Source organism: Primulina tabacum, unplaced genomic scaffold, assembly GCF_025594145.1.
Source record: "Primulina tabacum isolate GXHZ01 unplaced genomic scaffold, ASM2559414v2 Contig420, whole genome shotgun sequence".
NCBI lineage: Eukaryota > Viridiplantae > Streptophyta > Magnoliopsida > Lamiales > Gesneriaceae > Primulina > Primulina tabacum.
Window position 1 is genome coordinate 1 of NW_027459743.1, and position 131,966 is coordinate 131,966.

A 131,966-nucleotide genomic window follows, 5' to 3' on the forward strand; every position below is an offset into this window, starting at 1 on the left:
AGTTAAATATTTGTTTAGGATACATTGTTTGAAATTTTTTTAGTTATATTGTAACTATTGATCCAACAACAATATTGTCGATCGCAATTTCTAGCAAGTGATCGGACAATCTTTTGGTTTTATATGTTATAAATTTAAGTTTTAGACATCTATTTTCGACTTTTAGTAATTTTAATCATTTTTTATCAATAATGTGACATTATATTATATACTACATTGATTCTACATAAAAAATGATAAAATTTAGAAAACAAAGATAACATTAAGACTGAAATTCGACAATAACCAAAATCGAAACGAGACAAATACAAAAAACCGACTTTTTAAAATGTTTGGTAAATGAATATGTATTGTGATAATTTTAGAATAATTATTTTTTTTTCCTATAGACGGTCCAATATTGCTTACCAAACGAGGTGGCAATTCTTGAAAACTAGAATCGGGGAATTAAATTTAATATGTTCAGCAAGATGAATTAGGTTGATACTCTATTTATTGCGTTATAGCACATTTACTGTGGTTAAAATGAGTTTTTATTCATGGAAAAATTGTAGAATTCAACATTTATTAGTTAAATATAAATATGAAATGGCATTTACTTATGAATTTAAAATGGAGTATAATAATTTTCTGTTATAATTAAATTGTATATAATAATTATATATGAAAATTTTCAATATCGAAAATTATAAACATACCTTAATGGAATGTTCCACAACCAAAAAGAAAGTGAAATAGAAAAAAAAACAATTAAAAATTTCAAACTACTGAACACATTCTTTTTCAATCAATATTTTATTCTTTTTTTAAAAAAATTATTGAATCATATTTTAATATACCAAATTATATTTAAATACCACTCATAACATAAAAAAAATTAATTAAATATATATCACACACAAAAACAAATATTATATAATTACCTTTATGAACTCTAATAAAATTAAAATTATAGAAATAAGTAATAATTATATATATATATATGTACGCGTATGTTTCTCTTTCCCCTGCTGAAACCACAATCTCTCTACCATTCTCAAATATGCATTTACATTAAAGTTACCACTGCCCCGTTCCCTCTTCCTTCGTGAAAAACCATGGAGAAAATGGTTTTTTCTTGGATGTGTCCGCTTTCGGTCCAAGTGGTTGCTCTGGCTTTCCTCCTTTGCTCACCATTAATGTGCCTCGGAATCCGTTCATTTCCCACCGGACCTGTGACGGAGCCGGACTTCAACAGCCTCTTCGGGTATTCCGAGGCGCCGGACTACCGTAACGGAGTGCACTGTCCCAAGGCGGCTCCTTTCTCCGATCATCAACCCGGGAAATCGTTCTCCGCCTGTGATCCTTCTCTGGTGCACGTCGCGATGACACTTGACGCGGAATACCTTCGGGGTTCCGTTGCGGCGGTGCACTCGGTCCTCCGCCACGCGTCTTGCCCTGAACACTGTTCTTCCATTTCATCGCCGCCGAGTTTGACTCCGTCAACCCGCGGGTTTTAACGCGTCTTGTTCGATCTATATTCCCTTCTCTGAACTTCAAAATCCACATTTTCCGAGAGGATTCAGTGGTCAACCTGATTTCTTCGTCCATCCGTTCTGCGCTAGAAAATCCGTTGAACTACGCTCGAAATTATTTAGGCGACATGCTGGACCCGTGTGTGAATCGGGTCATTTACCTCGACTCGGATCTTGTCTTGGTCGACGATGTTATGAAGCTGTGGGAAGTGAAACTATCGGAGGAGAGAGTAATCGGAGCTCCGGAATATTGCCACGCAAATTTCACCAAGTATTTCACGGACAATTTCTGGTCCGACCCAGTTCTGAGCCGGGCATTCCCGTCGAGGAAACCGTGCTACTTCAACACCGGGGTGATGGTAATGGATTTGCAGACGTGGAGGGAGGGGAATTACAGGAAGAAAATCGAGAACTGGATGGAATTGCAGAGGAGGAACCGGATATATGAGCTGGGTTCGTTGCCTCCATTTTTGCTCGTCTTCGGTGGAAATGTGGAGCCAATTGACCACAGATGGAACCAACACGGGCTGGGTGGGGACAACGTATCAGGATCCTGTAGGTCGCTGCACCCCGGTCCAGTGAGCCTGCTGCACTGGAGCGGGAAGGGCAAGCCTTGGGTTAGGCTAGATCAGAACGAGCCCTGTCCGTTGGATCATCTTTGGAAACCGTACGATTTGTACAAGGGGAAATCGAGGGTACAACATCATCAGCATCATGTACAATCAACGGCCCTGCCCAGTAACTTGGTTGGTTATTCTAGTTATTTGTTTTAATCGATTCTTTGATTGGGTCATGAGCTACGTACATATTGAGTAGAGAGAAATACGCAATTGGGATTGATTTTATATATATATATATATATATATATATATATATATATATATATAAAATGGTTCCTTCAATTTTGGGTTTACATTGGTATTGTATTTAGCGAGGCATTTGTAATTCTTAAGAACATTTATTTGTTGTAATGTAATAAATATTATTGTACCAATCGGGGTTATATGTGTTTATAGTCTTTGTAAGGCCAAGGCAAGTTGCTGACGTGGTCATATTTTATTTTAATATGAAAATATACAAGTTGACAATGATTTATGGAACTATGTGAACTAAGATTATGTGCTTTTAATAGCTGTAAACTTCATAAATAATGTATAGTGATGTTCCAATGTACAGATGGAAATTTCATCAACGTGTAGTGTTTTTGTTTCGTTGTAATTGGCCATTGACTTCAAAAGTTTACTCAAAAGATGATTTGATGTGGAAGATTCACGTTTTCAATATGTTTTTGAGTTGGTGAAAGGTGAGAGTTTGGTCAATAATCAGGAGTTTGATTTTTCTCCCAACATCTTCGGGCGAGCCTTAATCGATTTACTTGACTAACGTTGTTTGCAGATTATTGTGTTAGTCAAATAGTTTATCAAATGCGCATGTCTACAAGGACCGCGATTTCTCATAAAAAAAAAATGATAATAATTACTCTTCACGATTCACATTTGTTGACAAACATATAATGTCACATGCTATTTTGATTTTTAAGCTGTACTAATCTTATGCAAGATCCAACCACCTCGATTTATTTCAAGTTATAGTTTCACATATTCAGACATGAACTTCATAATTCCAAATACATTGCATAAAGGTCGAATTTTTCCTATTTTGATTGCATGTTCATCGTTATAATAAAATGGTCGATAGATTTTGACAAGGGTCGTGAAGTGGAAAAAATCGCCAAATTAATGTGGCTAAGGTCATCTCCAACCCAAAACTCTATTTTAAAGCAACTCTGTTTTAAAATAGTGCAGTTTCTGTACCAAATACAATATTCATCTTCAACTCATCTACTTCAAATCTTACTCTAAAAAAGAATATTCTCGGAATATTCTTTTTTATTTGATTTATTTAATTTTTTCTTATTAGTTATTATATTTGTAATATTTATGATAATGATTTACATGATATGGTATTATTGATTTGTTTCTAATAGAATTCTTGTTTACCATATCTTATAGATTTCTTTATGGAAGATAAACTAGGAGAGATGAAAGCTATACATAAGAGGTGATCAACGTGAGGTGATAGAGGGCGAATAGAGAAGAGTGAGAGAGAGAGACGAAGAAAAATTCAGAGAGTTTTAGTGGAAGAGATTTTCGTGGAAGTTTTTCGTGGAGTGATTTTCGTGGAGTTTTCGTGGGAGTTTTCGTGGAGATTTTCGTGCTGCTTCTCCTCTCTCGGTTAATATTCACTCACGTGTGCACGTTCAGAATTCAGAGAAAACCTTTCAAGAGACGTGCTGTGAAGAGTGATAGAGTGTTGCTGTGAATGTTGAGAACATCTGCGGACAACATCTGGGAAGAAGTTGGCCGAAGATTGCTTCTCGTGGATACTTTTGGCACGTTTTTGCTTTCTTGTTTTAGTTTTTTCTGGTTTTTGTTTTAGAAAGCATTTGTTTTCTCAACTTGTTGAGAAAATTGATTTTATTCTTAATCACTAGTGATAAGTTTTTGTAAACGATTGATTTTTCTAGTGATTAATTTTTGCCATAAGGCACTGCACAAGTATTTATACTTGTGCATATTTAATCTTGTCCATCTATTTATTTCAAATCAATTTGTGTTATAAAAGTTAATTTTTCGCTGCATGTAGATGTTGTCCGAGATGTTGTAACATCTGGCACAACATTTAATTCTGATAAAACACAAATTTATTATTTGTTAATTCTATTCTGATATTTTTATTATTTTCGATATCTGTCGGACAAAATAATCCTAACAAGTGGTATCAGAGCCTACTCTTGATATACTAAGTGCTGATTCTGGTTTTTATTTTGTTTTGACAGAAATATTTAATGGACACATCACTTGCAAACGGAGCACTTCGACCACCAGCTCCTAAACCTCCTGTCCAACAACAGTTTCGACCAAGGAATAAGAAAAACGCTGGTTGCAAGTGAATCCTTTAGGTGTTGCCCTAGGTGTTGCCACCCTGGCCGAAACATCTGCAAAAATCAGTATGTTTTAAATCCACAACTTCTGAAAATTCGAGTGGAGATGATGAATCAGAAGCTGATGATGAAGAGATGACTCTTGAGAGTGTTCAAAAGCTTTATGAAGAATTGTTCGAGGATTGGACCAAAGAAACAAGCTTAACTCCACTCTTGTAAAGAAAAACACTGATCTAAGAGCTGTGGTTGCCAAATTTGAAGTAATTCTGAGCAAAAAGGACTTAGAACTGGGAAAGACCAAAGAAGAACTTCAAAAGGCAACTGAAACTTTGTCAAAATTCAATTCAAGCACATCCAAGCTTGAATCCATACTTTTGATGGGAAGAGATGACAAGAAAGTCTTAGGCTTCAAGACAGTGTGTTTGAAATAGGTGAATCTTCCAAGTCTACTGTTTTTGTGAAAGGAAAAGCTGATACATCTCCACAACCACAATCCAAGTCACCAATCAAAAGCTCTCCATCAAAAAGACAACTTGCTGCACCCATTCTAAGAAGAAACGCAGGTATGTATGTCATTACTGTTTAAGCCTGGTCATATCACGTCCTACTGTTTTAAATTCAGGGATGATCGCATGAATCAAAAGTCGAGCCAGATGTTGCCCCGAATGTTGTCCAACATTTCCCGTAACACCTCCAACCGCCGACCTACAGTAAGACAAATTTGGGTCCCAAAGGTAAAAAAACTCACTGCAAAGTTGTCTATACTTCGTTGAAAACTAATACTGCAGGTCATTGGTACTTTGATAGTGGAAAGCTCACGCCACATGATGTGGATCACGAGAATATCTCACCAATTATGTTGAGCAAAATGTGGTAGAGTGACATATGGAGGGGGAGCTAAAGGAAAAATTGTTGGAAATGGTACATTGAGTGTTGAAGGACTGCCAAAGCTCCACAATGTGCTTCATGTTGAAGGATTAATTCAAATTTGATAAGCATAAGCCAATTGTGTGATGATAATTTGCTTGTCACGTTTGATAAACATACTTGTGAAGTTTTTGATGAAACTAACATGTGTATTATGACAGGTACAAGGTCTTCGATAACTCTACCAAATAGGTGAGGAACTTTCATTGCAAACATGCACAAATCAAATGAACTCAACCTTTGGCATCAAAAACTCGGTCATGTAAATTTCAAAACCTTGAAGAATTTGAGTAAGTACGATGCTGTACGAGGTTGTCTAACCTATCATCTAGTACACCATATGTTTGTGGAGACTGTCAAAAGGGTAACAAACTCGTGGTCACATCATATGTTGCCCCACTTTGGGACAACAGGTTGCCTCGAATTGCTACCCAGGATCTTATGGGCCTGGGAAGTGAAAAGTTTTGGAGGTAAGAAGTATTCATTTGTTTGTGTTGATGATTTCTCACAGTTTTCATGGATAAGTTTCATTAGGGAGAAATCAGACAACTTTTCAATGTGTTTAAAAAATTGGTCACAAGGATTACAAACTTTCATAATTTGAAGGTGACAAGGATAAGGATTGACCATGGTAAGGAATTTGAAACTCCTTATTCTCATCTTTTTGTGACAAGAAAGGTATTTCACATGAATTTTCTGCTCCAAAGAAACCACAACAAAATGGGATAGCCGAACGTAAGAATAGAACACTTCAAGAAATGACAAGGGTGATGTTGACTTCAAAGTGCATTTCAAAGCGTTTTTGGGCAGAAGCCCTTAACACCGCATGTCATATTTCAAATAGGGTGTATTTGAGAAGTGTTTCGACTATGACATCGTATGAGATAATTATGGGAAAGAAGCCTAACCTTAAATATTTTCATGTTTTTGGTTGTGTGTGCTATGTTTTGAATGATAGGGATCAACTTGCAAAATTTGATTCAAAGAGTGATAAGTATTTGTTTTGTGTGTGCTAATAGTCGAGCCTATCGCATGTTTAATTTAAGAACTAGGACTATTATGGAATCCATTAATGTTGTTTTTGATGACCTTGCAGATCTCAAAAAGAAAACAGCTGAAGATGATGTGGATGAGTTTCTGGAAATTCCAATATCACTGGAAAATGCAGATGTTGCCCCAGATGTTGCAACATCTGACACAACACCTGACACTGAAGTCACTGAAGCTGCGGACGAAACGAATAACGATGATGACGCAGTAGATGATGGACAAAATATTCTAAGTAAAATTCAGAAAAACCATCCATCATCTCAAATAATTGGAAGTATGCATGAAGGTGTCCAAACTCGAAAGAAAGAAAAAAGTGGATTACCGAAAGATGGTTGGACTTATTTGCATGAGCTCCTTATACTCACAGATTAAGTGAATATCTACTGGAAATTGGCTTCAACGAGGTGAGGTAGACAAAACTCTTTTATTAAGAAATCTAAAGGTGAGAGTCTTATTGTCAAGGTTATGTTTATGATTTCTCACAGTTTCATGGGTTAGTTTCATTAGAGAGAAATCGGATACTGTGATAATTCTAGTACAATTGATATTTCAAAAAATCCAGTAAAACACTCTCGAACAAAACACATTGACATTAGACATCACTTATTCGAGATTTAGTAGAAAAAGGATTGATTCGAATTGAATTTGTTGGTACAAATAACCAAATGGCTGACATATTCACAAAAGCATTAGTTTTTGAGAGATTCTCCAACCTTAGGAAATCTCTCAGCATGTGTTCTGCCTAATCATACATAGATGTTGTCTCAGATGTTACAACATCTCGGACAACACCTAACATGCATGTGCATTCTAGGACTTAGACATACTGCATCTGCATGCATACTGTTATATGATGTGTTATCACTATGTTGCATAATCTTCTGGTGCACTTACAATTTCTTGTTCTATCTAAACTTAACACACTTGGATATGCTTAACAATCTGATTAAATCACAAAATAGTTGAAGGATGATCATGTACTCCATGACATTGTCTCATACGAAAAGTGACTTGAAAAGATTGAGTACAAAGAAAATCAATTATGCATATGCTCTGTATCAGAAGAAAGATGGGAAAAAGCTACCTAAAAGAGTCCAATGAAGACTGTGCTTTTAGTGTGGGAGCTACCTCTTCTGAATTTAATACAGAAGGCAAAAATAGAAGAAAATGGAAAAAGCTACCTAGAGGAGTCCTAAAGAAGACCGTTCTTCTAGTGTGGGAGCTACCACTTCTATTATCAGAAAGTTGATAAGTCTCCAAGTGTGCAGAAAAATCAAAATTGTTTTTCTGGAATTGTGCGTGTTGTCGGAAGATGTTGCCAACATTTGTGAAACACTTCATTTGTGAACATATCTCATATTTGCTTTCATGTTTCTATTTCTGTTACATTCTGTTATTAGGCATAAATAAGTCATGCATAAACATAACATTGTGAATATTGTTGTGTCAAGAGGACATGAGTATTTCGACAAAGAAAATTCGATGAAAATCCAGATTTTACTGAAAATTGAATATGTGTGATTTTTTATGGTTCGATGGTGTTAGATCGATGTGGGTTTTAATTCTGGAAATTATTTTGAAAAGATATTGGACGCAATTATCTCGGTATTCTTGGAAGGTGATAACGGCTAAAAATATTTCCCATTAAATTTTTTTTCCGTTAAGGATCTTAGGATTGTTTGAGTAAATCTTGATTTTGTTACCTTTGCATGCATACTTATTCTTTTGATTTACACTGTTTTCTCTTCACATTATTCACATAATTCCTTCTTCAAGATTTCGTGATATAGTCTATTACTATAATCTTGTTTCTGACTATCGTCTGGCTATGGAGGTAGATGTCCATTCTGGACAAAAAGGGAGAGAAGACGTGACTCAAACTCAAGGGAGTGTGAATTGAAAGGATCAAATGATACCATCTATCTGATACATTTGCTTGATTTCGTTTTTTAATATTCTGCTTTGTCAAGGTTCTGCTTCCCTGATGTGTTTCTGTTTTGATTGCAGGTGTTGTCTCCGGTGTTGCCAACACAACGAACAACACCCGTACTAATTTGATTTTATTCAGGGGGAGAAAAATTCTCATATTAAGGGGGAGTTAACTGGAGTTCAACTGTGAAATTGAGTTTGATTTGATTTTGTCCAGAAAGGCAAAAAGGGGGAGATTGAAGGGAAATATTTATTCCTAATTTTAATTGATATATCTTATTGATTTATTTCCCTAATATTATCTTTTCTTTGTTGATATGATATTTAATATTTAATTAGGTTTTGCCTTTCTAGATAATTATGTTAAGATTTACTGTGATATGATTTCTTCCTTGAATTTATTTTCCTATTGATAAGATTATGTGGAATATTGGGTTTTACCTTTCTAGATATTATCTTTGTGATAAATATCTTCTAGATATAATATTTATGATAATGATTTACATGATATGGTATTATTGATTTGTTTCTAATAGAATTCTTGTTTACCATATCTTATAGATTTCTTTATGGAAGATAAACTCTAGGAGAGATGAAAGCTATACATAAGAGGTGATCAACGTGAGGTGATAGAGGGCGAATAGAGAGAAGAGTGGAAAGAGAGAGAGACGAAGAAAAATTCAGAGAGTTTTAGTGGAAGAGATTTTTCGTGGAAGAGATTTTTGTGGAGATAGTTTTTCGTGGAGGTGATTTTCGTGGGAGTTTTTCGTGGGAGATTTTCGTGCTGCTTCTCCTCTCTCGGTTAATATTCACTCACGTGTGCACGTTCAGGAATTCAGAGAAAACCTATTCAAGAGACGTGCTGTGAAGAGCGTGATAGAGTGTTGCTGTGAATGTTGAGAACATCTGCGGACAACATCTGGGAAGAAGTTGGCCGAAGATTGCTTCTCGTGGATTTACCTTTTTGGATCACGTTTTTTGCTTTCTTGTCTTAGTTTTATTCTGATTATTTGTTTTAGAAAGCATTTGTTTTCTCAACTTGTTGAGAAAATTGATTTTATTCTTAATCACTAGTGATAAGTTTTTGTAAACGGTTTGGTTTTCTACTGATTAATTTTTGCCATAAGGCACTGCATACTTGCATATTTAATCTTGTCCATCTATTTATTTCAAATCAATTTATGTTATAAAAGTTAATTTTCCGCTGCATGTAGATGTTGTCCGAGATGTTGTAACATCTGGCACAACATTTAATTCTGATAAAACACAAATTTATTATTTTTTAATTATATTCTGATATTTTTATTATTTTCGATATCTGTCGGACAAAATAATCCAAACGATAATACTAATAAGTCCTGATAGAGGAGAAACGAACGCTGCTCCGTTGAATCTTGCATTAATTGTGTGATAAAAAGAACAATGGCAAAGAATCAAAAACTTGAAAAATGAAATAACGAAAACACTCAACAGTGTCAAGAGCTTTTTGTTTTTTTACCTATGTACAAAACTCGAAATCTTGCCACTTTCATTACTTTACCTCAGAATCATCGTCCGAATCACTTGAACTGCTCTTCGAGTTCTGTGACATAAAATTAGCAGGCAGTTTTGGGAACCTGAAAACTCGAGGAGATTCAGGTGACGATGGTCTAACAACAGAAACAGAAGATGACAACGATGATGTTGCTGGTGATGATGATGATGACGTTGATGATACAGACTGCTTCTTCTGCGCGTTTCTTGCAATGTCAATACAAACTTGATCGACCATTCCAAGAAAATCTTTAACGATGGTGAAAAGTTGAAATGTGTTTGTCCCTCGATCCTTGGACGAGAAGCCCGGTTGATAATAATCTGTTGTCTTCTTCACAAGCTCTATGACGCTTGTCAGTTCATCTTTAACTATCTGTATCTCTAATTCTGCTGTATCAAGAAAACCTGTCATTTCTCGGGCAAATCCACCATGATTACCGCATTTCACTACTATTTTACGAGTCTCCACCACTTGTTTTGCTAATTCTGAGCTTGTTCTTAGCAGCAGATCGTAGTCTAAAGTGGCTGCCTTCTTAACGTTGGAGAATTCCCCACTTAGGCCACCAACAAGGGGCAAACCGAGCATCATGTATTCCCTTTCTCTATCATCTTTTGATAGGAACCTATCAGTGTTTTGATTCTCAGCGGCGTTTGTGGTCTGGTTATTTGTCCTGCTTAAACTACGGTTTTTGTTAAGCACAAAGCGTTTACCCTCTGCACGAACTACTTCCTGTACGACAAATTGGAGAAGGGTTGTTTTTCCATCAGAGCTTTTCACGTCAGATAATTTTGTTAAAGCGGTAAGGTTAAAAGCCTGTGCATTTCCTCTAGATGTTCCGGCATTTAACCGATTCCCGGCTTTGAGAACAGCTTCCAAAAGTTTCAAGAAAAGCCCTCGAGTTTTCATCTCCTTGCAAGCTGATTCTAGGGATTGCAACGACTCTTTCATATGTGCATACTCGGAATCGTAGTTGCACTTGAAAAGCAATGCCTTGAAACGAGTGAATGCGGATGGAACAGCTTTGAGTAGATGGTAGAGGAAGGATTCGGCATCAGCAAGTCTTGTGGGATCGCCATGAAATGCGAGGATTTGGGATATTTCTTCATCAGTTGGAGCTATTTTTACAAGTTTTTCTATTGTGTCGTCGATTAGACCTCGTCCCTCGAGTAAACCGTTGATTAGATCTTGGCGTGTGATTCCAAGAGATTTGAGTACTATGGCTATGTTCTGAGATTTTCTCGCTTCTAGGATGAAGATCTGTTGGGGAGGACCTGATTTATCCCCGTTTCCTGTAATCGAGCTACCGTCTCCTCTTGGAGATTTTCGGTTCGTTGCAACGAATCCAAAGAGGGCTTCCATAAGATCACCATCAAACCTGAGTTACATAATTTAAGAATAAATTAGATATCACTTAAGATACAACATATAACAGATAATTATTTTATAAGAATGGTATTGGAGGTTCCTTACTTGAAAGAACCCTTGTCCATTTTATCCCACACCATGGAATGCTTGACATCTGGATTAACTTTATCCCAATGCAATGGTTTCAGTTTCACCTGTCCACTCCCATTGCTCGACGAGCCTTCTGCCGCTAAGGACAAGTGCTTACCAGGCATTTCTTTCAATGCTGGTGGTGGTGGTGGCGGAGCAGGTCCATTATTTGACGAGGTTTGTGATGGTGGAGGAGGTGGTGCAGGCATTTTTCCTTTCTGAACAGCCCCGGATGCTAATATTGATTGTGGTTGCCGTGATGGTGCTCCTGGCGGTGGAGGCAGTGGTGGTACTCTCGGTGGTGGAGGCAGTGGTGGTGTTAGCATTGATGGCTGAGGGGGAGGTGCAGCCATTTTTCCTTTCGGGACGGCCTCAGAAGCTAACACAGGCTGCCGTGATGGTGGTGCCAGTGGTAGTGCCAAACTGTTCGATACTCGAACCGATGAATCATGATTATCGGAATCCTTGAAAGTCACATTAGATGAAACAGTAGGAACCTTCATCATTCTCTGGTCTGACGGTTTTTCTCCCCAAAGAGGATTTTCAGAAGTTGAAGACCTCCCTTTAAGCAAAGGAGCTTCATGTAAAGGCTCCTCTTTCCTCACTCTTTCATTAGCAAATCTTTTCTCTTCTCCATTATGCTCATCTTTCAAATTCCGATATTGCTGATTCTTGAAACTAGTCCTCTTATCTCCTTCTTCCAAGTTTCTCCAATACAAAACATCCAATCCATTCTCATCAACAATCAACCCTTTAAGATTACCATTAAATCGACTAAAATCATCCGCTCGAGGAACAGAAAGCACCATGGCATTAGTTGTCGGATTAGTAGTAGTGGTAGTAGGATTGATATCTCTTTCCCTTTTACGTTTCGAATGCCTCAAAAGCAAAAAGAAGAGAAGCCCTGATAAAACCAGAGTGCTCGCAGCTGTCACACCAATGGCCTTTCCCACAGCCGATTTCGTCGACGATTTCCCCGTCGGAGATATTACTTGTGGTGGCGGAATCAGTGTCGTTGGAGGGACATTAGGCGGCTCGTTGGTGGGGGCCGGAGGCGGTCGGAAAGTAGGTCCAAGTGGAGGAGGAATGGGATTGGAGAATGGATAGTGAGTTTGTATGTTCTGTGAATTTGATAGAGAAAAGGATGGAGGGATTGAAGCAAAGATCAAAAGAATGAATGGACAAAGAATTATACATTTCGCAGCCATGGTAGGATGTGGCAAGAACTGAAGAGTGTTTGGAAATTAATGAATTTTTTTGTGATGAATTGTGATCATTGCTTAATGATTTTGGCTCCTTTTTTTTTCTTTTTTTTGTCTTCGGAAAGATTAATTTAAATTTTGTTTGGTTTGGTTGCTGAATGTTTCAAAGGGGAGAAGTTAGGGTTGTTGATTTGGTATATGTCCGAGGCTTCGTGAAATGACCATCCTGCCCTTGTGTGGAGATTCAGATTGGGAATGGGAAGAAAGGGTGGACTTTGGGAACAATTCATTGTTAAGGAAAAGTTCGAATGGTGGTTACACAAGTTTGTTATCAGATAGGGATAGACAAGTTTTTCACAAATAAATCAATTTATTTGTGATAAATAAATTGATTTAAAATAATATGTGCGCGATTCTGATTCTATATTTTTCGATAAATATTTTAAAGTGAAAGAAGCGGAATAAAGTTATTTTTTTTAAAAAAAAATAGAACATATAAACAAAAAAGGAAGAAAGAAATTGATTCCTCATGGCTGATTATTATTATTATTATTATTATTATTATTATTATATATTATATATATTATATTGCGGGATCGAAATATTGGAAGAAATCTTCAACGCGTAAAAAGTCAGAAGGAAGACTCCATCAACACATGTATTTCAGCGATTTTAGGTCAAAAGCCACTGAAAGTGTCATTTTGTAGCCTAATTTTTGTTATTATTATTATTAAATTATGACAAAGTCCCATTTGAATAATTTTGGTGTAATTGCTTAGAAATCCTATTTTAAAGTGTAGTAGGAAAGTGGTGTAGGCAGGGACGTTCTTATTTGAAGGTAAAAACTCGGACCTATTTTTCTCCGAACCTATAATTTTTTTTTATTATGTAGTAGTGTAAATTGACACGAAATATAAATTTATTATTTATTGATTTTTTTTCCCTTTCGATCGTAAAAATTTATTTTTCATGTGCCAAATATAATTTTCTTTATAATTCATGGGTCTCTCGATAAATTATTTATAAAATTTATTATTTCTAAGTCACTTGGTTTTGTAGTGAATTAATTGAATAAAATAGTTGAATATTTTCTAACTCCACACATTGCTTATAAATTCTTGTTAGTTATCTTTGATCTTATGTTTCCATTAGTATGTGCAAAATGAAGTTTTTTGAAGTTAAAGTTCATCAAAACTTTTCTCTCCAGTCAACCATGCCACGAGAAAATATAGAATGAATTGGTTATGTTATCAATTGAGAAAGAAATTATTGAACAATTTGATTTGTATTTTTAGCTCACTCAAAGATGAGTTGTTTTTTAACGATCATTTTGTACATGTTTGATCTTATTAACTCAATTATAATATATATTTTTTGATTTTTGTGCACGTGTAGTTTTTATATTATGTTTAAGATAGTGATTTAATTCAAAAAATTTACGAGTTTAGAAGAATATTAATGCACGTTATGATTTAATGTCTCTTTTTAAAGTTAAACTCAAACCTAAAACTTTTAATATCGACCCTGGGTGTTGGTGCAAAGAATTTATTCAGCTATCAATCTCTTCGAAACCAAAAATGCATGTGTTATGTGCTTACACAGGCTATTTTGTAACGAAAAATAAAAAAAAAATGGTGAAATGAGAAAAAAATGCAAAAATTCTAATGTAGGAATAGAATACAGAGAGCAATTTTGAAAAGTGATGTTTTCTTAAGTAAATAGTTAAAAGAACAATAGATTTTCATCAATTTTACAATTATAATATTTTCGTAAATAAATAGTCATAATATAACTAAAAAAATTTGACCATACCAACCTATCAAACCCCCTTAAAAATATATATATTCTTAAATATGTTTAGTTGTCCTATTAAAAACATGTCATGTTGAGTAACGTTATATTGTCTGGTGTAATTTACGGTACAAGTTTTAGTAAAATATATTTTGATTATATATTTATATATACATACAGCAAGATATTCTAAAAATAAAAATCTTATTAAACAATCGTGTTTTTTGATATAGTGTAAGCCGTTGAATCGGCCTTGTTCAGATAGTGAAAAAATTGAAGTATGAAGATAGATCCATTTTTAAAATTTAATTTTAGACTCATTATTATCTTTAAAATTCATGTCATTTGACGTAATCATTGGTTTGTCCGTTTTTATGAGATACTCTCGTAAATTTTTATCCATGAGATGGTTGATCCGAGTCGTGTCGAGAATTTTTTCTTGTAAAATTGATCCGTGTAATAGTTTTTAAAAGTATTTTGTGTTTATTTTATTTATTTATTTATTTTTTTTTTTGAAATCTATTCTAAGGGATGGGATGATTCGAACCTGAGTCGTTACAAGGAGAAACAAAGTGAGACCATTAGAATTAAAGCTCGATCTCGTATTTTGTGTTTATTTATCTAACTATTGTTTGGTAAACTTTGACCAGTTGTATTTAATTAATCGTTATACATGTTCTGATCCGACGAGTGGAGGCTAATTTCTTCAATTGCTTTTAATGAGGTAGGTGAAAAAAGAACCGCAACGTGTTTTTTAAAAAAAATTTAATAAATTCGAATTGAAGTCTGTGTCTTGCTGGTTCTAGTCAACCTTGAAATTACATCCCTTTTTTCCTTTATTTTTCGGGGTTTTTTCTCTCTTTTTTTGAGCGTATTAAATTTTGAATTTGTGGTGTTAAGACTTCATTTTCATACTTGAATTGGTTATTGGTAGCAATTTAATTTTCATTTTTTAAGGTTGGTGGGTTGATCATTTCAGATTTGGTGGTTACACCAATTATTGTCTATACAAAATAAAATAACTCTACACGAATATTTCAATTATTACTAATCATATATATAACAAGAATACGTTTCTCGTCAGATAGTCTCACGGTTAACCATATTCATATTTATAATAAAAAGTAATATTGTTTATGGATAACTCAAATAAAATATATGTTTTACAAAATTGACCAGTAAGATCATCTCATATAATTTTTTACGATATAAAAAAACATGTATGTAATAATTATTACTGGTGTATTATCGCCAACATTAGGGGTGGGAAAAATTATTGGTGCATATGATAAGATATTAAATAATATTTTTTTTTTGGTTTCACCTAATATCAAACTCAAATTACATAAATGATTAGAATCATACATTATTCTGTTATCTATATATATTGATCATCCATATATTTTACATCTTTTATCATCTCACGTCGTTGACCAAACAATATCATATGAATTTATCTTAAAAGGTAATTTAGATTTTAATTAGTTTCACAATTGAACTCTTGATTCGAGCTCGTTGTGCTTCTTCGATCGAGCTCTTCGTTAATTTATTTCTCTAATTGAGCTCTTGAATAGAGTTCATCGCCTTGCTAGAGCTATGTTTATTTTGCATATTTCTTTGATCGAGCTCTCACCTAGACTAACTTATTAATTTGATCAAGATGTTGATATAGCAGCGGTGTGTATGATAAGAAAGATTAATATGTTGATTCGCATAAAATTGTCATGAGAATCTTTAAACTCAAAAATTCATATGAGATTGTCTCACATGTCGATTTTTTGTTATACGAATCTCCTACCCGACCTGACTCATTATGTTAAAAAAATTACTTTTGACTCAAAGTATGGATCAAATCGATTGGGTCTCACATATATAGATTCGTGAGACTGTCTCATAGAAGATATATTTATCTTTATATTAAAGCTTGTAGATTAATTTGACTTGTTTGGATTAACAAAATCTACGTGAATTTCAAGTCCACTCTATATCAAGGTTAAATATATTTTTTTATAATAATTACGACGGATTTCGAATACATTTGTCATAACATTTGTCATAAGTGTCATTTGAAATTAAATACTTGTTCAAATCAAATCTTTCTACACATATGCAACATTGTATAACATATTGTTTTTTTCTAACACAAATTTTGTTGAAAAATATTTTCAAAAGTTCAAAGTATATAATATCGTAATCAAAAGATACTATCTATCAATCCATTGAAATCAGATCAAAATCAAATTTTGACTAATTTTCTGAGATGATTTACTACTTAAAGAAATTTTATCGAAAATGAAATCGTCCAAAATCTCGTCAATTTGGACGTTTGTCTAATGACAAAAACTCGTGTGAGACGGTTTCACGGCTCGTATTTTGAAAAACGGATCTCTTATTTGGGTCAACCATGAAAAATTATTATTTTTTATGCTAAGAGTATTATTTTTTATTATGAATATCAGTAGGGTTGACCCGTCTCACAGATAAAGATTCGTGAGACCGTATCACAAGAGACCTACTCTTGTATAATTTGGTCTTAGAGTGATCTTAGATTCCAAATGAAAATATCTTACACCTCATGAAATGTTTGTAAAAAGCTCATTTTGTATTTGATAAAGCTCATCAGTGCTAATTGGATTTCTTTTATAAAGCTCGTTGGACTTTTTGAGAGAAGCTCACCCTAATTTAGTGCAAAATGGATTTATTTCCTATGGCTCATTAGATTCCTTAAATGGTGTTCTTTGTTTAAGTGGTATGGTAAACCCTCGTTTTATGTCATGTTCCCCAATTTAGTTCCGCATTTTCCAATTATCCCGAATTGGTCTTCAATTTTTGCTTGTTTTCAGGATTTGGTCCTTCAGTTAATTTTGACGGTTTAACCGAACAGAATTTCCCATTTAAAGGAAAGATGGTAGGTTCAAATTCCTCACTAGTAATAGCAATCGGGCAGGTTTGGTCAAACTCGGACCCTTCCCGCCTCACATTGGCTCCGCCCTGTGAACCAGGCGGGTCCGAGACGAGCTGGACTTGTGAACCCGTTGATTTTTTTTTTTAAATACAAAATAAAAATGTTTAAAAATTAATTAATCATTAAAATTATTTTTCAACTTTATATTAATATTATTTAGAACAAAAAAAATTATCATAAATTAAAATATATCAATTTTTATTCAATTATTAATTAATAAGAAAAGAAAAAGTCTAATTATATATTTACATATTAAATATATCATAATAAAAAAATTATTTCAATTTAAAATATTATAAATAAAATTATGGATAACATATTCAATTTTCAATATTAAAAAAATTATATTATTATTAAGATATATATATACTTGGGGGACGGGTCCAGCTAAATTCGGAACACGCTTGAGACCCATTTTACCGGGTCTAAACCCGTTCAGCCAACGGATTTAATTCGGAGTTGAATTTATACATGGTTAATTGTCATCTCTATTCCTCACCTCTCATTAAAAAAAAGGAAAAAGGAAAAAAAAAATTGTTTATTATATACATAGTGACTTTTTTCTATTTTCTCCGTGGTTTTACCCAAACAGTTTTAAATATTTGCCGCATAAAATTGTGATGTTCATTTTCATATCGATCTTCATATTATTTTATATCTCGTGATCGTATGTGGTACTAATAAGAACAATAACTATAGTTAACGCTTTTTCAATATTTTCAACGAAATAAATTTCATTAAATTTTTTGTCGGATTTAAAAATTATTAACTACGTACGGCGTGAATTCTGTTTTATAAAACGATCAGCAAAGACAAAATGACATTGTAGATGGAGGTCCTGATCATATAGAAACAATGACGTGCACATTCAGTTATGAACCGAATATACTTGTTGAGATCTTCTCGCAAAAGACATAATCTTTCAAATACGTTACTAGAAATTTTATTTTTAAAAATTTGTCTATTTGCGTAACTCTTTAATATTTCACGCACGGTTTCTTCTTCTTCTTTACTAATTAATATTCACGATATATAAAAAAATTTAAAAAATTAACAGTAATATATATTCGTTGATCATTTATAAAATTATAAATAAAATAATTTTGGATTTTGATAAGCTGTAAATATATGTTCTGAGTCATGAAGAATCGAAAATTGAATGAAGAGGCATATCATCGTTTGGTGCTGTTTAAAGGACCCAAAGGTTAATCTCTTCATAACATGGAACTAAAATTTAACTGATTTACCCTTGTAAAAACAAATGTTTAATTTTGGTCTTGCATACTTTAAACATCCACATCAATGACTCGTACTAAATATATCGTCTCCTTACCAGAATCACAATAACATCATGTCGTACCAGATACATCATCTATTGGTCGACAGATAACCACAAGTCGATCAGATGCATTATCCGCCTATCAGCATATAACCGCAACTCAATCGGATACATCATCCATCGATCGACAAATAACCAAATTTTGACAAATTTCATGCCTTAAACCTAAAACAGACCAATTTATCGGACTAAAATTCAATTTTCCCTAATCTTTATAAGTTATTCATATAATGGCAAGATTTAATACATTATCACTCTCAACATTAATCTCCTCTTAATACCAAACCAAATAATTCCAATACAGCCCAAAGTCCTCAATTTACTAATGAATCAACACTTTGAATACAATATTTATTCCGAAAGAGCCCCCACACATCACAAGTTAGATACATATTTTCTTTTTTCTCTCTTACGAACTCGTCTTCATCACTTATTTTATTCGAATTTCTAAAGTAGTTTTTCTATTACATCTTAGTAAGTTCCAAAAATGAAATAAATTAGGTCAAAATAAAAGATTAGTTTGGACACAACTTCAATGCTACACTATCTCAATTAAGTTAGAAAAGAGTCAAATTCAGCCGAATGTCAAAAAAATTCTAAGTTGACTGAAGTCGATTCGAAATTCGAATATTTTTTAAAAGGCCGACACATATATTTACAAAAAATACTATATAAAAATGAATTTTATTCATTGCCGTTACGCCTACCGAACAAGAAAATAAATAAAAATAAGTCTCTTGTGAGACGGTTTCACTAATATTTATCTATGAGACGAGTCAACCATACCGATATTCACAATAAAAAGTAATACTCTTAGCATAAAAAATAATATTTTTTCATGGATGACCCAAATAAGATATCTGTCTCACAAAATATAACTCGTGAGACCGTCTCACGTGATTTTTGACATAATACGTGGGGTTCAGATCCGAACCCGATATTCCTTTAGCAGACAAGAAATAACATCAAATGACAACACCCGTATCCGAATCAAATCAATTATAATCCCATATATTGAATTCCAACAACAATGTATCTGTCACGTAATCTTCCAATTAGGACCATATCTCTCCAAAAAAACATCTTTCGAAAAAGTCAATTTACTAGCAATTCTCAATTATTTCAAGACAAATCAAATCCCGGTGACGATTTCTTGATATTAGTTTACTCGTCAAACCTCAATTTAGTCCGCCTCGTGAGAGATTCTAGCGATGTAGGAGAGCAAGGCCTAGATTGTCTTGATGGGAATGAAGAAAACGATATCGGGGAAGATGGCGAGGAGGTGGACGGTGGAGATGGACTCGATGAGTTATCGACTTGGGATGGTGACGATGGTGGAGATGGAGATGGAGATCGTAAGGATGACGAGTCGGAACTTTCACACGATTTCCTCTTATTAAAGCAACTCTGGTATCTTGGGATCCGTCCCTCCCCTAACATGTAGCTCTTCAAACGTTCCACATCGGATAATTTCACGGGTTTTACGATGAAATCTTCGGCTCCTTCTTCCAAACATCTGATATCGAATAAGGACGTTGTTATAATTAAACACTATATATTTCCAAGTTTTAGTTGATACAAGATTTTCAACCATGAATTTTTCTACACATTTTTGCCATATTATTTTTAAATATAAAATCTGCATCAACTACTTATCATTTCACATTGGATAAATCTTCCAGCTAAGTAAAATACACTGGACAAGTTTTATGTGACCAACTCATCCGAAAAGGTGTTAATAGAAAGAATCGAACTCATGACCATAAATCATCACTTGTACGTTCCACCAACTAGGACATGGAGCCATTTTGATATCTTACTTATATGATAAATTGTTCCCACAAGTTTACGGATTTGCATACTTTATCTATCAATTGGACCAATGCTATTATTTTGTACTACACACAAGAGATTGTCTCCCACATGATAAAATTTTATATATTGTAATATATTAGAATAACTTGTTTTATACGAAGAATAGGTATCTTGTGAGACGATCTCACGAATCTTTATCAGTGAGACGGTCTCATGAATCTTTATCTCTGAGACGGATCAACCATATCAATATTCACAATAAAAAGTAATATTTTTAGCATAACAAATAATATTTTTCATGGATTACCCAAATAAGAGATCTGTCTCACAAAATAGGACCCAGGAAACCATCTCGCATAAATTTTTATCATATATTAAATGGTTCATTGAATTTAGAGATTCGGGAAGTTGGGTGAAATCTACATATTATTTTAGCACACAAAGTCCACTCCTTTAACATTTTTTTATAAAAAAAAACTAATTTTATTCTTCAACATCAAATAATTAAAATTAACCTAATCAATCAAAATTAAAATCCGAGAAAATATATAAAAAAATGAATGAGCTTTTTACCTATCGATCCGAGCCAATACGTTCTCAGAAGACATAATCACCACTGGTATTTCTCTAAAAGTAGATGAACTCTGTACAAATATTAGAAATATTTTTAGCTAATTTAATCTTTAAATTGTTTCTCGTTACTTCAAATGGAAAATAATCGATTATCTCGATTTTTATAAAATTGTAAACTTGAGCCGTCCAGAAATTAAACCTTGATTTTCTTCAGTAATTCGTATCCAGTCATTCCCGGCATACAATAGTCTGTAATTATCAAATCTACCTTTAATCCCTGAAACAAAAAGATCACCAATTCATAAACATGACAACATTCTCAATCCAAAATTAAACACAAATATTTTTTGAAAAAATCTGAACTTACATCGAATTCTGCAGGGTTTTCCTCTTTATCTAAGCCTAAATATTGCAAAGCCCTCCTCCCACTGTCTACTGCTGTCACTGCAGGAAAAATATTTTCCAAATTTTAGAGAATTTAATTCATAAAGAATACAACCCAAATAGTTTCCATTACAAATTCAAGAGAACAGTACGTAATTACCTTTGCAAGAAGTTATTTTGAGGAGCTTCTCAATTACTTTCCTATCAATTAAACTATCATCCACAGCAAGAACATGAACTTCATGAGAATCAAAACATGGTGGCAAAGGCAAATCCTTCGAACCCTCAGTTCCCTCTGCTCTCTTTAACCTCGAAAATACCTCATTGTTTGCCATCGTTTTCGAGAAAACTCAACTGCCCAGGTGGAGAAATGGCCCAAGATTGATTACAAATAACTTCAGCTGATTAAAGAGCTCATACAGCAAGTTTTTCAAGAAAACTCAACAGCCCAGATGACAATAACTTCAACTATAAAGCTCGTATATACAATATCTTGAAGAAATCTAGCTCGGCACAGCTCAGATGGGTAAAAATGGCCAATATTTTAACTTTGGTGGAGGATTTTCAGCTCCCAAGTTCAGACAACTTTTACACCTGTTGCTATGGGTAATTATAGTGGAAGGAAATGAAATGAAAAGAAATGCTGTGTATGTAGTGGAAATGTGCACACATATCGGCCAAGGCGTCTGCATCAAAATTATATATATGATAAAAATGAGTCCTCGAAATCAAATCTGGAGAAATCTACTTTTTTAATGAATAAAAAAGCATTGGCTGAGATTCTGAAATCCACTTTGTTGGTGATACGATCTCCCAAATCCACGAGAGGTTATTCAAACTTTCCACGCTTTTTTATCTTTTCGTGGGATTTTTGGTAAAAGTCGCGTTTACTATTTTATAATGGCGCGGACCGCTGATTATATATATATATATAGTACCTTAATTTACAAAAAAAATTATAAGGATTTATATAATTTCTGAGCAATTAAAAAGTTAGCTTTCACATTTAATGAATAATAATAATAATAATATTGAATTTTACAAAGAAATCGATGTTTCTACAAACACTGAATTGACTAAAGATCGACAATAGTTTACGTACTCGTTTATGTTAATAAATAGCCTAAAACTAAATATAATTGGATTCGCTCTAATATCTTATGACAAAAACTTGTGTTAAACGATCTCATGTGTCGTATTTTGTGAGACGGATCTCTTATTTGGGTCATTCATAAAAAAAATATTACTTTTTATGCTAAGAGTATTATTTTTTATTGTGAATAACGGTAGTTTGATCCGTCTCACATATAAAAATTCGTGAGATCGTCTTACATGATATCTACTCATATCTTATGATCATTGTTTATTTCATTATGTTGGAACGGGTCGGAATTTTCTGATATATTTTATGTTTTAAATTGTGTTATATTTTGTTCAAACAAATTTCATTTGTTCAAACATATCATGCATGAAAAAAATAAAATAAATCGCAGATAAAATATTCGATTCATATAAATTTTAATTAAAATAATCAACAATATGTTCTTTTAATTATTTATCGTGTTTAAGATACAATTTTTTTATCGTTTTCTTAAAAAAAACTGAAGAATCAAATATTTAATTAACGATTAATTGTATTTTATTCATACATGATATTTAATAAATTTGCTTTTTAATAATTTATATAAACAAGACTTATTTAAACAAAATATATTATGATTTATAACTTAATGTAAAATTTCTTTCCTTGAATCAGACGACTTTGGAATAGATGGAAAATCTTTGGATATTCTAAATAAAGATTTCCATTTTTTTTAATCCAAAGTTATTGATTTGACTAGTTATATATTTTGCTTGGTACTGTGGATTTCAAATCGTACGGCCAAATTAAAGTGGGGAAAGGAAAATAGTGTTTAAAATTAAATTTATTTTATCACAAAAAACAAAGTATTTTTATCTGTGAAATAAGTCAACTTTATCGATATTTACAATAAAAAATAATATTTTTAGCATAAAAAGTAATATTTTTCATGGATGACCCAAATAAGATATATGTATCATAAAATATGACCCGTGAGACCGTCGTCTCACACAGATTTTTGTTTAAAAGAATATATAAATAGGGAAATGTGGGAAAATAAGATGATCTCCGATTTATTTGTATATTATCTACAAACATATGTACGTATGGTTGCATTAACATATATAAAATATTAATGTCATTGTGATATGTAACTTTATAAAAGTAATTTTATTTTATTCTATATCCCCATTATATCAATTCATACGTAATATCTATTACAACGGTCGAAAACAAAAAGAATGGCAGCCTCATTTGTATATTTCAATTTCAAGACGATTCATCGACTTGATTCATATATGCAGTTAAATTTAATATTTTTTATAATTCGAGTTGTGTTGAAGACTTATCTCACAAAATTGATCATTAGAACAATCTCATATAAGTTTTTGTATATAATAATTTGTTATCGTATTAATAATTTGGAGATTAAAAAAAAAAAGAGAAATGAGAGGGAGATATTGGGGATCCTAGACAAATCTTTTGTGGGTCCTTTAATAATGTCTCTTTTTTATGTTGGACCATGACCATAGCTGTGAAATTGATATAATACAAATTAGATTTAGATCTTTTGCTCTGATTGAACATGTCTTATGTTTCTTTTATACGAGATGATCAGCTCGTTACGTCTGATAATTTTTCAAATTATCAGACTCTGCGTGAGGTCCATCAGATGATCAAATGATCATCTCGTGTAAAAATTGCACAACACCTTGTGTTGTGTTTTCAACCATATCAGAAGATCCAAATCCATACATCATATCATTATATCATCTCCATAGTTTGAAATATATACAATGAATATTATTATTGTTCAAAGTCCAAAATATTGAGAATAATAAATTTTTTTAATAGAAAAATAATTTATCAAATATAACATAGATGTAAATTGTTTTTATTTATCATCTCGTGTAAAAATTGCACAACACCATGTGTTGTGTTTTCAACCATATCAGAAGATCCAAATCCATACATCATATCATTATATCATCTCCATAGTTTGAAATATATACAATGAATATTATTATTGTTCAAAGTCCAAAATATTGAGAATAATAAATTTTTTTAATAGAAAAATAATTTATCAAATATAACATAGATGTAAATTGTTTTTATTTATCATCTCGTGTAAAAATTGCACAACACCATGTGTTGTTGTGTTTTCAACCATATCAGAAGATCCAAATCCATACATCATATCATTATATCATCTCCATAGTTTGAAATATATACAATGAATATTATTATTGTTCAAAGTCCAAAATATTGAGAATAATAAATTTTTTTAATAGAAAAATAATTTATCAAATATAACATAGATGTAAATTGTTTTTATTTTTCATGTTATTCAAATGTTTTATTATATATTATAATTATAAAACAACTTCTAAATTATTGAAAAATGGTAAAAATTCTGTGTAAACAATAGGCCCCATCGATTGAACTTTGTGCGTGCGATTGGTTGGATTCTGACGAAATATGGGCCTTCCATTTTGGGATAACTACTTTATTGGATGAGTGATGGCCCAGTAAATAAAAGAGGCCCAGTAAAATTATGCATATTGGGTTGTCCAATAATAGATAATACCTCTCGAATTTTGGTCAAATTTTGACTTGAAAATAGTATCTACAATTGTTGTTATTTTAAAAATGGTTAAATTTTGCTCTTAAAAAAATACAATTTAGAAACCTTTAATTAAGTCGATCAACTTATGATTATTGATACTCATCGAAAATTTAGTATTCAGTTCCAGCAGGTGATATTAGCCCGAGTGCATACCTTGAATTTACTTTATGTTTGAAATCACAAAGGAGATCGTTAGAAAGGGGCTAGGAGGGTGTGCCGGCGTAATCACTCCGACGCTCAAGTCAAGTATTGAGAATAAAATGAGAGAGCAACTAGGGACGCTGCTAAGAATCCATATATTGAATGGCTGAATTAGACATTCAAATCTAATATATTATGGGAGAGTACATGGGCCTGTCATGAGCCTTCTACTTTGACTAGGGATGGGTCGAGATCCAAAATCCGGTTTAGGCCTGATCTTGATTGGCCTATTCATCAATCATCAATTCAACTTTTAATCATGTTAAGAGTCACGCGTGCTTATCAACCGAATCAATGTGGAACGGGTTCGAAGAAGTTCAATATCAATTGGACCGATTTTATATGGTTCAATATCAATAGGAATTGAATCTAGCATCAAGATTGTATCGGGTTGAATTACTTTATAATGAATCCGAAACAACTTTAATCTGATCCAGTTGAATCGGATCCAAATATATGTTTAATTTCGATTACTTTGATTCATAAATAACTTCTTTTTTGGTAAATAGTTGATGAAAAATAAATAAATATTGATTTCAATTAGGTTTTAATCTAGTACGATTTGATTCGGTTCAGAATGGATTATATTCCTAATTCCCTAAAACCAAATCGGTTTGATCTAGCCTACATGATTGGATCCATTATCTCACAAGTGGGGATTGGATTGTATTATCTCAAATTCATCATCGGTTTAATCCGGTCCGAAACCGGTCTAACCTGGTCCAATAAAATCGTGTCACTCACTTGCACTAACAAATCTAAACCTCGCATCATTACAAATCCAACCCCAAAAAAGTAACGGTTTATCATCAATTATACAAGTTAGCTCGATATTCATTGTGTTTGACATTTAGCCATTTAGGGTACGTTTAATTTGAGTTGACTTTCAAACCTCGCGTATTATTAATTCACCTTTGACATTGTAGAACTCCCATTAACCATTTCAAGATCATCCGTATATCCATTAAGATCTAGTCTACGTTTAGAAGAATAACATATCTCTTGTGATACGGTCTCACGAATCTTTATCTGTGAGACGGATCAACTCAACGATATTCACAATAAAAAGTAATACTCGTAGCATGAAAAAGTAATACTTTTACTTTTTCATGGATGACCCAAATAAGATATCCGTCTCACGAAATACGACCCGTGAGACCGTCTCACACAAGTATTTGCCTGAGAAGAAATTCATTGGATTCAATCATCAATTTCCTATGCTAAATAATCTGATCTTCTCTGTTTTCATATTTTGAATGTGAAGTCCGATATCAAGTGGGATGCTTTTATCTTCTCTCCCGTCAAGATGTCTTCTTTCCAACTTTTACAGATCAGGGGATGCCCACTTGCTCAAGATTTTGAAGAACAATTGAGTTTCCATATTCAAACACTTTGAGACACACACTAATACGAATGAGCACGAGCACGAGTACGAACACATTCATAAACTCGTAATATTTAGATTTTATATCATGGTTCCATGTAAAATTACTAAATAAACTTTTTAAAGGCTCAAATCTATGTATATCAACAGACAAGTTGACATGATTGATAAAAATTTATGAATAAGACTGACCATTATTCATTTAAATATATAATAATATAATATAAGATTTACTTGTCAGCCTTACCCCAAATAATAATAATAATTTGCTAAATATGCTGAGCCGACTTATACCACGGACTGACAATAACGCAAGATTTTCTCTGTTAATTTGAGTTTCACACAGAAAATTTTAAGAAATTAAATGATAGTTCTTGATCATGAAGAAAACGGAGACTAGAAATTGCATATCTATGAACACGAATCAATTCTATATGAAACAAACTACCAGAAGAGAAAAATCAAGGAACCGTACCAAAAACGTTAAGCAGACAATTCATAGTCCTGATCACTCAGAAAACCGTATAGAGACTTCAATTTTTTTTTACTATTTCTTCTGCAACTTGACTTTAATCCAGCTGACTCCGACGGAGGCGCCTTCCTTGACTTTTTTGGCCACCACCTTGGTCTTCTCAAGTCCGACGGAAGCCACCGCCTTGGTTTTCTGAACGCCAGTGGCGGCCACCTCCTTGGTTCGATCGAACTTCTCGCTAAATTTCTGCGACATCTTGGGATTCGATCCGCCCAAGCGCGACGGATTACCGGCGCCGTTCCTCCCTCCCCATGGATTGTCGTTGGATGCCATGGAATTTCTTCTGGATTGCTTGATTAAGAGAGAGGTTGGGAATAGGTTTTGTAGAATTGTGGCAAAGGGGATTCTCTTTCTGTGGGCTTTTATACAAGGAAGGATTGAGGCGGGTCACGAAGTTTAGAAATTCTCACGCGTTAATTTTCAATATGAATTTTTTACTCGTTTTAATTGATTTTCTATCAAAAATATTATTTTTAAATAATAAATATAAATAATATCAACTCATTTTATATATAAATATATATTTATGAGATCGTCTAATATTTATTTTTTTCATTATAAATAATCTCGTTATAGCAATGAGGGATAAAAAGATGAAATGCTACTTATTTGGGGAGAAAAGTCGACAATATTATCTATAAAAAAAATTTGGAGTTGAGATTTTAAAGTTTTTCTCGAATAATCTAGCATATTCCTCATTTTTTTTCTAGGTTTGAACTCTTGGAATTGGTGTGTTTTAACCCTGTCGACTATTTGTTTTTTTAAATGACAGTATCAAGTATATTTCAAATACATTAAAAGAGATCATTTAAAAAAAATTTGATCATGTTTATTTTACAAATTTTTTCCACTTAAAACCATTCCAAAAATGTCAAACTATCGTACAAGTCTGAATTGGTCTAGCTAAATAAAATATGATGAGAACTATTCCAAGTTATGGTTAAGTAGAATTACATTTTTCATAACATACGGTATCTATACTTTTCTTAAGTGGTCCATCTGGAATATATAGACCAACTTGAAGATATGTTCTTTTAGGGGAAGCCAAAAACTTGTGTGAGACGGTCTCACGGGTCGTAGTTTGTGAGACGAATCTCTTATCTGGGTTACCCATTAAAAAAATATTACTTTTTATGCAACTAGTATTAATTTTTGTTGTGATTATCGGTAGGATTGACTCGTCTTACATGTAAAAATTCGTAAGACCGTCTCACAACAGACTTGCAATTTGAGTAAATAATGGACAAGTTGCCGAGTTTTTAACACAAATAACTAAATAAGAGTCCGGTTGGATTAAAAATTGGAGGACTAAAGGTGTTTTTTTTAATAAAAAAAATTGTTTTTATACTTTTATAAGTATGTGGATGAGTTTTTAATGCTTTTAAAAAGCTTATGCTAAAATAACTGTTTTTTAAAGCCCAATTTTATAGTTTTTAAAAGTGTTTTATTAATAAAAAGCTAGGAACACCGAAACAAAATTGCGAAAGTGTTTTTATTTGTTTATTCAAACACAAACTTAGTTCTATTTTTAAAAAAAACTTTTTGAAGAAAAATGCTTCTTATTTCAAACGACTTTAAGTCATTTATTGACTCATAAATGAGATTTTTAAAAAATGGGTTTGGACAAAAGCTTTTATAAATTATTTAATGCATATAATGTATAGTTGAATATCAAAAGTAAGTTTTAACCTTTTAATCAAAATAAAACTTCTCAAGTTTTATACAATTTGTCAATTTGTATTTGACGATTTTCTTTTGGATGTTTTTTTAGTTATTTATTTTAGATTAGTTTTTTTTAGATATAAGATTTGAGTTTGTCTTGTATATAAATTTTGTGATTTACGTTATAATTTTATTAAAATGTGGTAGTTTTTATACAATCAATTGAAGTTTGAAGGTCTTTTCTTGTCTTCTTATTTTAATATGTTTTTTTGCTTTGATTGTTATTTGATGGATTATTTGTTAATTTTATTTAAAAATTAAGTTATATTTTGTTATATAAATTTAATTGTTATATGTTACATAAAGTGTTTTTTTTTTACGCTAACATGTATATTAGGCTATTGGTGATTGGGTGATCAAAATTTTTTATTGTACCGAATTGCACCACATGGTTTTTCTTAATATTTTATAAAAATCGCGATTAAAATTAGTAATCGTAAACCGCACCGTATACGCGGTTCGGTTATTTGTTTGCCAAGAACCGCATCAAACCGGATCACCTAAACCGCTTGTCTAATATTTGGCCTAAAATTATAATAATTTGCAAATAATGTATTAAATTAAAGAAGTTGTCATTCATTATATCTCAATTCTCTTCAAAATTATTACTTTTACAAAGAAAACTTATCATTTTCTTAATTATTCTTCATATTATTCTTTTATTAAAGTATTTATTTCTTTTACTACAATATTTTGTTTCAAGTTTGAAAGTAAAGTAAACCTCATTTTTGTTGTAAGTGTGTTGTGTCGTTAAATTATTAACTTAGTTTTGAATCTTGATTATTGTTTTATCTAGTTTTATATTTGTATGATTTGGGCTATATTTTATATTTGAAAACACTATATTGTTATTGTTTTCAAATAAATTATAATATATGTTCTAATATTTTTCATTAAAAAGATCGTAAACTGGCCGCAACCATCTGAAACCGCTCAAAATCGTAAGACTGATTTTATATGTAAAACTGCGATTATTTTTTAAAAATACTAACCGACCGTATATGACAAATTAGTTTGAATTTAAAAAAAAAAAACTGTAAAACCGCACCGTGATCACCCATAAGTCACTGAATTTTAGTTATATATATATTTATGATTTTTTTGGCTATGAATCTTTTGGATTGATTGACTCATAGTTTGTCATTAATTAATTTTGTTGATATAATTAAGGGTAAATCATTTATTTAAATTGTTATTTTCTAATATATTTTTTATCTATATTTATTTTAGCTCACCTTTATGAAAATTCCCGGTTATGCCCCCCTTGAATGTTGCACGATATAAAGATGATAAAATAATATAATTTGATAAAACAATGACACATGACACTAAATTTTTATAGAACTTGAGACAGATATTGAACCAGACATATATAATTTGATGTGTATTTATCTGCATATATAATTTGATGTAAAGTACCAAGTTTATTAATTTCGTGTATTTTCTGTTGCCAAAATACGGCGACGTGTGAGTTCAAAGTATTGGACAACTAAAATGTGAAAATCACCATTTCAAAACATTGGACTTAATCAAATTATGAAATAGAGCTGACGTTTACGCGGAATGTTACCCGAATGCAAGTCTATTTGACCTAACCAAATTATGAAATATAGATAGATTCCTTTGGTAGGATAATATGTCGATTTTATTTTTATTGTTGTAAAAATTATAATTCACTGCTGTAATGAAATACATTGATTTTTCTTATTTTATTGTCTTGACATTTGCTTTGTTTGAAGTTTAGTTTCGTCGTAAAAAGAAAAAAAATGGTTGGATTGTAATTTCTTAATTTCGATGATAACAAACATTATCTAATTGTTATTGGATCTGGCGATCATTTTATGTATTTATAGGTGCTGGTAGCCATGTGCCGGAGCTCAAGCAGTCTAACTGATTTGTTTGCAACTGGATTTTTCATGATTGAATTACAGTTCAACCGAATTAGATTACTTTTGTGCTACAACCATATATTATATAGTTCAACCGAATGATACATGTTTCAATATTTATGGATTAGAACTGCAATTCACAGAGTACGAAGATATCCTACGTACTACTCCTTGACCAATCACACACAAAAAACAAGGCGATCAATTAATAAAATGTCTACCAACGAGACAAATGGTGCTACCGAATGATACATGTTTCAATGTTTATGGATTAGAACTGCAATTCACATAGTACAAAGATATCCTACATACTACTCATTGACCAATCACGCATAAGAAACAAGGCAATCAATTAATGAAATGTCTACCAACGAGACAAATGATGCTACGACCTTCTCTCTCATGATATCAACTTTATAAAGTCATCTGTCACTATTTATTTTTGGTAAAATACCAACAAATCATTAAATACAATGTCATTATTTTTTTAAGACGTCAATGAATAATTAAATGAAGTGTATTATGATTAAAAAAAGACTGAAATGAAATTCATTTTGCAAGAGAAAAAACAAAAGTAGAACGTTGGAATCAATAACTGCTATAAATTAATAGACTCTGCAAATCGCTAAAGACATCTGATGAACTCTGAACTCTACAAGCCTTCAAACTCTTTCCAAATATTGAGCACAATTATTTGAAACAACTACCTACAGGGTGAATTCGATTGTGCATATACAGGCATTGCCTGAATCCATTGAAATTGTGCCACGTGGACTTTTTATTCCTTTTTATTTTTAAACCAAAAATAACAAAAAACAATAACTATGGTTAGGGTTTGACGGGTTTGACCCAATAATTCAAAAATTAATTCACTTCCCGCATACATCTTTCATTTTAGAATTGTAGACTACCCTTTCCCATTTCTTCTTCCGCCGTTCACACTTCTTCAACGTTGCGAGGTTGAACAAAAATTGGGACAAAAATTGGGACATCAGCTTCCTTTAAAGGTATAATTTTTTACAAGAAGTGGGCGAGTTTTTGAATTCTTCACTTGTTCTCTGTTGTATTACTGTACTGGTTATATTCTATTTCATGAATTTTATAATGTTACCTTCATCGGAAACCCCCCCTCGATCTGCATTTGTTATATAATGTCTTCCAAGCAACAGCGGAGTAGCTCTGGTTGTGATACCGAAGAAAGGAAGAGGAAGCCGAAGTTAATATCAACGTTGGTCAATTGAATAAAATTTGGGACAAAATTATTTTTATTTTTATCAACAGATTTTTGTTCATGAACTGGAATCAGTGAATAAATTATTTTTATTTTGGGAATGCATATTTAAGGCATTGAGAAGATGTAGTAGATGATTTTATAGAAGTGGTTGCAATGTGTTGTTTTATTGAAATCGTTCGTTGTATAAATAACTGGTATTATTCATTTTTTTTTGTTTTTTTTTGTTTTTTCAGATTGCATAGTTGGAATATGGAAGATAACGAGCCAATTTCACTTGAGGAGTTGGACGGAAACTACGATGAAGAAGATGACGAGCAAACTGAACACCACGTGGTTGAAAACTTTGAGGTACAAAATGAAAATTCGGTTGTTGATGTTTTGAAGAGTAAACTACTAGTGGGTACGGTTGTGAATAGTGTGGAAGATGCCTATTTATTATATTGTCAATATGCACATGCCAAAGGTTTTAGTGTGAGGAAGGGTGACCAACGATGTTTTTCTCATACTAATGAACTTCAGTCCAAAGAATTCATCTGTTCATGCGAAGGTTCAAAAGACGAAAAAAATTCTAGTAAAAGGATTCTAATTTATCAAAAGTTGATCGCTAGAACTAACTGCAAAGCGAAATTGAAGATCACAAGGGAAAAAAAAAAGTGAATGGCGGGTGAGTAGATTTGTGGAGGATCATAACCATGAAATGTTTGCATCTGATCAAAATCACTTGTTGAGATCGGCACGCAATATATCACATGCAAAAAAATCGAATTTAGAAGCCATGGTAAATGCTGGAATATCTGTCTCCAATGCTGTTTCTTTTATGGAACATGAAGCATGTGGGATAGAGAATTTAGGTTTTATCAGAAAGGATGCATATGATCATATGAGTCGACTGAAAAAACATACAAAAGTTGAGAATGGAGATGCCACTGCGCTTATTAAATATTTTATAGATAAGGCGAATAAGGAGAATTACTTTTACTGGAATGTTCAGTTGGATGATGACGATAGAGTGATGAACTTTTTCTTTAGGTATTATAGATGTGCTGTTGATTATGAATTTTTTGGTGATGTATTGTCGATTGATACGACCTACAAAACAAATAAGTATAATTTGATTTGTGCTCCATTTGTTGGTATCAATCACCATATGCAAAATGTTATGTTTGGTTTGGCATTTATGTCAGATGAGACCGAAAGCTCTTTTGAATGGTTGTTTACAACATTTCTTGATTCTATGAATGGAAAGCAACCGCAAACTATCTTTTCAGATCAATGTCAAGCCATGATGAATGCCATTGAAACGGTTTTCCCAGATTCACATCACCGGTTATGTCAATGGCATATAAATCAGAATGCTCCTTCACACTTTGGTAGTTTAAATGGTGATTCAAATTTCAAGAAGTTGTGGTATAAATGTATGAATTGTTGTGAATCTGAATATGAATTTGAGGCAACATGGAAATACATGATTGATACATATAATTTGGATGGTCATAAGTGGTTGAATGGGATGTACAGAATCATGAAAAAATGGGCGACTGCTTTTAGTAATGGGAAGTTCAGTGCGGGACTATTGGCTACTTCGAGGAGCGAAGTCACGAATAAGGTTTTAAAAAATACAGGCAATAAGATGAGTTCTTTGTATGAATTTGTGCTTAATTATACAAAGATTCAGAAAAATTGGCGATCGAAAGAGAAGACAGAGGATACTCGTTGTCGTCACGGTAAGCCTCCACAGATTTTGAAAAACCATCCTTTGTTGATTCATGCTGCTGATGTTTATACAATTTCTATTTATCAGTTATTTGAAATTGAATTGGTGAATTCTTTGAATTGTAAATCTCTTGAACCACCAGCCTGTTTTGGCAATGATTGGAATTGGATTCAGATCAAAGTAAAATCTCATGATGAAAACTCAATGGTTAGGCATGTGGTGTTCAATAAGCAAAGTCATGAGATAAAGTGCAGTTGTTGTAAGTTTGAGACAATGGGCATTCTGTGTAAACATGTTTTGATGGTGTTTAATTGCATGGATGTCAATGTTATACCCAAGTGCTATATTTTGAGGAGATGAATGAAGAACATAAAAAGTCGAGTTAGCACCGATTTGCAAGAAAGTGGCAGTGGTGGTGATGGTGGTGCTCATGTATCTCAGATGGAATTTGTCAACCAAATAATGAGATCGGTATATGATCTAAGTCAATTGAGCAAACCCTATGAGTGTGCGAGAAAAACATTATATACATTGGTTGACACCGCAAAAGATGAAATCTCCAATCTTGTGCAAAATTTGAGTATAAACGAGCAGTGTGATGATGATCCGAGTGAAGATGAAATAGGCGAAGTATGCATTCGTAACCCTCTTACTGCAAAAGCGAAAGTGATTACAAATGCAAATATTACACGACACTGGGATCGTACGAGCAAAAAGGGAAAAGGTAAAAGGAAAGGAAAAGCTGAAATCTCAAGTAAGTATTTATATACAATTTATTTTATTCATCTACATGATCATATTATACACTTTATGTACTAGTTGATTTTTATATTGGTTTGAACGCGCTACATGAAATAATAGGGAAAAAAAAGGTCAATGTTCAGAAGATGGCAACAAAACACGGGAAATAAACTTCATACAATCACTATCGCAAAATCAGTTTGCATCCCCGCAATTTCGATCTGTATCTGGGCACAATGACCAAATGCAATATTCAAGTGAAACGGTAACTTAGTTTTTTTCCATAATTGTATGCATATTTGTATTACATATTTTTTTATATTTAAAATACAGGTAGGTTATACTAATTTCTTTGAAGCTTCTCAAATTAATTTACCATCTTATTCGTTTGGGGCTCCTCCTACATCACAAGGACATCAAGTAAGGACTGTTGTAAATATCAAATAGGTATTTTTTACAAATTTATATTTGATTAAATTAAATTTACGTTGTTTAGGGATTTGGTCAAGAAAATTGAAGGAAGATTGGGGGGACTCCAAAAGCAAAGAGTTTATAACTTCTCAGTAATGCTTTGGCAGAATCTTTGTTGTTGTATCAGAAATTGTGGTCACAAATCTCCTTTTTTTTTTAGGCTGTAATGGCCAATCGTAGTTCTTATGAGTTTGTAATTCCTGATGGTTGAATGAATTCCGATACAATTAACTTCAATTCAATGCTCGATTATTCTACTGCTTAGTGCTTCAAATTAAATGAGATTGTCATTTATTGTTTCCGTTGAGCAAGGTTTGATAGAACTTTGAAAAATGGGCATCTTGAACTAGCTATGAGAGAAATATTCACTGAAGTATATGTTATCATATAATGGAGACGACGCTAATATTCTAAGGTTTTATAGGAGCCTTGTTGCTGTGATTCTGGAATCACTTGCCGATATTCTGTCACAAAGATGTGTGAAGTGTGAACCAATTAATTTATTCCTTTGTTTTAGACCGAGTTTTTATGTACCAAGAAGACCATAATTTAATTGGTTATTCCGTTAAAGAATTGTTAGATGCTAAAACAAAACTTTCAGAACTGTACACGTGATGCGTTTACGTATGAAGAAACAACATAAGAAATAACATAAGAAACATCTCATTAGTACATTGAGAAACAACTAAGAAACAACATAATAAAAATCACAACAGTACATTAACAAACTAAGCCAACATGTCAAAAGAAATAAACACTAGACATCATCACTAATTTTCAGAGATTCAAGTATTGCTTTGAGCTTTCAAAAATCTCAATCATTTTTAAGGCATTTTTCTGATGCTCACGGGCTAGGTCTGCCTGAGCATCTATCAATTTAGCAATTTTTTCCTTATGTTTGGCTTTTCTACTAGAATTTTCGGTGGACGTTGAACTTTCAGTGGACGTCGAACTTGAAGCGGCATAATGTTTTTCCATATATTCTTCAAATGCTCTCAATGTCTCTGCTTTACTGTGATATCCCTTGTAGGAAGCCCCACGAAATCCATTTACTTGCACTTGTGTCTCTTCCCAACGATCATAAACACTAGGTTTTTTTCCAGCAAAAACAACATACGTTTTTACCTAAATTTTAAAAACATTTTCAGATAAAGTCAATACTAAGCATTAATAAATTTAAAGTTTGGTAGTATAGTAATGTAAAACACGAACATAAAAAATTTACCATCTTAGCAAGTTAGCTTTGCTGTACACAAATCGTTTCGACTCAATCCTCAAAGCTGCATGTGCGATATGGTAAATATGTGTATTTCCTAAAAGAACCAACACATGAAAAAGGAATTCGAAGTATTCACATGGTTTGCCAGTATGCTATGCCACATGCTATGCCAGTGTGTGACGTAACTTTGCCAGTATGCTATGCCACATGGATTCTTGTGTGCGATCAATTTTAAAAAATTTAAAAAGGAATTCGAAGTATTCACATGGTTCTCAACATATAAATTCAATCTTCTCCAAGATAAAAATATTGCAATCTGGAAATATCAACTTTAGTTGTTTATTTGTCATAAAGGATAGATTGCTGCCCTTATGAGAAAAAATAGACAGGCAAACTGAGAAGACATGCTAAAACTTAAACAAGTATACACAATCAAGGTTCAATAGTATGCATCCAGGGCCCTTAATTATATAATTAGAGAATACACCTGAGTGACATCATAAATTCCTCTGCCTCACATACTAGTAAAAAAGCGGATATGAAGTCGAAACCGAAGGAGATAAAAGAAAATGAAAAGCAGCAGGGATAAAGCACAAATACATTCAAGACATCAATATTCATTTTCTATATAGTCAAAGACCGGCAAAAAATGAAACGACTCAAAGAAAATATGTGCTTCACGATCAGTATTCATGTTTTCCTTGTACCTGCAGCAAGGTACGATGGAAGCGTTGCTAATGGCGGAGCACGGTGGAAGCCATGGAAAACAACTAGCGGCGCAGGCAACGAAGAGGCGACACATGGTGGAAGCGTTGCTAGCGGCGCATGGTGGAAGAGGCGGCGTCCGATGGAAGAAGCGAAGAAGAACAAAGGTAGATCAGCTTGAAGGAATTCACCGTCGATTGTGTGGCGTTGAGGGAATTCACCAGTGGGTAGATTTCAATTCAATTAACCATGGTAAGGTTTGGGCTTCAAAGTGGTGATTTGTAGCGATTTTCTGAAAAGATTTTTTTAATAAAATTAAATGCCACGTGTCGCAATTTCACTGGATTCAGGCAGTGCCTGTTTAGGTATAATTGAATGAATATACCTACAGTTGCTCACATTGTCTGCGCTTAGTAATTTACTTTACTTTATATCATAAGGATCATAAGGACAGTCAACAACATCTCAAACTGGATCTCACAAGTCCAGCCACGAGTTGTTAAAGACATTGAATCTTCTGATTCATTTACTACTTTCATTCACGTGATCGTTGTAGTTGTGGTGTATACTTAGAATTTCAATTTAGACAAATGATAAGTCTTAGATTGAAGTGCACATGTACATAAGTTGTAAAATCGAAGTCTGGTAGTGAATTCTTTCTTAAATGAAAGAAATTGGCGTGTAAAAAGATTGTCTTTGAACTTTCCATAAAATCATGAGTCATTTACCTTCGATCACATTTTACTTTATCCAGTTTACTATTAAAAAAATATATTGATATTAAAATCCAAGCGATCATTTCTGCATTTTTGATATACTTTAAAGTGGTCCATCCGCATCTCTCCAATTGAGAGTAGGACTTAAGCAATTAATAATTATTGAGTCCGGTTTGAATATCTTGTCGTGTTCAGACATTCTAAAAGAATTTTAAAGTGTTTATTCGTACCACTTTAATTTTTTTTTTCTGATCCTAACATATTTATATTTTATCTATTATTTATATTTTTCATTGAAATTTGATTTTTAATAAATAAAATAAAAAAAACTCATGCAATTTGTCCACTAAACTTAGGGGTGATCATGTTGTGATTATGAGGTTTTTTTTTTTAAAAAAAAAAAATTCAAATCTAGTTGTCATATACGGTCGGTTAGTATTTTAAAAAAATAATTACAGTTTTACATATAGAATTAGTCATACGGTAGCAGTCAGTTTAAGTTTTTTTAATGAAAAATATTTGAAAATATATTCTAATTTATTTGAAAACAACAACAATATAGTGTCTTCAAATATAAAATATAGTTCAAATCATACAAAGATAAAACTAGATAAAAAACTAATCAAGATTCAAAATTAAGTTAATAATTTAACAACACAACATATTCACAACAAAAATGATATTTATATTATTTTATCTTTTTTTTTTATTTTCAAACTTTAAACAAAATATTGTGATAAAAGAAATAAATATTTTAATAAAAGCTAATATGAAGAATAATTAAGAAGAATTTAAGTTTTTTTTTGTAGGAATAATAGTTTTGAAGAGAGCTGTAATATAATAAAAGATTACTTTTTTAATTGAATATGTTGTTTACAAATTATTATAATCATAGACAAAATATTACGGCAAGCGGTTTAAGTGATGCGCATTGGTGCGGTTTTTGACAAAATAAATAACCGAACCGTATATGGGATGCAATTTATGATTACTATTTTTAATCACGATTTTTATAAAATATTAAAAAAATGATGCTATGCAATTCGGTTCGAAATATTGGGCCACTTGATAAATTTTTTTTATCAACCCTAAGTGAACTTGTCAATTTAATTGGCATTTAGACTCCGTTTTTCTGTGAATGGTCCAAGAACGAGTCAACGACGAAAAGTTGCGCCTGAAAATTATCTGTCAAGAACGCGACAATCGAGACCCTAATCGAATTGAGCATTTAATCGACAACAAAGTCTCATTAAATTCTTATAAAATAGTTTTTTGTGAGTGTGTCTTCCGATTCTGCATTTGGTTTTCATTACTGTTTGATTTTTCGGAGTAGGTTTTGGAAGCTTTGGCCATCGGCATGTCAGAGACTTCGAGGTCTTGGGTGACAATAACCCTCGGACGCACCGGTCAGGTAGTAATTTTTCAATACTTTCGAAATTTATTAATGATATCACGAATTCGCGCTGCCAATATGATGTCAGTATTCAGCCAAGTACAGATTTTCTCAGTACTTTGATTGATTATTTGTCTTTAATAACGCCGATTGGAAATTGTGTAAAAGATGTTGGGGTGTTCTTTTCCCGGATTTATGGTTTTTATGGACTTCTGCATTTACTTGGTGATATGTATCATCATATTCTTCTATTGCGTATGTTTTGTAGGTAGTGAAAAGGGATGGAAGTTCATATGATGGTGCTTATATCAATGCACTGCCACATGCTGGAAACAAGCGATCCGTTAGAGAAAGGCTTGGAAATTGCGTAGATTCATCTGCACAGTTCAGTAACAAGAGGTGTGTGACATTTGCTCCTTTATGTATCAGTAGATAAAGTGCTTAAATCAACTATTGATCTTCCCTAGTTCGACAAGTTTTAGTTTTTCTTTGCATTTGTTGCTAACAGGAAATTGTGATACTTCTTGGTTGTTTTACATTTGTTGCCAATGCTAATTTCGCTTTTAGCAAGAATACAGAACACTAAAAACTGTAGATATTTTTGTAAGATGTTTGCTGGGCAGATACGCATAATTTTTGTTATTATCCTTTTCAGAATGAGGGGAGACGGTGGAGCTATGATTGATGCTGATGGTAATTGACTTGCTCTTGAATGGTTAAGATTCCTTGTTGTCGCTAGAGTTATTGCTAGTAAATAATATGATTTGTTTAATTGTTTCTTATTTGGACCAAATAAAAGATATCCTTCTAAGTAGAGATGATCTCCGGCACAAAATCATTCGAAAAAATATGCGCAAGCAAAGTCATAACAGACTACAGGATGGGGAAGATCTTCGCAACATCCTCTCAAGGCCTGCACAATCTTCAACAAATAGTGTATCTGCATGGGAAAAGCTGTCTGAAACAAATGATACTAGACCACGTTATTTGGAACCGAAAGATAGAAGACATCACATTCCAACCTCTAGGGATGATAGACAGTTAATATCTCTCTCCAGGAGTTCTAGCCAACATTTACCATCATCGAAGGTTCAGCTACTTCTCAATCCTAGGGTACAACACGTGCCTGATGCCAGAGAAAGTGGACGAATCCGTCTTGAGCCAAAGGATAGCAAATATTGTATGCCAGAACTTAGTCGTTCTAGTATGATATCTGATGTACATGGCCCAAGAATTACAAATAATGTATCCAAGATGGAGCCAGGGATAAATTCTTCTTCTCCCTCGACCTTGGATCATTTAAGGCGAAGATCACCACCCGATGAAGCTTTGATGAGCTCTAGAGGTCTTCCTGCACCTGTAAGAGATGAAGAACCAAATAGAATATATGCTGTTAGGACATTGGGTGATACCAGATCGAGTGCACTTAAAGATGCTTTTGATTTTTCAAGACCCACAAGTTCTTCATCTTATTTGACAGAAATGGCTCCACCTGTTGGACTGATGAAGACCAGGGCACCAATTGTCTCTACACATCCTTTACCAAGCAGTCACGCACAAAATACTTCATATGTGGTACAGTGTACATAAAGTTTCTTGTCCTCTCCTGAGATAAATTTTTCGTAGTACTTCCCACGAAGCGGAGTTTTTCTTTTGATTCATTGGTATACTACATAGTTGAGTGTGTCTGTCCGAGTGAAAAGTTTGTCTTTACCTGTTTGAAAACCATAATATGGATTATTGATTAGATATTTACGGTTTATCAAGAACTATGAGAACAGTCTTGTTGTTTCTTCACCAGGGAGGAGATTATTTTTAGGCTGCTAGTATATGGCCAGCAATTCAGATCCGCTGCACAATACACTATCAATCTGTAAAAAAACATGATCTTGTCAAAATCCTATTTATTTTATCTAAGTTAAGTTTAGGCAGTTGCTGGGTAGCTGTTTCTGGGAGCATTAAAAAGTCTTCATTTTTTTTTTCAAATTTTTTTATTATCTCAAAGCTTGCATGTGAAAGCATCTTATACTCTCTGACTTTATAATTTTAAAGTGTATACTCCCTTTGACTGTATAATTGTATATACGTTTTAAAGAGTTTCATTTCTTATCAATCAAGGATCATAATCAATTCTTCTCAACATTTTATATAATTTGAGCATATATTCGTATCCGATGCTATTATTTTGTTATTGATGATTTATGAATACGGTGAAAATGAGTGTTCCCAACCGCACCCACACACACAAGGAAATCCTCCACAAACGAATGGAACAATGAATGACAACATTGAAAACTTTTGATATTCAAGAAAGGTTTTAAGATATGGTTGTACTTTTGCAACTTTACAAAGAAGGATTCCACATCGGTTCAGTCATTATATTTTATGCTTGCTGCTTGCAGGTGGATGATCACTCTACTGTTGACATCTTTCTGAGGTCACTGGGCCTTGAAAAGTTTGCCCTTCCTTTTAAGGCCGAGGAGGTATGTAATTCCTGAAATTTTAATTCTTCTTTATTTTAATTAACGGCACGCCCTTTTTCTCTCGCTTCCCAGAAGCCTTTATTTATTTCTAAGAACTAAAAACCTGAAGACAGATTATTATATTGCAAGAATGTTGAAGTATCAGTTTTTTATTTGCCTTCACTCCTTGTTGATTTTCTAGGCTGAATCTTATCCAGTCAATTTATTGTTCATTCATTTTTTGGGTGCGCCATATATCATTCTAATCATTTTAATTTTCTAGTTTCTTTCCATTCATTTTCTGTCCTGCCATACTTTTCATAAAATAGACGTACTTCTATTCTCTATTACCTCAATATAAATATCATTCTGCAGGTGGATATGTATTCTTTGAAGCGGATGACTGACAGTGACCTTAAAGAGTTGGGAATACCCATGGTAATAGCTTTGTCAATATCTGATATTTCATACCTTATTGCACGTAATCCATGGTAATTTTTAGATTTGTTGTAAATTCTTCTTCAGATTATGCTATGTAGGTTGAAAGACGAGAATCCGAGTGAATAGCAATTATCAGTTGCAGACAGTGGTTTACCTAGAAAACTTGCTATACTTGGTGCTTAAATCACATTGCAGACCTTACCGTGGGTGATTGCTCACTCACAAACGAAAACAATTTCAAATTTTATGTATGATTTTTAATGAAAAATCAAGTATTGACCCTTTCTATCCTTGAGATATTAAATCATCGACATCCCCGAGAGCCAACTGATTTGCTCATGCACTCAGTTGGTCTCCTCTGGATGCATAAAAACAGGTGTATTCTAAGTAAACCGCTCTGTCATAAATGTATAGTTTTTTTGTGGGTGTTACTTAGCCTCTTTTGTGGTTAAGATGTTAAAAACCAGTGAATATTATAACAGCTTTTAATCAGCATCTGAATCAACAGGTCTTTAAATCGTTTTTTGTGAGAAAATGTAAACCCTTCCTTCTTCAGAAAGATGCATCCCGTGAATCAAATTTTTAAGAGAAATTGTGTTTCGTTGGGTCTATCTTTCAAAATGTTCTTATTGACGGCTTTCAATTTGCAGGGACCAAGGAAGAAAATCATGCTCGCACTGCAACCTCGTCTTAGAAGGCAAGCATTATAGGAACTCTTGATGCAAATGAGATTTGTGTGAAGCAATTACACCATTCAGCGACGAAATACAAATTTTTAATGCAAACCTTGTCTTGATTTGTCATTCAATCGTGTTGTTGAATCCCTAAGATCATTTTATCGAGGTTGGTGACATAATCAAGAAAAAGGATCGAACTATAACTGTCTTGATATGGTATTTACATTGGTAAAAGTTATTGTTTTGATTCTAACTTCGTGTGACATATGAAGAGAGTGTTTACTTTTTTAATGTTGCGTGCAAAAAGTGTTCTTAATCTTAAAAAAATTATATTGCTACTTACATAAGTATTGAAAATTTAACCTTTTGAATTGATTGTCGTATTCGGTCTTATCAACGATTAATGTAGATTAATGTAGAAGACATTTAGATTGAATGATATCCTCCGTAAAGGCAATATTCGATACTCGCTTGGAATTGTGAAGTTCAAGAAATGAGGTGGTTTAGTGTATCATTTGAGGCAAATAGGAATGTAATGAGAAATTGCCCTTTCTTGTTACTTGCAATGATTAATGGTTGGATATGAGTAGGTTTGAGCTTTCTCGGATTATGTCAAGTTGAGCAGGTTCATGAGCCTATTGAGTTGGCTTGACCTCAGGTTTAACAACTGGTGTTTCACTATCTCGATTTCTGCATTCACGCTATACAAGTCAAGTATATGCGGTATAACGATCTCAATGAGTTTCTATCGGGTTTTCGGTGAGAAAGAAACAGAAACGTGATCGAGTGTAGGCTGGTATGGACTGAAAGTTGGGCTAGAATTAGGAATCGAGTGAATCCGGGTAGACACAGTCGTAATTATGGCTGCTGTAGGAGAGGGGATGTCCTTCCTAGCATACCAGACATGGAACATGCCGCTTCCCTAACAAGAGTATGAATAACCTGATTCATTGATCTAAAAACAAAATAAACTGACACGAAGAAAATTCTCTAACTAGGAATTTACAATCTTCTATAATTAAGCTTAGACTAGAAGAATCTGGTTCCGAACTATTCAACGTTTCTTCCAACATCAGTTTCGATAATGATATTGGGGCATTCCAAGTTTTTAAGCCAATTTAGGGCTTCTTGAATGCTCAACGCTTCTGCAATAGTGGAGCTAAACTGTCCAAGCAGAGTACCGTAAGATGCACAATTACAACACCCTGAGAATTTCGTGCAATGCAACCGTAGCCAAATAGCCAAGAGCTCTCAAATATAGCAGCATCAACATTACACTTGATAGCATTATCTGGGGGTTTTTTCCTTTGTGGAAGCCCAAATTGAAGTGAAATCAAGCAACCAGCAGAAGCATGAGTAGCCTTTAGCCATTAAGAATAGAGATTGAAGTCGATTGGAAATTGACAGTAGCTATCTTGCTCTTGTCATTCCATACCACATCATTTTATTTTGTCAAATACACCATAGAATAGTTGCTGCTAGCTCAAGAACTTGCTGCTCACATTGTCGAACTAAGTTATCCCACCACATTGACAGAGAATGCAAAGAAGAAAAATGACTACCTACAGGAGAAAGACATCATATGTTTCTTGCAAAAGGGCAAGATACCAGAGCAATGAAAGTCATCTTCTATCTCATTATGGAAAAGAAGCGATCAGCATTCGGTCAGTGCCACCCTTCTTTACTACTGTAAGGGCATCTCTAATCCCAACATTAAAATAGCGTCACGCTTTTTTGATGCTGGGGTTTTCTCCAACGGAGCTAAATAGCGCAGCTCCATTTCCCTCTGCGCCAGAGGATTTTTTTTTTTTGAAAAAAAAAGTAAATAAAATAAAAAAATTTGAAAAAAAAAGAAGAGCTCGACCCATTCTTCTTAAAATAAAAAATGAGTGGGTCGAGCTTCCCACTCACTTTAAAAAAAATTTTAAAAAAAGAAGAGTGGATCGAGCTCTCACTCTTCTAAAATAAAAAATTAGTGAAGAGTTTGACCCACTCACTTTAAAATTAAAAAAAAAAAGATGAGAGCTCGACCCACTCATCTCGATCTACATGGATCGCAATTATTAATAAAATATAATATTAATTATATCAAATATAAAATATAATTATAATTATATCACTAAATTTAAAAAATGCATATTTGATAACTAATAAGAAAAAAATTAAATAAATCAAATAAAAAATAATATTTCGAGAATATTCTTTTTTATAGTAAGATTTGAAGTAGATGAGTTGGAGATAAATATTGTATTTGGTGCAAAAACTACACTGTTTTAAAATAGAATTACTTTAAAATAGAGTTACTTTAAAATAGAGTTTTATGTTGGAGATGACCTAATAGCTTCAAAGTTGGCAAGCATGAAGAAGGGATCGCCATAGGAAGTTGCGGATCTTAGCTGGTACCTTGAACCTCCAAATGCACCTCCAGTTAATACCATCTGTGTGATAGGATTGAAACCTCTTGCACTCAATAATAATAATCTGTAACCACTTTTAACATAATATGTGCATGGAGAGTTAAGAAGATCCCCAAATTCATGAACTCATTATAAAAGTAGCATAGGCTTCATTATTTAGGCTTGCATGATCTTTTAAGTCATAAATTTTGGCCACCTAACTTAAGTGTTTTAGGGATGTTTATTTTGTTTTTTTAATAATGTAGGAATTCACGACCGTTATATTTTTAGACAAGTTTGTTTTATAAAATTTGTTTAATGTTATTTATCTAATTAAAGTGATTTACGTTCCAATAATTAATATAGAAATATTGTTTTAATTGCGGATATAATAATAATAATAATAATAATTAAAAAAAAGTATGGGAGGTCACTGTGGAATCGAGACCTTGGATATCGTACCTGTTGATTCACCTTTCACAAAATCCGAAGTAGTTGAGTCCAGCTCAATTTGAGTAAGCAAATCTGGCTATACTATTTACGCCGTTATGATTCAACTTGTTGAACTTGATATAAATTCGAAGGACACCTATTTAAATTTAGCAACTTGGTGAAATACTTTTGATAAAAAAATTTCAAGATGCAATGTAGTATAAAATTAAAATTTAGATTTGGATTTAGTATCAGGAAACACCAAACATCGATCTAAAACATTGGGATCTGGGATAATTTTTAAAAACCTTGTGTTTACGGGAAAAGATTTCACCTTACCTTGTGGGGCACTGTTCCCATTAGAATATCAAAAGCTCAATTTTAATCACGCATATGTGGTGTCTGTCAATTTTTTTAAAATCAATGGTCCAAATCTTGTGGAGACACTGTCCCAGTAGCATCGACACGCCCACACCCATTGAAACAAAAAATAAATGAATGTGGAGAATCCAACTGGAATATGGCTGTATTCCTCCGAGATTATCTGTAAACTTAGTACAATTTTTGCCGGTACGTCCGGGGACACGAGTCGCCTGCCTTACTACCAAGCTTTGAGTCAATATTTCCTAATTGCTATACAGATTAACCCATAAATTATATTCACCATAATTCTTTTCTTTGACAAAAAAATATAATGAATATTTAGTTGGATTACTCGAAGGGAAACAGGCCCTTGATTTTAAAAAACAAAGGACGATGGGACTGCCTTTGGCCGATTCACAGAAGTGGGGCCTAAGAAATGATGACGCAAAAATGGACAAGAGAGACGCAGAGTACCTCGTTCAATGCACCCCGCAAAACATACTCCTATAAATCATCAAGCAGTCGAAAGAAGAAAATTATCCAATTTTGCAAAATAATAACAATAAGAGTAATAATAATTAATGGCTTCTTCTCGTAAGATAATTCCAGCTGCCCTTTTACTCTTCTTTCTGGCTCAGGTAACCAATATATATATAATTCATTACAAATTTGGATTTTGAAACTATTCCTGCACTAGTGGACTCTTGGTTATTTTGTTCTTGTTGCTTTTGTTCTCGAGTTTTGTGTGTTTATCATGTTTGCCCTGGTTTTGATCGTCAAAGGTTGGAATTGAAGAAGTGAAAGGTGCTGTTAATAGAAGGCTTTTACCGTATATAGGTATGTTTCTGTTCATATTTTTGCATTTTCCCTTCGTAAATCCAGCGTATTTTTAGTGGGGTATTAAAAGTATGTGAGAAAAGAACGTAAATCAAACTTCATGTATAAATATTTTCAATAGTACTTGAATATTTCTTCCAAAGCATTCTTCACAACTTTGCAGATTGTGGAGGATTATGCGAGGCGAGGTGCAGCTTACACTCGAGGCCCAATGTGTGCACAAGGGCTTGCGGCACTTGCTGTGCCCGCTGCAAATGTGTGCCGCCGGGCACCTCCGGCAACAGGGAATTGTGTGGGACATGCTACACCGATATGACTACACATGGAAACAAAACCAAATGTCCTTAATTGTCGATTGTTATATAAATAACCTATGATTTCCCATGTTTACTTTTCGGAATTTTGTATTACAATGTAAAGTAGTTATTTTCCCTATGTTGTGATCTCTCGATTGTTGAATTATTGTGGAATCAGTCCTGAAAACTTTGTTTGGCCCTACTTCAATGTCTCCGTGTTGTTCTAATTTTATTCATATATTAGTGATTATGAATTCCTTTTACCTTTTAATATCAACATTCAATTGGTCCGACGCGTTTCAACAGACCCGATACTTTTTCGGGCTCACGTAATATTTTGAGTTGGTAGAGAATCCAAATGTTTTGAGGCCCAACTAAGTATTCTTCCTAAGCCCAATATTTGTTGTTGAGACAAGTCCAAGCCTATTTTATCGAGCTACTATCAAGAGGCCCAATTGCAATAATTTTCCGTCAAAATGTCAATTCTAAAAAAAGAAAAATTTATTATGAATATTGATATATGTGTACAGTAATAAATGATCACTTCAATTATTGTTTGCATTGATTATATCAATTCATTTAATTCAATTTTGAATTTAATTAATTTTTATATTAATTCAAATATAATTTATGTATTATATGTTTTTTTTTGTTTTTTTTACTCAAATTAAAACTAAACTCTATTGAAAACATAAATTATATTAAAAATTTGTATTGATTATATCAGTCAGTTTAATTAAAAACTGTATAAAAAAAATTAAAATACAAATGATTGCAATGTTCAATATCACTCATTAGGTAAATCATTCAAAATTAAAATTTTCTATTTCAAGTAATTTCTGCTCAAATTACTTACTAAAAAAGAAATACAATATTTAATTGATTTATTTAATTTTTTTAAAAATAAAATTGGTTGAGTGTTAAAAGTTATCACTACAACAAGATTTTTCAATGAACATTAATTTATCTTTTAATAATCATAAATTTTTTTTTTATCTCAAATACATATTATTTCGAAGTTACCTTAATTTGAAAGAATTAATGCGTTATAATTTTCTTCCAAAACCATATGTATATTGTATATCTTGAATTGTCTTCTTAAAAATTCAAATAAGAGAGCACGAAAAAAATTAAAAAGATAGATTCAAAAGAGTTTCAAATGGACATTAAATCACTCTCAATAATATACACAACAGCCTATTATGAAGATATTTTGTAAATAAAATCACAACCCATTTGGTTAAAGATATTGATGAAACAATTATTATTATCATTCAAATGTGTCAAACACGTGTCATGTCATAAAATTGTTTGTGAATGTGGATTTAGACGAAATTACTGAATTTTTAAAAAATTATTTCTCATTAATTTATTGAATGCGATTTAAAAATATTTTTTTTATCACATGTTAAAAAATAATGATATATAAATTCTCGAAAATTAAAAAAGTAAATATGTATTAAGATTGGTGGCCGAGATCAATACACTAAACATGATAAGCATAATGTCATTGCCTTATGCTAACACAATCTAAAATTTTGATTTATGATATTGATTCTTAGTCAAAAAAATTAATCGACATTCATTGTATTTAAGAAATTTTTTTTAAAAAAGCGAAAAAATAGTTTTATTTTTTATAATTATATTATCTTTTTCAATTTAAATATTTATTCATTTTTCACTAATTTTTAATAATATAATCCCGTGCATCGCACGGGTTAAATATTAGTTTATCATATAAGCTAGAGTGGATTTAAAGAAACCTATAAACTTTAATTAGAGTTTGGAATATTTATGATTTATTTGCTTATTGTTCAATAAAGAAAACACGATAAAATAAAATTCAAACACAAAATTTTAATTGAAAAGATAATAGATAATTTCAACATTATTATACTTCATTTAAACAATAAAACTCTGATATACATTGACTTTTAAAAACTCTATAAAAGTCTATAGGTATTCAAATTTTCAATAGACTTTTAATAAATTCATGGAATTCATTAAAATACAAATATTAAAGCCTAAGGTACAACTATAAATTGTTAAAAATTGTATTTAGTTCAATCAAAGATTTGGATGGATTTTTAAAACTTCTATCTAATACACAAGCTATTTATTTCTTTCTATGTCATTTCACATCACATCTCTTCTTATCTTCTCTCCTTTCATCTATTTATATCACTATCTCAAATTTTCGAAGTGTATCTCTTTAAATATTTTCATCTTTCCTTTTCAAATTTTTCATTCTTTGGCTAATTGTATATTTAATAATTTTTTATTTAAATATCATAGGAAATGTTGAATTTTAAAATTGATTTTGTGATTTTTAATTTATAATTTATACAAATTAATGTAATATTCAATAATAATAAAAGATGATCCAAAAAAAAATGTCGCTTGATTATCCTAAACCAGTAGACGATGGGGGCTAAATTGCTCAACCGCACTCATACTATGATCATAGTATAATAATTGAACAACCTCATAAAAACCATTATTTTTAAAATTTTTTAGCATGTTTAATTAATATATGTAAGCTAAGATATTTTTATACAAAATTATATCCACACAATGCTAAATAATATTTTTTTCACATGTATATTATCAATTCAAAAATAAGATTACAGATTAATCAATTGATGTATTTTAAAAAATTTACAAACATGCATACAAACCCACGTATATACACATGTAAATATTACATTATTTAACTTTTAAATAAATAAATTTATTTATTAATATAAATACTGAAAAACTATTTCAAACTGAGTATGTTACATATGTCAATTAATTATTGGTTCAAAGAAATTAATAAAAAATAATATTTTATAATTAAGTACAAAATTTATAAAATTCTATAAAAAAAATTCACAAAAGTCTATAAAAATCTTGCAAAAAAGTCTACACGAATCCACATAAATCTGTTTATAAATATGTGAGATTCTGTAAAAGTCAATAAAAATCAATCAAATACATAAAAGTCTATCATTTGAAAAACTCATTAAAAGTCATCAAAACTCTGAATTGAATACACCCCCACTTAAATATTTCAATATAAAATCAAGAATTTTATTTCCATATTTGAATTGAAGGATTTTATTTTAAGACGTGTATGCAATAATTTTGAATATGTCTTTTGTGAGACAGTCTCACAAATATTTATCTGTGAGACGGATCAATCCTACCAATATTCACAATAAAAAGTAATACTCTTAGTATAAAAGTAATATTTTTTTTGAATGACCCAAATAAGAGATCTGTCTCACAAAATATGACACGTGAGACCGTCTAACACAATATTTTTTTTAAAATAAGAAGTTATTTTCGACTTTTTATTAAAAAAGAAAGAAAGAAAGCAGTTTCGTGTGGTTGCCTTCCTCATCGAAACCGGAGAAAAAGCTGGTCAACTGCAGGTTGTTTGCTCGATTCATTTGCGGTTGGAAATGATGTATATGTCCATATCGAGGCTCGTTTATCCAAAAAAGTTACGCACATTTTTTCTGCGGATTTCAATTCTCTTTGCAGGAAAATCGACCAGTAAAGATTAAACCGGTTTGAAGGAGTGAGTATGCTTATTTATTTTTCAAAAAAATTGGAACAGAGCTAAGTGGCTGAGATAAATGGTTAATTTAGTTTGAGTGTCTTAGGGGTGAATTTAGTTTTAAACCTGAGCGGTTTTGGTGATAACTTAAAGATTAAGGTTTTAATTCAATTAAAAATTTCAGGTTACGAGATTCGAAAATGTAGTGCAAATACGAGGTTCAGAAATTGCTGGTATTTGACCTGTCAATTGTGTGGTGTTGGTTTTGTTTGTACTCGATTTATTGTGGAATGTGGTTATGCTGTGTGTTTTGACTCAGATTCCTAATTTTATGATCCCCTTGGGAATTTTGCTGAATAAACGCACTACTTTGAACTTTTTTACAATCGTGAGATATGTTTCATTTTCATGTAAATGCATAAAGTTTGTTGGCTCTATTGAGGCGATGCTAGTCAGTCGTTGTGGATATTGCTATAATGGGGATAACAAAACCTTGAGGTTGTGTTTGGATGATGGGGTTTGTGATGCGCTTTAATCTATGTTTTCATTACTTTGGAAGCTTTTTTTATTTTTTAAGTGATGAATGAAAATTGAAAACTAAGAATTTCAAAATCTTTATGATCCAAGTACTGCATGATGATTTTTTATCGCATGATTTCAGGATTTGTTATTTGTAACTGGAGTAGAAGATTCTAATGTGTTGTGTTATTTATGATTTAAACTCGTGACAGAAAGTAGTCAACTACCAGTGGCTAGAGGACAGCTTGAGAATAGGAGAAAAAGTTCCAGAATATTCATACATTCTATCTGCTGGTATGGGGGGAGATGCTAGAAGCAACAATCATGAGGAAAATCGTACAAAGTTAAGTCCTTTAAGAGAGTACAATCCCTCTCAACAGAAGAAGCTTAAAACATCTGTTGGGTCAGAAGAAAGCAATGAAGTTTCAGAAAATGCCCATCGTCATTCTTCCAAATCGGATATTGCCAGTGGTTCACCTGGTTACTCACACTCTCTAAGCTCAGAAGTGACAAGTCCAACTGATTATGATCAAAGTAGATATGTAAGATCATGACATTTTCTACATCTGAATTGAATAAAATCGTGCAATGCTTATGTATCTTAGTTTTGCTATCGATGTATCTAGGGCAACACTCACTTGCAATATTTAAATAATATTTTCTGATGGGCAAAATATAATATTTTAAATTTTTTATCGAATTTTTTAAAGAAATTACCGACAAAAAGTATATTCTTTTTTTTTAAAAAAATCAGCCAAACAAATACCAGACCTTTCCCATGTACAAGCTATGCTGTTTGTAGAACTTATATTATGTCACTGTTTGTGTACTGAGTAATCTGTTTTGAAATGGATTGCACATTAATTTTTGCAGGTCTCATCATCCAAAGCATCACCGCTTTACGATCCTCCAGATTTGAACAGGAATATAACTGATATATTTGAGAAGCTCGTCGACATTTACAGAGGTGAAAACTTGTTCAGCATATCATATGTTTTATTAGTTTTTGGATTTTTGGATATTGAGAATTTGAAGGCTGATGTTGCTTTATCTTAATGATAGCCCTGGGTGATGATAGGAGGTCTTTTAGCTATTACAAAGCTGTCCCAGTCATTGAAAAGCTACCTTTTAGAATCGAAAGTGCAGACCAGGTCAAACACCAACCTGAGATTGGAAAGTCATTGCAGGATCATGTAAGAAAGTAGTTATAGCATCAGGTTTTGGATGCCTTCAATTCACTATTATTTCTCCAGCCATCTTTTATCTGCATTTTATGGAACACTATCCGGGTTATATTGGGTCATCACCCTGCTTGGTGATGGAGGTCCCAGATTCAGGCAATAGTAAACACTGGAAGGCTATCCAAGTTGGAGCACTTCGAGAAGGATGAAAAGGTGTTGTGTTGTTTTTGAAGCCAAATTTTTTTGCTGAAACTACCAGTCTGTCAACACAATGTGACTTTTTGTTGATTCTGAATTGTAGTTTTGTTTTGCCATTTTGATGCTTGATATGGATTTATTATTCCAAATGGAAAGACACGTGGATGTGAAACCACTTGGAATGGTTACGGGCCGTTATGAATTTAGGCAGAGGCGGATCTATAATAAGGACATAAGTGAGTATTTTTCCCAGATGATCTTTGGCCCAAGACATTTTAAAAGTTCAGCCTCAAACATTAATATTCTGTCCAGGTTAGGTTACTTAGAGTTGGTGGAAAAAGAAAAACAAGTCAAACCTACAAATATGCATGTTGATTCTGAGTTTAGAATCTAACCTAGAATACTAAAAAACAAAATATATGTATGTATAATCCTGGAACTAAATAACACAAGAATCAAGAATCAAGATTCAAGTTACCAAGCTTCCTACTGAAATATGTATTTTTTTAGTTCATTGTTTATTATTTTTAGTTTAGTTATAAAAAATAAGAGATGTAATGATTACTTCATGAGATGTAAATATTTCCCTCCAGTTAAAACTTTCCTGGTTACGCCCTATCATTTAGGTGAATTGATAATTCCTAAGGGTAAAAGAATTAGAAAAGTAGAAGAAGGAAGAAAGAGATGCGCAACGTGAATTTCATTTCTTCTGTACTGTGCATTTATAATTGAGCAAAGATATATACAATTCTGTTGTAACTGATTGATTCATCTAGATTATTCTTAAACAATGGGATTGCCATATATCCTATGGGCTTAAGACAATGGGCTCTATCAATTTGTTTCTTGGGCTTCATGAGTTATTTTAACTGGCCCCCTCAAGCTTAGCAGGAGATGAGGAACCACGCTAAGTTTGAACCGAAGTCGATGAAACATCATTGTAGACAATGGTTTAGTAAGTACGTCTACAAGTTGATCAGTCGAAGGAACATGACGTACTGAAAGTTGTTTGGCCAAAACTTTCTCACGAACGAAGTGAAGATCAAGCTCCAGGTGTTTAGTTCTTGCATGTAAAACTGGATTAGCAGTGAGTGCAATGGTGCTGAGATTGTCACACCATAGAATAGGTGGATTTGAGACAGCAATGTGCAGTTCAGAGAGAAGGGATTGAATCCACAACAACTCGGATGTGGCATTTGCAACACTTCTGTATTCCGCTTCAGTGCTAGACCTGGATACAATAGGTTGCTTCTTGGAGCTCCAAGAAATAGAGGAGGACCCAAAGAACCAGCAAAAACCAGACGTGGAGCGACGATCATCAGGGTCACTACCCCAATCGGCATCACAGAAACCATGAAGGGTAAATGCAGAACTATGATGTAGACGAATACCAAAGCCAAGAGTGCCACTTAAGTAACGCAAAATACGCTTGACCGCCTTCCAATGAGAATATGTGGGAGCATGCATAAACTGACAGACTTTGTTGACACTAAATGCAATGTCAGGTCTGGTAATGGTTAGATATTGAAGAGCTCCTACTGTACTCCGGTAAAGTGTACTGTCAGGAAATGGATCCCCATCTTTACAAGATAATCGAAGGCCTGAAGTCATCGGAGTTGGCAAGGCTTTGGCATTGTTCATCTTGGTGCGAAGAAGCAGATTCTGCACATACTTGGTTTGAGTAAGAACCATTGATTTATCCACTGAACGACAAACCTCAATGCCTAAAAAATAATTCACATCTCCCAAATCTTTAAGGGAAAACTGATTGTTTAAGGCTGAAATGAGTGATCGAACCCGAGCATTATCACTTCCTGTGATTAAAATGTCATCAACATATACTAAAACATAAATGACAAAATCAGCATGAGTTTGAACAAATAAGGAGGCATCAACTTTGGATTCAACAAAGCCCATAAGCTTGAGAGTATGACAGAGCCGTGCAAACCAAGCTCTCGGGGCTTGCTTGAGACCATATATGGCTTTATTCAGTTTGCACACAAGAGAATTGTTGTTGTTCGGAGCTTCAAAACATGGGGGCTGACGCATATACACAAGCTCAGTAAGTCTGCCATTGAGAAAAGCATTATTGACGTCAATTTGTTGAATTCTCCAATCTTTAGCAACGGCCGCAGAGAGAACAAGTCGAATGGTTGTGGGCTTCACAACTGGGCTGAATGTTTCTGTATAATCAAGCCCCGGAGTCTGAGAATATCCCTTAGCGACAAGACGGGCTTTGTGCCTAGCGATGGAACCATCAGGATTAGTTTATAGTTTGAAAACCCATTTACAGCCAATGATGGGCATGTTAGAGTTTGCTTCAACAAGGGTCCAGGTGTTGTTTTGCATCAAGGCTTGATATTCAGCTTCCATAGCTTTGCACCATTCAGGATGTGTGCTTGCTTCCTGGAAAGAAGATGGTTCCCAAATATTAGAATGCAAAGATAGATTAACCTTGGGCTTAAAAATCCCGTCCTTGGAGCGAGTAACCATTGGATGAAAATTCAATATGGGAGACACAAGAGCTGTGAGAGTAGGCGAAGGAGATAGGGAGAGTGTATCATTTGATGTAGGGACTGACTGTGATTGAAGAGATGTAGAAGATGATACAGTAGGTGTATCGGTCGATTGTGGAGGATAAGGAGTAGATGAGGCGATGACAGGTGGAGTCATGGAATGTGAAGGAAAAACAGATGTAGATGCAGGAACTTTTGGTAAGTAAAGAGAAGATTGAGGTGTGACTGTGGAACTAGACACAACATGGGACTTGAAGAAAGGGAAAGCGTTGTTCATGAAATTTAACATGTCTAGAAATGAAGACACGACCAGTGGCACTAATGCATTTGTAACCTTTGAGCGGAAGTCAAGTTTGTGAGTATTATAATCATGGAGACATGGAAAACAAAGACATCCGAATGTTTTAAGATGGGAATAATCTGGTGGCTTTTTGATCATATATTGGATGGGAATATTTCCTTGAAGAGCTACAGTAGGTAATCTATTTATAAGATAGACTGCTGTAGAAAATGCATCATCCCAAAAGTATAAAGGCATTGATGCATGAGCTAAAAGAGAAAGTCCGGTGTCAACAATGTACCGATGTTTTCGTTCAACAACCCCGTTTTGCTTCGAAGCCCAATTATGACCAGAATTGCTACTGGACATAATAATCAGAGGTCATTAAGTTCATCAGGAACTAGTAGCCTTAACAACGAAGAGATCATTCAGAAAATGAATGAACTCAATCAGAACATGCTTACAATCAAGCATGCAATAAGTTAGGATGACTCACAAAGAGCATCCTCACTATTACAACTCTGGAATCAAGAATTTGAAATTCAGAGATGAGAAGAGTAAAGGTAAAGAATACCTTTACACGGTCAGTCCAACTAGAAAGATTGGCACTGACATATCCAGATGCATTAATTTACTTAACAACGCAAATGCAATATTAGGGGAATTAATGATCAAAGAAGATGCTCGTAATCAAAACAAGCATCAAGAATTAATTAAGGAAATCAAAACCTTAATAACAGAAGGTAAGAATGAAAATTCTACCAACAAAACAATCAATGATTTTATTAATAAAATAGAATCAAAGATTAATCAACTTAACGAAGAGTTAAGTAAACAACAAGGATTAAAATCTTTAATAGAACAAATCCTTGAAAATCAAAATAAGTCAAGACATGTTGACTTACAAGAAATTCAATCAAAGGTTGATAAAATCCTTGCAGCATTAACATGAGTGCTGGATCAATCACCAAGATTGAAAATAAGCTCGAAGAACTTGATAAACAAATCAAGCTTCTAGAAGCTAACATAAAACAATATATTGAAATGGCTACTGTTTCAATTATTGAAAATCAAAAGAAATGTGACTGTAATAAAGAAATATTACAGGCATTAAATAAATAGAATGGTAAAGGAAAGGCTGCTGAAGAGCCAAAACAAAGGAAGCCAATCACTCCCTTTGATGATCCTTACCAAGAAGAAAAACCGAAGTTCTCCAATTGGCAGAACACGGGTTATAATAATCCATTCATGTATGGACAACATAAGTATCAATAAACTCGAAGAGTTTATGAATACTAGAAATCTGGATCGTTTAAACGATCTAGTCAAAGGATTATCAGTAGAAGAAACTATCAATATGATAGAAAACTATACTGATATCTCAGAAACATCAGACGATGATTCAAAGCCAATCACTTTGAATTTCCGAATGATGAAAGATGAAGGTGAAACCTCGATACCATCGAGACCACCTCCGATGAAGGATTTTAGAGACACTTTACGTGAATCTAAAACTTCCAATATAGTCAATTCAAATTACCTCGAATTAGGATGCGAATCCTTAAGTGAAAAGAAATTGAAGATTGACAGATGGGCTAACGAAATGTCAGCTCAAATTCAGTTAACACCTATGCTTGACCAAGGTGATAACATACGAACCTTAACTCATGCACTGATAGTGTCAAAACTTATCGGTAGAGTTCAGGATTGGGGAGGTAAATTAATCGTTCCTAATTTACCACCACAACTGACAGGAAAAGTCTACTTCGACTTATTCCTAGAAGCGTTATATCAAGAATTTCTTGGTATGACAACCATTCAGGCCAACGAAAAAATGGCCAGTATTCAGGTAAATCGAGCAGAATTTACCTTGAATAATATGAAGCTATGTAATTTATGTGATCTCCAGGAATTCCTGTGTGATTACGAAACAAATTAGTATGCCATTCCAGACTTCAACAAACGTGAAGTCTATAGGATGTTGATCTTTGACAAAATACCACACCTTGGTATTAACTCAAAGAATCAATACAGTCAATCCACTTATCCTGCTACATTAGGAGGATGCATAAGATGGATAAAAGACAAGATTACTAAGGAATGCAATTCCTATAGAACTCGTAAGAAAATCAAGAAAGCATACAAAGCTGAGAGATCACTTTGTTGTGATAAACTTGATTTCACAGTTAAAGAATACGGATGTAAAAAGCCGTATTACAAGAAAAAGAAATATACTAGGAGGAAATATAAAAATCCTAAGTATATTAAGAAAAGGTTCCGACCTTTCAAACGCAAAGCTTATAATAAGAAAACTTATTATAAGAAGTCAAATAAAAGGAAATTCTTTAAAAAGAATCCTAAAAGAATTTGCCCAAAGGGCAAAGGTAAAAATTGCAGATGTTGGATCTGTAATGAAGAGGGACATTACGAAAGAATTTGCCCAAAGGGACATTACGAAAGAATCCTAAAAGAATTTGCCCAAAGTTCCCCAAAGGGCAAAGGTAAAAATTGCATATGTTGGATCTGTAATGAAGAGGGACATTACGCAAATGAATGCCCCATAACAGAACAAAGAAATTCTAAACATTTTAACAAAGTTAGAATGTTAGAAGAATTCAATAAAATGGGGTTTTACCCAATCGAATGTTATACTTCTTCAGACGAAGAAGAAAACATTTATGTCCTTTGTTCATCTGATTGCTCCAGTTCAGAGGAACAAAGTTCAGAAGAAGAATTATCTGAATGTTCAAATTCAGATGAAACTTCGGATTCGGATGAGTGATATTATCTTCAATATCACCAATCCAAATAGTATTTATATTAAGGTATTGCTCAGTGTACCTAAATATAAATCATATCACTTACATGCTCACATAGATACAGGAGCTAGCCTCTGTATTGCAAGTGAACATGTAATTCCAACAGAATTATGGACGACTTCTCCTAATTCTGTGAATGCAAAAATTGGAAATGGTTCAACTATTTCCATGAACAAAATTGTTAACAATTTAATTGTTACAATTGAAGACTGTAAATTTACTATTCCGGTAATTTATCAGTTAAACAGTGGTATAGACATGATTTTGGGAAATAACTTCCTAAGGTCATATTTACCATTTATTCAATATGATGAATACGTAGTTCTTACTAAAGGTAGATCTACTATTCACATAAGGAGTTCATTGATGAAATAGATGAAAGACTCCCTTGGAGATCTGATTCTATGAGATTGACCGTACCACGATCAATCCCAACTTTGGAAGATGGGATGAATATCCCGATCCAAAGGTTTCACAATCCAGAATGATTGGTTCTGGATTGTGAAACCTTTGGATCGGGATATTCATCCCATCTTCCAAAGTTGGGATTGATCGTGGTACGGTCAATCTCATAGAATCAGATCTCCAAGGGAGTCTTTCATCTATTTCATCAATGAACTCCTTATGAGGATGTTCAATTCTTGTAATATTCTCAAACATTCTTTCTACTGAAACATGAGGTTTCGTAGAATGAATTCCTGTTTGGGAATTATTACTCAAGGCCAAGCCTACAACATAATTTATGTTGATAGGATGGTTTCCTTGATACATTAGATCGTGTCTGTAAAAAACATATTCTAATGTTATTACGTCATTGATGTTCTTATCGAACATCGATATGTTGAACTGTGGATAAACACAGAACTTAATCTTTTGGTAACATAAGTTACCCATGATTTTTCCGAGTATTGAGTCTTCTCGATTTCTAATTCGTTTATCACGAATTATAATCTCAATTGGACTATCAATTCCTTCTCGGAAATGAGCTTGAATGATTACTTCAATACCTCCAATATGGACGTATTTTAGTTCATTCTTCTCTTTTTCAGAAGCTTTATTCATTATTATATTAATATCTTCCGATGTTAATAATTTTAATGAATTTTGTTTCTGAGTATTATTTATCTTACATGATCGTTCCTTTGTTCGGATTGATATGTAGATTAAATGTTTTCTGGGATTAAGTAGATTAGAAATCTTGCTTAATATTCCAGGTTGATTGATAAGTTGCTCTTTTCCTGAAAACTTAGTTTTCTGGATTTCGGCAAACTTTTGTTGATTGAATACAAGGTTTAAGTTGTATTCCTGATTTTCCTCAGATTCTTCAATCTGAAGATTATTCGCAGAAGTTGATTGGACTTCTGTCATTAACAGATCATAGAAGACCTTCGTCTTTCTAATCTGTTTAATCTTTCCTTTGCATCATAGAGCATTTCTCTTGCATCTATAATGTCTTGGAAATTTCTGAGATTTTCTAAATCCTTTTTATGGGATTTAATAATCTCTCTTTGTACATCAATACTAAGATCGATGTTCTTAGAGTACAAACTATAAACTGAAAGTTTATAATGTTCTCTTAAGTTCATATTATGTCTCATTGATTCCGAGACAATTTTGTTATTGTTATTTCTGTAGTGGACTACAGTTATTTTTGACATTTGTATTTTGTCAAATTTCTTTTCTTTCTATCTTTTGTTTTAGATAGACAAATTTTATGTTATGATTTTCATCGTAACATTTTGTTTTATATACACGATGTTTGTGTATATCTTTCTTTTTAGTTCCATCTTTGTAATAACAATGATTGGTTGTTATTACTTGTTTAACCGTGTTTATAGCTAAACATGGTTCGGAATTTACCAAGTTTATTTCTAAACATGGCTCTGATACCAAATCTGAAAGCGGGTTAGAACTCTCAGCAGAATTAATTTCCCATGCGGAATTGGAAACAGATTCAGTGATCGGTTTGTTTTGCTCATACATTTGTATGGCTATTTCATCAGATAAAACCCTGACAAACTCTTCATCTAAACAGATGAATTCTTTCTTAGGTTTAATTATAAACCTAATCGATTTTTGTTCAGGATAAAATCTTTTTATAGATCTATTCTTTTGAACAATCTTTATGTTGTTATTAAACAAACAAAGTTTATTTAAGTGCAACATTTTTGTAGGTACAAAATATCATCGGGGATATCTGACCAGTTATATTTTACAACAATTTTATATTGTTGACATGCTTCAAATATAAACAAAGAAATATTATTTTCTAAGTTTATAATAGTTTTAAACATATATCTACCGTCATTTATTAAATGAGGTCTAATATGCATTTCATATGTATATGAAAAAGATAAAATCTCATTCATATTATATGTTGTACGTGGCATCGGTAAACTCTGTCGCCGATGTAATTCTTCCACTTGAAGTGGGATTACGGCAGGTGAGCACGTCCAGCCGATATACTTCATATAATTTTTCATAAGAGGTTTTTAGTCTTTTATGTTCATACTTACCCTTCAAGGGAGCTTTTGGGATCTCGTTTTCAGATCCTCCCGGTTTCGTATGATCTTTTCAAAAATCATTTTTGTTTTATGCATGTGAATATAAACATGTATGTATAACAAATCCATGGAAGAAACATATTACCTTGTTCTTCAGCAGAGCTCAATCCTACGGTTTTCTCCTCCTGATACTCACCCAACGGACTCCAGAGTTGCTTCGGACTTCGGCCTTTTCTTCCTAAAATTCTGTCTGCCGTGAAATGAAATGAGGTGTCTAATATATAGACTTGAAAACCTCAAGAAAAAGGTAACCGGGGTTACAAGTCAAGGTGACCTGGGTAACCGGTACCAAAAATAATGGAGGTTTTGGGACCTACCATTATGAAAAGAAAAGATGCCTCAGCTTTTCTGTCTTTTGGACAGTAGTGAGTGAAGGGCATCTTGCACATGACTCTACGGAAAACAAGATACAAGTGGGTTAACCGGGACCACTACCCGAATCAAGACCTAGACTCTACATGCTGTCTTCTTGGTCTTCTTCGGCTTGTTTGGACCACAAAACCGAGTGTTTTTCTTCCTGGCTTGATGAGCTGGAAGATTCTTTTGTATCTTCTACTTGGGCCGTAGATGGGCTTGGTAATTCACAAATTGGGCAATTGTGAATTTCCATTTGTTTCTTGAAGGTCCTGCATAACTCATGTCGTGTTCGGGTTGAGTAATCTGCTCTTCCTTCATAGAATTTATTATCATATTTTTGTATCTGTTGTAGTACTTCAACAGATGTTTTCTTCTTATATCCAGTGGTTAATATATACCTTTCCGTGGCATAATTAACCTTGATATTACTTATTTAATCTATTTTACTAGTTTTTGTTAATAACTGTAAAATAGATTGGACCCGGATATTATCTAGGTCTTTGTCACTTATTGGTTCCTTCCTGGTGTTGGTCGGAATTGTTAGGTGACTTGCTCTTGAGAGGCTTATCAGCTGATAGCTCTCATAATATTTCCTACCATCCCAATCTGGTATGGTTGATGTGAACCTAAGTTCTAATTGGGTTGAACCCTATTCCCTTCCGAACACTACCTGCTTATAGTTTCGGATTGTGGATTTTAATCCCATGGGTAGGTATTCAATCTCCTTAAGTTCTGGGCCTAGAATCAATTTCTGGATCAGGCCTTTTTCGAATAGGTTCTGGACTTTGTCGGGTGGACTACCTGGTAAGAGATAGGCTCGAGAAAATCCTGTGTCATTGGTTTGCAACCAATTCTCTTGTTCTGGACTTATAGTTCTAAGCCAGTTCATGACTTCCAAATATTGGATCCATTTTTCTTCTGGTTTCAAGGATTCAATTAATTTGGATTTTTGTTGAGGTCTTAGAGGTCTGAGGGTTCTAAGGCCTGGATTTCTTTTGAATGAAAGGGCTTGGGCGAATGTGGGCTTAGCTCTTTCATCTTCTTCAAATTTGGGCTTAATAGCCTCTTCTTTATGGGCCTTTATGACCTCTTTATTTTTAGGCTGTTTTTCTTTAGCCTTTTCAATATTGGGCTTAATAGCCTCTTCATTTTGGGCCGAGACTAAAATCTCATTTTGGGCCTTTAAATTTTTAGGGTCTTTCTCCCCTTCTTTTTCTTCTGGATGGTCCAGTGGGCCATTCAGATTTCTCATTTTGTTAATCCTTTTGATTAACTGTTTTTCTCGTAATTGCAGGACTGCAATTTCATCTTGAACTTGTTCAAGTTCTTCTTGTAGTTTCTCCATCTGCTAAGAATAACAAATATCAGAGAAATAATTTTGTGTCATTTACGATATGACCAAACGTGCACATGTTTTAACATCATGCCTGATGAATATATGTAAGCCGTCTAATGTGTCCACAAAACACATTTCATGACGTTATAGTCGCACAAGCGAGTTATTTAGGCCATATAGACATTTTTCCGATATATGGCACAACCATATATTCGTTGTGGTATTCAAAGAATACATTATGCTGGTTTTAACCAGTCTTTTCATATTCCGTGACTACGGATATCATATGCTTGGGATGTAATTCCCTAGTTAATGCATCAGGAAGGAAGTTTTCATTTCCTTTGATGTATTGGATTTCGAATTGATAGCTGTTAATTTCTAACTGCCATCTAATTAATCTACCTGCATTAGGACCTGTTTTCCTGTTTAAAGGTTTGTTCCTAAAGTAGGTTAGATTATTATTATCTGTCCTTACCAGAAATGGTTTAGGAATCAGATAGATCTCATAGGATCTTATTGTCCTTATCAAGGCCAATAATTCCTTTTCATTGCTGTGGTAATTCAATTCTGCTGAATTGAATGTTCCACTGGTATAACAGCAAAGATGTTCATCTTCCCGTTTATCAGACTTTGCAATTTCTTGCAATGTCTTATGTCTTTGGTAGGCTTTCAAGCATGCACCCCAGTACATGTCTGAAGCATCAGTTTCAATTATTATTATATCATCCATTGACGGAAAATATAATAATGGGAGATCGGAAATTACTTTCCGTTTAATTGTGCTGACATAGTTAGTGTCTGCACTAGTCCAAGTCCAAGAAACATCTTCTTTCAGTTTAACCTGAAGAGGTTTTCTGATTTCTGATAGTTTCCGGTTATAATCTCCTGCATAGGTTAACAAACCTAGAAATCTTCTAAGTTGAGACCTATCAGTTATTTCATTCGGGAAATCATGTATTTTCTTCAACACATGTGGTTGAAGGCAATGCTTCCCATTTTCAATTTCTAGACCTAAATAATTAATTCGGGTCTTGATCAGCTGGGCTTTTCTTGAAGACAAGATTATCCCATCTTTATGACATAGATTCGACACGAATGTTAAATCCTTGTAGTGTTGTTCCAGTGTTTTTGAATACACTAGAATATCATCAATGTAAACACAGCAAATGTTTACATGATTCTTAAATGTTTCATCCATGTATCTTTGAAAGATACCTGGAGCTTGTTTTAGACCGAATGGTAATACGGTCCATTGAAATTGTCCTTGGGACAACTGAATGCTGTGAGGAGTTGAGATTCCTCATCAAGCTGAATTTGCCAGAAGCCTGACTTACAGTCGAGACTACTGAAGTATTTCATGCCTCCTATATAGGATAGCAAGTCATTTTTGTTAGGGATGTAATACCCATCCATAAATGTATTTTGATTGATAAGGCGGTAATCAATTACCATCCTTTTCTTAGTTGTGTCTTTCTTCGTGACATAGAATGCCGGCGAAGAATGTTGGCTTTTGCTTGGAACTATGATTTGTAGTTCTAGCAATTCTTTGATCTCTTGTTCAAAGATCTTGACGTCTTCCATATTGCATCTTCGAGGTGCAACTCGGAATGTTTTGTTTGGTTCATTTGCTCGTATTGAAGCAATGAACTTCTTTCTCTTCTTTATCTTATCCTGAGGGTTCTCAGAACAGATATTATTGAACAATGTTTGTATGTCTAATTCTTCCGAACAGACATGAAACATTTCTTCTGATAAATCGAGAATAGTTATATTCTCAATTTTCTTTGGAATGGGAGATTTAGAGAATTGTTCTAAAAATCCATTATTTCCCAAGAGACACGATGCTTTATTCCATTGGTTTGAAGGAAGGAACTCATAGCTTGAATTTCCCCACCCCAATCAGACTGAAAGGCTTTGATTTGTTTGTTGAGTTGAAGTTCAACATGAGTTTTGAAGTGTGCAAACACTTGAACAACTTCCGATTTTAATTTAAGAAAGTAGATACAGGTGAAACGGCTAAAAGCATCAACAAAGCTTATATAATACTTGAAACCATTTCGAGAAGTGGTGTGGGCAGGACCCCAAACATCTGCAAAAATGAGTTCAAGTGGTTCGGAGAATTTTGTATGAGAAGATGGAAACCGGAGTTTATGACTTTTGCCAAGTTCACAAGCTTCGCATAAATGCATACGTTCATTTCTTGGAAAACGAAAATTACAATTTGATAGAATTTGCTTAACAGTAGAAAGAGGAGGATGGGCTAATCTATAGTGCCACTGATCTAGAACACTTGAATAGGCCTTAATTGAATGCTGATGTGAGGAATGAGGACTGGAGCACTCGTCAGAAAGTGTAGAGTGAAGACATGTAGGTTGGGATGCAGCAGTAGAATGAGGTGGCCCAAGGTTGAACTTGTATAAGCCTTCATGTAAAATTCCTCGAAGAAGAACAACTCGCGTGGCTAGATCCTTCACAAGACAATAAGAAGGATAAAACTCAAACATGACATTATTATCACGAGTAAATTGGCGAACGCTTAAAAGATTTTTTGTTATTTGAGGAACATGAAGTAGGTTTTTCGAACGGAAAGGTCGAGAAAAAGAAGATGAACCAAATGTAGATTCACCAATATGTGAGATAAACAGACCTGCACCATTGCCCATATGAACCTTACCACCGCCAGTGTACTCGGAACCAAGTGTGAGATTGCCAAGATCATTCGTAACATGGTGAGAAGCTCCAGAATCTGGAAACCACCACTCATCTCCTGCAGATTCAGAGGTGGTAGTTGCAATAGCTGCTGATGGATAAGGAGGCTGAGGAGATCGATATTGACCTTGTTGTGGTGATCAAAAAGGACCCGATGAAGGGAATCGACTGAACTTGGAGGTTTGGCAGTATACTCGGCATCAAATCTGTAATAGCATATTTCAGCCACATGACCTGTGATTCCACAAATTTGACAAACAGGTCTGCCATTGTTGTTGTTCCAAAAACGCTTGCCTCCCCGAATACTCCTGCCACGACCACGACCTCGAGGAAATGAGCTTCGTGGTGAAGAAGAATCAGGAAAAGAGCTTCGTGATGAAAAAGAATAATCAGTCCTCTTTGTAGGAGCAAAAGTAGCTGCATTAACTGAGTGAGGTAACGTTTCATTGTTAATATTATGAGACTCCAGGCGTCCTTCATGAGCTAACAGAAGAGCATTCACCTCTGATAATGCTAGAGTATCAATTCTTGAAGTAATGTGAACGACAACAGAGTCGTATTCCAATCCAATGCCACCGAGGACATATAAGATTTGATCATCCTCACCGATTGAGTGACCACAAGCAGCTAAAGTATCCATAATTTTTTTCATTTTGCTTAGGTAATCTTTCATATTTTGATTTCTTTTCTTCATGGTTTGCAGTTGTAGCTTGTATTGTATCACCTTAGCTTTTGATCTTGAGGCAAATAATGTTGATACCCAAACCCAAAGTTGGGAGGACGTATCACACCCGATCATTTGGCTTTGGACAGATTCAGACATGGAAGACAATAGAAAGGAAAATAAAAGTTGATCCTGTCTACTCTAGGTAAAGAACTGGGGGTTGACGTCTTCGGCAGTGTTCTCACCATGAACCACTTTAGGAGGGACATAAGGGTGCTCTAGTATGAAATTTTCTAACCCCAACCCACGAATTCCAGCAAGAACCTGGAGATTCCACAAAATAAAATTCTCGTCGTTAAGCTTAACCGAATTTCTGGTTAGCTGGATTCACGAGTAAGAAACTTGTATTGGCTGATGGATTCACAGAGGTGTGAGTTGTAACTCCACTCCCGGAGATGGCGTCAGCCATGGATAAGGCTCTGATACCAAATTAGAAAAGTAGAAGAAGGAAGAAAGAGATGCGCAACGTGAATTTCATTTCTTCTGTACTGTGCATTTACAATTGAGCAGAGATATATACAATTCTGTTGTAACTGATTGATTCATCTAGATTATTCTTAAACAATGGGCTTGCCATATATCCTATGGGCTTAAGACAATGGGCTCTATCAATTTGTTTCTTGGGCTTCATGAGTTACTTTAACTAAAAGATGTTAAAGAAAGACCAAAAAGATTGAAACCTTTCTGATGATTTTTATGAGTTAAAGTTTTGTGATTTTCTGTCTGTATAATGTTCATGAGTCTGTGGTTCTAAGGTAAGGGACTCCTAGCACTGTCATTTGTCCAGTATCGTACTGAGGTTATCCGATTAGGATTTTCAATTAAAAAGCACCTGACTTGGTATATCTAGGTGAAGTTCATGGAACTAAAACAAGAAGAAATTCAATTATTTTTTAACTTTACTTCTGGCCTTGTTATCCTTGGATTCTTGATCTTCTTAATCAAACTAGATGGTGGTTGCAGGTAATCGTTTCTTCCACAAAAATTGTCATGGAGGATTGTAACAAAGTTTATTATAGTATATAATCATCGCAAACCTGGCAGTTTCTGGTTCAATCCATAAACAAAGAATGAAGGTTTCTTACCATATTTTGTTAATTTTCTCAGGTTATTACAATCAGCTTATTTGGAGAAGTATGGATCATCGGACCTACAACAGCAAGTAAACTTTATGAGAAAGGACACATGACCCTGGATGACTTGAGGAATGAGGAATCACTAACAAATGCCCAGATGATAGGTTTAAAATACTTTGATGACATCAAGACTAGAATTCCTCGTCAAGAGGTGAGCCTCGATGGTTGATTAATTAAATTTTTCGCAGTTACTTTAAAATTTGCAATGCATGTTTTAATACCCTGTCTTAACCTGTAAAAACAATAGGTTCGAGAAATGGAAAATCTTTTGCAAAAAGTTGGAGAAGAGATTTCACCAGGGGTTAGAACTTGTTTCCCTTTAAGTTGATGTACTTCTATACTTTTTCCCTTTAAGTTGGCGTACTTTAAGGGGGCAAATGGAGAACTTGTCATTTAGCCCCTCAACTTATCGTGAATTCAATAGGCTGCTACTTTGTACCATTAGAACTTAAAATGGAAAACTTGTCAATTTTCTGGAATTGCTACTGGTAATTTAGATGAGATGAGTGCTTGCGAATCTCTATATTCAGTGGAAAAGGTGCGACAGTTTAGAGCCTCTTTATTACTTCTTGTCCTGTATACAACAATCATAACTTAGTTTTGCCCAATAGTTGTTCTTAAGTTGCACCATCAGAGAATTATTTGAAGCAAAGCCCTTATGATACATCAACTATAGGGGTTTAATTTACTTGCGTACCGATCGTGGTTACCAAGGGAAGAAGTGTAGGAAGCACCTTTTGTTGATGGCAGAGCACTGCGGGTAGAGATTGTCTGTGGAGGATCATATAGATGTGGGAAGGCCTCTTGTGGGGATTTGGACATTATTATCACTTATCCTGATGGAAAAAGGTATGATTTTCATATGTATACTGGTTTGGATAGTTCAATTTCCTTCATTTACTTTTGGAATGGGACTAAGTTGCTCAAGCTTTCTGTCGTACCACCTATTTCTTTGTTCAATAAAATATCTACTCCAAATTTTGGAGAAAAGCATTCTCTTTTATATCTCCATGCTCCACTCCAAATTTTGGAGAAAGTGAAAAGCATTCTCTTTTATATCTCCATGCGATTTAAAATATAAATATGATTATATATGCTACCTTGCAATCTGGAGAACTTGTTTGTAGAAAGCTGACTTTTCTCCTGTCCAGTCATATGGGCTTTCTTCCAAAATTTGTGAGGCGCCTCAAGGGCATAAAATTTCTTAAGAGAAGATCTGGTATTTAGTGTTCATAGTGAGGAGGTAATAATTAATGCTTCTACTTTGCATTTTTATTGTCTATAGATTTGTCAAAGTATAGATACTAGACCGTGCCTGTTTCTCTTTTCCAAGGAAGCAGACCTTAGTACCTTTATTTTTATGTGTGCAAATGAAATTTGTAATTTTAGTGAATCTGTCACTTTCATAGTTCTAAACAAGAATACTTACCATTTCGCATCATTTCGTCTAAACCATTTCGTATAAACAATAAGGCTGGCCTGAAAGTACGTTATTGTTTTTTCTAGTTGCATCAGCTGTTGAAATGTTTTAAATTCTGAAGATTGTTGTTGTTTATGTTTTCATACCCCCTGCAGCTTTAAAATTGAGCTTGTGTGACTGGATTATTCATCTGATATGCCCTACTCATTTGACTTCCACGTTGTATGATATCTTGGCACAGGGTACTGACTCTGGAGTGGACACATATTTTGGTCTCTGCACTTATCCAGGTCGAGAGCTGCGGCATCGCATAGATTTCAAGGTTGATATATTGTAATCCATTTCACGTGTTAATGCATTTCCAAAATACCAATATTTTTGTCAAACTAGGGTCTCGACACTTGTTAATCACAAATAACTGAATACATGTGCCTTTCATATTGTCCTTGGTCATGGCGAAGTGGATAGAGCCATATAAAACAGGGTGAGCTAAAACATTCCAATATGCACACAAATGGGCGTGAAGTATGTATCATACTGCTTGAATTTTGAATTGTGCTCCATGTGAAAGAAGCTATCCTTTTATGTAGGTTTTTCCCAGAGATATTTATGCATTTGGTTTAATAGCATGGACAGGGAATGATGTACTCAACAGGAGATGTGCTCATTCGTTCAGAACAAGTTATGCTAAATAATAAAATGTGCTGTTTTTCTCATTTGGAAAGTATGGTTATATCTTCCCTTCTAAAAAAAATATTATATGCGCTCACTGAAGCCTGAAGGTGTGCTCCATTTTCTTCTTCAAAATTTTGGCCCAAGTCTCCTGTTTTGTGGTCCTTAACTCTATTTTAAATTCCTTTGTTTTTTAATCTAGGTTGAGATTATTGGCCGAAACAAAGGGATTCAGACTTGACGACACTGGTCTGTTTACAGCTACTCAAAGTTCAGGTTGCAAACGGGTATGAACTAGATCAACTGTTGGTGTAGCTGGTGATGCATAGCTCCTTTTACAATTCGTTCAGGCATTACTATACACATCTGATACTATAATCCCCTGCAGGGAAGCAAAGGTAGTGCAAGCTTGGAGTTTGCAACTGAAAAACAGGTGTTTAATTTCCTTGAATTTCCATGGCTCGAACCCAACGAAAGGAATCTATGAGAAGTAAATGATAGCCTAATGTTGAAGGTTAACACACTCCACGATCCGCTTGTGTGGATTTGGAACCAAGTGGAAGTATGTGTTAATTATGCAAGACCAAGTAGCCTCGAGTCTAAACGTTAATATAATTACATAACTACATACATGAACGTGAATTTTCATGTTATTGACCTATTGTACATTTTTTGGCTTGGGGTGTTCATCGTCGGTTCGGGTTTTTATTTCGGTTTTTTCGATTTTTGTTTTTAGAAATATATAATTCGATATCCGAATCATTTTTTTTAGGTTCGGTTTTCCACCAAAATGGTTCGACTATTTCGATCTGTTAATTTGATTTTGATACAATTATTTAAATTAAAATATAATATATTATCTTTTTACATGTTTTTTAGTAAAACATTCAAATATAAAATCAACTATAAATTATACAAAATAATTATTCACTCACTAATATCATCTAAAAAATATATAATATAAATAAAATTATTAATTTAATAAAATTTTGGTTTTTCGGTCGGTTCGATTTGACATATATAATCCGAAACTAAATCAAATAAACTTCAGTTTTAATATTTATATCTAAATTATAAAATTCGAATTTCGGTTTGATGTTTTGTTTTTTTATTTTGGATTTTAGATTTGTTCTGTTCTATACGAAGTTTGAATACCTTTGGTTTTGGCTTCCCAATGGAACTAATATATGACACAAGTTTCTAATTATAAAAAATTGTTTATGTGCCATCACCTTGGTATAAACCTCTACCAAACCGCCCCAAGTTGTACTAAAAAAAAACTGTGTATATATATTGTTAGATCAACGCAGAATTAAAAGAAGATCGAATCATACCTCCTTTCATTGCAATTCTTAGCTTATAGTTACTATTTGTTGTCGGTTTTAGGTTCTTTAAACCTTTATCTCTCATATAGAATATTTACGTGAACGCAGAAGATATGATATAAATTTCCTTAAATCGAAAATATTAATGGGCCAGAGCCCAAAGTTACATGGGCTTAATCCCAAAGAAGATTAAGCCCCTTTTTCAAAAGCTTCACAAAAATAGATCACTGAAACTGCGACGCAAAGACATGGCTTCCTCCATATCTGCTGCAACATCACTCTACAATTCGCCTGCTTCGAAATTATTATCTTCAAATATTCTTCCCTCTTTTCTAAGGATACCCAAAACTCCTCTCCTTCATCTTCATTCTTCTTTAGCTTGTGTCAAAAAAAGGGACAACTTCATTTGCCGGGCCGAGATGGAGTACAATTTCCCAGACCCCATCCCAGAATTTGCTGATTCTGTACAGATTTTCTTCTTACTCTCAACCCGTAGCTCGATAGACTTGAGCTTGAAATGACTGTTTTAGTTTGCTTATAGATGATGTGTTTTGGTATCAGGAGACTGAAAAGTTCAGGACTCATTTGGCTAAGAAGCTGTCCAAGAAAGATATGTTTGGGGATTCAGTGGACGAAGTTGTCGGAATCTGTACTCAGGTACTTCTTTTCTCTACCCATTTTTCCCGTGTTTTCATGGATTTTTGTACTTTTTCTCCTTGTTGGCTGAATGTGTAGACTGATGTTTGCAAAAAAGCTGAAATTATAGACAAAAAAATTTTAGACTCTACCAAACTGGTCTCGTGCATTTAGACACTTCCTCCTCAATGTGCATATTCGTACAAGTGTGAGGTTACTAAACCCCTCAGATTTTTTAACAGATCTTCAGTGATTTCTTGCACACGGAATACGGTGGTCCAGGAACTCTACTGGTGATTCCTTTTATCGACATGGCCGACACTCTAAATGAGAGAGGTTTACCTGGAGGACCTCAGGCCGCTCGAGCAGCCGTAAAATGGGCTCAAGATCACGTCGACAAGGATTGGAAAGAGTGGACTACATGATAGCATGTTTGTATAATGCCTTAGATGGATGGTGCGCAATTCTTTCTGTGAGAGCTTCTTGAATTCCTCTCAAGAGTGAGTTGAGTTGTTTCTGCCATTTCGATTCTATTCGTATTTATTGGTAAAAAATTCAAGATTCAATCACCAATGTGAGACCATAGCCAAAATCGCTCAACATGGTTCAGATCCAATAACCTCCTGAAATATATGATATGCCGTTAATAAACATGCCCATTTTATTAATCCAAACACGGTCTTCTTGATTGCTAAACGATAGTGAACATAAACAGTTAGAAATTTTTGTACGTTTACATTGACTCTTCAAAACAGATAGAGCAAATTGCACAGGGTCAATAACAAAAACACAAAATAACATCGCAGAACTTAATAAAATGTAAAGATGTTTTATAGAACATCAATCCCCTGACTCAACTTCCTAGTCATTTGATTTGGCATCCTAAATAATAAGGAATGGAAAAAGAACAATAACCAATAAATTTCTCTATATCATTCGTGCCAGGAGCCATTTCATTGACGAGGGCTCTTGTCGTAGTTCATTTTGTTGCAAATATTCACTTGTGTCATAGGCACGTTTTTTCACTCATTTTCTCATCAACGGAATGTACTGTTCATAAAGGTCAAGGAGGCAGTCTTCATATTTTACATCTCATTACACCATAAATTATTTTGTAGTATATCAGAAACTATGTTGCAGAAAGTTAGTTCATAGACCAAAAATTGAATCAGAAAACTCACCCCATAATCCGACCACAAAGCTTCATGTGGCCTCTTCTCTGTCACAGGTTCGCTAGATGTGTCACCTCTTGAAAAAGAAAGCTGCCATGAAAAATAGGTTCTTCTAACTCAACAAAATTCCTTTGTTACTAAGAAATTATTGCTGCTACGAAGGATCGTGTGCTAGCACCTTCGAAGATGCTTCAAACACTATATTCTCTAATGAGCTGCAATAGTCCGTGTTCTAAGAATGTTAACACCGATGAATTAAATCGAGTTTGGTTTAAAAATCAAGCGGAAGAAACTCGAAGTAATCCTTCGTGAATAAACCTATTAAATTAGAAAACATTTTGACTTATGTAAACTGAATAACTGAAAAACAAAGAATCAGTTGTCGCATATGTCAGTTCAGTTATGGTGAAAACTGAACTGACGGATGCTCTAACTGATCAAGTCAGTTTGAAAACAACAGTAATCAGTTAAGTATACAAGATATGTTTATGAATGTTCGGAGTACGTCACCCATTCTACCTCCTCGGGTAGGATCCACTAGAAGACTTTGATTTATACAACTACTTCTACAAACACACTCAGCTTAGGACTTACACTACTGCCTCGACTGAACTCCTAGCCTAGACTGAAGGCAGCAGCTTTCAGCCAACACTTGTTTAATGTCTGTGTATCAAAGACTACATACACAAGTTTATTGTCTTTGTGCAAGACTGTATTTAGGTGGTGGCGGTGAGTGTGTGTGTGTGTGGGAACTGAACAAGGAATACACCGGAAAGGTGCTCCCACACACCGAGAGAAATGTGCTTCTAATCTAAGCTGATAACACGTTGAAGTGTTCCCTCTGGGCTGATCACTTCTTGAAAGCTAATATGCAATATGCGTGCCTTTTTTCTTTGTATTTTCACACACTTATATTATTGGTCTTCACTGATCTTCTATTTATAGGCGGGAAACTGATCGTACAGTGAGACTCAACAATTGTATCCGTTGCAGCTTGAATGTGTTCCTTGAGATTCGTGTCTCGACTTTTCCGAAATCTATGATGGAACATTTTGTCTTTAAGTTTGCTGCAATGTCCATTATTGTACTATTGATAGTACATATGCTTTTGTACCCTTGTGCGTAGCTGGAGTCCATTTAGATGAGTTTGTCTTGATATGCAACTCATTGATTCCTAACTGATGCTCCTAGCTGGTCATCTGAACTGATCTTCAGTTGGGCTGGTGAAATCAGTTAACTCGTCGGTTGAACTGTTCAGCTGGGCTCTTATCAGTTGAGCACTTCATCAGCTGACCGGGCTTATGAAGTTCTACTGCTGAACCACCTATCAGCTGGACTATCAGTTGAACTGTTCTTTGATATATCAGTTGAACCGATTCAGTTTTGTCGATCGGTTGGTATTTTCAGTTTGCGTCTCGATAGCTTCAGTTTTTGGCTCAATAACTGATCAGTTCGATGCCTGATCAGTTCCAGCTTCCTGCGAACTTAGGTAAATCATTAGTAACAAAATAACAAGTTTTGTTAACATCAAAATCAAGATTGCGAACATGAAATGTTCCAACATGCTATACACATCGAGATTGCATGGCATGTAAAAGTTTGTGGGCTTGTCTCACAATGTAATTATTGAAATTTTTTACGAGAATTGAATTTCTTATTACTGAACCCACCTTCAGTTTCAGGAAAAGAACACGACTTTTTTAAAGAAGACCCATCACTATATGGATCATAAAACCAAATAGGACCCATAATAAAAATAATCACCCTTCAACCAAATGCTAGAACCATTTTCACACCTTTTGGTAGATGAGTGAGTACACGATAACTAGATAAGTTAATCTAAATCAAATTTATCACAAACATGCGCATATATCATCTAACCTGAGGAGGGCAATGCACAAGGGTGCCAAAAAGATCCTGAGTAAGATCGGAAGCTCTGATGGAATAAACAGCATTTTTAAGCCCACGAGAGAGAAGATACTTCTCTGTGTCCTTGGGCATGGAGTAGCCTTTGTACACACTAACAGGTGGATCACATATCTGCCACAAAAATAATATAGAAGAGGCTAGGCTAGTCAGTTTGTTAGTTCACATGAATTACATACTACTATATTAATTTTGTCATAGAATTGTTAAGCAAACAAGTGAAATATATGAGATTAATTGTATCATTCAGTTACATCTGGAAGATCCGATTCACAAGAGATGGTTGAACAAACAAGACATATGACAGGCTTTTGAGTTTGCATTATAGTTTAAGCCAATCTGATGGATTTTAGTAGGGAGAATGAAATCAATCATGTGGTAGCAGCCATAATCATGAAACATCATTAAGGGGGAAGGACGAGATTCAAATGAAAAAAAGGAAGTAACCATTTGAGAGCTACTTGACTTAGAAAATTAGATGGGAGTCGCTTGCAACAGCATGAATCACCACAAGAGCATATGGTCCTACTGAAAGGATAGTAAAAGAAGTTTTTACATTAAACAAATGAAAAACACAGTAGCATTCTTTGACTGAAAATGCTTTAGAGAGTGTGTGTGTGTGTGTCTATCTATCTGAAGGATTCTAATTTCTCAATCCATAATGCCATTCAGGTTATAACCACTTTAGCAATAAATCTTTTCACTCGTTTCAACCAATTTTATCCACAAACCTCCAACCTTCGTGGACTGTATGATTTTTTCTCCTTTAGTTACTCCGCCAAATTCAGACAGAAAAAATAAAAAAAGGACAGCATAAGGGGCTTTGATATACCTCATTCCAACAATAAAGTAGAAATTACTTCGAAATGATTAAAACACGCATTATAAAAACAATACAAGCATCAGACAACACCGTAAAAATCAGCAGAAAACACAGAATCAACGGAATACAAGTAAAGACTACCGGTAAATTAGAACCCAAATGAGTGATCATCTATACTTCGAGGCAGAATGAGATAATACCGGTAAAATATCGATGCAGCTTCAATGAACAGCAAAGCTCTTGCGACTCTAGTGTGGAGGAAGGGGAAGGCTGGCCCGCTTTCCCTTGCAGGGTGTGGGGGCCCGGGGAGCTTCAATTGGGCTTGGAATTCTATATTGGTTAATGGGCTTTCATATTAAATCTTTAGGCATATCTGTGTAATATTCGAATTACCCAATAGGCCTAATTTGTTGTGGAACGCAGCTTTTTTATTCAATCGATTTTTGGCGTAATATGTTGGTATAAATATTTTTTATATGTTTTTTCCCATAATATTACGATTTTTAATGTATATCACATAGTGTATGTTTAAAAAAAAAATAAAAGAATTCAATGTATTATTAATCAGGTTAAATAAATATTTTAGAAAATTGGAAAAAAATCCAAAATATTAAAAAAGAATTGTGTATTATTAATCGAGTATGTCTTTTGTGATACGTCCTCACGAATCTTTATTTGTGAAACAGATCAACCCTACCGATATTCACAATAAAAAATAATACTCTTTGCATAAAAATTAATATTTTTTTCATGTATGATCCAAATAAGAGATCTATCTCACAAAATACGACTCGTGAGACCGTCTCACACAAGTTTTTGTCTTATTTATCATGTTAAATAAATATTTTAGAAATATGGAAAAAAATCCAAATATTGACGATTATTATCTATATAGGGGTATTTTAGGAAGCATAAGAACATACAAGAGATCAAGTTAGTTACTTGGTGGTATTCTTCCATTAAATTAGTGGAATAGTGAAAGAGGGTGTGAGAAGTTTCTGAATGATTAAATTATTTTTTGCCCCATAATTATTAAATATAATTGAAATATTGTAAGGATAAATTTGGACATCCATTAAATTTTACCAAATATAGTTTCTCTAAGGGATTTACCCATTATAGTATGATAAAGATATATGCACACACCGAGTAGTGCATCGAACGTACATGTTTCATGCATGTATATTATTTTTATAATTAATTATATTTATATTCAAATATGAATAATATCATAATTGTAAAAAATAATAGAGATCCAAATGAAATTTGAAATTATTATATGTTGTAATTTGTATTAATTATATTTAAATGAGGTCATACCATAATGATAGAAAAATAACAAGTCAATTTTGAAATAATGAATAAAAAACCCAAAAAAAGAGGGAAAAACAAAATAAACCATTATACCAAATTTTTGTCTCCATTGTATGCATTCTTAACAATATAGTAGACATAGTGTGTGTATATATATATATATGTGTGTGTATCTATTCATGAATCATGATAAAGTGCCCAGCTAGTGGCACAAATAAAAGTGACGTGCGAATTAGAAATATCTGAGTTGATGAAGTATATGAACGTTTAATCAATGATTATAAGTTCAATTTGTCATGCCAACATTTTTCGGATGAGCATGTCAGACAGGTCATGTTCATTGCGATTTACCCAATTAGCGTCATATGCATGTTATTGCGTTAGCCCAGAGATTTATCAAATACGTACCAAATCAAATAGTAGCATTGTAAAATATTTTTCATAAAAAAAAAAACACTTGATTATTTATTTATATGGATTCAAGATTATACAAAGATAAAATTGATCAAAGCCCTTTTACGCAGTAGCATTTCCTTTATCTTTTGGATCGCTTTTGTCATCATCTTTCAATTAGATTTGACAAATCGGGGTCCTTAATCAAATTGACTTTCAAATGAATGTCATTTTCTATTGTTTAATCAGTAATTACATAATAATTAATATGGTGTGGTCATTATATTTTTATAAAAAAATATGTACATTCAATTATGGTCGTTTTCAATGTTAGGAACACTGTGGACTTTGTGCCATAAAACACACTCTCCTCCATTTGTGATTGTTTTAGTGTCACCACCCAATAAATTAAATACTGTGTCTATATTCTCTCAAAACTACTACATATAATAACATTCGATTTTATATTAACTATTAGAAAAAAAATTTGATGTAACTGCTAACAAGCTTAGTTTGTCTTAAATGTTGGGTGTGATGAGTGTAAAAATTTAGAGACTCAATTATCTAGAGATTAGTTTAGACAGGAAAATGTTGTCGTGCTGTCGGAAATGCTAGCATGTGAGACATTACGTCGGCACTCTAGACTAAAATTAGCTGACTTACATTATCAATACGTAATCTTGATTAATGATTCGAAAATCAAAATTCAAAATATTTCAAAAATTTAATAATGGACTTATCATCTATCCAGAATTTTAATAGGAGAAAAAAAAAAAACAAGCATATAGATACACATATAGCTTATAAGGTATAATTAATATTAATTAATTAATCAATTGACACTTTAGGAAGAGTCTGAGAGTTACGACAACTTTGTGCCCGAACAGAAAATTGAAATTCAGCTGCCTAACATATTAATAATAATAACAATAACAATAATAATAATAAAATAATAGTTAATTAATTTTTTGGGTATAATTTTCAGAAACTAATCTACATTAAACGTGGATATCTTAATATGCGGTTTAAGAAAAAGACATGAATTTATGATAAAGATGTTTCTTGTCTATCGACCTTTGGCAGAATACGTAAATATACAATTTTATAAAGTAATAAATTATTAATTATTATTGTACTAATCACGGATCAAATTAAACGACAAGCTGGAATTTTATTTGCGTCATTTTATAATTAAGGGGGTTTAAAGTTAATTCACAATAGCAATACAAAAATCACAAGAGACAGTCTCACGAGTCAATATTATGAGACAGATCTTCGACCCTATACGACACATGAAAATCATTACGTTTTATGTCCAAAGTATTATTTTTCACTACAAAAATATCATTTTTTGTTAATTATATTACGTAGAAAAATTGTGTAATATATACTAATACGAGGATTGAAAATTTCATAATCCTAGAAAAATCAATGTTAATTTTTAATAATCCACTGTTACTTAAGATCCACTCCCCCGATCACGTCGAAGGAAATAATTAAAAGGTTCGACTACGACCCAAGTAAATTAATAATTCTACACTTGCAGGTTATATTATATTATACTGAAAGTAACAAACAATCTTGGCGTGTGATTTAGGGGTTAAACAAATTACGACGGGAAAATTATTTTAATCAAATGGGCAATTATCAGTAATCAAAATAATATTCTAATTTAGTTTGCATTACATAAGAAAACAAATATTTTGCCTGCTATGGGACGAAACACACGGGGCCTATTAATTTGATCGACAGCCCTAGGAAAAGATGGCACAATACATGTAAATATACATACACGCAAAATCGTGTATGTATACATTTTTGATGTATTATAATGGAATAAGGTCAAGGTCCCATAAAAACTATTTTTGGTTTTTTATGTTAACATCCTAAAATGTCCCTAATTTTACTAATTAAAATTATTTACAAAATCGATACAAGAAGTGTCACGCCACGAGCCCGGACCCGCGGCTGCGTGACTGCACAATGGGCCTCTATAGCAACTATTTCGTATTATTACTCGATTTACGAAAATGATTAACCCAAATTGTTATAGAAGTCATTGTAAGCCATTATAAACTTATTTTAAATCTTTCATTTTTAAGATTTGGGACAAGGATATCACAATCACACCTCCTTCAGAATGCGACGTCCTCGTCGCACCCTGACCACTCGATCCACCAGGACCGAGAATCTAGAGGTGGCTCCCGCAGGTTCAAGAGGTGGCTCCCGTCATGTAGCACTTTGCCCCGCAGATTCAAGAGGTGGCTCTCATGCACGTAGCACTTTGCCCCGCATAGCACTTATTTCCCTGTATTCCATGCCGGTGACCGGCTCTGATACCATTCTGTCACGCCCCGAGCCCGGGCCCGCGGCTGCGTGACTGCACAATGGGACCATATAGCAACTATTTCGTATTCGTCATCGCTTTACGAAAATGATTAATCCAAGTTGTTATATAAGTCCATTGTAAGCCATTATAAACTCATTTTAAATCTTTCATTTTTTTTAAGATGTGAGACAAGTGTATCACAAAAAGTGTAAAAACTTAATGTTCCATTTGGACTGCTACACTTTCTGAACATATTTTTTATTTGGATTATCAATGAAAAAATATTATTTTTATGTTGAAAGTATTAATTTTTATCATAAATATGAGCTGAATTGACCCGTCTCATGAATAAAAATCCGTAAGACCGTATCACAAAATACTTATCCAATAATAAATATACGAAAATGTATGTGTATATACATCCCACATCGAACACAACCCTGTATCTCATCCACAGGATGCTCAAAACAACTATGCCCCTCTCCCTATGACGTCTTGACTAAAATTATTTCCTTAAATAATTCCAACTTGGAATCGCATCTCACTTTTTCCTTAAATTTAATCGATCTCAATTTAGTTACGGGGGCGGGAAGGTATGTTATTAACTCAATCGATCTTTTTAAAAAAATTCCTACATAATTTACCTTTTTAAAATAAAACACAGATTTAAAATTTGTAAATTATTGGGAATCTACTAATGTTTTTTTTTTAAAGAAAATTTGAAACCTTGTTTTAAATTTGAGATATGGATGTTATCAACTAATCTCATGTGAATTCAGGGGTAGATCCAATGAGAAAGGTGAGCGTACTATATGATCCCTACTTCTGAATGGAAATATTTTCAATTTTTTTTTTTTTTTGCATAACCCGAAATCTCTATATAACACTCTTTTAATTGAGAACGCAAGCTGTTTTTTACGCTTAAGTCAAGCGGAGCCATGTGCATTTACTGTCATTTATTCAATGTAATGTAATAAATTCAGCCCAAGAAATATTCGCCAAGGCTTTGACTCTGTAAAACTCGTGTTCATATGATTTTGTTTTTATTATACAGTTTTACATATTTATATATATATATATACATATATATATATATATATATGATATGAGGGTTCGGAACTAGCTCGAAGTCGGGATAAGAGCCAGCTCGAGTACCATCACCAGAACTACTAAAACATGGGCAATCATATTGACATGAGTAGCAACCGATTATTGAAAATAAGATCATTATTACTTATATCTCTATAAATACCTAGATTTTATTAATGGTAAATCATTCAATTTCACTTACTATTTCCACAAGCACTCGTTATGCATTCAAAATATTATATTTACAAACAAATGTTTTACTAACTTGAGCATTGTAGTGATCACATCGGAAAATCTCATTGAGCCCCACTAACGTCCTTTGCTCTTGAAAATGTGCAGACTCTTCAACCCAATTACTCTACACCTAATCTCCAGTGTGTCCGAAAAGAAATCCACCCAGTCCAATATAATCGTTCACAAAGCTCAACTCGATTTATCCGATCCATATCATTTTATTTTTAAAAAAAATTCAAATTTTTACGTAATTAATAAGTAAAGAAATATTACTTAAATTAGAAATAAAAAAAGATAAATCAACAAATATTACCCGAACATTTTTGTATATAAAAAAAAATATGCAATCAATTTTGTTGAAGATGGAAAGAAAAGAAAATCCCGAACGTCCACCCGAACCCGAGTAGCCGAACGTCCACCCCTGTTTAATTGACATGACAAGCATGTGTTAGCAGTCGACCCACCCATGATATCAATGAAATAGGTTACATTGGAATTATGAAGACAGCGCATAATTGATAAATACATTAATTCCATGATGTCCCACCCGAGGGAGCAGTTTCCTTGTTTGAGATATCCTAAACAATAATTGATTTTAGTGAGAATTATGAGGTGGGCCGTAATATGTTTCAAATATATATTTAAAAATAAATCAAGACTCAAACATTAAAAAAAAAAAAAAATCAAATTTCTATTGAACCATGCCAAATTGTTACTGATAATAAATCTATGGGGCTTCTCTCCATTTGAGTGTATGATCGTCTCTCTGTAATTTCAACTCAGAGTTGGTGGTGGGAAGGGCACCACTACGAATGCATTCAAGAATTTAGTATTTTAGATTTGAGCTCTGAGAGTTATTTGAGTTGAGAGTAGGTGGACGTTTGACAAATAGTCAGAAATTCGATTCTTCTTATTAATATATTCTCAGACAAGCTTATCACACAAAGTTTGGCAAATGTGGTTTATCTCGTTAAAGTGGTTTACAAAATATTGCGTTAGTTTGAGGATTTATCCGATGTATACCGAAAGATAACGATTGTAGGCCCCACGTCATAAAAAAAGTTTAAAATTTAGAAATTATGAGTAATATACATAAAAATAATTATATTTGGGAGGGTGGCAAAATACAAATCGTATTAGTAAAATGGATAAGATTTATTTTCGATCAGTATTTATCGATGAATCGGTGAGTAAACAACGTGGATAAGACAATAAAGTTATAATTGATGTTATTTACATTTTGTTTTATGTTAAATGTACTCTGTTTTATGAATAACATAATTTTTAATTTTACTCAAAATAATTCGCAATTTATTTTATATATGTATTCTTCACATGCATCCAAGTATTTTATTTCCAAAACTATTAATTAGTTTATCTTTTTATTCCACACAGAATAAAGTAAACTTGGTGTTCAAAATATTCGTTTTTATATAAATTCCAAACTTTTCTCTCTCTTTTTTTAAAAAAAATTCTAAATTTTTTATTAGTAAAGATAAAGATATACACACACATGCATGTAATCATCATATTAGCCTCAAGATTTTGTTTGTTAATATGATCAAATAGAAGCTAAGCTTGGAGAAATATTAGGGTGTAATATATAATACAAAATATATGGATCTCATAAGATTTGTGTACGACTCATATATTGTCAAATATACAATACATAACTGTAATAAAAAATATATACACTACATGAGCTTCAATATACATATATATTTGTGATTTGAATCATCCATGTTATCAAATTAAAATTTAATTAGTTCCGCATCTTCTGATTTTTTTACATTTGTAGTCTTTTTTTTTTTATTTGGAATGACGATGCGCACGTTAGCTGCACATCAATACTGCATTGATATCACATTAATATCATATCAAATTGCCAAGAAAACAAATATAATAGACTAAAACTCAAATTTGACAACACAGAAGACTAAAATAACAAATATACACACGTAAATGACCAAATTTTTCTTTCCTAATATATGCTAGGGTGCAGTAATGACCTATAATAGAAAAATGACTGACACGTGACATTTTGACTATTATTTTATTTAAAATATTAATATCTTACGCTTGGATTGGATGATCCAAATTAGCCATTCCATTAAACAAAAAAAGAAAGGGTTGTCCAATGTGTTGGAAGGAAGGTAGAAGATTATTTTTTTTAAAAATAAAGTTAATTAATATTTGTTTCCTTTTATAAGCTATTCACAACTTGATTTGAGTTGAATTAGTCAAATCATGTCCGCGCTCCACTTAAAGTTGAATAAATGAAATTTGGATTTATTCAGCTTATAGATAAAGGGCAATCTATGTTTATTTTAAAAAATTGTGAGAACTTATTTAATTTAATGCTCAATTTAATTAATTGATTATAGATAATAATTTAAAATAGTTAATTTTGTCTGCTTTAAGAATTTCAAAGAAAACCCTAAGTTTTTTGGCTTTGTAATAGCACAAACAACTTTTAAGAATGGGAATGTTTTCGAATTTGTGACAAGAAGGACCTAAAGAAAAAAAAATCAAAATTTATATTTATATCTACTCATTGTGTGTCTAATTAAGGTACTAACTCCTACGTTATTATTCTATTTCAATGGTTCGAATATATATCACACACACATTGGACAAGCTAATTTCTCTAGAACCAACAATTATCATAATGTCCGAAGTCCTCATCGAATGATTATGGCAAATATAATTCGATTATTGAATTAGTGGGCACATACAATCAAATGCACAAATATATATCAGTGAAACAAAGCAAGTAACCATATCTAGCAATCCTCAAGATACCAAAAATGAAAAAAGAGAGATGGATTGTTTGAAATGTACCAATGTAGGGCTATTTAGAGGCGAAATACATCGTCGGACGACGTCCGATACGTACAATTTCCAACACCCAAGTGATGAATCTGTTGTGTGGCAAAACTTAGTTTAAGAAAACCAACATCCCGGACATCAAACTCAATGTTCCGTCTAACCTTAAGGCGGTTTGTACGTGTTACATATGCACAACATGAAACTGCATGGATCAACTTGGTTCTTGAACCATGATTAATATCCAAGGATGTCGGAGCCTTGTTCCCGGATGCTGACATGAAGCTTGGACAGCATCTCACGAAAGTAAAAAATGTCAGATAAATTAAAATTTTGATAAAATCTCACTGGAAAAAGAAAGAACGTGTCTGAATCCATTTAAATAAGATTTTGGTACACAAAAGTTTACCATAATATAACTTCAAAATTGTAGGTCTTGGTGTCGGTTAAACTTTTTTCTGGGCTTAATTAACATGAGGTAGATTAGTTTTATTCTATAATTTGTGTACAAAAACTCATGTGTGACAGTCTCATAGCTCAATTTTGTAAGATGCGTATTCTATTTGGGTAACTCCTGAAAAAATATTATTTTTTATACGAAATATATTACTTTTTATTTTAAATATGTGCATGGTTGAACCGTCTCACAATAGACCTACTCTAATTTATGATCACACTCATTATTTATTTATTACTTGATGTCGCATTTTACGGACATAAAACTCTCAACATCCTCAAGAATTTTATCATTAACTTGTTGGCTACACACGAGAAATGGGTTTTGAAGGATATGGAAATGTCCGAGTCCGTAGGGAAAAAATGGCAAACGAATAAATGTCGACCTTTATATTGAACCACCATGGCCCGTCCCTAGAGCGTGAAATTAACAACTTTCATATATATTACAAAGACATTACCATATTGTTCACATTATTATGTAATTTCAAATCTCCACGAGACTTCCGTAAAATAAAAATTCATTTTCTTAATTTTTTTTCTTTTTTTTCTGGGTCATCAAATGTCTTTATTTGGAAATGTTTTTGAGGATTAAGGGAGTGTTTGGACGGTTTATGTTTATTTTAAGTGATTATTTCAAAGCTTATTTTGAAGTTTTTGAGAAGGTAAAGTAGGAAATATTTGGAAACAGACGTCTAAAGTTAATTCAAGCTAAATTTTGAGTGTTTTGAGAATAAATTTCAAGTTATTTTTTAGTTAAATGACAACCATATGCTTAAATTATATCAAATCGAACTCTTTTAATTATCTAAAATTTGATATTCACATCATCAACAATATGTTTATATAATTATTCTTACATTACAAATATAATATCAAAACTAATTTATTTTTTATAACATGAAAGCTTGAAAAAATATATAAGATCAATAAAAATGACAAAATTTATATAAATACATATAATATGTATATAAAAATTCTAGAAATGCAAATAAAAATGCAGAAGCAGAAAAACACGGAAGCAGAAAAAACATCTCAAACTTGCTTCTAGATTTTGTTTAAAAATCATATATTTTATTTAAAAATCATAGAAGTTGAAGCAAAAGTTGATATTCACAAACATTCCAAAACACTTCCAACTAACTAGAAGTCTTTTATGTGGTTAAATTTGAGTTTTAGTTATATGTATTTCAAATTTTACGTTTTAAGTAATTTTTAAATTGGAGAACTTACGTGACATTATACATTTCATCGATACATTGACTCCATATTAGAACTACTTCCGATGAAAAAAATTCGAATACAAAATCTCTCATGAGATCATCATACGGGTCAATTTAATAAGACGGATGTCACAGGTAGACTCGGTTCATAACAACGTAAAAAATTAAAAATTCTACAATAAAATTTTATTTCTTTTTGTTGGGTCGGATATATAAGTTTAAGAAATGTTTATACAAAACAGTTCAAAATCTGAAATCAAAATTTTAAAAAAATTTGACAATAGACATGGTATCTCTATTTATATACATCCAAACCAATCAGACATCAGTGGAGTATACAGAATCTAAACGGAACACACACAACAAAAACCCGCGGTCCCCTCCACCCGCAGTCTCTGCAACCTACGTTTCTCGGTGGTATACCCCGACAAATCGCCGACGAACTCCGAATCACAGCCCAGTAAAAAATGATCAGAACAGAATGACGAATGACCGATGGTCTCATTCGCCATGTCACTTCAGTGCTCCGACTGCTTCTCCGACCTTCTCTGCTGCGAGGACTCCAATATCATATTCTCCGGCGGCGAAGATGACTCTCCGGAATACTCATCGGATATCCAACCTCGATTCCCCGACGTCGAAGAATCAATCGCCGGACTTCTAGAAGACGAGAGAGATCTCACCGGAACGAACATCGATAATCATCAATCGATCGATGCATCTGTTAGAACTGAATCCGTTGCATGGATTCTCAAGGTATACTCCTCTTCTAGGTCGCGATTCATGATTATCGATTTTTTTAAGCACTTTCGGTTTTCAACACTATCATGCGCTCAGTTAGCCTTCGCTTTCAAGGTTTTGATTTGTCAAATGGTAACGTTATTCATTGTCATCTGCGTGATGATCGTATCGGCGCACTTTAGCATGGCTAGAAATCTCCGGTGGTTACAGGAAGGATTTAATGAACGAGTGAAGCCGAGTGCTGTGATGCTATCACTCACCGCGATGTAACAGTTATCAGCGGCGCAGAATAGAGCTGAAGGTGCAGTTTATGGTATTCGGGAGGACTTGACGGGTTATTTTGTTGTGCAGGTGCACCGTTATTACGGTTTCCAGCCATTAACGGCGTTTCTCTCCGTCAACTACTTTGACCGTTTTCTCTACTCCCATCAGCTGCCGGTACGATTCCCGTCACCGTCAATTCTTATGGGATTTTATAATCATTTTTCTCGATACTTTCTTAAGAAGTATAGCTAAATTAGTCAAAATATGATGCATTAGTTTTTAAATGATATATAATTTGATATATGATGTTTGCCAATACCAAATATTAATTCTTTTTTAAAAGATAATCCACATTTAACAAAATTGCAAATTAATGGTTGGATTAATTAAGAAGTTATGTTGACAAGATGCAAAATTAACAAATTAATTATACCATAATTTTATTCCGCAACCCACGACTAATGAACATTTAATAATGTAATATTGTTTGGTTTGATATTGAAGACAATGTGTCACAGTCGCGGAATACAAGTAATTAAAGGTGTTTCAATGGATTAATGGCGTAAGATGGAGACTTTTGTCCATTATGTCAGCCACATTTGCTATTAGTTAGACGCAAACTTTCCATTAATTAATTGAATTATTAAAAACCCTATTTCTAATACTTATCAAAATGCTTTATTTAGGACATGAATACGTGAAAATTTTCATTTTTGGATTAATACAGATTTAAAAATTTGTGAAGCAAAACTTGTCGAAAACTAATTACTATAAAACTTAATTTAATTAATTTAATCCCCTAAAAGTGTAAGTTATGGTGGTCTATTTGTCTTTATTAGTCTCTAAGCAATATATGCGTTCCGATATGCATCATTATTGGTAACACCTTTGTTTTTTTGTTTGTTTTGTTAGTGATAATTATGACTAATCTTTATTTATTCTTTTTAATTTTCGTTTCTATTTATGATAAAACTAATACATAATTTTTCAACACGGCTTGATTAAAATAATGACAGATATTGAATGGATGGCCATGGCAATTATTGTCCACTGCGTGTTTGTCATTAGCAGCTAAAATGGAGGAACCTCTGGTTCCTTCTCTTTTGGATCTTCAGGTATTTATAATAAAATATCGTTGATCCCATGTATTAAATACGGGTCACGTTAAAATTCCACACAATTTAATTAATCAATTCTCATTTCATAGGTCGAAGGTGCGAAGTTTATTTTTGAACCAAGAAATATTCAAAGGATGGAGCTCCTCGTGCTGAGGGTATTAGAATGGAGGCTTCGGTCCGTTTCTCCCTTTTGCTATCTCAGTTTTTTCGCCCTCAAAATTGACCCAACTGGAACTTATACCGGGTTCCTTGTATCGATGTCAAAAGAAATTATTATCTCTACTATACAAGGTACCAAATATATTAATTCAAGTTTGCCATCACACGCACCCACGTTTGCACGACAATTTTAAATATTATTGGGTTCTATTTATTTATTTTTTTAAAAAAAGAAATTTTCAACAAAATTTAAAATAATGTTTCGTCACCAATATATTATGACAGAGACCAGCTTTCTCGAGTTTAGACCATCGTGCATCGCTGCAGCAACAATGCTTTGTGCAGCAAATGATCTGCCGAAATTTTCCTCATTCACGGCTCAACACGCTCAGTCATGGTGTGACAGACTTCACAAAGTACGAAAATATATTATTTACGATAGAAAACGATCAACTTTATCATAAAGAATAACATTATTTTAATTTGCAGGAAAAAATCACGAGTTGCTACCAATTGATGAGACAAATAATGTCCAATAAGACGAATAAGCAACCAAAGGTGCTACCCCAACTCCGAGTCATGCCTCGGGTGAGTACCTTCTCTAGCGACTCGTCATCTTCCACATCTTCATCCTTCTCGGCTCACAAAAGGAGAAAATTAAATAATTCATCATGGGTGGATGATGACAAAGGGAGCTCTGATTAAGGAGCGCGGGAGGGGTCTAAAATTAAAAAGAAAACCAACGACTAAAGAAAATGGTGGTCCAAGGTTGTCTAAAAAAAATCCTCAATATTTTTTCTCAGAGGGTGGAGAAATGAAATTGACTAGAGGTGGTGTAGATAAATAGTAGCTCTATAGTGTGTATGAACAAGAATTTGGACATTTTTGGGAGATTTTTATTACAAAAAACCCTTTGTTGGTGGGCATTTGCCATCAATGGATGGGATCGCAGATTCCCAAGGGAAGGGGATTTGGTACATAGTTATTATTATTCTGGTGTGAGAAATTAAAGTGAGAAGAGGAATGAATTGTTTAATGTGTGTAGTGGAATCGTGGAGTGAATGGAGTGGGGGAGTGACTGGAAAATTCAAAGGTGGTGTTGATTATTGTCATTGAATTAAGAGCTTCATGGGTGGGACCAAAATGGGCAGTGAAAATCAAAGGGGCCTGTCATAAATATAAAGATTGGACTTTGAAATTTGAGCTGTGGATGAAATACAAGTCAAACTTCTTCCTTCAATCATTCAGATCAGTGATGATACGTGCAGCATTTATATCGGATTCGAGTTTAATATTAAATCTATGTGCACAAACCTACCATTATTGTACTAAAATCTGCAGCAAATACCCCAACTGAAGAGAACAGAAGATGAGATCAGATCATGGGATGGCAAAGAGAGAACATATATATCTTTTCCTTTTTTTTTTTAAATTTAATTTTCGAGTGGTGTAAGTTCACGCAAGGAGTGTGTTCTACACGTGTGGATGTGTGCTTTTTTGGCGGGAATTTCCCCTTTTTTTTCTTGTCCTGACCGTATATACTGGACCTCAAAATTTTTTTTTCCTGGGTGATCATCGCAGGCACGTGTGACGGATACACGTGCGTGGCATTCTTTTTATTAATTTTATGGCTTAAAGTTTGGCCTAACTATACAAAGGGTCTTTGGGGCCTTTTCTTAAATTTTGTTTATGGGTGTTGTATTAATTTTCGATGCAATAAAAATCAGACTTTGTTGAATGAATATAATAATTTAATATTTACCATGTACTCAGATTTCTTATCGACTTTAATAACCCCCCTCCCCGACCATCGTCCTAGTTATCAGGGACCTGGTTTGCATGTGATTGACAATGAAGATTTTGTAGCTTTGCCATTTGTTTTATTTCTATGTATGAAAAAAGTGTTTACAGACGAAAGAGGTGGAAATCTTACCAAGGAGCATCGATGGCTTCATTGCATGTGAATGGACAGGGTGGGTTGGTCCCTCTACCAATAAATCAATTAAAAGACCGACTCTATGATAAATGGATTGGCCCATTTGCGACCCGACCCTGTTCATGTCGTCTCCCTGTTATTTTCAGACATCTGTGTGTACCCATTTTAGTTTTTTACATATATATATTTATAACTTTCAAAACTAAATAAATTACCAAGGGAAAAGCTTTCAATATTCTTCCCGAATCTTCAGGAGTGGATTGGTGGGGACAAACTGGCACGATCAAGAAAATATTTTTATTTTAATTTCAATAAAACTGGAAAACCAATGATTATCGAGTATGTCTTTTTATAATATTAATGTATAATGTTTTACTTCTTATTTGCATCAATCTCCAGCTACCGCCACCCCCCCCCCCCCCCCCCCCCCCCCCCCCCCCAACACCCAACCAAAAAATGAAAAACCTAACGTTCTAAGCCTCCATAATTAGTACAGTCCGGTTTGTCCATACACTACAACCTCTGACCATGGGTCCAGTTTATGTTGGTCACTTATATTCTCGCTTGCAATTGCACTGTGTAGTTCCAAAGTCCAAAGAGCATTTGTGTTATTTGAAATATTATGGTTCTCCGGCTTTCATTCAACTCGAATCCTTTCTCCCCAATGCAACCTAGTTTATGTGAAAGAGTTTTGATTTGACAATGGATTATAAATGAAATCTATTTGAATACAATTAAAATCTATCACAATTGTTAATACGTATTTAGATTAAACGACAGTGGAATACTGGATTTAAAACTTACCTAGATTTAATTTATCAAACAAATCATATAATTTTGGAACCATAAATTTAAAATTATAAGATTATATTCCCTAAAATAAAAAAAAAATGTGTGTGCAGTAATAAACCAAAAACTATGATTAGTAAAGTTGAAATACACCTAGGAGAAAAGCCAAGAATCCCCAACATATAGTGTTCTGACATTTTAATTTAGTCAAGGAGAATGTCATTTGCAATACGATCTCAATTATCTATATATCTATATATATATATATATATGTGAGCCATATCTACTTATAAATTCATATATCTAATTAAAAGTAGTATCAACATTTTTGAAATAAAAATAATAATATTTTTGAATGAATCGGAACAAGTTGAAAATCTATCTGTCGAAATCGATTCATAAGACCCTTTCCTCTGAGGTTTTGTATTAGTTAGAACCAAATATAACATGGCTCGTGTCCTTATAACGTATTGTCTCTGTCAAGCGAAACATGTGGTGCAATTTGAAACACTACTTTCCCAATCCATGCTGCATTTTTAAACCTATCCTTACAAAAACCAAGTGTACTCAGTACGAATTATTAAGGAATTTGTCACTCATTTGTCCCCGGTAATTTGTTATATTGTTTATCAACAGCTGGGTAATTTACTGGTCCGAATTGCTAAAAAAAATTTCAAATAATTAAATTATCTAATCCTTGAAACACACTCGATCTACCACCATGGAAAATTTTGAAAATTGAAAAAAAAAATTAAAAAAAATCTAAAGGGGACCATTCAATTGATAGTAATTCAGAATTACAAGTTGGGGAGATTTTGATAATCGGGCTGATATAGACAAGTCCTTTTGAGATTGTACCACATTTTACTGTGACAGCCCTTGTGTTCTGCCAATCTATAAATCAAGACATAATCTCCACCGGTTAGAAATCCTTCTCAGTACCATTTTCGATTAAGAAGATTAAATTTACAACTGTCTGATGCATAACATTCCTATCATCAAGTCATAATTCAGTAAAAGTAATTCAGTAAAAGTATTGAATTATTACAAGTCATATATATTTCCTTAAAAAAGACATCTACCTTTTTGGATAACTTGAACAATTAGTTACATGTGGATTGAAGGATTCATATTCAAGCACCTATTTAAAGTAAATATTTGAATTTGAAATTTATGACAAATGATTTAAATTTTTTGTATATCAAATGAATTTTACCCAAACGAGCTAAGATTTCTAATACATCGATCTAAAAACAGTCTTATTTAATTTTTGTTCGAACTATTGCTCACCATATTGCTCAAAAGAGTAGTATCATATGCCGTCCACAATTCTTCTATTAACCGATATCAGCAATTTAAGTTGCGCTTATGTTGATGTTTGTTAGTTGTCCCATATCGGTTAGATAAAATAACATGAGAGTTGTATATATGGTCTTGGACAATCCTCTCCCCTTGAGCTAGCTTTTGGGGTTGAGTTAGGTCTAAGTTCCAATTTTAACATGGTATCAGAGCTCAGGTTCCACCGTTATGTGTTGGACTGCCCATAATTAGGTCACCTGTTCTGCCCATAATTGGATCATTTGTAAACTTCACGCTCCAGATGTTCATTCTTGGGCGTGAAGGGAGTGTGTTAGTTGTCTCACATTGGTTGGATAAAGTACCTGGAAGTTGCATATATGGACTTGGACAATCATCCCCCCTTGAACTAGCTTTTGGAGTTAAGCTAGGTCTAAGTTCCAATTTAACGATGTTCTTGTTCAAACAATGTAGCTTTGCGATGAACCTTTGCTAAATGAACGACAAAAAAATTTATACGACAACAATTAAAAGACAAAAATATTTAGATTATTGTATTTATTCAAATGAACGCATGTTTATGTTTGAAATGTATTATTTATAAATAAATGGGGGGAAATTATCGGAGAAGGCCGTAATTATATAAAATAGCCGCCACCGTGACTCGGATTATACCAAATAGAAGCTTTAAATGTTAATTAAAACGCAAAGGGGTAGGCACTTGAAGCTATCTTGATTGAGTTGCTCTTTGAGATGGTTTTACGAATTTTTATCTATGAGACATGTCAATCCTATCGATATTCACAATTAAAAGTAATACTCTTAGCATAAAAAATAATATTTTTTCATGGATGACCCAAATAAGAGATCCGTCTCACAAAATATGATCCGTAAGACCTTCTTACATAAGTTTTTGTCTCTTATTAATGAAAATCCATTATTAGAACATTATAATTATCTTGACAAAAACAAAACCGAAAGAGAAATAAAGTGGTCCACTTTTTTAAATAAAAAAAATTGGTGAAAATTTTGAATAAAGACTTTCCTTCATTTACTGCATTGTCTAGATTATTAAAAACGGATCTATCTACACAAATTAAAAGTGGGCACGAACAATCAATCATTCACTCTCAAATATTAATCTTTAAATTCCATATATACTTCAATAAAATAACCACCTCAATCAATTTTCTAATCATGCACACATATTCTTTGAATTAACACAAACTAATTAGTACATCTAATTTTCACAAAAATATAGATTATTTTTATAATTATTTTTTTTTACTAATATTCATCTTATTAGTGACCCATGATTTGTGTTGGGTGTAATAATTGTCCCTACTTGGTAGCGCGATCGAACCATGGTGCTTGAGCTGTTGTGCGGTTTAAAATATTTGAGTTGCACCATTACCACCAAATATATTTTTTGGTAAAACGGCAAGCGCTCGGCCCTACAATTTGATTACAGTGGTGCTGATGAAAATTGGTTCCACTATTTTTGGGAGCGAGAAATATTATAATCTTCCTACAAAATATTTCGAAATAATATACTTTTACCAACAAAAAAACAGAATTTCTTTTATATAAAAAAATAAGAGTATAAAAAATTAAGCCTAAATCCGTAACCTTTTAAATTAAAGAAATCACACTAATTTTTGTGTATATTATTACTACATCCGTCCCAACCTTTCTTTTTCTCCGATTTTCTAATTTGTTAATTAGCAATCGATCAACGTGTGTAATCGATGCCCTCTACTTGGCTTATATTTCCAATAAACAAGAAATACGAATTTCAAAGCACACAAAAGATTCTACAACAGGAAAAGCCTAAAAAGAAAGTGGCATGAACTGTAAGATGGCGACAAAGATTTTGTACATGCCACACTCGTGAATTTTTATATATACAAAATGACTTGTCGAAACAAAATCCAAAGCAATTCCCCCTAGAAGCCAAAAATACTTTAAAATTTTTTGACTGGCCGAATAAAAAGCTAAAGGTTTGGAGGGGCATACGGGAGCGTTCGTTGCTCAAGTCACTCTCCTCTTTTACCACAATCACAACTTTACTAGACCCTATCGTGTGAAGGCCACCCTAAAATTCAACTTTTGATCTTAATTATTTTTTGTGTTGAGCACAACGTACGTGGGGTTTCCTCATCATATATATATGCATCGCATGTATTATGGCGTATCGATTTAATTAATTAGTTGTTCTGTTTTCGGAATAATTCGAAGGTCTTGAAGGTTGATCTGACTTTGCGAGGATCTGCTAGCATAAGGGTTACGATTATTTCCCCATGTTTTGGTGTTTGCTGATGAACTCGGGATGTTATACAAGAGCACGCGAATTTTTTATAATAAATTTTAAGTGGCGGATTATCCACAAAACTAGTAAATATGGGTAGGTTGTATGAGAAGAATAAAATAAAAAGGAGAAAAACTAGTTTTTATTATGTTTCTAACAAAAGAATAATCTCATTGGATTCCAAAGGGGAAGTATCAAAAGTAGCTGAAAAAAGACAGTGGCAAAGGGCAAGAGGGATTGTTCTGGTTATATATATATATATATATATATATATATATATATGGAGAGGAGCGTCTCACGTTATATATTCTTTATTGCTTTTGTGCATATGATGCTTCCTGAACTGGACCTCCATTTATTTTCCAATAAGTAGAGACAAAAGGGTCATCCCTATAATCAACAACATATTTCTGATCATCTCACCTATTGAACATGATGAAACATATCAAAATTGTGTAACCACTAAGTGAGTGACAGATCAGTGGTGGATACGAAAGTGAGTACGGTTGGTGGACATCATATCGAAATTATATATTTATATATGTATTCGGGATAGTATAAAACCACGACAACACTCGTATAAAATATTTGTCGATCGTAATGATCTAATTATTTGTTTCTTGTCTTGATCAAGAAGTTATGAAGAAACTTTTGGGGTTTATTTTTAAGTCGGAAAATCGGAATCTTGTGAGGTTTTTTTTTTCCCGATCGTAAGTAGGTATAGAGTTAATTAGTAGATTGAGAAAAGTTGCTTAATAAATTTAAATGGAAAATATGGTGTTTGTCTTTTGACATCAAGATTTGATATCAGCCTAATTTTCACCAACTTTATCCGCAAATAAAATGTATAAAGTAAGAGTGATCATACCAATAACACGCGACTCCTTTTGTTCTGATCAAATTCTTGAATTTGTATAGGTAAAGTTTAACTCAACGACAATCAATCAACGTAATGAAATAGTAGTAGTGACTGTGAATTAATTAGTGATTTCACATCAAATTTGCTAATGTTTTCTAGTTAAAAAAGATGAAATTAGTGGAAGAAAATTTGCGCTATTCCAGCACATGACCACAACAAGCTTGTAGTTTTGGGTTTCTTGGGACCATAAAATTTGAATACTTATTTTATTTGTATCTAATTGGAAAGTAACTGGAATAGTGCACAAAAGAGTTTACTTTAATAATCTTTTGTATTTGCAAATATTTGAATGACAAAAACTTATCCGAGACGGTCTCATGAATCGTATTTTGTGAGACTGATATCTTTTTTGGTCATCCATGAAAAAATATTATTTTTTATGCTTAGAGTATTGCTTTTTATTGTGAATATCGGTAGGGTTGACCCTTCTCACAGATAAAGATTCGTGAGACTGTCTCACAAGAGACCTACTCTATTTGAATTGGTCATACAACTTTTCTTGTGTCAAAATCAATTATTTTTGCCTTCTTGGTCTTGTCAAAAGGCATTATATTTTAACGAATTGCAGGACCATGTAAACTCATTTAGCAGCTAAACCAGACCAACTTTTTTCTTTTAATCAATCGATAGTTTGACATTTTAATATTTAAGCACATTGTGATAATTGATGGGTCGAAAACTTTGACGACGAGAGATATCTTATGGCAAAAACTTTCACGTGATACTGAAATTAGAAGCCAAATTTTTATTTGATTTCTTGTGATAGGAATAAATAATTGATCTCAAACCCGAAACATCGCTTCAAACATGGTATTTTGGTCAGTTTCAGCACAAATCTCGAGCCTCGTCGACAAAAAAGTTGAGGCCCGAGATTCCATTGGTCTGGCCCAATCAGCTTATAGTCTGATGGGCTACATGGATTCTGATTTGGATTGGCCCGTCTATTAAGCGCGCATAGGCCGAGTGATTTAGTTTTTGGGTACGAAATTTAGCAGATGGGCCTATTTTATTTGATACTTCCTTATTAATCAAATTCTGAGTCCAAGTCAGTGCGGTCCAACATACAATTGGACCACGACGAAGGCCCTATACAAAAGATTGTATTCTACTACATAAGAGGGTGTATTTTGTTGGAGAGTACGATTTGATAAATAATAATACATGGTGGTGCAATTAGCTATTTTTAAGTCAAATTATTACCAAAATAATAATATCGAGAAAAAAAAAACACTATTTAGGTCGGGTTGGGTATACCCGATGCCCACTCCTAACCCTCAATATAAATTAAATGATAATCATTAGTTCAAATATTTGGAATTTATGTTAGACTCATATAAAAAAAAATTAACAATTTATGTCAATCTACTTGCACGGTAGGTTGAATTCAACCATGATTATGTTCGTTGGCTCATTTCTTCAAAAAAATTCATATTTTTCATTTAAACCTAACATCATAAAAAATTCCGCCAAGGATTTATCTTATTTGGTTTTGGGGCAATCTATGTTAGAATAATTTATAATTTCCCAACAATCTGGATCGCTAAATTTGTGTTTAGATTTATGTTTTTCAGATCTATTTATTTCAAATGTATTTTTATATTTTTAGAGAAGCAAGACCATTAATTTCAAATCTAACTCTTACATGTTTTATATTGTGTCATATTAATTATGATATATTTCTAGTTCACCCAATAATGGAGACACTTGAATTATATTTTACCGCTACAAAAAACTCACGTGTTAGCGATGGTTTAAGAAAAACCGTCACAAATTTTTGCGACGGTTTTGATAATACCATCGCAAATATGAGCGACAGTTTATAAAACGTCGCTGATTCGTGACTGATTAATCAAAACCGTCGCTAATTACCGACGATTTAAGCAAAACCGTTGATCCATGAGCGACGGTTTTCCTCACGCCGCCGCTAATTAGCAACGATTTTAAGAACTGTCGTAATAATTAGCAAAATTTTGCATAAAACCGTCGCTCATAGCGACAGTTTCACCTATCTAATATATTTTTGTCTCTTAAACGATTTTATTGTTTGTTTATGATGCAAGATTTAATCGTTTATACATTATTTATAAATTGAAAATCATTAATTTAGAGTTGATGAGATTATTTAAAAATTTATATTAATAATTTTTAAAATAAAATTTATTTTAAGAAATTGTAAAACAACATATTTTTTTTATAAAAGAGAAACAATTAGCGACGGTTTAAATTAGCGACGGTTTAAAAAACTCGTCGTTAATTAGCAATTAGCGACGAGTTTTCAGAAAAGGTTGCAATATGTTTGCAACGGTAACTTTAGCAACGGTATTGATTTTCATCGCTAAAATCGTCGCTAATTTGCTTAGCGACGGTTTTTGCGATCAGATTTTTTTTTTGTAGTGTGCTTAGTATAATCAACGTGTAAATACTCAATCTTGTAATGGATAATAAACAACTATCGTGTGTGCAATTCTTACAATGCGTAAGTAAACTATTGAGATAATTCTTCTCTATTAGAAGATCATTGATCGAAACAATATGTTATATTTGTTAAATTGTAATTTATGTTCTTGTCGATAACTATAAAACGCTCGTTATTCCATGTTATATTCATGAGAGTGATTATTAATTAATTATCTTCATATGAATAAAAATACGACAAAAACTTGTGTGAGACGATCTCACGGATTGTATTTTGTGAGACGGATCTCTTATTTGGATCATTCATGAAAAAATATTACTTTTTATACTAAGAGTATTATTTTTTATTGTGAATATAGGTACGGTCGACCCGTCTCACAGGTAAAAATTCGTTAGAACATCTCACAAAAAAACTACTCTAAAAATTTTATATAACAAATAGCTTCTCATGGCGTCATTCGCTGCTAGAGTTTCGTTGTCTTGGCCCTAAAACGATATCGATCAGGATTCATAAATGATATTGAAAGCGATTTGTTTTTTGCCAAATATCTTTATTTGCCAAGTTGTCTTCAATTATTCAAGAACTTGAGGTAAAATGTGATGAAATTGTTTACTGAAACTTTACCCGTGATTTCTGCATTAGTCAAGAAAATAGTCTATTTTTGCTACCATATTCTATCAACTTATACATAGACATTACTACACAAACAATATTTTGTAGTTGATGGCGTGCAGAAACTTTCTGATCACCGTATTCCATTACTGATCATCAGCTCGTAGACTCCGAAATGCTTTGCAAAGATGGCCGCCACGATTTGGACCGTCCGGTGGTGGAATTTGTCGGTCCCGTCCTCTGGCGGTGCCTGTACGATCTTTTGCCTTGAATCTGATTTTATATTTTGGCTTTCATCAGTTTCTTTCAAAGACGACAATATGGATTTGAGTTGTTGATTTCAGAACAGTATTTGATTCAAATAATAGCTTGGAAATTAAATATTTGAGTTCAAGGGACGTTATATAATATTTAGTCATACATTTAGTTCAAAGTGTGTGCTGCTGCTGCTCGCATTGTCGGTTTGTAGGCCACAAATGCTGACATTCTAGTATTTTTGTAATTTTTTGCTCAAAAAAAGATTTTGCGATTTTATAAACCAAAATTAATTAAGAACCAAGATAACAAATGATTACCTGATGATCATTCTTCTCCAGTCCCGAGTTTTCTGCCAGAATTTCAGAACCGGTGCTCTCTATCAGCTTGTTTTCGCCTGAATCCAACCGGTTTCTCTTCATCTTTGCATGTTTCTTTGCTCTAAGCACTTTCATAACCTCTACAACAAATCACCAAGTAAAATGAATCCCATCTCAAAAATTGTTGTCCGAATCTCACCTTTGTCAAAATATAGCTCAAACTAGCTATTTCTTCGAAAACTGACCTTGAGTAGTGACAAGGCGATAAGCCCGGCCAAGAACCAGAGTATCACTCGGCCGGAGAAGCTTCACTCGAGTAAACCTCACGGACCTGACGTCATCACCGGTATTCTCGTCGCCGGAGGCCGGCAACGGAATTATGAGAGATACATAATGTCCCGGATTCATTGTCATCACCTCATTTGCGGTGATTGGCCAATACATCCTCTCAAGCTTTCCATTGGGATGCTGTATCACTAATGCTGCCGCATCAACTGCTTGGCAATTTCCCATCTTTAATTTTCTTCTTCTCTTTTTTCCTCTGATAATTGAATTATTTAGTTCTTAAATGAGAGATTCAATGATGTTTGCGAAGAAGATGGAGATAGATAAGGGGAGAGTTACAAGAAAGAAAGTAGACGAGTTAGCCAATGGTCCCTTTCTATAGGAGTACCCACAACCATGCAGTAAAATATAGTGGGTAAAATTGTATAAATAAATAATAATAATTTCTCATTTTAAATATACCTGATAACGACATTATTTGGCTAATAATTTTGTAGTAGTTTATATATTGTTTAATGTATGTATACATGGAACATTCAAAAATATTAATTTTAAAATTAGTCTAGAAAATATTAATTATTATGAGTATTACAAAAGTGTACACAATTTTCTTTTCCTCCTTGATAGCATAATCTTTCTATGATAAAGTTTTTTGGTACTATAAAATAATTAATAGAGGAAGTTAAAGGCGAAATTACAATTTTGATTATATAACTTAACTATTTTTATTGTCGGTCTTGTGATTTTTCAAGTTATAGTTTTAGTCCGTTAAATTGATGATTATTCTCAACATCATGCTTTTTTCACCGGAAACCTATGGGCTATGTGGCATTAGACATGCAAGCAATGTCCGATATCATGTCATCGATTTCAGATGACAAATCATCAAATTTCAGTATCACGTCTTCACTATAGTAAAAATAAGATTAAAAACAAAAATAGATATCAACTTATAAGATTAAAATTGCAAGTTGAAAATTTGCATGAATAATATAGAAAACAGTCGAATTTTAGAAAATTAGGGATTAATTCCTTTAAACATCAAATATAATACAATTTTTTTTTTGAGTAATATATAATACAACTCTTTGATACAACAAATATAAACTATTATGACTTTTTCGATAAATGATCCAATACAATATACAATACGGTTTTGTGTATTGTAGAGTTGCTGGAGTATGTAAACCTACTCAGGGTCCACTTGATCCGGCACAGGACCAAGTTCAAAATAATTTTTTTCTGAATTTTCTATAAACACGTGGCAATCTCTTATTTGAGGTTTTTTTAGTAAATTGTGTCTTTTTTTAATATCAAAATTGTGGGGTTGTCGGTTCGAATGTTTCGAGTATCGTATAATGTTTACAAGACATCATCAAATAAATATTTGATGTTAAGATTAACAAATATGTACAAATCATTCGACTTTTTTTTAGCCGGCAATTTGTTGCTGAAATTCTGGTGGCAGTGCCACGTGGCTTGCTGTAAAAATGCTACGATCTTGGAGGGTTGTGTTGTCACGGTCGGTCATTAGTGTGAGAATTTAAATTTTTGAGCATTGAATTATTTGTTTAAATATATACATATATAATAATTTATTTTCGAGTTATGGTTGTAAAAATAATAAATTCGAAAATATTAAATAATACATGATATTTGAAATTTTAAGTCAATAAATACATGAAATTCGAAATCCAGTGGAAGATACACGATAAATTAAGGTTGTATATCGATATAATTGAAAATAAATATTACATACAAGACAGTTTTTCTCAACAATGAAGCATCTCAATATTTATGGAAAAATTATCTCAAAATTTATGGAAAGAGCATCTCCAAATTAGGGAATGATATCAATCGAATTATGGTAAGATTTTTACCACCCATCTATAAATAGAAAAGGCTTTCATTCAAAATTTGCACCTCAATTTTCGAGTTTTCTCTCTATATTTTCCAAATTTTGCTCTCCAAAATTATGCTGCGTCATCAAATAATGTCCAAGTTCAGAAAATTATGTCTCTCGCTTGGGTTTCCCGAATCCGATCTCCACCGTTCAGAATATGATTTCATATGTTTTAAATAACATATCCAAATTTTAGCCAAATCCACCTGTTAGTTTTTTGTCTATAACTTTCGCAATAAAAATGCTCAAATTTTAGGCGTGAAAAGCCTACCTACGAGTTTTTGTCCATAAGCAGGTTAAAACGACTTTCAAACCCAGTCTCCACCTTTCATAATTTATTTGACGTATTCGTGTACGTACTGTAAAAGTTTAAGCCCGATCCAATGGTTTAATAAGGCGCAAAAAATTTTATAAAGCGACTGATTTTTCAATAGATGTGCTGCTACATTTTCGAAGTGTCGGTTGCATGATTATTCTATGGTTTCCGAGTTCTTCTAGTTTTCTTCCAGTCTAAGGTAAAAGGGTTTGTTTTAAAATATTTTGCGTATGAATTATTTCGTTTTTGAAAGTTTTGGTCGAGCACTGCTATTATGTTTCTACACATTCTTGATATGATTATCGTATTTTTATGTTTTGGACACTGTGAGGATTCAACTGGATATTGGTGAAAATCCCAATATGCATGATATGTTTATGGCCCTTACATGGTGAGATTAGAGGAGTAAAAATTAGGGACTGATATCAGTAAACCATGGAAGGTAGAGGAATCTCAGTGCCTTGGCCAAAATTGTGTTTATGGTTATGATGATGATATGTTATTAGAATCATGTTATGCATGATATGGTATGTGGTTTTCGAAATTCGTGTGTATTTGTTACGTATGTGCTTGAACGGCCCCTGCTTGCTGAGTGATGATCATATCATTCACCCCTTACTCTACCCTTCCCAGATAAATCAGAAGAGAAAATCGAGGAAGATAAACAAGACAAATTTTGGGGCTGATAATAAGATGAATCAAGAATTTTATATTAGTTTTCGCTTAGTTAAGTTTTAATTCAAGTTGTAAAGCTTCCACATATTTTTATCGTTTTAAGAATATACGTTGTAAATACAATTTTATTATTGATTATGAGTAATAAACTGATTTTTGGTTTATACAGTACTACGAGGCTTGTTGTTTTCAATTGCGTGATTGTAAAACAACCCGATGTCAACTAACCCCGCTCTCGGGACGTGAAAATTAGTGAATTAGTTACATTGTGCTCTGAAGAGACGACAATGAATTAGGTGGAAAATAGAACATAAATAATTAATTTATAGAATCTATTTTACAATTCAAACTCGTATTGCTATCCGTATTTTTAATACCTGCACGAACGACCCGACTCGAAGCGCCAACAGACCCTTGCCCCATGTTTGATACAATTAAATCAGGAAAAAACTGTTAAGATTATCCATATTGATATATTAAAGTAATAAAGAGTAACTTCTAAACTCAAAATGTTACACCACCCAATGGACAATTCTTTTGAGATGGTATTATTCTTGAGTTTATAACTTAAAATAAACTAACACCTTTGATACTCACTGGAAATTTAGGGTCCGATCCACGCAAACGTCACTAATCCAGACAAGGGCTTCAAAATTACCCTGGGCCTGAAATCACAAATAAGACCGTTAGGAGGGAGCCAGGAGGGTGTCCCGGCGTAGCCCCTCCGACGCTCAAGTCAGAGACTGAGGATATATGGGGGGAGCAGCTAAGGGCGCTGCTGAAAACAATATAGTGAATGAATTATCATACGCTCAAACCTGGTATTTATAGAAGAATACCTAGGCTTGTCATGGGCCAGTCACCTGTGGGCCTCAGAGATGGGCCGGGAGTTTGGGCCGAATCTTGAAAGGTTCATCCCTGGGGTATCACCAGTCTCTCCCTCCCAAGTCGAACTGAATCATAGGTTCAAAGTTCAATTAATTGCGTTGTTCTCGGTCTACCGGGTGCGAGTTGTGCATTTTCTTCCAGCCGTTCGTCACTGCCGCACGCTCGCCCCTCGCCGAGTCGCACTGCCGCGACGCTGCCCTCGCCTCAACCGCCAGCCTCGCCAGCACGCTGCTACACCCTCGCCAAGCGCCTCTCACCCTCCTGCCATGCACGCGCAGCCGCGCACACGCTCGTCCTGGGCGAGCGTGGCAGACGGGGCAGGCGCACGGTGGGCGAGCTGCTGGGGGCGAGCGTGGCAGGCGCGCGGTGGGCGAGCTGCTGTGGGCGAGCGAGGCGTGCTCGGCAGGGGCGCCCGGCAGGAGTGCTCGGCGAGGACGAGCGTGTGCGCGGCTGCGCGTGCATGGCATGAGGGTGAGAGGCGCTTGGCGAGGGTGTAGCAGTGTGCTGGCGAGGCTGGCGGTTGAGGCGAGGGCAGCGTCGCGACAGTGCGACTCAGCAAGGGGTGAGCGTGCGGCAGTGACGAACGGCTGGAAGAAAATGCACAACTCGCACCCGCTAGACCAAGAACAACGCAATTAATCGAACTTTGAACCTATGATTCAGTTCGACTTGGGAGGGGGAGACTGGTGATACCCCAGGGATGAATCTTTCAAGATCCGGCCCATCTCTGAGGCCCACAGGTGATTGGCCCATGACAAGCCTAGGTATTCTCCTATAAATACCAGGTTTGAGCATATGATAATTCATTCACTATATTGTTTTCAGCGGCGCCCTTAGCTGCTCCCCCCATATATCCTCAGTTTCTGACTTGAGCGTCGGAGGGGCTACGCCGGGACACCCTCCTGGCCCCCTCCTAACGGTCTTATTTGTGATTTCAGGCCCAGGGTAATTTTGAAGCCCGTGTCTGGATTAGTGACGCTTGCGTGGATCGGATCCTAAATTTCCCGTGAGTATCAACCTTTGTGGATGATCTCGACTCAGGAAAAGTTTTGCAAGGAGGGAATGCCAGATATCCGAGCTCATATCATGGTTACCCTCGAGTTCATGCGAATATCATAAATGGAAATGAAGTCTCCTAAACATAAAACACATGGACAAATCATCTATGATAAGAATATAATATCGAATGTGTCCGGATATATTTCAAATTCAAAATTAATCAAAAATAAAACCAGTCAATACAAATCTCCAAGCCAATCTTGTATTTCAATAAATTTGTTTTACTAGATTTCTTTTCATACAAGTTATATCTTTCTTCCTTACTCTATAAATATCAAGTATTTCTTAGCACTAACCCATGATTTTATATATTCACTATTTTTGTCACTCAGCATTACTGTTATCGTACATTTAAGTTTCATTTCATTACTGATTTGAGCATCCGAGAGGTTACGCTAACGGTTCAAAAAATCAGCCTAAGCGATCACCAGGAGCTAGGAGCTAGGCGTCGGTGGACTGCTTAAAAAAATCTAGTCGGCCAGAGTAGGCGACAATGCCTCCTAGGTGGTCCTAGGTGATTAGGACTTTTAAGTTTTTTTTTAGTTTTTTTAATCGGTCTTTTAACTTAAATTAAAAGTCCAATTAAAAAATGAAATGTAATTTTTTAAAAATATTAACAAAAGTTTTGTTCAATAAAAAAAAAATTACAATTGGTTGGCTTTCCTAATACATCGAATTTCACGAGAATTATGTTTCATTAATTTAAACAATGATTTATTATCGTAAAATAAAAAAAAAAACTTCATTTTATTTTTGTATTAGTCATGTTCTCTCAACATATATCAAACAATGATTTCATATCTAAAATAATAAAAAAAATTATTTTAAAGACATTAACATATAATGCTAATAGATATTGTAAATATTAATTCTAAAAAAGCGCCTAGGCGCTTGTTAGCCATCCACGTATCATTTTTTTAGAACACTGGCTACATCGAAAATATCTCGTGTGCCCTCTAATTATTGTTCCTCTGAGCAGATCCACACCAAATTTTCGTCCAACCCGAACTGATCGTCAGAGGATTATTTTGGCTCACCAGACCTTATGTATAAATTTTTTGTTACATCAAATTTATTCTTATTATATATCAGAGTAGATTAGTGAAAACATTTGTTCATGCATGACCATATAATAAGAAATTGCATCGCATAAACTTCTTATATCTGTCTTTTTATATTTATTACTCTTATTACATATTCATATCATTTAATCAGCTTATCCCAGAAACTAAAAAAGTACGTGCTATTTACCTTGGAGAATAATTTCTAAAAATGGGCAGAAGTTCAATGAAATCCACATTTCTTGATTTGGCCAAAATAAGATATTAGAACTAAAAACGTGAATATTCGGTTTTAGGTAGAGAAAGAATTCGTTAGTTTTTGTCTTACATTGGACTTGTTGGTCGAAATCTTGGACTTAAAACCACTGGAAACCCTAGCTAGTTCTAACTATGAAGAAATTCTTGAATTTTGTATACGAGAACAATTGCTAAATAAATGTCAGTCGAATCAATTTTGTAAAGCCATGTGACAAGTTGGGGGATATTAGCTCCAAAACATTAAATGTTGGAAATGGACTACTTCATGAAATAATATGGGATAAATTATAAAATTATTATTATTTATTTATTATTTGTTAAAAATTAGGAATCTCGAGGGAAAATTCTAATTATAACAGAAAATAGAAGAAGCTGGACAGATAATTTAAATAAATAATAAATTATTTTTTATTTTTTTAACCTTATGTGGAGAACCAATTATTATTATATTAAATGTTGAGAGGCCCAGTTTTCTACTGTTGGGACAGCTTTAAATTGGGATATAATTACAAATTATATTTTTGCTAGATGGATCTGTACATTGTGGGGGGACAGACTTTACTACAAATTGAATATTTGTTTATTGCTGAGAAAAAAACATTCTAATCTAGTGGCCCTGTCTGTGAACCTTGCACATATCATGGAGCTTCATGGACATTGCCGATAAATCATTTAACTTTTTTTTTCATATATTATTCATAAAATAAATGAAAGGGTCTCCTTATAAATTCAAGCAATAAATATTAATTTTACATCGCCCTTGTAAGACGTTTTCATAGTTCAATTTTGTGAGATATGTCATCTACTTGGGTTACTCATGAAAAAATATTATTTTTTATATCAAAGTGTTGTTTTCATCGTATATATGGACATGGTTGATCGGTATCATAAATAAAGATCGTGAGATAGTATAAAAAACTATTATTAATTTTAAGTTACTACTGCATTCAAAGTTTAAACGTTTTATTAAAGTGGCGGCTTTCTTCACATTTATTCTTTCTCAACAATTGGAAACATATGCATTATTCGAGTAAGATTATAAATAAGACAACTAGGAAACGACCATGTTTGTGTCATAATATATATATTTTTTTAAAAATGTAAAGTCATTTGTGGATCGAGTTAGCCAATTAGGGATAATTATCCTTGGTAGAGATGACAATGAGTCGAATTTAGATAGGATTTTATATCTTCCGTCTCAATTCACATTTATTATATATATTCATATCTTCATCGTATATTCAATTTCATCATCATCCTTATACTCATCGGATGATTAGATATATATACCCTACCCAAAAATATTATTGTAATCTATTATTATATTTTCTCAAATTTGAATTATTTCGAGTAAACTATCAATATTTACTAGTTTTTTTTAGGAAATATATATATATAAATTAGTAAATTAAACATTATAAAAAATCATGAAATATTAGAAATAATTTATTCTAACATCATTATCCAATAAAAATGTCATAACTTTATATTAATAATTTTCTTCATTCCATCCGACTAACATAATTCAAGAAAAAAATAATAGAATTAACAACGTAGCCGAAAAATCTCTCTCTCTCACACACAAACAGAGATATATATTAATTTGATCGTGTATTCAGATGAGGTATGAATAGGATCTTTTAAGACCCGCCTTCATCTACATACCCGAAAATCCTCATACCCAATTTTGATGTTAGTGACGATATCAATCGCGACTCTCAAAAAATATCTTTTGTCATATTAACATATTTATTTATTTAATCGGGTAAAAAATCACATTTATATCATCTTTCATTCAGGTCGAATATTAGATTTTCGTTAGGTTTGAAGAAAACTATCATTCTAATCCTTAGTCAATTGAAAATATTTGAATTTTATGAGTAATCATTTTGATACATTCTATTAGTATATATGTAAGGCCCGGGATTATATCATTTTAATTCGAGATTATTTAATTTATGAATTTTGGAATGATGAATTAGATTCCACGGTTTTTGTAATTAATTAGGATTGTAATGGAATTAAAAAGAGTTATTGAGGGCTAAATTGCAAATAGTGAAGAATTCAGGGGCTAAATTGATAATATTGGAATTTGAGTGGAACGCATGTCTTGCCATGCACTTAAACGTGTAAACCCATCCATCAAATTCAGATTTACAGCAACGAGAATTGAGAGAACCATAGCCCTAAAACCCTCAAGCTTCTTCATGTGTTAGAAATTTGATTTTTCAAGTACCGACGATCTGATTTTTAATCCGAGCACAGTTCTGAGATCCTCTCGCCAAGAGCTACACAAGGATTTAAGTTTCAGTGATTTCTAACAAGTTTTGAAATTGATGTATTGGAGGAATTGTGATTTGATTATCATTATGTGTTCTGGTGATATCAGTATTCGTATATTCGAAATCAGATCGAAGGACAGACAGTAGATGAAATTGCTATGAATTTTCAGATTATATGATTGAGAATATACAGATTTGATATTGGACTTGTATTTGTTGATTGATTATGAGTTATGATATTGTATCTGTGATGTTGAGTTGACGGGGATATCGATATTGTGCTGTTATGCCGTCAAAACATCAGTAGATTGATATTGATCAGATTGAGTATTGAATTGAGTGAAATATTGATATTGTTCTTCTCGATATGACATTTCAGATTGTATTGACTGCCTTGAATTCAGAACTTCTATTTCTTCAGACTGAGACTACAAAAAGAAAGATATAAGTCGATGTTAACCGGGAGATTAACTTGAGTCAGATTGGACTCTAGTTTCCCTAAAACCACATACTTTATTTTATTGCAATTGTTTGACATTGATATGATTAATCTATTGATTTATAGAAAGTAGAGAATAGCCGATAGCTATTGAGCGAGAGTCATTGATAGAAGGGCCAGACAGTGATAGAGTGGTCATTGGCCCATTGCACATTGTCATAGGATAGCTTTGGCGGATATGCCAAGACACTGGATTATTGACTTATATCGATATTGCTTAGGGGCGGATCGACTTCTATCGCTGAGATTCGATATATGTGTTAATGTCCAGGAACCGGGATCCCTAGATTAGAGATGAGTCGAGTCGGAAATGACGAGTTAGAGAGTTTTATCTATGTTCACTAATGTGTCATAAATTATTATTCATGTTCTTAATACATGGCTTATGCTTTTGTATATGATTTTATGCATCGCATGTATACATTGTTTATACTGGGATTTTATTCTCACCGGAGTTATCCGGCTATTGTCGTGTTTGTATGTGTGCATGGCAACAGGTGTGACAGGATCAGGGTCGATGAGATGATGAGAGATCGTGATTAGAGTGGAGACTACGGACTTTGACGTTGCTGTAGATAGGATTCAGCACTTGACATTTAGTTGTTGAATCTTAGTTTGAGTTTGATGTTTGTTATACAAGACTTGTACTTTATACTGATATGTGTATTAGATTGAATTAAATTACGTTCCGCAAATTTTAAAAAAAAAAATTAGACCCAAATTAATTAATTGATCCATTTATCCCAATGATGATTAAGAAGATGATTAGCGTCCTGATCCCCACAATATATCACCCGTCTCTCGAAAAAAATCCCTGATCGCGTCTATAAGTCATGCTTGTGATTTTAAAAGTATACGGCTTGCATACTAAGTAATTGTTTTGCTAACCACTTTTGTTAATATTGTTTCAACTAAAAATAACCCTTTCTTAGAATTTCAATTTAATAATGGATGGGTTTCAAATCGTAACTAATTTTTAAATATTTTCATATGGACATGTCTCTTGTGAGACGGTTTCGTGAGACAAGATCCGTGAGACGAGTCAATTATGTTCATATTTACAATAAAAAGTAATACTTTTGACATAAAAATAATACTTTTCTTGAACAATTTAAATAGAACATTGTTAGAAAAATACGATGGAAAATGACTACTCTACCCTTGAAACGATAGTAATTAATAAATAACAAATCAAATAAATCATGTGAGTACTCGTGAGAAATAGAATGCAGCAGCAATTTTATCAGGCTATATAGACATTATTTTGGGTAAAATTCAAAATATAATAAAAGCCAAAGCAGCCACAGATTCCTCATACACTAATAGGTCAGGAGTCATATTTTTAATTATAAAAAATAAATAATATTACCATATATTAACAACATGACTAAGTCTCTTATGATACGGTCTCATGAATTTTTATATGTGAAACGTGTCAACCCAACCGATATTCACAATAAAAAGTAATACTCTCAGCATAAAAAGTAATATTTTTTCATGGATAACCCAAATAAGAGATTCGTCTCATAAAATATCACTCGTGAGACCGTCTCACACAAGTTTTTGCCTAATAACATTAAGTGTGTACATAATTTATTCTCGTATCTTTCAATATTTTTTCAATGTCAGTCTTTTTATTCACATGAATGTTAATGTGATACTTTAGACATATATTAATTATTAATATCATGTTAACACCGCATCAGAAAAATGATAAAAAAAATTATACATTCTCACGGAAGCGCTATCGTTCTTGATTGAACATACTATTAATTTCATGTTCAATTTCCAAAAATGACACATTTGTTGTTGGTCTCACGTGCGGAATTTGAGATAATAAACACGAAAATAAAGAATAAACTGGACACCGAGATTTACGTGAAAAACCTCTAAAAATTATTAGGGTAAAAACCACGGGCAAGATGAAAAGAATTCCACTATAATATTTTGTGGTGTACAACCCACTCACTGTGTTTCCAAAGAGAACACACACTCTCTTAATATAGGAGAACAAACACCTCACAAATATTAGAGTATCTCCAAACCATCTCTATTTTGGAGGAAATCTCCAAAATAGAGTATGGGTTGGTGCTCCAACCCAACTCCAAATGCAATCTCCAAGTGATCCTCCATTTTTGGAGGATCACTATTCATTTGAAGATCAATATGGAGATTCTACCAAATTACTGAAATTTCATCATAACAATTGCAAAATAGTCATTTTGTATTTTTATGTATTTGTTTTGCTCTATTTTATATTATTATATTTCAAATTATTTAATTAATTAATTTTAATGTTAAATAAATTGAGTTTAATACATGTTTTATTGTGTTATGTTTATCAAATTAATTAAGTTCGGTTATATAATACATTATGTAATTATATAATTATATGTGTGTGTTTTTGAAAATGAAAAAAAAAAAGAAATGGAGTATTTTGTAATATTTTTAGAGGATATGGGTTGGAGAAGGTTTTTAAAAATAGAGATCACGGATCTCTATTTTGAAGGATAGATGATGAAAAATAGAGGATATGTGTTGGAGATGACCTTATTGAACTAAGTACTCAAATGCTTATAAGATGAGAGAAAACTCGAAGAAGGGATGATTTCAGAATGAAGGGGGGAGCTCTATTTATAGAGCCACTTGTCCGTGTGAAGACGCGTTTTATACGCGTCTTCCGTCTTCTGAATTATTAATCAAACAACCCACGTTTTTTTGCCACCAAGATTATTCAATAGAATCTGCCACCTTTGGCCCCAGCACCTATTGCCGACATTTCTCCCACTTGGAGATTTGATTGAGAATCAAACATATCTCCATACATCTTTTCAATCTTGCTATTCCCTATTACTTACGTTTCTGCCAGGCCACTTGAGGATCTACACTACTCAAACTTTTCAATATTCACTGGCTTGGTCAGAACATCAGCTATATTGTCCTTCGTATGGATCTTCTGCATATCCACGCTTCCTTCTTCTACTACTTCCCGCACAAAGTAAAATTGTACTCCAATTTGTTTCGTTCTGGAATGAAAGGCTGGATTTCTTGCGATGTGCAAGGCACTCTGAATGTCACAAAATAAAGGAACATTATCTTGTTTTTGTCCAATCTCCTCCAATAACCTTTTAATCCATATTGCCTCCTTGCAAGTTTGAGTAGCTGTCATATATTCTGCCTCCGTCGTAGATAACGCCACAACTGTTTGCAGTTTTGAAACCCAGCTTACAGCTCCCCCTGCAAGTGTAGACACATAACCAGTAGTAGATTTTCTCTTATCAGGATCACCTGCATCATAATCTGAATCGACATAGCCCCTGAGTGTAAAATCTGATTCTCCATAACAAAATTCAGCATTCGAGGTACCCTTAATGTATCTAAGGATTCTCTTAACAGTGCTCCAATGCTCTCGTCCAGGATTCGTCATATACCGACTAACTGCTCCCACTGCTTGAGCAATGTACGGTCTTGTACAGATCATGACGAACATCAAACTTCCCACTGCTGATGCATATAGTACTCGAGACATCTCCATCCTCTCTGCTTCACTGCTAGGACACATCTTAGAGGATAACTTGAAGTTAAAAGGAAGATGGGTCGAAATTGGCTCATTACCTTGCATGTTGAAGCGTTGCAAGATTTTCTTCAAATATTTATTCTAGGAAAGCCAAATCTTTATGTTAATTCTGTCTCGATGAACTTGCATCCCTAGAATCTTGTTTGCTGGTCCCAAGTCCTTCATATCAAATTCCCTAGCCAAGTATGCCTTCAATCCTTGGACTTGATCTTTGTTGGGGCCTGCTACCAACATGTCGTCCACATATAACAGTAAAATAATATAATCATCACCAGACCTCTTGAAATATATACAAGGGTCTGCACTCAGTCTGTTGTATCCAAGGCTCATGATATAGGAATCAAATCTCTTGTACCAACACATCGGCGCCTGTTTGAGATCGTACAGAGATTTGTTCAACCTGCAAACCAAGTTCTCTTTTCCTATTTCCGCAAAACCTTCTAACTGGAGCATATAGATTTCTTCTTCAAGATCTCCATGAAGAAATACCGTTTTCACATCTAGCTGTTCTAGATGTAGGTCAAACACGGCACATGATGCCAACACTACTCTGACTGTTGTAAGTCGAACCACAGGAGAAAATATCTCATTGAAGTCGATGCCTTCTATCTGAGCATATCCTTTTACCACCAATCTAGCACGATACCGCTCCACTTGGTTATTACCATCACGTTTGATCTTATAGACACATCTGTTTCTAATGGTTTTCCTCCCTCGTGGTAGTATAACAAGATCCCAAGTTTTATTCTTGTCCAATGCCTCCAATTCTTCTTGCATAGCTATCATCCACAAGGATACATCCGAGCTTTGAGTAGCCTCGTGAAAACTCGATGGCTCACCATCCTCTAGTAATAGACAATATGCAATATTGCTTTCAGTGACATAATCTGAAAGCCAATTTAGTGGTCTTCTGTCTCGAGTTGACTGCCTCACATTGGAAACCTCAGACTCAACATGTTCTTGTTTTTCGTGCTCTGGTACTGCTTCACAAGAAACTTGACCTTCGTCCGTCTTATTTTCCACCTGAAAAATAGTAGTTTCTGAATTCGATGTGCCTTTGTCTCCCTTTACTTTATCTTCCTTGAAGATAACATCCCTGCTGATGACAAGCTTGTGAACAGTAGGATCCCACAAGCGAAACCCCTTTACTCCATCAGCATAACCCAAGAAGATACATTTTCTGGATTTCGAATCCAACTTTGATCTTTCTTGCTCATTGTACAGAACGTACACAGGACTTCCAAATGTATGCAAATGAGAATAATATGTCGGCTTCCCAGTTCACATTTCCATCGGAGTCTTCAGATCAATCGCCACTGAAGGAGAACGATTGATAATATAACAAGCGGTTTTGACTGCTTCTGCCCAAAATGACTTTTCTAGACCTGCATCCTCAACATAGCTCTTGTTCTGTCCAACAAGGTCATGTTCATCCGCTCCGCCACTCCATTCTGTTGAGGTGTGTAAGCCGTCGTAAACTGTTTTTTGATGCCCTCATGTTGACAATATGCATCAAATTTGTCACTGTTATATTCTCATCCATTGTCAGTCCTTAGACACTTGATCTTCTTTTCTGAATCAAGTTCAACTCGCGCTTTGAAATCTTTGAAGACTTGGAAAACATCTGATTTCTTCTTGATTGGATACACCCAACATCTCCTAGAGAAATCATCAATGAACGAGACAAAGTATCTCACTCCTCCTAGGGATACAACCGGTGTTTGCAAAACATCCGAATGAATCAGCTCCAATATGATGTTGATCCTGGCAGTAGAAGTACCAAACTTTAATCTGTGTTGTTTACTGGTAACACATTGCTCACAAAATGGTAGTGATACTTTTGTAAGTCCCGGCAGTAGCTTCTATTCTGAGAGAATTTTCAATTCACGTTCTGACATATGCCCGAGCTTTCTATGCCATAACACTGTTAATTCTTCTCCTGAACCAATTGATGCAACAACTAGTTCCGCCTCTTTGTGTGTTTCTCCCAAAAGTACATACAGATTTGCAGCAATTTTTTCCACCTTCATAACCACAAGCGCACCCTTCACAATTTTCATGATCCCGTTCTCGATACGAGTTTTACATCCGATGTCATTTAATTGCCCCAAGGACAAAAGATTTTTCGTCAGTCTTTTCATATGTCGTACCTCCTGTATGGTGCGAATGGTGCCATCAAACATTTTAATTTTGACAGTACCGACCCCTGTGATTTCCAAGGCATAATCATTCTCCATGAATACAGATCCTCCTGAGACTGGTTCATAATGATCAAACCATTCTCTCCGAGACGTCATATGCCATGTCGCTCCTGAATCTATAATCCATGTGTCACAAAATTTGTGCATGCCTTCTGCAACAGTTGGTGCTTCGCTGAATAATATTTCACCACTGTCTGAAGTACTGGCCACATTTCCTTGAGAGCTTTTATGATATTCGTACACTCTTTCTTGAAGTGTCATTTACCGCCACATTTAAAGCAGTAAATATTTTTCTTCTTACTTCTCGACTTTAATCTACCTTGTCTTTGGCTCCCACTGGAGTCACGGTCCATAAATTTTCCTCTTATCATCGGTAAAGCCTCTGCCTGCTTCGAAGTTACCAACCTATCTTCCTTATTCTTGCGCCGACTTTCTTCATCGAGAACCGCAGTTAAGACATCGTCGAATTTTAGAAAGCCCATAAGAATATTGTTGGTAATGTTGATGATAAGTTGATCATATGAATCTGGTAGACTTTGAAGTAGAAGTTCCGCACGTTCATTTTCCCCTATTTTATGCCCCATGGAAGTGAGTTGGGCAAATAGAGTATTTAGTGTGTTGATATGGTCGGTCATCGATGAGGATTCCGCCATCCGAAGAGTATAAAATCTTCTCTTTAGGAAAATCATGTTGTGTAGCGACTTGACCACGTACATCTTTGTCAGATATCCCAGATAACTTTGGCTGTTTTTATCTCAGAGATACTTGACAGTACTTCGTCTGATATAGCCAAGTGTAAATTGATAACAACATTGTCATTCATCTCGTTTCACTTTCCATCGTCCGTAATTTCCATCGGTCTATCTCCAATAGCCGCCAAGCAATTTTTCTTTCTTAAAACTGTTTGTATCTTTATTTTTCACAGCATAAAATTGCTTCCGTTGAACTTTGATATCTCGTACCTTCCCGTCATTATGTCTACAACAATTTTAGTAGACTGAACAAAATAATCTTGACTTAATAAAAAATCTCAAAAAAAAATCTTTTCTGATGTGGAAGATCTGTCTAGGCTGCAACCACAGAGCATACTCAGAATTTTAAGAAATTTTAAACCAAGGCTCTGATACCCCTTTTTGGTCCCACGTGCGGAATTTGAGATAATAAACACGAAAATAAAGAATAAACTTGACACCGAGATTTACGTGGAAAACCTCTAAAAATTATTAGGGTAAAAACCACGGACAAGATGAAAAGAATTCCTATAATATTTTGTGGTGTACAACCCACTCACTGTGTTTTCAAAGAGAACACACACCCTCTTAATACAGGAGAACAAACGCCTCACAAATATTATAGAACTAAGCACTCAAATACTTATAAGATGAGAGAAAACTCGAAGAAGAGATGATTTCAGAATGAAGGGGGAACTCTATTTATAGAGCCCCTTGTCCCGTCTTCTGAATTATTAATCAAACAACCCATTTTTTTTGCCCCCAAGATTATTCAATAGAGTCTGCTATCTTTGGTCCCACCACCTATTGCCGACATTTGTCACAATTAATTTTTTTATTCAACAATATACAATTTTTTTTTAAAAAAAAAGAATTGTGAAGATGAAAACAGTGTAGAATTGTAAACCGTAGGTAGTCGATTAGCAACAACACGTACTAAAAAAGGCTAAAAGTGAGAGACAAGTCGACAACCTTTTCAACACGTCACCCCACTCATAATTCTCACAGAGACCCTCCACTTTCTTTTACACTTTCCATCATCCGATGGGATCTAACAATTCCATGCAAATTATTTATTTTCGTCGAGGTGCAATAATTGTTTTTTATAAAAAAAATTGAAATTGACATTAGTATTATTGTATAAATTAAAATATTAAAATCACATTGTTATCATCGATTATAGTTTTTATAAAACAAAAGGCTATTGATTTTACTTTTTTGTTGTTGAGTAGTTCATAGGAAAATCCCAAAAAAAATATATAAATGTTTATCTAATATTAATTGAGAAAATAAATTTGATTTCTTTTTTAATCAATGTGAAATTTCACTCCGGTTAATCAAATTTAAATATTTTAGATCAGATGTATTTGTTAGGTCGGGCATTGTTTGCCAAACGAACCGGTCACGGAACGACACATGTACGAGGCTGTCTTCTTGGCTGCTAAACGACGCAGATGATTTTACGCAAATTTGCATGTCTGCTTGAATATATAGAGACAATAAAGTGTGAAAATTAGGATAAATTAACAAAAAAGTGGTGGGCATAGTGTCATCTCGTGTAAAATAGTTGTTTGGTTTGTAATTTATTTCATAAACATTTGTAGTTTTATCAAAAGTTACAGTTGATAATAATTATGTAACTCAAAAAATTTTAAATTACATAGCAGCCCAAGCGATATGGTTTGATCGTTCTACCCAACAGAGATAATTATTGCACATAAACAATCTCATTCCAAATGATTGCACATGTTACAATCAATGAAAATCGAATATATGACATTAGCTATGATTTCAATTGTAAGATCATGATATTAACGATATAACTTAAATTTTTTAAACTACGTAAACATGCTAAATAACATAGTTTGATCATTTTATTCAACGTACCTAGACCATTTCTGTTTTTATCATTTCCCATTGTGGTTTCGGACCCCATTGTGCACGTGAGATTTGTATTTTTGCGTATCGACAAAAGTGCTACTGACACGTGAATTACTTTATTTCATGGATTAATAATGAAACCACATTTCGTTTTATATTGGTAAAACATCTTAGAAAAGTGGGAAAATATTCATATATTTTCCTAGGCTGGTCGGTGCGAGAAAAGAAGCCAATATTATACGGGGCCGATTACCTGTATGGATGTGATCAAGAAAAAATAAGTTATTGTTCAAATATTTGAGGTAAATGTAAAGTAATAAAGGATAAATAATAATATTTTTACCTTAACTGATTAAATTTGATATATCTAATAAATTACAATTTTATCCTTTTATATCCTTTTAAAAATTAAGAATGTAAATAAAAGTCATACATTAAGGGTAATAATGTTATTTTATATATAATGATTTGATTGATGTATGATAAATAATTAATGTGCAAATAAATTAAAATTACAACTAAATGATTGAACCATATGTAATATGTTAATTTCTTTAGAATCAATATAGCCTTTGATTTAGTTATATAATTAAATGTGAACAATGTTAATATATGACTAGAGTTGTCAAAATGGGTCGATAGGTATGTCGGATTGATCGCCCTGTCTTGTCAAACAGATGAGTTGGATTGACAATTTGTTAATACGCTCAAATGACGGATTGGCCCGGCCCGTTCACCAAATGGTGCGCTTTGTCGGGCTGCGGGCCAACCCCCCAAATATATCTATAAATTGGAGTGTTTGGAGTACGTTTCGTCCAATTTATTTGGTGGTATGGGGCGGGCCAACCCATCCGGTTGGTCCATTTTGTCTCGGTAAAGTCCATCTCGTAATCCAGAATAAAAAAAATAATAGAAGTATGGACAAAAAATACATCCATTAAAAACCCAAGGTTCGTCGGATAAATGCAGACGTGTATAGATAGATTACTTGTATCATGGATACTCTCATTTCGATAGATGTAAATGAACAATCTATTACTTTGGTTGGATTATTCATAACTGTTAACTCCTTTTTAAACACCATCGGATTAAACTTTTTCTTCGATTTTTTAATAGAGACGCGTTTCTCTCGCTTGCAAACATACTTGGATCAAGACTTCCAATTGAATAAGTATGAGTAAATGGATGGATTAATAAACGTTTGAATTTTTGTCTCTCTCTGAGGAAGAGACGATATAGAATCAACTTCCCAATCTGATATTATGGTGCTGTCAAAGAACCAGTGATCTTTATCTTGATCCTTACGAGACGCCCCAACATTCTTCAATTGTCCGACTGTTGGTGAATCCTATTTTTATTTCATCGAAGAGAAACAAATGAAAGGCTCAAGATCAAACTTTACTACATGGTATTTACATCTCTCAGTTCCAATAAAATTAAATCGGACGTTGTTGGCATTTCATCCTTCATTTTCCAGGGTATATAATTGCCTCAAAAGGTCCAATATAAATTTGTATACGAAAATAATATATAATAGATAGATTGGAGTGCCATAGCCATTCCACGGAGCAAATATGAAGTTTCCTGTTCTTTGTTCATAGAAAACACTAATGACATCTTTGATTTGTTAACAAAATAAAGCAAGGGTTGCTGCTAAACCAAAACACACACCAAGTCCTTGTAAAACCAACCAAGAAAAAAAAACTTGACTTCATGGCTTTGTCAATTTCTCTCTACATCTACACAGATGGGAAGAATTTGTTGAGATTGCAAGGCAACGAATAGAACTCTTCACTTCTTGTATCGGTTTTATATGATTGGAACCTATCCCACCAATGCATGCCTCTATCTTTCCTCGTCGTGCCGTCTTTCGGAGGCAACGTGACATCCAAAATCAGAGCCAAAACTCCAGCAACGAATGGTTCGGACGAGAAAGGAACGTTGATCATATCGTTGAACTGCCAATAGGAGCCAATAATCAAATTCTTGAATTCACGTGTTGTTCAGAAATTTAGATTACGTGCTCAATGCTTACCCATTTTGCTGAGGAATGGATTGGGCCATAGCCCTTTACAGATCTGTACTCGTTGAAATATTGCGGTATGGATAATCCCATGAAGATTGAGAATGCAAGAATGAACTTTGTTCTGAAGGCATTCATGTTGCAGAATTGCAGGAAACCCAGACCTCCTACCCCTGAGTTTTCAATTCTTGAATTTCAATGGGCTAATTCATGTGAGATATATTGAAAATTATAAATAAACTTCGTAGGATCATGCATACCAACATAGGCAAACAGAATGCAATACAACGCAGCAACGATTGGAGCCGGAATTGAAGCAAAGACAGCTCCGAATTTGCCTGAATTTGGTCAAAGTTAGAATTTAAACATCATAGAGAAGTTTCTTTCTAGTTTATTTGGAATGACAAGGAAAAAATTATCCGTTTACTTGCCTAGTACGGAAAAGAATATCATAAAAACAGCAGAAACTTGTACAACTCTTCGGCTTCCAACTCGTGTCAACCCGAGCAAACCGGCATTTTCACTGTCCAATATGAGAGTTCAGAGTTTACAAGTGCAAGTTTATGCTAAACCAAGGGAGCAAAAGAAAGAATCCTACATAGAAACAGATGACCCGTTTCCAGTTCCAAAAATTCCAGAAAACAATATGCCGAGACCCTGAAAACAGACAGTCCATTTTGTAATTTTGTAGCCAAAAGAACTCAAATAACCATAGAATTCATATTCTTGTGAGATTTTGGCCGTGTCTATGAATGCAAAGTTAATGACTTTTAAGCCCAATTACCTGCCAGCCAACCCCTCGGCTGAGAACAGAATGCGGCATAGGAGTTGCACTGGCATACCTTGACACAGCAATGAAAGCACCAGTGGACTGCCAATTGGTAAAGCAAAATAAATGTTAATTACCACGAGAATCGCTACAACCTGGGGTGTAACTGAATCAAGTCCAAGTCCAGTTTCCAGAACTTCATGGGTTCTAGTTCTATTGAAACTGCCTATGAAAATAAAACCAACAGAAACATGCAATGATGCATCGAATTATTTGTTTATAGGATTCTTGACAAAATATAAGCACCTCAACAAGGGTAACAAATGAAGTCGCCATCATGGCGAATGCTTCTCCAGCATGGAAAGTAGGAGCTCCCCATTGAAATGGATACGGAACTCTGATCCTGTAGAAAGTCAGAATTTATCAGTAGAAGTTACCAGCTCCAAGAATCTGAGAATATTATGAACTTTCACCCATTTCTCATGGCTGTCATATTTTCTCGAGAACCACTGAACAAAAGGTGAAATTTTACCAGGTTATGGAAACCACACAACGAGCCTTACCAAGGAGCGACACTTATGATTCCAGCACGGTCAGTTCTACAGCTTAATTGAGTTGTTGGTGCGGCATTTTTGTATGCTCCACCAATGGTCAGTAAATGAGCATAAATCCACACTAAAATGACCGAGAATAGCACAGCAAAACGAGTAAAGACGTGTTTTCCACCTTTCATCAGATGAGGTAAGCACTGCAAAAGCCATTCAGCATATTATATTGATAGAAGTTCCGAACATGGAGAGGATGGTACATGACAATATGCAATGAAACTCACTTGCGAAAAGATCACTAGTAAGATAAGCTGAGGCAATCCAATCTCCACACATTTTGCTACCTGGAAATGTAGAAAAGCAGGGAACAGTTCAGTTTTAGGGAAGCATTAAGCGACGATATTCGGAAATCAGCTTAGCTTTGAAACACTCGATTTCATTTTCTAAAAGAACACTTTAATGCTTACCAGAGGAAAACCAAGCTCATAAAGCCCAAATCCACTGAGAGCTACCAGTGGAACTGTAGAAAGTGGACTCATGAACCTGGATTTTGCACATGAAATGAAACTGATTTAGTCACTTCTACTCAAAATTCAAAAATATAATGCATTTCAAAGAGAATGTAGTTACAACACCTAGTAACGTTTCTCCAAAGGCCACTGAAGCCGATAACTATCTGAAGAGTGGAAGCTACAATCATAGCCCCCTGAATTCCTCTCATAATCCTCTTGAATCTCTACACATGACACAAATTACTGGATCAAACTAACAAATAGGACTCTTTTACGAAGGCTAAAAACGATTGGAGGGCTCATTTATCACCTCTACAGGTTCCAAAATTTCACTATATCGACCAGCCAAGACAATTGACAAAGTTGCGGGGATATATGTATAAGAACCACCGATCACAGCTGGCAGTCGAGTCCCGAGTAATATCTGAGCTAGCGTGTTCAATCCAGCAACAAATTGTAGTGTCTGAATCATTGAGCCTTCTCTTCCTAACCACGGAACCAGTTTTTTTAGTTAAAATCAAGAAATCGTCTTAGTTCTTGAAAACCATTCAAAATCGAGCCCTTTTCAGTAAATAAAATATTTGCCTTTCCTCCTCCCATTTGAGGAGCCAGAAAGGAGGGTATGAGAACCGTAGTACCAAGCATCACAATGTAGTGCTGGAAACCAAGCAGTATTGCCTCAGCTGCATTAAGCAACAATAAAATATTAAAACAAGAATTTAGCTAACACGCTAGATTAGCTTATCCAAAAAGTTGATCAAGTGCATAACATTCAAAATGGGAACAAAAATTGCATGCTAAATTTAAGGTTTATGATCTTGACACCAGTTAAAGATAGATTGTGTTGCTTTCCATAAGCTCAAGAGCTAACAAGTTCAAGAACCTAGAGCATAATCCTTGTACTTTTTTGTGTATTTTGTTGAGATGCTATTGGTGGATTTTGAACTATCAACCACACATCAAAACACCCAAACAAAACAAAACAAAACAAAATATTTAAGAAAAGCACAACACAAGTCTGAACCCAAAAATTAAGAAGATGGTGCAATTCAAAACTTTAATTTTTACAAACAATAAACATTAAATTTGAAGCTTTACAAATACGATTGCATGGAGACAACATGGATATAGGAAGAGGACTAACGCCAAGGAGGTGGGCTTGTAATGCAGTAAGAAACACCGGGGAGCTGATCTTTGACTGGATGTGGTATCAACTCATCTTGTTTTGGTGGTGGTGCAGCTGCTCCGCCTCCTGCCATTATTTGCTGTACCTTTTTTCCAACTCACTGTAAAATAAATACATAAACTCTCACTCCATACATTTTCTTACCCAGATTTACACGTAAACAAATGAAAACACTAACCAAAAATCTCCAAATCAAGAACCCCCACCAAGAATTTCCACTCTGCCAATGATCTGCAGTAGTCTTCAGATAGACAAAACTTTCAAGAACAAATGCAAAGCTATTCTAGTCAATGATAAAAGCATTGCCAAGGTTACTTAATGTGTTGCAGAACAAAATGCTACATGCATTTCAAGAAAACATAAAGCAAATGTGAATTATGGACCTAAATGCAAAGTAGAGTGAATAAAGAGAAAAAGCAAGATAATTAAACCAAAAGTGAGAAAGAAATCAAAACAAACCATTCCTAGGGAATCTATTTGATTTGTCTCTCACATACGTACCATAAATTTAAAAAAAACATATAGATTTGTTCTTCTTTCTTTAGACGTGTTATTAACTAGTCATTTGCAGAATCAAGCACTTGCCTTTGTTCTTCTCTCAAGTAAAAGATAAAGTTAATGGGCATCCGCCACCTTTATTTTTTCTCATAATTATTTGGACATTATAATTATTCCATTCTTTTTTGAGAATATTATTATTATTATTATTCCATTTAATCACAAGTAGACAATATAATATGCATTTTAAGCTAAATTATTTGAAATCCGTAGCATGGCTAGATCTCACAGTACCACATGCTTATTGTTTTCTTAAAATGACAAAATATGAAATATATACCAAAATATATACATATATCATGCAGTAGCATGCTGCGTGAGTTCTTTAATTTGTTCTTCAGATACGATATTCAATGCACCCCATGTTTACTTGCATGTGAGTCTTTCTTTCCTTTTGTCTGTTCATTTTTACAGTCTCTCACTCTATATTTTGCTGCCATTTTGAATTGACGGAATCTTTTGGACAATTGTCTGCAAATATTAGTCCAGCTAGCCCAGAAAAATTAGTCCTACATGCAATCCAAAGCAATCAAGAGAGTGGTATAAATCAAGTCCTATCATAACGCCAGGAATTAGGTTCTGGATTTCTAGACAACCCACTTGATTAGTAGTTCTGCAGCCTGTCCCATTAACGACACCTGGCAGGAAATCATTGGGTCAAAATATCTCACAGTCAAAAAAGTCTCTGTGTACATGGATTAGGTCCATCCACTTCATTTCAGTTATCAATTATGTCTTTATTTCGATTGAGTCACAGGTTTCTTTTAACTCATCTGATGGCAAATTTTCACCCTTGGGACGAGATATATTGTTCGAAACCCAACAGTAAAAATTCATTCATACTAAATATGTAAATATATATATATATATATGAGTATATCTTTTGTGGACGGTCTCACATATCTATGTCCGTGAGACTCATCGACCCGACTCATATTTGAGTAAAAAATGTACAATTATACACACTATGGGTATTGGTACACGCAGTGTGTGCGATCCGTATAAAAATAGATAATGAAATAGTTTTTAATAATTCTAACAATAAAATTTATTGTTTTTAAACTGAAGTGGTAGGAGAAAAATACTCTGAAAGTTTTTTAATTAATAATATAGATACATACATCTTTATAAGAAACGCATTAACTTACCATCTCAAACTCATATTCGAGTGGAATATAATTCTGGCGTAAAAATAACTTGATTTATATAATAAAATAATTTTTATAAATAAATTAATATTATATATATACTATATATTAAGTTAAACTTCTTAGTAATATGTTACCATTTTTATTTTCTATAATTTTCTTTCTTAAAACCCTCATTCCTTTTCAAATTTTTCAATCAATCAAATAATACAAATTATTTAATATTTAACATGGTTATAAATATTCTTATATTTATATTTTATTTGTTCATTCAAATTAAATTAATTATATATAACTAAAAAATAAATTATATCTATTACTTTTACTATCTCTTTTGTTTGTTTTACAATTTGTCATGTTCATGAGATTCTAAGTCGTTTTGTATGTTAGTTTAATAGGGATAATTAAATAGAGTACTTAACTCATTATTATTTTAATTTTAATTTCAATTTAACTACTTAAATTTATACATTGCAATCAAATTCATGAAAAATCACTATATAATGTTATACATTAATAAATAATAAAAATGTTAATTTTACTAACATTAAGGTACTAATGAGAAGACGAAGGGAAGGGACATGTACTATCATAAATATATGAATTTCATTTGTGAGCTTATTATTTTATATTTTGTTCCTTTTACAATTTTTCATTTCATAAGGTTCTTTAGGTCATTTTCTATGTTAGTTTAATAAATTCATTAAATATTGTACTTAGCTGATTATTATTTTAATTTTAAATTTAGTTTTAACTACTTAAATTTATACATTGCAGTCAAATTCATGGAAAATCACTACCATAATATTATACATTATTAAAAAATTTTGTTAATTTTATTACCATTAAGGTAGGGAAGACGAAGGTAAATGAGTCGGTCATTTGTGAGCTATCAATTTTACCTTTTTGCTTGTTTTACGTCTTCAAGTAATTTTCTATATTAGTTTAATATGGTCATTAATAGCGTACCTAGCTCAATAAAACTAATTATTATTTTAATTTTACTTTTAAATTTAATTTTAATTGCTTAAATTTATACATGGTTGTTTTCATGAAAAATCTCTACCATAATATTATATATTAAAATCATTTATTTACTTTAATATGATCATTAATAGTGTAATTAATTCAATTAAATTAATCATTATTTTAAATTAGTTTAATTGATTAAATTATACATTGCTGTCAAATTCATGGAAAAGATCTCTACATTATTATTATACGTTAAAAAATATTAATATTACCGATATTAAGGTAATAATGAGAAGACAAAAGAAAGATTAATCGATTGAATAAAAATATTAATATATATTAAAGTCATAGACATTTTTTATGTTAATGTAATAGGGTCATTGATAGTGTACTTAACTCAATGATCAAGCTAAGTATTATTTTAATTTTAATTATTTAAGTTTATACAATACCGTCAAATTCATGGAAGATCTCTATCATAATGTTACATATTAAAAAATGTTAATATCACTAAGATTAAGGCAATAATGGGAATAGGAAGGGAGACGAGTCGGATTAAATAAAAATAATAATTAATAAATATCAAGGTCATATAAAACATTTTTATCTCATTTAAATAGAGATATTTTCACTATTTATGTGTCAATAGAAATACGTGATTAAGAGAAAATGTTTATATATAAGTCATTTAAATACAAACACTATTCTTAAGTTATTTAGTTACATTTTGATATATGCTGTTAAATAAATATTATTAAATAATATGCTACTAGTTTGTGTTCTTCCGATGGTAGAAGTTTTTTTATCATAGATTCCTAGCGTTAACATGCTTTATTGTTATATGTTATTTGTATTGATCATATTGCATTTGATTGTTGTTGTATTTGGATTGCTTAGGTGATTTATTTGTTTACGAAAATAGGAAAAAAAAACCGCATGTCCTACAAAAATGGTCATTTTTTAATTTCTTATTCTTGTGAAATTTCTTTAATTCTTGACGCGTAATTTTTGTTTTCTGTTTGCTTGGACCACTTAGTTTGAAGTCTTAGAAAATATTAAAAATGCTGAATTTTTTCTTCACTTTTTCCTATTGTCTCATAATATTTTTTTATTTATTGAGGAAAATGTATGTTCAGGCTTCTATCTCTAAATCAATATTCAAATTTTTACGACATTATATATTCTCTATTCAAAATTGTTGCTTAGATTGATAGAAGGTATTTGAATTTGATTTTTTATGTACTTGTTTATATTATTTTTGTAGTATTATTTGTTGGCAAATAATAGGTGGACTAAAAAAAATTGATGGCTCTTGGCATGATTGTTGATGTACGCATATATGTTTTTCACAATCACATATTACATATGTGTATTATGAGATAACGATTGAAACTAGGAGTCCTCTTGTGGTTGGAAAACATGGATAAATTGTTAAAAAAGATAGTATTCGGTAAATTTTTGGCATGCGATTTTGTTCTAATTCAATTATTATGCATGATTCTAAATTTTAACTGTATCCAAAGTTAATGTATGTTTTATTGTTTCTGGATAAATTTGTCAGCGATATATAATTCTTGGTTTAAGAAAAATTATATGACTTCGTATCATATTTTTACAGTTATTTTTCTTAAGGGTTTTTTATCAATGAATTTTCATGATGTTTGATGCACTATTTTTTTCTTTGTGTTATTTTTTTAAAAAAAGAAGTGAAATATCTATAAAGAAATAAAACGATAACAAGATACCTTATCTTTATTGAAGAAAATATTAGAAAATTTAATGATTTAGTATTTAATTTGAGAGTGATTTATTCTTTTTTTTACTCGTATATATTTCAATTTCTTTGTTATTGTACTCAATAAATTATTTTTAAACTTTGAGTTCTCAATTTTTCTTCTTATTGAGGTTGTTTGAGTTATGATTTTTTTAAATTTATTTTTGTTACTATTTTTGGCGTTAATTGACTTTTATGACATTCTATAGCTTACTTTGTCGTTTATATGAAAATCGATATGAGAGTGCACCACTCAAAGCCACAGATTTTGGGTCTTCCGTTCTATGAAAAAAGTAATAAATGGATACCATATAATTTCTTGATTCTTCATATATATAGTCAACAACATGTGTCACATTTTGAACAAAAATAAAGGTTAAGACAAATAATGTGGATGCAAAAAAAAAAAAAAAAGACACATGGTAAACAAAAAATTATTGTTTATTACTAGGTCCTCATTTTGTATGATATAATTTAGACACATTCTTATAGAACTTTGAAATTAAGTCACTAAGTAACATCAAACACATACATATACATATATATGTGTGTGTGTCGAGAATGACTCAGATTTAAATTTCAACGAAGCACAATGAAGATAAAATTGAAGAATTGTAAGAGTAAACCTTTAAGTGTTCTATAGTGATTATGTTGTTACCTCATGATTTGCAATATATGGATTCCATATAAATCCAATATTCTCAAAGAATACACGATATGTGATGGCTAGCACCGAGGAATCGGATTTTGTTCCTTGAAGAGGTGGAAAGAGATGTTGGGTCGCATCTCAAAGGGCGCATCCAAGAAAAGATAACATTCTTAATTTCATGGCATCTCTGCAGCCAAATGAACCGTGCGGAAATACAGAAGTATAACTCCGAAACATTTTAGATAGTCGTTTGGAAAGTCAGGAGGCATCTTTTCTAGCAGTTTTATGGGAGTTGAGTATTTGTTGTTACTATACATTTTTGACAACCATTGGCAAGTGGTTCGACGAGGTCAGATTTGGTTCAAATTGGAATATAGATGGGCTTTGTTGGCTCAACAACAAGCTCGATTGTTCTATAGTTTTTCCTAGTGTTGCCACAGTCCGTAGGGAGGTCAGAGACCATCTTGGTTTATTGTCATGGCAATTAGGAATTTTTTGGTCAAAAACCAAGCGCTACATTTGAGTCGCTCTCCCGAAGAGTTTTAAAATATTGAGACATGTGCACTCGTGGGGGATGAATTTGAAATCCAACTTTGTACTTTTAATATGGATTTTGATTATAGTTTTATTGTTTACGATAAGATAATATATTAAATCTTAAATCCACATTTTACTTATTTACACAATAGTATTACAAATAGAATAATTTTAAATAAAAACATTATTGGATGAATTATTGTCCAAACTAACATGAATATCATATAACAAATAAGAAATTGATTTGAAAATTATGGTCTTATTTCTTTAATTAAAAAATATTTAAAATACACCATTCCAAATGCAAACTAATGTAAATTATGAGATGAGTAAATATATGTTAATATATTTGAGTAAGTCTCTTGTGAGACGGTCTCACGAATCTTTATATGTGGAATGGGTCAACCTTATCGATATACACAATAAAAAGTAATACTCTTATCATAAAAAGTAATATTTTTTCATGGATGACCCAAATAAAATATCCGTCTCACAAAATACGACACGTGAGACCGTCGTTTTTGCCAATATATTTACCGCACTGTTACATCGGATAATTGAGTAACCTCTCACCTACGCTTCCTACCATATTCTTGCAGATTTATCATCAACCTTTTCCCATTTTGCAATTTCTAAAAATTGTGTCGACTCGAGGAAATACATTGTTCACAGATTTATCATCCACTTGAAAACTATATTTTCAAATTTTAGGAATCACGAGTACTTGTCAGAAAATTAGAAACTATACCCTTGAAGCTATGTTGAATTCAAAAGTCTCTCGTCTGCTAACACGTTCAAATTGCTAATTAAATTTCAACACATTGTTATTTATCACTCTTTCTCTTGGAAGAAGTGGGAAGGAATGTTACTTTTTTACCTTATTTTTGTCCCATGTCAAATCATGGTTTAGAATTCAAAAAATCGGTCATAGAAAGAAGTCTAAAGATAAAAGTTACCCAAAAAAATTGATGGCAAATTCCTTGGATCAGACTCCTTTCTGGCTTCTTGGACTAGGATTTTTCTAGGTAGGCCTCAGTTGAAATGATACATCTCTTTCACTAGATTTCTCAAATTTCAATATGAATCCCAATATTGTCTGAAATCAAACAATGATTCCCTAACTTTTTACACTGGTCCACATGCAAGTGCAGCTAGGATTAACAAGTTCAGATAATCTGAGATAATTAGAGAAATGTGATCAGTAACTTAGGAAATGTGCCCACGTTCTCGGGTTGATATTTAATAGAAATATGTCTATCAATCGCTTGATATGTTAAAATTTTTTGGCAGATCAGATATATTAATTTTATATCAGCACTACCAAATTATTTAGCAACAGTGGTCCGCTAATCACCTTCAAGAAGTCAAGTACAGAAACAAATGTTTGTCTTTGTCCATGAACCTCTAGCGGGGCACAATCATCTTCCATGACATATGGATCCCCTGATTCGCCCACATTATTAAACGGCAACCGATATATCAAGCCCAATTTCCAGAACATAACGCATGAAACCTGTCTGTCGGATAAAAGTTGAACGTCTCTGCCTATAAACATCGGACCAATAACATTTGTTTAGGGCACAAACTAATACTTCAAAAACTAGTACATTTCGAAAAACATAGGTTTATAACGTTTCTTTTTAGTAGCTAGAATAGATATATATCGCTATAGGTAAATTTTACACTAGGAAACCTACTCCAGCAAACAGATGCCATCTCCAAAGATGTAGCAATACAATATTAGCACCCAGCTAGCTATACCCCAAACTTTTAATATATCCCACCAACAAGCAATCTTGAAAATTAAGACAGGTGCACGAACGATCAATGTCCATACCCATGGCTGACTCGAGAATGATGTTACGAGTCATAAACCAGGAAAACTGTGGTTGAGAGGCTTAATTACCTGTTTTCTTGCTGTTTATTTTGCTCTTGCACTGCTCCAAAAACTATCTCATTGGTGTTCTCAGACCTCTGTTCGTAGTAAGTTTGTGGTGCAGAGGAACGATATTGATGGTGATGTTGCTGCTTCTTTGTTTGCTGCTGCTGCTGCTGAAGGTCTCCGTCCCACCCCACTATAGAAAGCACGACTTTTGGCGAAGTTTTGCAATTTCTCAGAATCTTTGGACATGAAGGCATAGGTTTTTCCGAGGAGTTAGGGGTCCGAGTTTCAATGGCAGGAGCGTCATCCTCATCTGGAATTACAAAGCTCTCTTGCAACGGCCAAGAATTGGAATACTTTCGATGTTGGTGATACTGATTTTGGCTGTGATGTTTGATGGATTTCTTGTGGAATACAGTGAACACTCCTCCCATGATTTCAGCGGCAGACGCTCCAGTTTGGGCAACCATCTCCCAACAGATCCTAGAAAGCTTTCTTCTGCTCATCTTCTGTTGAATTAGTGGAGCCGTTTCACAGATTTCATTGGTTCTGATATGTATTGGGAGAAACATTTGCTTCTACAATTTCCTGATCCAAGTATAGAAGGTAAAGGTATGGATAATTGACTGGCTAAAGATAAATAGCTGTCAGTCCTTCGGAAGTTAGATGTCGTAAAATTCAAGCATGAATGCGCAACATATTAGTTAAAGCGCTCATATTCAAGTAGTTGAAGTGAATGTAATAACAGTCGAACAAATTATTATCGTGAGAAGCATAAAATCAACTCCGTCTTGAGAAGAAACAATCGAACCAACCCTTTGTTGAAGCAAGGCTAGCATATAACCAAAGAATCCAGCTGCTATAAGCACTGCAATGCCTGCAGATATTCCAGCTTGTAAATAATTATGTACGTACTTGAGATTAATGACTGACATTTGAGGTATCTCACCTATGGGGAAAACCACTTCCATACTGATAAGCACAATCATCAAAATGGAGTTGTATTTCACGAACGGCCTTGTTTCCACGGTCAATAAGCGAAAGAGAGCACTGCTCCCAATATAGATCACGTCAAAATCATTTGAAAAGTTTGCGATCTTCACTCGGTCCATCAACATGTCCACCACCACGACCCCGTTTGCCTCCGGCAATGGTTGTGACTCCTAGAGAAGCAAGATGACCACAATTGGCAATTCAAAAACCAATAAAAATGTTTTAAACTTGATGTCACTCGCCAAAACAAGCAACGATATAAAATGTACTATACAAACAACCATACTTCTATATTGGCTAAATGACAAATAAAAAAGAATCACCTGTATCACTAATCTTTCTGAGTGCCATATTGTCCGTGTCCGCAACATAAATGTTTCCTCTATCATCAACTGTAGACCTTTAGGATGATTCATCTTTGCTTCCCTAAATTTTCCATCCACCTGGCCATAATATCCACAGCAGACCCTGAAACCAACTTTGGCCGGCTGTCTGTAATATATTACCAAATTTAGTAGGTGTGAAGGGAGAAAAAGGAAAGACATTGCAAAAAGAGCAAGAATCGGATCTCAAAAGTTGAGTTAATTCCCAGCAATCAACGCTGTGTTAGAATATCACGAAAAACAGATAATGGGGTCATCTAATATCATAGAAATCTTACAACCCCAACTTATCACACAAATGACTTCTACTATACTGCATCCAAAAAATGAAATATGCCCCAATTCAGAGCTAGACCAAAAGTATGTAAAATAAAACCTTTCAAAACAAATGAAAAACCAAATTTAGCTAATTAACCCGTATTGGCATATCATTGTCAACAGATGTGTGGAGATAAGAGCCCAACATACTATCAACATCAGCAATTCAACATCTAATTTAGAACAAAAGTATAAAATTCCATTCGATTTCCAACAATAGGTAAATCAATATATTAATATAAGTAGAAAAGTCTAGCGCAAAAACCGCACCGCGTGATCTAAGAAAGCACCAACATATACGCAATTAGCTAGAGTGATTTAACCAATAAATCGCAATAAAAGGAGAATCCCACTTTACAAACTTACAAAGGGACAAGGAAGAGGAAATCTTATAAAGATTGCTATTAGCTGAATCCAAAATTAGAAGGTCTCCATCAGGTAATGCTTCAACAGCATACGGCTCAATGCCAAGCTTGCTGCCATCAAAGACAGTCTCCACGTTATACCCACTCTCAAATTTCATCATTGGACGTGATATCGCTGCGAATACCACAAAATCATCCATCCCCATTTTCGCATTTAATGAACGAAAATTTATTAAAATAAAATATTTCAAGAAACATTCAATCTAACGATGAATTCATCTTTACCTGCTTTAGTGGTGACCTTGAGTGATAAAACCCGTTTCATCGCCATGGAAAATGCATTTGAGAAAAACCCATTAACAATCCCTGTCCAATCAGTTAAAGAATAAAATTACAAATATTTTTTAAAAAAAATGAAAGAAAAAAGTAATCAAACGAAAGAATCTCAAAGAACACAATAGAAATGCATATACATACAAGCAAAATGTGCAAAGGAAAACTACTTACTGGCAGGTGAGACAGGAAGTGAAACAGAGTAAACACCACCAAAAAGGAGAACAACGGTGAAGAGCAACGCCAGAACGTTTTCCCCCATCTTAAAAGCCATGTCTCAAAGCATTCGTTCAAGAAACACAGAGCACTACAAAAAATGTTCAAAAATGGAGATCGAAAGGCCGCATTGCTCGAAAGTTAAACCCTAAAAACAAAAGGGTCTGTGGGTTTTGAGATTCTTTTGATGAAAAGAACCAGAGAATAAAAGGAAAAAGGCAAAAAGTAATGGTGTGTGTGGGCGAGGCAGTGAGTGAAGAGTGAAGAGAGTGTGAAATGAAATGTTTAATGAAAGAGAAAAAGAGAAAAGAAAGCAAGACAAGAGTTAGTTTTGGGTTGTGTAAATGGTGGCTTGGAGTCCCCACCCACCATTAAAACATAATCAAAACTCCTCTGCTCAAAACAAGATTTTGAGTGAATGGTGATCCATTACGCTAATATGTTTAAAATCATCAAATTTAGTTGACAAATCCCACACCAATAATCTGCCAACAGAGTTGAAGTGGGGTGTGTGATCATATATCTCAGCAAAACATGATAATGATGGGATATTTAAACAGCAAATTCATGGCTGTCAACAGCATATTTTTTAACAGAAAATACTTTTAGAGTAAAAGATGATTTTATTACAAAAAAGGTGGCTGAAAGTGAAATCTAATCTCTTGAATGAGTGGTTGAAATTAGATTTTTTTTGTAACATAAAAGAGAAATTGTGTGCTTGTAATCTAATTTTATAAATAATTTGCTGTTTAATCCTTTTTGCAATGTTGACATTTACATTATTAAGATTATGATTGTGATTGTGATTGTGAAAATCTGTGCACAACTAATATAAATGGAACGATCCAAGATTTTATATTCGGGTGGACTGAGATATGAATTAGAAACATTAGTGGAAATAAATTCTTAAAATTTAATGTGTCAATATTAATATATTAATAATAAATCAAATATATCATGATATAATTAATTAAAATCACACAAAAAATAATAATTTTTTTTTATGGATGGATTTTTTAATAGATTTTTAACAATGATATAATATATCCATAGTTGGATTAATATTGAGGCCAAGCTATTATTTAAAAAAAAAGCTGAGTCAATTTGAGTAAATAATATTGATATATATTTTATAAAATATAGTCATGTATACATAACTAAATACTAAATCAACTGTTATTTATATATATTTCAAATCCAAGCACATATATTCACATTTATCTCAATCATTGTGTAATATATTACATTTACCACCATTACTGAATATTAAACCCAACATAATATGTATATATTGGTGCGAATAATTTCATTCATTATTTTGAGAAAAATTCATTTAG

General features: G+C 33.5%; 9 protein-coding genes and 3 pseudogenes across 12 annotated transcripts; 7 read left to right on the plus strand and 5 right to left on the minus strand.

Annotated features, from left to right (window-relative positions):
• Positions 1 to 1,074: 1,074 nt before the first annotated feature.
• Positions 1,075 to 2,513, plus strand: LOC142534199 (putative galacturonosyltransferase-like 9; annotated as a pseudogene).
• A 7,207-nt stretch (positions 2,514 to 9,720) lies between these two features.
• On the minus strand, positions 9,721 to 12,844 carry LOC142534201 (formin-like protein 4). Its single transcript, XM_075641134.1, has 2 exons — positions 11,369 to 12,844; positions 9,721 to 11,273 (listed from the first exon to the last, which is right to left on the minus strand). Exons 1-2 carry the CDS (start codon positions 12,598 to 12,600, stop codon positions 9,896 to 9,898), a joined length of 2,610 nt encoding a protein of 869 aa, XP_075497249.1. The 5' UTR covers positions 12,601 to 12,844; the 3' UTR covers positions 9,721 to 9,895.
• A 6,833-nt stretch (positions 12,845 to 19,677) lies between these two features.
• LOC142534197 (two-component response regulator ARR17-like) lies at positions 19,678 to 22,308 on the minus strand. Its single transcript, XM_075641130.1, has 5 exons — positions 21,622 to 22,308; positions 21,445 to 21,521; positions 21,277 to 21,354; positions 21,078 to 21,148; positions 19,678 to 20,205 (listed from the first exon to the last, which is right to left on the minus strand). Exons 1-5 carry the CDS (start codon positions 21,794 to 21,796, stop codon positions 19,854 to 19,856), a joined length of 753 nt encoding a protein of 250 aa, XP_075497245.1. The 5' UTR covers positions 21,797 to 22,308; the 3' UTR covers positions 19,678 to 19,853.
• A 9,307-nt stretch (positions 22,309 to 31,615) lies between these two features.
• On the plus strand, positions 31,616 to 35,211 carry LOC142534193 (protein FAR1-RELATED SEQUENCE 5-like). 4 transcript variants are annotated; one of them, XR_012816937.1, is made up of 5 exons: positions 31,616 to 31,903; positions 32,364 to 32,478; positions 33,399 to 34,850; positions 34,919 to 35,005; positions 35,082 to 35,211. XR_012816937.1 is itself a non-coding variant. In XM_075641124.1 (4 exons), exon 1 carries the CDS (start codon positions 32,828 to 32,830, stop codon positions 34,202 to 34,204), a length of 1,377 nt encoding a protein of 458 aa, XP_075497239.1. In that variant the 5' UTR covers positions 32,790 to 32,827; the 3' UTR covers positions 34,205 to 34,598; positions 34,706 to 34,850; positions 34,919 to 35,005; positions 35,082 to 35,211. The 4 variants fall into 4 exon arrangements, 2 of the variants coding, with proteins under 2 accessions (XP_075497239.1, XP_075497240.1); XR_012816936.1 differs by lacking the exon at positions 33,399 to 34,850; XM_075641124.1 differs by lacking the exons at positions 31,616 to 31,903; positions 32,364 to 32,478 and having other exon boundaries at positions 32,790 to 34,598; positions 34,706 to 34,850.
• Positions 35,212 to 38,790: 3,579 nt separating this feature from the next.
• Positions 38,791 to 42,922, plus strand: LOC142534196 (uncharacterized). The gene is made up of 8 exons (XM_075641129.1): positions 38,791 to 38,915; positions 39,030 to 39,107; positions 39,358 to 39,488; positions 39,745 to 39,782; positions 39,889 to 40,664; positions 41,492 to 41,572; positions 41,927 to 41,989; positions 42,643 to 42,922. Exons 1-8 carry the CDS (start codon positions 38,835 to 38,837, stop codon positions 42,700 to 42,702), a joined length of 1,308 nt encoding a protein of 435 aa, XP_075497244.1. The 5' UTR covers positions 38,791 to 38,834; the 3' UTR covers positions 42,703 to 42,922.
• Positions 42,923 to 46,408: 3,486 nt separating this feature from the next.
• On the plus strand, positions 46,409 to 47,264 carry LOC142534194 (snakin-2-like). The gene is made up of 3 exons (XM_075641127.1): positions 46,409 to 46,498; positions 46,643 to 46,697; positions 46,861 to 47,264. The coding sequence occupies exons 1-3, from the start codon at positions 46,442 to 46,444 to the stop codon at positions 47,043 to 47,045; spliced, it is 297 nt and encodes a 98-aa protein (XP_075497242.1). The 5' UTR covers positions 46,409 to 46,441; the 3' UTR covers positions 47,046 to 47,264.
• Positions 47,265 to 49,659: 2,395 nt separating this feature from the next.
• On the plus strand, positions 49,660 to 69,647 carry LOC142534189 (DNA polymerase lambda-like; annotated as a pseudogene).
• A 795-nt stretch (positions 69,648 to 70,442) lies between these two features.
• On the plus strand, positions 70,443 to 71,367 carry LOC142534200 (protein PLASTID REDOX INSENSITIVE 2, chloroplastic-like). Its single transcript, XM_075641133.1, has 3 exons — positions 70,443 to 70,757; positions 70,855 to 70,950; positions 71,172 to 71,367. The coding sequence occupies exons 1-3, from the start codon at positions 70,461 to 70,463 to the stop codon at positions 71,352 to 71,354; spliced, it is 576 nt and encodes a 191-aa protein (XP_075497248.1). The 5' UTR covers positions 70,443 to 70,460; the 3' UTR covers positions 71,355 to 71,367.
• A 13,742-nt stretch (positions 71,368 to 85,109) lies between these two features.
• LOC142534195 (cyclin-D1-1-like) lies at positions 85,110 to 88,549 on the plus strand. Its single transcript, XM_075641128.1, has 6 exons — positions 85,110 to 85,470; positions 85,807 to 85,893; positions 86,736 to 86,834; positions 86,927 to 87,128; positions 87,282 to 87,412; positions 87,486 to 88,549. Exons 1-6 carry the CDS (start codon positions 85,210 to 85,212, stop codon positions 87,699 to 87,701), a joined length of 996 nt encoding a protein of 331 aa, XP_075497243.1. The 5' UTR covers positions 85,110 to 85,209; the 3' UTR covers positions 87,702 to 88,549.
• Positions 88,550 to 97,244: 8,695 nt separating this feature from the next.
• On the minus strand, positions 97,245 to 98,482 carry LOC142534192 (uncharacterized). Its single transcript, XM_075641123.1, has 3 exons — positions 98,093 to 98,482; positions 97,848 to 97,987; positions 97,245 to 97,545 (listed from the first exon to the last, which is right to left on the minus strand). The coding sequence occupies exons 1-3, from the start codon at positions 98,358 to 98,360 to the stop codon at positions 97,429 to 97,431; spliced, it is 525 nt and encodes a 174-aa protein (XP_075497238.1). The 5' UTR covers positions 98,361 to 98,482; the 3' UTR covers positions 97,245 to 97,428.
• An 18,512-nt stretch (positions 98,483 to 116,994) lies between these two features.
• LOC142534198 (nucleobase-ascorbate transporter 6-like) lies at positions 116,995 to 120,947 on the minus strand. The gene is made up of 15 exons (XM_075641131.1): positions 120,708 to 120,947; positions 120,460 to 120,601; positions 119,876 to 119,998; positions 119,626 to 119,792; positions 119,439 to 119,539; positions 119,271 to 119,346; positions 119,088 to 119,147; positions 118,819 to 119,003; positions 118,562 to 118,658; positions 118,271 to 118,357; positions 118,085 to 118,143; positions 117,918 to 118,009; positions 117,747 to 117,824; positions 117,499 to 117,659; positions 116,995 to 117,421 (listed from the first exon to the last, which is right to left on the minus strand). The coding sequence occupies exons 2-15, from the start codon at positions 120,572 to 120,574 to the stop codon at positions 117,203 to 117,205; spliced, it is 1,620 nt and encodes a 539-aa protein (XP_075497246.1). The 5' UTR covers positions 120,575 to 120,601; positions 120,708 to 120,947; the 3' UTR covers positions 116,995 to 117,202.
• Positions 120,948 to 127,305: 6,358 nt separating this feature from the next.
• Positions 127,306 to 130,255, minus strand: LOC142534190 (uncharacterized; annotated as a pseudogene).
• Between the last annotated feature and the right edge of the window lie 1,711 nt (positions 130,256 to 131,966).

Bases quoted from the DNA above. Each gene is read 5' to 3' on its own strand.
- LOC142534201 (XM_075641134.1), bottom strand. From the start codon at position 12,600: ATGGCTGCGAAATGTATAATTCTTTGTCCATTCATTCTTTTGATCTTT. The intron at 11,274-11,368 runs GTAAGGAACCTC...TATGTAACTCAG, and splicing joins ATGGACAAGGGTTCTTTCAA to GTTTGATGGTGATCTTATGG.
- LOC142534197 (XM_075641130.1), bottom strand. From the start codon at position 21,796: ATGGCAAACAATGAGGTATTTTCGAGGTTAAAGAGAGCAGAGGGAACT. The intron at 21,522-21,621 runs GTAATTACGTAC...TTTTTCCTGCAG, and splicing joins CAAAATAACTTCTTGCAAAG to TGACAGCAGTAGACAGTGGG. The intron at 20,206-21,077 runs GTAAAAAGCTCA...ATTCGATATCAG, and splicing joins GTATTGGCTCGGATCGATAG to ATGTTTGGAAGAAGGAGCCG.
- LOC142534193 (XM_075641124.1), top strand. From the start codon at position 32,828: ATGTTTGCATCTGATCAAAATCACTTGTTGAGATCGGCACGCAATATA.
- LOC142534196 (XM_075641129.1), top strand. From the start codon at position 38,835: ATGGTCCAAGAACGAGTCAACGACGAAAAGTTGCGCCTGAAAATTATC. The intron at 40,665-41,491 runs GTACAGTGTACA...TGCTGCTTGCAG, and splicing joins CACAAAATACTTCATATGTG to GTGGATGATCACTCTACTGT. The intron at 41,990-42,642 runs GTAATAGCTTTG...TTCAATTTGCAG, and splicing joins AAGAGTTGGGAATACCCATG to GGACCAAGGAAGAAAATCAT.
- LOC142534194 (XM_075641127.1), top strand. From the start codon at position 46,442: ATGGCTTCTTCTCGTAAGATAATTCCAGCTGCCCTTTTACTCTTCTTT. The intron at 46,499-46,642 runs GTAACCAATATA...TGATCGTCAAAG, and splicing joins TACTCTTCTTTCTGGCTCAG to GTTGGAATTGAAGAAGTGAA. The intron at 46,698-46,860 runs GTATGTTTCTGT...ACAACTTTGCAG, and splicing joins AAGGCTTTTACCGTATATAG to ATTGTGGAGGATTATGCGAG.
- LOC142534200 (XM_075641133.1), top strand. From the start codon at position 70,461: ATGGGCTTAATCCCAAAGAAGATTAAGCCCCTTTTTCAAAAGCTTCAC. The intron at 70,758-70,854 runs GTACAGATTTTC...TTTTGGTATCAG, and splicing joins TCCCAGAATTTGCTGATTCT to GAGACTGAAAAGTTCAGGAC. The intron at 70,951-71,171 runs GTACTTCTTTTC...ATTTTTTAACAG, and splicing joins TTGTCGGAATCTGTACTCAG to ATCTTCAGTGATTTCTTGCA.
- LOC142534195 (XM_075641128.1), top strand. From the start codon at position 85,210: ATGGTCTCATTCGCCATGTCACTTCAGTGCTCCGACTGCTTCTCCGAC. The intron at 87,129-87,281 runs GTACCAAATATA...ATATTATGACAG, and splicing joins TATTATCTCTACTATACAAG to AGACCAGCTTTCTCGAGTTT. The intron at 87,413-87,485 runs GTACGAAAATAT...TTTAATTTGCAG, and splicing joins GGTGTGACAGACTTCACAAA to GAAAAAATCACGAGTTGCTA.
- LOC142534192 (XM_075641123.1), bottom strand. From the start codon at position 98,360: ATGGGAAATTGCCAAGCAGTTGATGCGGCAGCATTAGTGATACAGCAT. The intron at 97,988-98,092 runs GTCAGTTTTCGA...GATTTGTTGTAG, and splicing joins TCGCCTTGTCACTACTCAAG to AGGTTATGAAAGTGCTTAGA. The intron at 97,546-97,847 runs GTAATCATTTGT...ATATAAAATCAG, and splicing joins TGGAGAAGAATGATCATCAG to ATTCAAGGCAAAAGATCGTA.
- LOC142534198 (XM_075641131.1), bottom strand. From the start codon at position 120,574: ATGGCAGGAGGCGGAGCAGCTGCACCACCACCAAAACAAGATGAGTTG. The intron at 117,825-117,917 runs GCAAGTAAACGG...GACCAAATTCAG, and splicing joins GATATTCTTTTCCGTACTAG to GCAAATTCGGAGCTGTCTTT. The intron at 117,422-117,498 runs GTAAGCATTGAG...TCCTATTGGCAG, and splicing joins TCCATTCCTCAGCAAAATGG to TTCAACGATATGATCAACGT.